At 39.4% G+C, this 144,179-nt stretch overlaps 2 protein-coding genes across 2 annotated transcripts; both read right to left on the bottom strand.

Moving 5' to 3' along the window:
* Window positions 1–1,829: 1,829 nt before the first annotated feature.
* Window positions 1,830–3,663, bottom strand: LOC147610444 (uncharacterized). Its single transcript, XM_086786259.1, has one exon. The coding sequence runs from the start codon at window positions 3,136–3,138 to the stop codon at window positions 2,092–2,094; it is 1,047 nt and encodes a 348-aa protein (XP_086642385.1). The 5' UTR covers window positions 3,139–3,663; the 3' UTR covers window positions 1,830–2,091.
* Window positions 3,664–37,117: 33,454 nt separating this feature from the next.
* Window positions 37,118–79,603, bottom strand: LOC147610445 (uncharacterized). Its single transcript, XM_086786569.1, has 3 exons — window positions 79,449–79,603; window positions 37,334–37,588; window positions 37,118–37,256 (listed from the first exon to the last, which is right to left on the bottom strand). The coding sequence occupies exons 1-3, from the start codon at window positions 79,601–79,603 to the stop codon at window positions 37,118–37,120; spliced, it is 549 nt and encodes a 182-aa protein (XP_086642695.1).
* Between the last annotated feature and the right edge of the window lie 64,576 nt (window positions 79,604–144,179).

A 144,179-nucleotide genomic window follows, 5' to 3' on the forward strand; every position in this document is an offset into this window, starting at 1 on the left:
GGGGGGACGTGTGTAGCGAGAGAGCACTTGGTTTCTTGCTGCGAAATGCGGATGGGCACGAAGTGGAGGCGTAGGGCTCTAGGGCGCTCTGAATCTACGGAGCAACGGGTGATTAGGCATAAGTGGCTATGAAAGCGTGGAGATGGACGAGAGGCTAGGGTCCGAGCGGACGACAGTGTGGGCGGATTTTTCCAACACAACAGTGGGGAGATATGAGGTCGATGGTAATATCGACGCTATGCATCTCTTTTAAAAAAAAATTGAGGACACTAAGCGTTGAGATAAATGATGCTAATAGGGGCTGATAACGATGAAAAAATCTTATTCATTAATTAACCAAGCAAGAGACATCGTGTAAAACCTTATTTTATTAAGGTGAAACTTTAATCTAAACGTTCTGATACCAATTAAACGTCGCCTACCAATTTCCATCAAATTGCGGTTTCCGTCATCTCTCCCTCACCGCTTCGACGCTGGGCATCTCTCGCCATTTCTCATATGTGCAAGGTAGAGGATGCCCCAAGGAAAGGCACCGTCCCTCCCTCCCTCCGTCCCTCCCTTTGCTCACTTCACCACACTCGACGTTGGCAACGGCTCCAGCGCCAGCATCAGATTTCCCTCCATGCTCGCTCTCTCTCTCTCTCTCTCTCTCTCTCTATAGATAGGGGATTCGAATTAAAAAATATTGGTGGCCTCTATTCCCGTTCCGGTCGTCGGAGCATGCGCTAATAGTGACGCTATAAAAACATAAACGATGCTAAACGTCGATCCTGACATATGGACGCTAATACCCGACACTATGGGGACTGAAATGTACTAGTGATTATTGAGTAGCTCCATCTCCATGTGCCATGACCTCTCCTCACCGCTCTTGAGAAAGTGGTTGTAATAGAAAGGCTTAGTTACACAATCTTTGTCATGCACATAATCTCTCACAAATATTCTAGCATGTAATGAGAAATTGGTTGTAAAAGAGCTTCTTCCTTCACTCCTTCTCGCATGAGTGAGTCACTTTCGGTGCAGCTCCATCTCCATGGGTAGTTCCCTCTCCTCACCTCTCATGCAAACAATCTCTCTCACAAACACACTAGCATGGATTAAGAAAGTGGTTGTAAGAGAAAGACCTAATTATAGTAGGGTCCTTTGTATTATGAGAGAAATAAATGGTTGTAAGAGAAAGGCTTAATCATAGGAGAGTCCTTTGTCTAAATAAGTATATATAAAAGGCCATAATATTCACACTACAGGTTGGCAATTGCATCTTTTTTAATAGGCCCTTGGCCAAATTCCACATTGACCTAACTTTAAAGTGTATCCATCCTAGCCACCTCCCTAAGTGGCCTACCCATGTGGTTTATGATGTCATCTCTACCTCACATCATCCATAACATCGTTTATGGTCTAAAGCTTATCCATCCTAGCCACCTCCCTAAGTGGAATGTGGATTATGACCTCATCTCTACCTGACATCATCCATGACATCATTTGGAGTCTACATATTATAATCACCACACAAATTCAACTTTATAATAACTTAGGAGAATGCTTGACTCCTCTTCATGCAAACTAGAAGAACACATTATAATCACCACACAAATTCAATCTTAGAATAACTTGCAAGAATGCTTGACTCCTCTCACAACTCACTAGAAGAACATACGTCTTTCCTCAAAATACAAAAGCCAAACACATAAAACCAATGGACTCCTAAATGAGTGGCCTCCTTCCACTCCAACACAGTGCTTGAATTTTTCTCTCAATACTTAAAATTAAAGGCAATGCTTAGGCTTAACCAGAATATAGACTTGAAAATAACTAGAAATCATATAAATGTCGAGATTTATAACTAAATTGTACAAATTTCATCCCTATTAAAGAGAACATCAAATTCTAAATTCTAACTGGGATTTCTAAATTTCAACTTGAAAAAGTACACTACAACCTGGGTTATGTGAGCACTGCGAGTCGTCCAACATACATGCAGACCCAATGATTAGAAAGATTGATAAGAAGTGGATGCTTGACCACGTGTGGACAAGCCTCACATTGGAAGCCACCATAACCAAACAATGATGGTTTTCTTGATAGCTATCAGCTAGCCAAGACCTTATCCGTAACAACGTGATTTGGCGGAGGCCCACGTTGTGAGTTTTTGACTGTTGGATCCATCTGTGGTTCTTCAATACATGGATCTACTGTTTCCTCGTCCCAAGGATTTGTTGCAGACCGCCACCACACTGCCCGCGAAGAGGAGAAGCTCTCCGAATGCCTTCTTCTGCGTGGAGAGGCCTTTGATAGTTCAGGACCATCATCATCATCACAGGCTTCACCTTCATGCTCTCCCCACACAACTGATCTTCTCGGCCTGCTGTTGTATACTCCAGAAGAAGAACCGCGGCTCTCAGAGCGCCGCCGCCTGCGAATCATGGCGGACAGGCTGATCTCCTCGGGGCTGCACTTGTAATGGTAATGGTGGTGATGATGGTGCACGATATAGTACTCAAGGTCGTTAGAATCCTTCACTGCCTGTGCGCCGCCCCCATCGTAATTATCATCAACCATGGTTGAAGTGTGAAGCTGATGGGCACTTTTAATCACTCTAGAGAGTCTCTGAAAGAGCTTGTGGATAGCAGCGATAGGGCGCCGCCCAAGGCTCGAGGGCTTTTCCCTAGTATCGAAGTCGCCCCGAAACGAGGAAGCTCGGATACTTAACAGAGTGTGATGCCGATGGTCATGCATGTCCTTGGCCATTTCCTCCTCTTTTAAACTCTGTACAAGCTGAGCCATGTGGTTCTTCAAGCTAGAAAGCTCAAACTCATCGTAGAGGCTGGTCTTGGAAGGAAGCGTGCTTTTGCCCTTTTTTGTTGCCTCCGCGTTAAACCGAGATTTGGTTCTGCCAGAAACTGAGCGATTTCCCCGTGAGGGAAAGGTTCCCTGCACTCTCTTGGTTGGGGCTACTGCCTCCGCAGAACCCCGCTGGTACCACGCCCATGCTGCTGCTTTAATGTGGGCCAAGCCGTCATCAGCATGCTCTCGAGACGAAGGCGAAGAAGTCGAATACCCTGTAGACTTCCGAAAGCTGAGACGGGGATTCAGCTGTAAACTGTACTTTTTGTGGCTGGGCTGAGGCATCGCCATCTCTCTCTCTCTCTCTCTCTCACCAACACGCACACATACACGCGCACACACACAGAATTCACACTCAGTCTTTCTCTCTCTCTGTCTCGGACACACACACGCGCACAAGCTCTCTCTGTCTAGTACGCTGAGAGTCCTATCTCTCCCCTCTCTCTAAATTCAGCTAGGTGCTACACTGCATGACTCACTCTCTCTCTCTCTCTCTCTCTCTCATATGCTCAGAGCTAGCCTTCTAGCTACCCCGTCTCTCCTCCCTTTCTCTAAATTAAGCTAGGTGCTACACTGCATCTCTCGCACTGTCTCTGTCTCCTACGCTAAGAGCTGGCCATCTATCCTGTCTCTTCCCGTCTCTCTAAATTAAACTAGGTGCTACTCTCTCTCTCTCTCTCTCTCTCTCTCTCTCTTTCTCTGTGCTATACTGACTTCATTCATCGATCCTCTCATGAGCACGCTCTCATTCTAGTAGCCTCTCCGCTTGACTGACTCTTGGAGCAGAAGCTCCTGCCTCTTCTTGATCTGTGCGAACGTACTTGAGGCAAAAAGTCGAGCACAATCGTGAATATCGCATCTGCGAATCTCAGCAAAGATATTTCAGAAAGTGTTGCACGTCACGACAATGAAATCCACACCTAGGCCATTACCCCCCCTCCCTCTTTTCAGTCATGTTGGCTATCCAAATGTTTGTCTCGTGCCACAGCAAGTGGAACCTTCACAATATTTTATCCATGTGGGTCATGTAGATAGTAGAGCGTTCATTAGCGTTGCTCTCTTTTTCAACTCTTTAATTTGTCTTCACGTGCAAAGTATACATTGAATTTGCCAAAATGGCTCTCATTCTTAAGAGTTTAGAGAGTATTATATATTAAGTGAGTCAAGGTGGGATGATGGAAGATGGATCTACTAATGAGGGCCGGATTGCGAGTCCGTGTATGCACGTTAACGATTAGGGCACAAGTTGCTATGGAAGATCACTCCACATTGATAAATGGTAAAGCACTATGAGACCTTTGTTCACAACCTACAAACTATATATATATATATATATACATCGGGATCAATAATATATTTATATTAACTATTCAAAATCAGTCATACATCACCCCCAAGAACACAACTATCAAACTCAGTCATACATCACCCCCACAAACACAACTATCTACTCCTTTTTGATATCATTCAAGATTTTACAAAGAAATTCCCATCTTTCATCTTCACATAAGAAGCTACATTGATCCCATGAGATCTTATATCCCAATAATAAGCAAGCCTCCATCATGGCCTTAGTAGTGCAGCCCTGAGGAGATTGTTTTTCCAACATTCCTCCATACTTTGACCACACCTTGATAATTGGTCTAGTGCCAACTAGGTTCTCAATAAAAGCCACAAAAGTGTGATCCAATTGTTTTTCCTTGTGGTACATCTCTAAGTTTTAGGACCAAACCTTGGAGGCCTTTTCTTCTCAATCCAGCACCTCACCTGCATCCAACAAATCCACATTAGGGAGAGACCCCTAGTATGCATGAAGCTTGGTCAAAAACAGGGAAATAATCAAGGCATATTCCTCTAGATTCTGAATCAGCAAATCCAACTCCAAAGACCTAATTTTATTTACATTACATATAGACCAACACATGCATATACATCAGCTCAGTATCCTGTAATCCTTTACATGTAGTCTTCAGAAAAGCAATTTCATTTCTACTAGTCCAGATTTCCCAACCTGCAAACTATATACACAATGGACCCGCAAAAAGTCTCATTTTTACATGTAAAAAGTATTTTCTCAATTTCAAAAACAAGAACACTGCAAAACTTAGATCATCTTGCTTATTTAGCTAAAGTATCTTAGATACATTTCTAGCAAAAACTTGTATATTTTTGAAGTCACAAGATTTATGGTTGAAGATTGAGCTTTATATGTGAAAGTGCCATACATGCAGGCATTAACATGTTTTTTCTAAATCAAGAAAATCCAATGAGAAGTGTGAAATACCAAATACTACTCTTAAAAGAAGTAACCGAATGCAACTTTAGTATATACTACCAGTGATGCTATTGCTTTAAAACATATGTGGCCAAGTGCCTTATAAAATGAAGGGACACATTAGTAGAGTTGTTTTGCTATGTCCAAGCAATAGGCAACAATGCATTCACAAACAACCACGAATGAGTGAAGTTGTAGGTGAGTTGGTAGTCTAATCATGGCCACTTGTAGGAAAAAGCTGGATTTCAAAAGACCCTCAGACTCCCAAAAAGTGAACACGGATCCTTGCAAGATTTAAACACTAGACTGCATATGTATGAAAAGTGTCCCCTCAACAACCACTTGGACCCACTACTAGTTGTTGGCTTTACAAATGAAGACATAAGTTATAACCTTTTTTCGACTAATGCTTCTAAAGAAATGGAAAGCAGACATACAGCTGAAAAGATCCATATATGTCTATTTAGGGGTCTCACCATCCGCAGATATACAATAACTTAATCCATATATGTCTATTTAGGGGTCTCACTATCCGCAGATATACAATAAGTTAATCCGCAGATATACAATAAGTTAATCCTCTCAAATCTCTCAACAAGTTAATACTCTCAACTCTCGCCCCCTCACACACATAAGAGAAAAGAGGAAGGAGTACACAAGAGCTTAATTAGAAGAAAGGGGAATGGTGTCTTTTCATTATTAGAAGAAAGGGGAATGGTGTCTTTTCATTATTAGAAAAAAACTTCTATATAACTGGCCCTTATTCACATTTATGCACCCAATACTTAAATAATTGACTAGGTAGCATGCATGATATGACCATCTCTTTCTCATAAAGATTACAATATTTATAGTGCAGTTTCATGACACGTACTGCTAACTCTCTTAGTGGTGGAGAGTTCTTTGCTAATCCCAGAATGGGGTTAGGAAAGAACTCTCCACCATTACTTGAAGCTTTCATGCCAGGAGCTATCTCTGAAGCTTGAAAGCATCTCGAAAGCATTTATCCTTTATAGTCTGCCTATTCAGTTCTCTATAGTTAACAAAAAGATGGAAAGTACCATCTTTCTTCATTTGAGAAAGGATAGGTGCTCTCCATGGAGATACACTTTGTTGTGTAAAACCCTTCTTGCACAAATCATCTAATTAAATTTTCATTTTAGCATACTCCTACACACTAAATTAATAAGGGGGGTTCTCACATAGGAATGGGATCTATACCATCATTTAATGATCTAGGAGGAGAGATCCCATGAAGGTCATTAGGAAAGACATGAACATGCTCTTTCAAGAAAATTTCACGTACTCTGAAGTTTGCTTGTCCTTTACTTTATTGTTATGAGTATCCTTTTTCATAGAGATTTAGAAAGTCTTACAATCTTGTCTAATACCTATAATAAGTTTCCTAACCTAAATTTGCATTGCTTTACATTTAGCCCTCTCCCCTTTGACTACATCTTCCTTACCTTCAAGCATTCTAAGAGTCATAAATCTAGATAGGCAATCTAGAAGAGCTTCTTAAAATGTATCCAATCCATGGATTAAAGGATGATAAGGTGGACTTAAAACCTATCCTGGACAATGGTTTACAACTGGATGTGAAACACTTTTATGTAGAGTCAGAGAATTGAAACATGGTTGTTTAATCTTGTTTCACATTTATTATATCTAAAAGGCACTAGATAAATTTCTAAATACATCTTATGATGATATCAAATCCAATAATATTGGTTGTCTTCAAGTGTGGTAGCAACCAATGCAAGTAGTAGAAAGTGTACCACCTTATCATGCTTTCACCCCCATACCAAGGAGCACATCATACTTCCTGTGAGATTAAAAATATAAAAAGTAGCATTGGACTTTAATTTCCTCAATTTTAAGTCTAGGGATTCTATCTCTCCACATGTAAAACTTTTTAACTACTTTTCCATCTCAATAAATTGGATTGGATTGGATTGGATTGGATGGTCCTTGGTATTAATCTAGAATTCTTTGTCACCCTTGGAGATAGGAAAGAATGGCTACTACCTAAATCAATAGGAAATTCAAGTTCATTATGAAAAATTATTCCTTTTACCTTGATTATAGATGCTCGGGTATGTGCTTTTTCTAATTTAATGGCTATAAAGACATGCAAGGATGGTTCCGACAAGAGTTGTGTGGTGGGTCATCTATTGTTGTAGCTTTGCTTTCATCTTCAACTTGCTGGTTTTATTGAATCCTAAACCTTTCTTTGCGTGCTCAAAGGTTTGCTACCGTTTCCCTTCGCAATGTTAATATAAGCCAAGTCTTCTCACATGCTCCACAAATTTTACATCACTTTATCCATTAGAGTGGCAGAGAATGTTGTAACATTCTCAAATTTTTAGCTTAAAAATCAAGTGTGTGAGAGATGATTAAGAGGGGGGAAGAGAGAAACCTTCGGGAGGAAGAATATTAGTGGCTTGTGGAAGGGGAAGATTAGTGCCCATGGAGAGGTAGAGAAACGAAGAGAGCATGGGAAGGAAGAAGATTAGTGGCTATGAAAAGGGACGATCAGTGGCTATATGAAAAGGAAAGATTAGTGGCTAAAAAGAGATAGAGAGAAGAAGAGATCTTGGGGAGAAAGAAGATTAGTGGGTATGGAGAGGTGGAGAGAGAAAGAGAGTGAGAGATCTTGGGAAGGGAGAAGATTAGGGACTATGTAAGGGGATATTAGCAAGAGGGTAGTTTGTTAGAGGTTTAGGAGCTTTGAAAAGAGAAATAGAGGTTGAAAAATGACCTTGTATCCATAGGATATATATATATATTGGGGGGGCGGGGGGTAAAGGGAAATGGGAAGTTAAAATTTTTGAATTTTCAGGCCCTTTCGATGCACGAGAATTGAATGGACCCATTTGTGCATAGAATGTGGAGGGAAGGTAGAAGTTAGTGGTCCCTACTAAAAGTTAGGGGAAAGAGACTAGTAACTAGGAAGACAACCCTAGTCTCCTTGCTTTTCAAGTGGATATAATGTGCACACTCCTACTTTCCTATTGGTGAATTCCTAATGAAATGTTAATCAAAAGGGCCCTTATAGAGTCTAAATACTTCCTAATGTCTTTAAACCATAGCTCATGTATTGGTTAAAGAAAATGGCATTACTTAGTATATGTGAACGTTCCCATCTCTAGTTATCTCACACTAATCCTTTGGGTCTATGGATACTTGAATGTACCTAAAAAAATCCATCTAAGAAGCTGTGTGCTCCTTTTCTTGCCACTCTTTCTAGGATGTGCTTAGTATATGGCAGTGGAAATGATCTCTTACCATGGTTACTATGCTCACTTTGGTCTTGGGAACTATCATGATTGGTGACACCCAATTTGTGTGCTCTATTTCTTAAATGAAACCTACATTAATTAGTCTATTGACTTCATCTTTGATTTTCTTTGGCATAGGTCACCTTGTATGTGTACGGTGTTTCTTTCACTAGCCTATGTGTTGTTAGAATACTTTTAGAGTGTTGGTGGGGGAATACGACCGCTTATTCCCTCGGCAACCTATTGAGAATCAGTGGTTATATACACAGCATACACCAGACAAATACAAATCTAACATAGAGACAAACACAGCACACAAAAAATTAAAAACTACTGGACTGACCGCTTAGTAAACAGTGCAAGAGCATAATAACTTAACAGATAACTTTATCGACCATAACATATGAAGCGTGAATGAATACACAAAGATGTAATAGGAAGATGAATGTACACGAGAGAGAGAGAGAAGAAAAAGAACGGTCTTGCTTATAATAACACAAAAAGGAAAATGATACAGTTGGGCAACCAACATTTACAAAGCTCTGGATACATCCTTTTATATTGCCTACTTGTAGTCTCAATCAGTACTATGATAAGATGTGCCGACTTGGTGTTAAGAAAGCACCGTTCTTGTAATAAAGTACTCTAGCTACCATTTGGTTGACCCCTAACATTTGGCGGTGCTGACATGCGGCTTTCTGGCTGTTGTATTATGACACTAGCCCACAGCTTAGGTTAGCCTCCTACAACTAACACTTGGCACACTTGATGGGCTCGATTCCCAATCTAATGACTCAAACCCACAAGGTTGTCATCTTTTAAAATGTTAGATGCCTTTTAGCTTCTGGGTGGGATGATGGATGATGGATCTACTAAGAGTATTATATATTAAGTGAGTCAAGGTGGGATGATGGATGATGGATCTACTAATGAGGGCCGGATTGCGAGACCGTGTATGTACGTTAATGATTAGGGCACAAGTTGCTATGGAAGACCACTCCACATTGATAAATGGTAAAGCACTATGAGACCTTTGTTCACAACCTGCAAACTATATATATATATTTTGGGATCAATAATATATTTATATATTAACTATTCAAAATCAGTATATGAACTATTCAAAATTAGTATATTAACTATTCAAAATCAGTATATGAACTATTCAAAATCAGTATATATTTTGGGATCAATAATATATTTATATATTAACTATTCAAAATCAGTATATGAACTATTCAAAATTAGTATATTAACTATTCAAAATCAGTCATACATCACCCCTAATAAGAACACAACTATCAACCTCAGTCATACATCACCCCCACAAACACAACTATCTACTCCTTTTTGATATCATTCAGGATTTTACAAAGAAATTCCCATCTTTCATAAGAAGCTAGATTGATCCCATTAGATCTGATATCCCAATAATAAGCAAGCCTCCATCATGGCCTTAGTAGTGCAGCCCCGGGGAGATTGTTTTTCCAACATTCCTCCATGCTTTGACCACACCTTGATAATTGGTCTAGTGCCAACTAGGTTCTCAATAAAAGCCACAAAAGTGTGATCCAACTGGGTCTAGTGCCAACTGGGTTCTCAATAAAAGCCACAAAAGTGTGATCCAATTGTTTTTCCTTGCGGTACATCTTTGAGTTTTAGGACCAAACCGTGGAGACCTTTTCTTCTCAATCTAACACCTCACCTGCATCCAACAAATCCACATTAGTGAGAGACCCCTAGTATGCATGAAGCTTTGTCAAAAACAAGGAAATAATCAAGGCATATTCCTCTACAGATTCTGAATCAGCAAATCGAACTCCAAAGACCTAATTTTATTTACATTACATATAGACCAACACATGCATATACATCAGCTCAGTATCCTGTAATCCTTTACATGTGGTCTTCAGAAAAACAATTTCATTAACACTAGTCTAGATTTCCCAACCTGCAAACTATATACACAATGGACCTGCAAAAAGTCTCATTTTTACATGTAAAAAGCATTTTCTCAATTTCAAAAACAAGAACACTGCAAAACTTAGATCATCTTGCTTATTTAGCTAAAGTATCTTAGATACATTTCTAGTAAAAACTTGTATATTTTTGAAGTCACAAGATTTACGGTCGAAGATTGAGCTTTATATGTGAAAGTGCCATACATGCATGCATTAACATGTTTTTTCTAAATCAAGAAAATCCAATGAGAAGTGTGAAATACCAAATACTACTCTTAAAAGAAGTAACCGAATGCAACTTTAGTATATACTACCAGTGATGCTATTGCTTTAAAACATATGTGGCCAAGTGCCTGATAAAATGAAGGGACAAATTAGTAGAGTTGTTTTGCTATGTCCAAGCAATAGGCAACAATGCATTCACAAACAACCACGAATGAGTGAAGTTGTAGGTGAGTTGGTAGTCTAATCATGGCCACTTGTAGGAAAAAGTTGGATTTCAAGAGACCCTCAGACTCCCAAAAAGTGAACACGGATCCTTGCAAGATTTAAACACTAGACTGCATGTATGAAAAGTGTCCCCTTAACAACCACTTGGACCCACTACTAGTTGTTGGCTTTACAAATGAAGACATAAGTTATAACCTTTTTCCAAATAATGCTTCTAAAGAAATGGAAAGTACACATGCAGTTGAAATGATCCATATGTGTCTTTTTAGGGGTCTCACCATCCGCAGCAGCAGAAATACAATAAGTTTATCCTCTCAAATCTCTCTACAAGTTAATACTCTCAAAACTCTCTCTCTCTCTCTCTCTCTCTCTCTCTCTCTCTCTCTCTCTCGCCCCCTCACACACATGAGAGAAAAGAGAAAGGAGTACACAAGAGCTTAATTAGAAGAAAGGGGAATGGTGTCTTTGCATTATGAGAAAAAAAACTTATATATAACTGGCCCTTATTCACATTTATGCACCCAATACTTAAATAATTGACTAGGTAGCATGCATGATATGACCATCTCTTTCTCATAAAGATTACAATGTTTATAGTGCATTTTCATGACATGTACTGCTAACTCTCTTAGTGGTGGTGGAGAGTGCTTTGCTATGCCCAGAATGGGGTTAAGAAAGAACTCTCCACCATTACTTGAAGCTTTCATGCCAAGAGCTATCTCTCAAGCTTGAAAGCATCTTGAAAGCATTTATCCTTTATAGTCTGCCTATTCAGTTCTCTACAGTTAACACAAAGATGGAAAGTACGATCTTTCTTCATTTGACAAAGGATAGGTGCTCTCCATGGAGATACACTTTGTTGTGTAAAACCCTTGCACAAATCATCTAATTAAACCTTCATTTTAGCATACTCCTCCACACTAAATTAATAAGGGGTTCTTACATAGGAATGGGATCTATACCATCATTTAATGATCTAGGAGGAGAGATCCCATGAAGGTCATTAGGAAAGACATGAACATGCTATTGCCATATATATAGGCAGTGATGTGTGTGAATACACTTAGGACCGCCGGGGCACTTTTTCCCTCTTTAGGAGGTTTTTTCCCTCAGCTTGTATATATGCCCATCCTTCTAGGGCTAACTTATCTTTGTACATTGACACAATCTAATACACTTTGTGTTGTGTGCATTCTTGCTTCTTCTTCTCCAAGCTTTGTGTGCTTTCTTGCAACCCTAATTCCAACAATTGGTATCAGAGCAGGCATCGACTCCCAGGGCTACGTCGCCAGCACCCTCCGACTCACGTTCTTCGATTGAGGTGAGTTTTCACGAGCGCTTGCAGGTCCCTATACTCTGCAAACAAGCCCAAAGGGCTTAGCGTTCTGAGAATTTGCATCTGAGGTCGTTTCGGGCTCCGTTTTTGCATTTCAAGTTCTGCACAGGTGTTTTCGTCATTTTCTACAGAAATTTTGACAGTGCAGTTTTCTGCAAAACAGGCATACGTGTTCTATTGTGGAACGTGCTACATAGCACAAGTTGTCTTCTGTTCAGTCTTTTCTTCATTACAGGTAGCTTTTGCATCAGTTTCAGTCAGTGGCCATGGCTGATAACAGTAATGATATATTTCGCATGTTGTCTGCTGAAGACAAACTGGATGGAGATAGCAACTACCCACTTTGGGCATACATGATGCAGCATGTTTTGGTTGCAAAAGGAGTGTGGAACATTGTGCAGGGTACGGATGTACGTCCAGGTTCTGTGGATGTAGGATCTGTTGAGGATGTTGCAGGTTCTAGCAGCTCTACTGTTGCTGCTGTTTTACCCACTGCTGAACAAGCTCGTTGGGATGGTAAAGATGCGCACGCTCATGCCTTGATTGCACTTTCTGTCAAATGTAACATCACCCCACATATTCGTTGAGCAAATTGGGTAATATGAGGAGAAGTATACATGCTGTAATTTCTGGACAGCTTTGGGAAGGTCTACTATTGGGCCTATTTTTCTACTCTAACAAGCTTCATGGCGTATCCTAATGAAGGATTATGATGTGGGCTACATATGGCTGAGTGTACATATCATTTTCAGCCCAATATATGGAGTCTAAATGAAGGATTTTCAAGGGTCTTCATCGACTAGAAGGGCTGTCATAACAGTCCCACTCATACACTTTGGGCTTGAAGCTTTGTGGACTTGTACGCATCCAAATTTTCATTGTATATGTGCTTTGGATGTACTTGAGAACTCTTAACCACTTCCCATCGATTACATTAGAGTCTCATACTTTGAGATTGTACATGTTATTGATTTTGAGGACAAAATCTTTGGGAAGGGATGGTTTGTAATAAAGTAGGAACTTTATTCAATAGGGTTAATAATGGGACAAGTCCATGTATAAAAGAGGGGACTTGGACCATGGTTGTAACTTTTGATGATCATTTTTAGAAATGGAAACTCATGTTTCTTGGAGCTCATGGCTTCTTGGCTTGTGGAAGGCTATTTCCATTCTCTTGGTGTGAGAGACTAAACACACTTAGGCATCATGTTTACATGGTGATTACTCATATTTTCATGCATTACATCCCTTCATTCCAATTGGTATCAGAGCTCTTGATTTTGATCATGGGCATGCATGGGTTGTTGGGAAAATTTGCTTGAAAATTTGAGTTTCTTGTAAATTTTTTTCTCATTTTCTTGTAATCCTTGAGTGATTCTTGACAAATCTTCTCTAATCTTGCTTAATCTCATGAAAATGGTGAGCATTTCATGGAAATTGCTTGAATTTTGAGTGATTTTGGCCAATTTTGCCATTTTTGGACCAAATTTTGGGCCTCTGGACCAAAAATTTGGGGCAGTCGGGCCAAAACTTAGGGCAAGTGACTAATTGCAATTAACTTTTCTTTTAATCATGATTAGTAATCATCTTCTTCTTCCTCAAGCTTTCCATAGCCATGGGATGCTCTTCCTTTACCCGTTTTGATGCCAAACCTTAGGGTTTTTGTAGAGCTTTCCGAGATCTTTCATTTGAGCCTCTTCTTGCTAATTTTTTTCTCAAGATTTGGGAGCTTTTGTTCATTTCTCCATGGCTGAAAATTGAGCTTAACCTACCTTCCACCATGAACCATATCTTGCAATTGCTAAGCTTACACTTCATAGGCATCTTTGTAAGCATTATCATCTCATGAGTGAGGCAAGAAAGCAACAAACGGCGGGCTGCAGGCTGCCGCCTCAAATCAGCGCTGAAATTTGGGAGAGGGAGAGCTAGGCTTCACCTAGCTCTACTACCTCAAGACATGGAAGCTTTGCAATAGGGTTTTTAGCTATTATTTGGAGCATATTTTCAAGCCTTATTCAAGCACATGGGAGGTGTATTGTGGCTGCAAATTTCAGAGCAAAAGAGAGCTACGTTTTTCTTCAACAAGAGGCTTCTTCAACATTTTCTACCATTGAAGCTTTCCGGATGACATTGGTGAGTGGTATGATCAATTTCTTGCAAGTTTGAAGCATTTGGTGGAGCTTTGGGAGTTGATTGGGGTTGGTTACATTCAGAAACCCTAAATTTCAGACATTAACCATTTGGCTTGACCATTCACATGCCAATGATGCTTGTCTATGCATTATTGCTTGCATTTGTGCAATGGATTGCTTCCACATGAGCCTTGGCCAAAAAAGGGATCATATTTTTGGAGATTCTCTTCACTTTGATTCAATTGGCATGCCATTGATGGAGTATCAAGTTTACTCAATGCTTTTGGGGAGCCATTCATGCTTATCTTTATGCCACATAGATGCCTTGAATCATCTACATAGCCATTCAATGCTATGACTTGCATTTTGGCATAAGAAAGCATAGCTCTTGGATCAATTTTGGGGGATTGAACTCATATTTCACAAGTGTCAATGTGTTGTTGGATGTTGTTGATGTTGGAATTTGTTTGATGGATGGTGAACACTTGGAGTGAGGAGAATGAGCATGAGTTCATGCGTATTGATTCATGAGAAAATTGTAAATGGCATGAGTCATGCCATATACTTGTAAGTGATCTCTTCCATTACATTCACATCATTTTTGTACCTACACTCACCATTGCTACCACTTCAAGTTTTCTAGAATCTAGCAATGTGTAAGGGTACCTTGGCATTGGTTGGAGAGGCCAAGGGGAGAATGTCTTGAACTCTTTGTGCCGTGATTGCCTTGGAAAAGCGGTACAAAGAGGGATTAGGTACACGGAGTGAAGAAATGGCTTCAACCTTCACCTTGGAGGAAAACTTGGTGAAGGGGTGAGAAGGGCTTGGCCGGGAGATCGGCAAGCTTCAACGCGCGTCCTCAACAATCCTCACATCGACTTTATGGATGCATTTGGGCAATGGGGCCCCCTATTCCATCATATTGTGTGGATGTTGCTAATGCCTTGATGGACAAAGATTGCATAAGAGCTTTCATGGCATTGTGGGATGCAAAGAGCATTGTATTTTGATTTCAGAAATTGCATTTTCAGTTGAGATTTGGCTCCATTTACAAAGGAGACTATGACGAAATTTTTCCAAAATCTTGGCTATGCATGGCAATTGAGGTTGGTGAAACATTAATTGCAGACCTTGGGATGCAAAGGAAGTGCAAAAGGTGCTAACAAAGGTGTGGGAACAAGCAAGGATCATTGGGGGCACAAAAGGGTCACTTGGGCAAGAAAATTGCAGATTTACAAAACCCTAATTCAGTCCCAAACCTTTTGGACTGAATTAAAGGTGATCATACGAGCTCTTAGTGCTTCCTTAGAGCTACCCAATGAGCCCTTAACCTTTCCGTTTCGATATCTCTTTGGGGTAGAAATTAGGGTTTTTGCAGAAACAGTAAACCCTAATTCAGTCATAGGGGTTTTAAGGTCTTCAAGATCTAATCACATAGGCTCGTAGTACTCATCGAGGGCTTCGATTTGAGCTAAGAAGTTTTGCATTCGGATATTTCTAGCTCAAGTTATGCTCAAAATACTATTTCAGCCTATAACCCTGTAAACCCTAAAACAGAGAATAGTAGCACTTCTCACCTCTTAAGGGTCTTTGTATAGTGGTCTAGTACACCTCATTAGCTCTCCAACAAGCTCTAGACCACTTCAATCGGACATCCCTACCTCAAGTTAGAGCCAAATCTTTGAAACCGATACTTTCCATGGGAACGAGGACAAGAGGGCGACCAAAGCATAACACCTTGACTCCCGACGAGGTAGAGGGAGAAGAAGCAATTATGGAGCAAGGAATCTTAGATGCTCTGGAAGATACTTGTGGGCATACTTCAAGGGAAGTGCATGAAGAAGTGAATGTTGGAAGTGCCCACAAGCCCACCCCACAAGCGTCACATACCATCCCCATCGATTCGATCATGCAAATGCTGATGCAAATGAATGCGAAGATGGACACGATGGCTACAAGGGTGGAGGTCAATGATAGACTTGATACTATGGCCACAAGGATGGAAGTCTTGGAAGAGAGGGTGGCTCGGCCAATGAGCCAACCTTCATTTGATAGTGGTCATGGTGTTTCACATGTAGGCAAGCAATATGGGACAGCTTTTGAAGGCCGTAGGGAAGGCAAGCTACCTATGGCACAAGAGGTTTCTCCCAAAGTAATGCATGAGCATGCCACCAAGAATGCTACTTTTGGATTCATGGCGGATGCACGGAGGCCCCTTGTCAAGGACATGTTTCATTCTTCTTTTCACTCGGGTCCATCTAATTCCAATATGCACATGATTGATGAAGAGGTGGTACTTGATTGGAACCAATTGTCCTTTGCCCAAAGACAAAGGGATGCTCATGAGAAGTGGATGGAGTTACCAAATGACATCAAGAGGGACTACAAAGACTTTGCGCAATTCATGGAATCGTATATGAAGATGCAAAGGTTCAAACCCTCTACCCAACATGACAACCCATCCTACACAGCTTCTAAGGATGTCAAAGACAAAGTCTCACTATCAAAGTTCAAAGGTGATGGATCATCTCCGCAAGAGTTGGAGGAGTGGGCTACTAAGCTTGACACTTATTTCCAACTTTACCCAAAAAGTGAGCGTGATATGGTACAATTTGCTTCCTTACACCTTGAAGCTTATGCACATCAATGGTGGAGGTACTTGGTCAAACAAGGGAACACGCCATCAACTTGGGAAGGATTGAAGCGGGAGATGAACTTGGCCTTCATTTCACCCCTAGTGCTTGACCGTTACCATGAAGAATGGTATGAACTTTCTCAAAAGGGGATGATGGTGAGAGATTATATCAAGAAATTTTTGAAGCTTTCAATGTACGTGGAAGGCTTGAGTGAAGACATGAAGATGAAAAAGTTTGTGCATGGGCTTGAACACTTCATCAAGGCGGATGTGTCGGCTCAAAGGCCTAGCTCTCTCAAAGAAGCTATGAGGTTAGCCGAACTCTATGAGCCAAAGTACAAGAGATCTCAGCCCATGACCTTCACCAAAGACACACTCAAACCAACCACTACTTCTTACAATTTTGGGAAAGGTCCTACCTCTACATTACCATCCTCTAATCCAAGAACTCCTACATCATTTGGGGGTGGACAACCAAAGAATGGGATACATCAATTTGATGCCAAAAGGAGTAGTGACTTCATGAAGAAGAAGCCCTTTCAACCCTTCAAGAAGACTCAAAGAATGGATGATCCAAAGATTGAGGAGTTGAGAAGCAAAGGGCTATGTTTCAAGTGCAAAGAGAGGTGGTCACCCGGGCATGTGTGCAAATCAAAGAAGATTGTGGCCACTATAATCCTCATGGATGAGGAAGAGAACAAGGATGACTCTCATGACATTGAAGAATGGAAGGATTGCAATGAAGAAGCACATGAGGAGTCACTTGAAGACCATTCTTTCATCACGGAGGATGGTGAGTTTCCGTTTGATCCGGGAGGTAGAGTTAAGGAAAGCCTTGTGGATGGAGACATGCCTACAAATGCAGAAATTTCAGCTTGCATATGCTCTATCTCGCAAGAGTTGTTGGCGGGTTGCAAGAACCCAAGCACACTAAGGTTGGTGGGGACCATCAATGGGAGGGTTGCACATATTCTTGTGGATTCCGGGAGCACTCATAGCTTCATCAACTCTAAATCCATCAACTCTCTCAAACTCAACACAAAGAAGACACCTACAACGTTCCAAGTGCAAGTGGCAAATGGGGAAAGTGAGAAGACTAGCTTGGTTTGCCCTTCTACAAAAGTGGTTTTATCCTCTTCATACACTTGGGAAGGTGATTTGGTGGTTTTGGATATGGGTCCCATCGACATTATCATGGGGTGTGATTGGTTGGCTTCACTTGGTGACATTCACATGAACCTTCAACAAGGTTTCATGAGCTTTCTACATCATGGGCAACAAGTGGTACTTGCTGCAAATGCACCTAAGAAGCTCTCTTTGATCACTCCAAGGCGGCTCAAGAAAGAGATTAAGGCTTTTGGCACTATCTATGTGTTACATGTTATCCAAGAGGGGATGGAAGGCAGTGGACAGCACATAGATGAGGAAATGGCAACTCTTCTTAAGGAGTATGAAGATATTTTGCAAGTGCCAAAGAGTCTACCACCTAAGAGGGAGATTGACCATGCCATAGTACTTGAACCGAATGCAAAGGTTGTCAACAAGCCTCCTTACCGTTTGTCTAAGGTAGAAAGAGAGGAAGTGGCTAAGCAAGTGCAAGAATTGCTTGCTATGGGTCTTATTCAACCTTCACAATCTCCATTTGCATCTCCCGTTCTCTTGGTGAAGAAGAAGGATGGATCCTTTCGCATGTGCATTGATTATCGTGACTTGAACAAGGTCACAATCAAGAATAGGTATCCCATACCTCGCATTGATGATCTTCTTGATGAGCTCAAAGGGGCAAAGTTCTTCACCAAGATTGATTTGAGATCGGGATATCATCAAATAAGGATGAAGGAAGGTGATGAAGAGAAGACAGCATTTAGGACGGAAAGGGGATTGTTTCACTTCATGGTGATGCCCTTTGGTCTTACAAATGCTCCGGCCACTTTTCAAGCATTGATGAATCGGATATTGGCTCCCCTTCTTTTCAAGTTTGTGCTAGTGTTCTTCGATGACATCTTGATCTATAGTAAGAGCAAAGGGGAACATCTATGTCATGTGAAGCAAGTGTTTGAAGTGTTGAGGAAGCACAAGCTTTATGCAAAGGAGAGCAAATACACATTCATGGTCAATGAAGTGGAATATCTTGGACACTTGGTGGGTGAGAATGGCATAAGGGCTGATCCTAAGAAAGTGGCATGTGTCAAAGAGTGGCCAACACCAAGCAATACAACTCAATTGAGAGGATTTTTGGGATTATCTTCTTTCTATAGAAGATTCATGCAACATTATGCATCCATTGCGGCACCTCTTACCGACTTGCTCAAGAGGGAGGCTTTCTTTTGGGATTCCATTGCCAACAAGAGCTTCAATGAGCTCAAGGAGTTGCTCACTTCAGCCCCTATACTTGTATGTCCGGATTTTGCAAAGACATTTTATGTGAGGGCGGATGCAAGTGGTAGAGGAATTGGGGCAAGTTTGTATCAAGAGCATGGAGTCATTGCATTTGAAAGTAGGAAGCTTACCGAAAAGGAGATGGGGCTTCATGTTTATGAGCAAGAGATGCTAGCCATACTTCATGCCATCAAGAAGTGGCATCACTATCTTTATGGTGCTCATTTCAAGGTGAGAAGTGATCATAGGGTGCTGAAATTTTTCCTCTCCCAACCAAATCTTTCTCCAAAGCAAAAGAGATGGCTGGCCACACTTCAAGGATATGATTTTGAGATATCCTACACACCCGGGAAGGACAATGTAGTGGCGGATGCATTGTCTAGAATGTGGGCATGCGCTACAACTTCAATCATGGAGGTATATAGTGAATGGATCAAGGGGATTCAAGAGGAATACCTCATCAATGAAGGTGCTGCCCATATTTATACCAAATTACAGCAAGGTGATGGTGGAGAGTTTCCTCATTATAAGCTTCACAATGGTCTCTTGTGGTACAAGGGTAAGGTGTATTTGGTTCCTACCTCATTCTACATACCAAAGGTGCTTCATGAGATGCATTCTTCACCACTTTCGGGCCATCTTGGTGTACTCAAAACCTATGATAAAGTGAGCAAGAGTTTTTATTGGAAAGGCATATGGGGAGATGTGAAGAAGTTTGTGATGGAATGTGCTTCTTGTCAAAAGAATAAGGATAGCCATCAACTCCCAAGTGGTTTACTTCATCCATTACCTATTCCGGATGGTAAATGGACTCACATTTCTATGGACTTCATCACGGGTCTACCAAAGACAAAGCATGGATGGGATCAAATATTTGTGGTGATTGATAGGCTTACAAAATCAGCCCATTTCATTGCTTCAAAGACCACTTATGGAGCATCTCATATTGCCAAGCAATTTTTGGAACATGTATTCAAGATACATGGCTTGCCACTCAACATAGTTTGTGATCGAGATACCAAGTTCATGGGGACTTTTTGGAGGTCATTATAGGAGAGCTTGGGTACTCAAATCACTCCATCTACAGCCTATCACCCTCAAACGGATGGGCAAACGGAGTGCACAAACAAATGGCTTGAGGTGTACTTGAGGCACTATTGTCATGACATGCAAACATCTTGGGATGAGTGGCTTTATCTTGCTGAATTTTGCCATAATTCAAGCAAGCATTTGAGTATTGGCATGTCACCATTTGAGGCTCTCTATGGATATCAAGTACATGTGCCATCGATAGCCTTCCGTGAAGACAAAGTGGTCAATCCATTGGCAAAAGAAGAGTTGGAAAGAATGAGACAGCTTCTTCAACTTTGCAAGGACAATATGAAGAAGGCTCAAGATGTCATGAAGGCTAAGGCGGATGTTCATAGAAGGGATGTGGAGTTTGAAGAGGGTGATTATGTGCTATTGAAGCTTCCCAAGAGTCGGCATAACACTCTCAAAGGTGTAACCAACTCAAAATTGGCTCATAGGTATTATGGACCATACTTGATTATCAAGAGGGTTGGTGATTTGGCCTACAAGTTGGATTTGCCTTCTTCGACAAGGATCCATAATGTGTTTCATGTATCTAACCTTAAGAGGTTTATGGGATCTTTGCCTCAAGAGATGGAAGAGCTTCCACCCATGAATGAAGAAGGTGAGATCATTTATGAGCCGGAGAGGGTTATTGGTAAGAGGACAAGAGAGTTGAGGAATCGGAATATTGATGAATACCTTGTCAAATGGAAGCAATTACCCATGGATGAGGCTACTTGGCAATCATTGGAGTATGTCCAACAACATGGCTTACTTGTGGATGACTTTCCGTGACGAAGTGGTATGGTTTACTTGAGCAAATTGGGTAATATGAGGAGAAGTATACATGCTGTAATTTCTGGACAGCTTTGGGAAGGTCTACTATTGGGCCTATTTTTCTACTCCAACAAGCTTCATGGCGTATCCTAATGAAGGATTATGATGTGGGCTACATATGGCTGAGTGTACATATCATTTTCAGCCCAATATATGGAGTCTAAATGAAGGATTTTCAAGGGTCTTCATCGACTAGAAGGGCTGTCATAACAGTCCCACTCATACACTTTGGGCTTGAAGCTTTGTGGACTTGTACGCATCCAAATTTTCATTGTATATGTGCTTTGGATGTACTTGAGAACTCTTAACCACTTCCCATCGATTACATTAGAGTCTCATACTTTGAGATTGTACATGTTATTGATTTTGAGGACAAAATCTTTGGGAAGGGATGGTTTGTAATAAAGTAGGAACTTTATTCAATAGGGTTAATAATGGGACAAGTCCATGTATAAAAGAGGGGACTTGGACCATGGTTGTAACTTTTGATGATCATTTTTAGAAATGGAAACTCATGTTTCTTGGAGCTCATGGCTTCTTGGCTTGTGGAAGGCTATTTCCATTCTCTTGGTGTGAGAGACTAAACACACTTAGGCATCATGTTTACATGGTGATTACTCATATTTTCATGCATTACATCCCTTCATTCCAGACTATCACCGCTTCCATCGACGTTAACACCTGCTCCCACCTCGACTTCCTGCCATTGGCCTTGATGCCTTTCCTTTCATTGGCATTGGCTCCTATTGCACTTTTCAGAGGTGGTTTCAGAGCTTGGTTGTAGAACCAATAGCTCCTTGACATCTGTCTCTAAAGCAGTGAATCATGTGTACATTGGTGGCCTTCTTCAGTTTCGCCACTGTCCATCCTTTCATCGTCATCTCCTCACATCTCCTGGATAAGCTCTCCATTTTCCAGAGATCTAGGTTTTTTTCTTTCTATTGCACATTGGTGGCGTTCTTCATTTTTTCTGCCATACATCCTTTCATCGTCGTCGACGCACATCTCCTAGGTAAGTTGTCCATTTTCCAGCGATCTAGGGTTTCTGTTTTCTGTTGTACATTGGTCAGTTTCCCTTTCTGCTACTACTGTATACTCTGGGGAACTCCACACACTAGAGATCAATCTTGTACAAGCTTTCAGCATTGGATTTCAGTATCTGTCAAGTTTTGCTATTCAGTTGTCTCATTGCTAGTTTCTAAGTATCAACATTCATTTTGGCAGTGAATTTTGCGTATGTCGATTCTGCTTCGTCAGTCATTCACCTACATCCAATAGCTTGGCTTTGTTAGTGGATTGGCCTTTGGCTCTCCTCAGTCAGCATTCACACATTTAGCATTCCGCTTTAGTTATGCTCGATCAGCCATTCAACTATATATCGATGGTTTAGCCCGATCAGCATTGAACCTTCAAAGTTAAGTTTTTGGCATCGGACTCCCTTATCCATCAACTACATCAGTTGGCTTTTCTTGGTCAATCCTTCAAGCATTCCATATTATTGAAGCATTCATCTTCATCTTTTAGCCATTTGCTTCGAGCCATTAGCATTCAACATTTGATTGTGGCTTCCCGTTCAGCAGTCAACTTTCAGCCTTCATCTGTCAGCGTTCAATAGTTGGCCAGGTTTACTTCCTTGGCTAGGTTTACCCAATCAACAGTTGACTTTCTTCTTTGGTTACTCTACATTCGACATCCGAATTTTGGTCTTCCACATTCAGCATTCGATATTTGACTTTTAGCTTTTATCAACAACTGATTTAGTCAGCCAATACAAATTTTAATCGATACAGATTTCGCCTAGCAATTCAGCTTTGGTCCCTTAGTTTGTTCACCTTCTATCTGTCTACTAGGGTTTAGCGTTTGTTCATCATCTGGTTCTACGTCCGTCAATCAACTAATTCTGCCCTGACAACTTTGGCTTCAAATTTTGACCTATTGATTCCATGCCGCCAGATTCCGATTTGTTGAACTTTTGCCGCCACATTAACTTTTGACTTGCTGACCTGGTGATGATCTGCCAATGCCACATCAGCATTTGACCTATCAACTTGGCTAATTCCATGTCAACTTCCGACTTGCTGAATTGTTGATGCCACATCAACTTCCAACTTACTTACCTATTACTGATTCCACGCCAACTTTTGACCTGTTGATTTTGTAAAATAGATTCTGTGAGCACCGCTTTTGCATGTAGATTGCTGATTTGGTGAGTTTGCACATGCATTGATTCTAGTGGCATTGTTCCTCTTGCACTCGTTCCTTCTACAGCAAAATAGATTAGATGGGATGCTAAAGATGCGCAGGTGCACGCTCTGATTGATCTCTCCTGCAAAAAATGGCAAGTCATTCCTCACATCCATTCCTGTACTTCTTCTAGGATATGCTTGCCTCTCTGTATCAGATTCGTAATAATGAAACTTGAGTTGCCTATCTCTAGAAAAAGTTTGACTTAGATTATCTAAGTGAGGGTGAATAAATGGATGCATTTCTGATGCACGTCAAGGATCTGCAAGAGAAGCTGATCAATATTGATGAGGTCATTCCTGACAATTCTCTTGTCTCTTAAGTTCTCAATGGCCTGCCTGAATCCTATCAAGGATTTGCTACCACTCTTTGCCTCCTAACAAAGAGAAATATAGTTTTGTATACATTTGATGAGTTGGTAGCTCTCTTGTTACAGAAAGAGCCATCTCGTTCAAATCAAAACTATATGCTTGCTTCCCATTAGGCTTTTGCTTCCTCCCATAATGGTAAAGAAAATCTAGGGCTCCTTCTAATGTTAAATCTAAGGGTAAGGCACCATCCCATTCGGATTCTTTTGATCCTAAAGGGGAGAAGTCCAAGAGGAAGAGATGCAACTATTGTCAAAAACTTGGTCATGTCATTAAGGATATCTTGAGGATTATCGAAAGTGGGAAAAGAGTGAGGATAAAAAGAAGTAGTAAGATGTTACTACCACCACATCTCACGATGCAAAGGAAACCAATTTCGCACATGATGTCTATGCTTTAGCAGTTACATGCAGCGATTTGCCTCCTTTTCCGTTATCAAGTGTTAATTGGTACCTCACGTTTGAATCACGATTGTCAGTTAGTGATATGCTTAACATTGATCCTAGTGCTGATTAGTTCTAACTATGCTTTGTAGCAGTTGTCAGCTGAAGTTGCCTCTATGGCAGTTGCGTTTGAGGGGGGACACATGCTGTGTATTGCTATTGGTGATGTCTTGGTCACTTATGCATTTGACCTCTCATTTGTCCTATGTCTTGGAGAAATACCTATATGAAATGATTTTTACTTGGCTGAGATGTATTACTTTCTTTCTTAGCTCCTTGTTTCACATCTCAACTTATCTACATGGATGCTTATGCAGTCAGACTATTACATTGTCTTCAACTTGTTTTCCTTATCACTATGCATAATTCAAGGTTCCATCAATCTGTGTGGGATTACACCTCTCTTATATATTGTCATTCTAAGATGCTAATTTATACTCTCATGGTGTGGCTGGATGTGGATACCCTACTCCCCCCATTCACAGATTGTTATGTAAGCAATTTTGGCCAGGTTTACTAAATCAATCCATTTCCATTGTTGATTCCACGTTGTTGGCTTTTTCATTAACACAGGCTATTTTTCAGATGTATTGGCATTCACTGGACCTTGACAGCTTACAGATTGTTGTTGTCCACATTTCTCACATACTCTCCTTATTGTTGACTTAGTTGAATCTATTTTGGCTCTAAATCAATCTTCTACTATTGTGCTGCTGACAATCAGTCAGATTCAACAGCCTAACGTTCCCATATTGCTCCAAGTCAGCCACACTTGATCAGGATGCCATGAATGATGCATTAATTAAGGAGAATGTAGCCATTGTGATTCCTTTGCTGACAATAGTGAGCCATGCGCTTCCTCTAGACATGTATCTTATTATGCTGATATCGTCCTCATTGCTTTCGCATTAAGTCACGAGAGTGACTAAGACCATATTAGGGAGTTTGGAAAAATTCCATTACTTTGGGAATTTAACTTTCAATAAACTTTTTGGTATATCTTTAGCATACTAAATCCAAAGCTGTTAGACAATGTGGATTTAAAACCTATTTTCTCTTGCAAAATGGGCATTGGAATTTTCCCAAACTTCCTAATATGGTCTTAGTCCCTTTCTCCTTTTTCTACTTTGGAAGATAATAATCGGGTTACAACTGGCTCAGCCTTCTGCTACGCATTCAATGGAAATTGGCGTAATGATTTGCTCGTGACGTACAACATGCATTTGTGTAGTTGCAGACATTGGGTTTTTACATTACTTTTATGGTATCAGGTTTATACTAATTAAGGGGGGCCTCCAGCTATCTTACAGATGCTTTTTGATGCTGCCCCTTATCAGCTATCTTATATATTCTTTTTGATGATGCCCCTTATATAAACAAACTATCAAAACTCTTATTATTTATGCAATACATGTCTTGTGTTGAGTATGAAGTATCACAGTTGAGGAGATTTTAGCATTAGCCCAGCACATGGCATTGGCAAGTAGTGAAACATAGGTCTTCTTTATGCTTCTCGGGCTAAGAGTCACTCGGCATGATGTTCTGACACACTAAGGTGTCAAACAGTGATCACTATTTTTGATAGTAGCCACTTCATGTTGTGAATCTAAGTACATCAGCATTCATAGCTATTCATCAGCAATGTGTATGAATCCTCCGTCTATTGGTAGCTCTTGGTATTAGAGAGCCATCTTCTACCGCCATTTCTATTGACAATCAAAATGGACATGTAGTCGCACGGAACCTAGAATTTTATGTGGACACAGCACATTTAGGTGCATTTTATAATGACACGAAGAGACTCCATGTAGGAGAGATTACCTTGATTTATATGTGCACACATGCCAATGTGACAGATAGGTTTACCCAGTTTCTACTATACTCTGCACACATTCAAACCATTCACTTCAGGGTAGTTTATTAGCCTTGGAAGTCACTGGTGTGTATATCCCTACACACAAGCACTTTTTACCTTGTGCTGGTGGCAAAGGTTTTTGCCCCTTGTGAACAACTTCTTGTGTGTTAGTAGCCAAATCTCACCCAACGTAACAAATGCATTTCTGACGGGCTGAAAAGTCCCATCTTTAGAGCTCCTTTGCACAAGGTTCGTGTGTTAGATAAATGTCATCCAAAGTAAGAAATGTATCTCTGACGGGCCAAAAAGTCCCATCTTCAGAGCTCCTTAGCACAAGATGAATATGATGATGAAAGACTTGTTATGGCGTAAAACCCTTATAGAGCATGTTGCATATCCACAATGATTTATTTTGATATATAGCCATGATGCAAACGATATCTTTATCGATGGATTGGCTTGGCTCTGTGGCCCATGGCAAATATTACCTTGGTTGTCTATGTGTTGGTATTGCACATCAATGTCGGGCCACAAATATAATTGTGAGATAATAAAGTGACATTGATAACCAACATGGTGCCTTTTGGACTGTACTCGTCTTTTGGCATGATCTTTGGATTCAAAAAATTTACGAGCATCAGGAGGCCCAAAAGCACACCAGTAACTACATAAAAATGGAATTTTTGAAAAGATGCAAGAGGGAAGAGAGCTTGAGCTCTTGCAAGCACACACACACACACTCACAAAACCCTAATAGAGAACACACAAGGTGAGAGGCTGAAAATCTTCTTCTTCACTCAACACTCAACACACCATATACAAGATAAGAGTACACACAATATGAAAGGTACTCAACCAATACATACAAGGGTTCTCTATAGTGTGAACCTGAGTAAATGAGCTAGTGCTATAACTATGCTAGTCTTTAGAATGGCTGTCACACAGCCTGTCATCCCACTGGCTGCATATCACCCATGATCTCACCAACCATGCTAGTGGTGTAAGTGTGGGGCCTATCCCCCAGGCGGGTCATCAGTGTCCACCGCCTCACTAGACGAGCTCGATCTCTCAACACTCCCCCTCGAGCTCAACCATTAGGGAAAAAGGGAGCTCATTTTGGGGCCTTTTACGGTTTGGAAAAATAAGCTCTCAACCAATGAACAGAGGGCCAACGTAACGTTGGAAATTCACAAAAATAAGAGAAAATAGATAAAAGAAACAATATTTTATGTAGGTACAAGCGTGCTACATTAATGTGGAGATTGGTTTTTTATTCTCACAAGATCTTTGGACATGAAGATAGAATCTAGTCTGACATTTTCTCTGACAAGGGCCTTCCCGCTTCCACCTTCCTTTGAACTTTGAAATGTTGTGCTGCCTTTCCTTCGAAAGGTCTACCATTCTACACCACTGCCTCATTGTGCAGCAGCCTCTTCTTTTCCAAAACTGCTCCCTTGATCCTGTTTGGCTTAGAGTAAGATGTTTCTTGTCAACTGTCTGCCTGCCCACTTTCTCTTTCTTGAAACTTCACTTTGTTATCTTGTTTACATTACTTTGCTGTGGTTACAGATTCACAAGGTCTCCATGGTGAATAAAAACTATGGTCGTTCTTGTGGAAGACGCTCTGTGGATGATAATGCTATGAAGGCAGAATTATACCACACATCCTTACCCCGTCGACCTGCTTCTTCTATTTCTTCAGTAGAGAGAATTCAAGTACAGTCAAAACAGAAGGAACTTGGAAAAGGTTTAGTGTTTCGAAAGGAGCATGGGTGCTCATGCAACCTAGCAAAAGAAAGAGACCCCAGACAAAAAACATTTTCTTGGCATCATGGAAGGGAAGAGTACGAGATTTTAAAATCACCAGAGGGAAGATATCGGTGAAAGAAGTTTTGATTCAGCATGTGTACATGCATAAAGAACTTGTCTTGCGAGACTATCCAAATGATCTTCCGCAACACAGGCCTAATTGTATATTTTTCTATTGTGGTTTTGTTCTTTATGAGGTGTATGGATTTTTAAGATAAAGCTTTCTTTCTTTGCTTATTGACATTCTTGTGTTATTTTATTTCAGATTTATACCCTTCATCGTATGAGACATGGCAAAACATCGATTGTATTCTGGGATTTATAGATGTTTTGCATGGATCGATAGGAGAACAACAATACCAAGGTCGATGTGCAACAGAGCTAGCTCAATCCGGTATATTTTTTACTGATCATTTTTATCAGTTGTCCTGGACAATGCAAACACACATGGTGTGTTAAGAAAACAAGACCTTCCGGCATGGAATTCAGTGGATTGGCCTCTCCCACATTTTAGTGTTACAGAGGCATATAGGGCCAAGCTTTTCAAAGAAGTACAGAAAGCTCTGAGGCCCAATATTACCACAAGGATAATAAAAATTTCTTTATGCATGCCTCTCACAGTTTTTGTAGACTTGTTTAATACCTTTCCAGTGAAGGTTTCAAAAATAATGTTCACAGTTAAAGCAACAAGTCTGGCATGCATGCCACAATTTTTGGATAAAGGTTGGGATAAGAAGACATGTAGTTCAGTGTTTTGTGAGGTTGTCCAACCTTCTATGCAACTGAAGTACATGGTTGCATCACAAAATTTTATTTTTTCTTTTTATTATAAGCGCAGTCGAATGCTAGGTACAAAACTAGTCATTAGGGGAAGGTTGAGGTCTATGGGGGCCCTTTAAGCTGCCATGAGATTAAGGAGATGATTAGTGTGAAGGCCAATAGGAAAAATACATGTGTACAAAAACGTTGGGTTGATTAAGACCCTAAATCTTGTGGTCAAAGGTAGAATCTTACCTTTTTCAGATCTGCCAGCAAAGAAAATCTTCAATATCTTTTTTTAAAATATTTTTTTAAAGGAAAAGTTTCAAAAAGTTACCCCCCTCACTTCCCTCTTCCCTCCAAAAGTAGGGGCGTGTTTCTCTCTCCTCCCTTTTAGACTAACCCACTTTCCCCATCTACCACTCACTACACCCTCACTTGCAGCCCTATCTTCATCCCCAACTTGAGGAAAGCTCTTTGCTACCACCTACTCAGAGAAAGCTCTGTTATCAGCCTCTTTCTGTCTCTAGAGGAAGCTCTGTTATCAGACTCTGTCTCTCTCTCTCTCTCTTTCTGTGTGCAAGCAGGCACCTAATGCAATCTCTCATTAGCTTTCTTTTGAGGAAAGCTCTTTGCTACCAGCTACTCAGAGGAAGCTCTGTTATCAGCCCTTCTCTCTCTCTCTAGAGGAAGCTCTGTTATCAGACTCTCTCTCTCTCTCTCTCTCTCTCTCTCTCTCTCTGCATGCAGGCACCTAATGCAATCTCTCATTTGCTTTCTTTTGAAGGTTTAGCTTTCTGTGTGTGTGTGCATGTGTGTGTGTGTATTGTGTGTGTGTGTGTATGGATTTGCAGCAAACTTCTTTGAAGCTTTAGCTAGCTCTCTCTCTCTCTCTCTCTCTCTCTCTCTCTCTCTCTGAGCAGGTATTTGCTTTTTTGCCATATTCTTAACATTCACTTTCTTTTCATTTGGGCCATCTATGGCTCTTCAGTGTGTATGCAGGCCATCATCCACTATCGAGTCCATGGCTATTTCCACAGTACAGGATGATGAAGGTTATTGGATTCCTACCGTTTTTAAGCGGTTCATGTGGATAACAATGCAGCCCAGTTTGAGGGGTGCACACAAGGTTCCTCGAAGGCACATGGCTTCCACAAGCCATCACTGGAAAGGAAGGATCTTAGAATTCAAAGTTTGCAACAAGGATGGAAAGCGGCTTGCAAAGGTGCAACATGTTTACACCTCAAGCCAAATACATCTTGAAGATGAGAACTCACCACGGTTCCCAACTAACTGTAAGTTTCAGTACTTGTTTAATGTTTCTTTGCTTTAGAGAAATGCTTGCATGAAGACTATGTGAATATCAAGAACTCCAATGTATTCTATTGTATGCAGACGTTTTCCCTTCAACATGTGTGGAATGGCAGCCTCTAGAATGTTTTACAGGGACCTTCGAAGCATGTCATGTTGATCTAGGTAGGCTTATGTATGCTGGGGAAACAAGTTCTGAACTTGCAAATAGAGGAGTATTTTTCATTGCTGCAACATATGTTGTGCCACAGAGGGGAAGGTTTGGAGCACTTGAGCCAATTTCTCCTCCTGCACTAAATAGCCCGGAATGGCCCATTCCAGACCCCACCACAATGGAGAGCTTTCAGCGCAGGATTTTCCATGACATTCAGTCAAGCCTAAAGGCTGCATATGGATCCCACAGGATAAGTGTATCTCTTTTCATGCCTTTACATGTGTTTATTGCTATTTTCAAAGCAGGCAAGTTCCATCGCACCCCAACAATGTGGATAAGGAAAGATGGGGCCTTTGAAGCTCTAGATACATTTCTAAAAGGCGATTGGACCACCAAGGTGGTAGAACATAAGGGCGATGTAATAAAGTGCTCAGCGGTAATGTCAATGGTAAGATGCAGGTATCAGATAGGCAAGCAAAATCTAACTATGGTGTACCCTATTAGAAGGTGGAAATGCTCGCATGGTGAATGGGAGGCTTTGGACTCTGATCTCTATGCTAGGGAGGAGGTAGAACTTCATATTGAAGTTCACCCAGGAGAGGAGCATACAGTGGTAGTTAATGATGATTGGAATTTTGCTCAGTTGCGAGATCGTATTGTCATGTCCTTTAATGTAAGGAACCAATTCAAGTTTGTTGTTTCTAATCGACCCATGCGTCAAAGGTCAGAGAAATATACACTCTGTGTGTCATTGGAGCCCCCTAGGGTCCTTAGCTTGAAAGACTGTTAAGTTGCAGACTTAGGTAACATTTTGAGTGATTTTGGGCGATAATTTGTAGCGGTGTACTTTTGAATACAAAATTATTGATTGCACCATAGTCCCAATGTCCTCTGTATTTCACTGCAATTTGGATTTTAATTTTGTTGATTTTAAAATTTTTAAGTATGTTCTATAAATTTATTAAATGTTATAGTGGAATGCTTTATAAGAATAGGTTTTGCTCTATAAAGTTCATTTCATTCTTAAGATCTTGCAGTTTCTATTTTCCTTCAATATCCCGCCATGGCTTCAAGCTCTAACTCGCTACGCGCAAAACTTGAGAAAATTGGGCTCTCAGCAGGTGCAGGTGAGAACATCGCCATTTTTGAGGGGGTGATTGATATGCAGAAAACTATAGACCTTCATGCAGAGGCTTTTCAAGAGCAGGTCCAGTACATGAATGATGTAGTGGCACAATATGTCGTGCAATTGCCTGAATCCACCACTAAATGGGTTCCAGTGGACTTAATCAGGCATCTGTACCATGGTGACAAGTTCCGATTCAGGCTCAACCGATTTTTGAAAGGGCTTACATCTAGCAATTATAGGGTCGAAGATGATGACACCGTTTATGAATTGCAGGTTGGTAATGTAGGCACCACCTTCCTTTCATGGGATATGACGTTAGCACTGTTTCTGCAAGAAGCCAGGGATACAGAAAAAAAGAAGGGAAAGGCAGTGAGTAAAGAAGTAGCTCTTGTGAAGGAATCCAAAGGCGAGGTGGAAGAGGTTTTCTCAGAAGAAGCTGAAGCGTCCATGGCCTTGGTGCTTCTCCAACAAGGGTCAACTGAGGATGAAGAGCCTCATCGTGACCTCGAAGGGGATGAAATTGTGGAAGAGATCCCTGAGTTGGATGTAACCACTTTGAATCCCATCATCATGGATAACAAGGAATTTCTTTTCCTTGATGACATTTGTAAATCCTTGGGGTTAAGGGAGGATGAGGCCTTAAGCATATTAGCAATTGGGTCTGGTTTCTGCAAAGAAGACACACTTGAGCAACAGACTGCAGGTGTACAGATTGATTTTGATGACCATGATCTTACCAAAGCGCTAGCATTCCACGGTTATGATACAGAACGTACAATTGAGGAAACTGTTTCCAATGCTCTTGTTGCTATAGAAAATGTAGCAGCAGAGTATGAAAGTGTCCCTCAAGAAGCATTTCAACCACATAAGTGCTTGCATGTAGATACATCAGTTGAGCAGCGTGGAAGCAGTATAGACATATGCAACCCACGCATTAGCCAATGTGATGATGACATTGAGGTGGGGTTAAATCAAAGTTGTGTCTTCATATTTATAAGTGAGTTATTACTAACACCTGATTTTTTTCTCTTGTAGAAAGCTTATATTTTTGACAAGTTTGCTGCACGTGGAGGTGGAGTTCGTGTGCAATCCGATGGACGAGACACCTCCCTGATTCATTACCTTCCTAGCCTCTCTTCATCATTTATTCGAGTAATCCATTTAGAGTACTCTAAGGAGGCACAAGCAGAGCTCATCAAGTGTAAAGCTCTAAGTGGGGTTCTCACCGAAGATGGGCTAGCAAATAATGCAAACAAATGGATACTTATTAGCAGGGAGGCAGCTATGTATACATTTGCAGGCAACTACACCGGCCACGTGCTAAGCCATTGTGCCACTTCAATCTCCAAAGGTGTAACCAATCCTATTATTATAGCTAATAGCCTAGGTGAGAAAGCCACGCAGAGTGACGAAGCTAAAGAAGCTCTCAGAAATCTTCTCAGGAACTTGTAATTTTCTTTCTACGAAATCAATACAAAATGTATACTTTTTTAATTGTAATGTTTCTAAGAAGTTTGAACCATTTCTCTTGTTTATTTGTTGTGTCAGCACTGTGCCCTCTAAACTTTTGGCACGCATGTGAATGTGTAGGAAATTTCATTGATAATGATCAAATATTTGTTCTTTGAATGTCACTTAACATCCAGCTGAAATCTGACAGTACAAAATCTGAACAATTTTAAAAAAATCAAAATTTTTTATGTTTTTTGATATTTGTAAGCATATTTTTCATCAAAAAAGTGCACATAATGCTGGAAAGAGTCCAAAAATTTAAAAAAAAAGGGCTGTGCGCTACGGCGCAAATTTTTGCCTTTCAAACTGCAGGCCAGGCTTGAATTCGCGCCGTAGCGCACAGCCCTTTTTTTGATCATTTTTTCACACATTAGTGCATTGTGTGCACTTTTTTTTGATGATTACTCTACCTAGAAACATAAAAAAAAAAGAAAACTGTTGCTTTTTTAAAAAATGTTCTATCTAATGCCAGACTTCACCAGGTGATTTTGAGTCCCAAATAACTTTTTTTTTGTCCCTGAGCTTTTGTAAGGCCTTATTGAGCTTTAAGCCTTTTTTTGGACCTAAAATAAATTCAATATAATTTTGTTTCTGCACTATGTAAGGATCCTTTGTTCAATGCCAACAACAATACCATGTATAACAAGATAATGTTTCACAATCACCTTATCAATAATATAAATTTTGTTCCTGTTTAACTAAGGCTCTTAATACATGATCAACAGTTTTACCCATTCAAACAACAGTACAAGAAATGAAATGTCTGCTTTTATAACACAGTTGAAACAAATGAATACGTTGGTTAATGAGTCATTGACAATATCTTATAGATTCAAAAAAATGTATTACAATGTCGAGATTACAAAAGGCACAAAGGCCGCCGCCTAAAAGCTTAATCCTATCCTATAAAGCCTTCCTTATGGAGCGCTTTATCCTGACGTAAACGTAGTGCAAGTGCCATGTCAACAGGCTTTAGGGTCACCCTTTTGGCGTGAGCATGGCACAACACCGAATCTTGAAACAGAGAGACCAAAATTGTTTCTGACGCCTCTTGGAGGGCCTCCAGTGCCGTACTCTGTACCCGAGTGACCCTGTCACTGTACTTGTCGATGACTTCTTTTACAACTCTTGCAAAAGGGGCCTTCGCCATGATGGGGTCTGTGCTCTTTTGGTACTTTCTGATTTCTCGCAGAGCCATGGTCCCTGGTTTCCATCTTCTCTTCTTGTTGGCTACAGGGGGTGGTGGTGGATGCGACCTCTCTTCCCATGGTTGTCTATCATTTCTAAATTTTTTTCGCCTTTCTTGCTCGGCTGGATCTAGATTTAGTCTTCTTTTACTTGCTTCTGCCTTCTTCTTTTCTTGTTCTTGTTTTAATCTGCGTGCTTCTTGAATTCTTTGTTCCCGTCTTTCCCTCTCCCTTTGCACCTCCTGCTCCAGTCTTTCCCTCTCCCTTTGCTCCTCCTGCTCCAGTCTTTCCCTCTCCCTTTGCTCCTCTACTTGTCGTCGATCCTCCTCTTCCATCTCCACCTCTTGCTGCCTGTTTGCACGTTCCTTCTTTCTCTTGACACGAATCTTTATTCTTTGTTTTTTAGGTGGAGATGGGGGCTGACGCCTCTCAAGTTCCTCATGTAGTGTTTGTGCTAAGAGCCTATCCTGCTCTTCACGATGGCTTATTTCCTCTACTTCATAGAAGTCAGCAGCCTGTTGATACTGCTCTTGCTCAATACACAGAAGTGCTTCCTGGTCTTCCTCAAATGCGACCCTTAGCTCCTCTTCTAGATGCTGAGGGAATAGGGCTTGCTGTTGCTCTCTTCTTCTATGCTCCTCCTCATCAATCTGGCGTTGTTGCTTTTCCAGCACACGCTCTTGCTGCTCAGCCTCTGAGAGAGGTCGGGGGAATGGTGTACGCGTGGCTCTAAATGAGCCGGTGTCTCCAGGCTGCTTGGAGACATCCTCAATATTGTCCAGTCCTGAGAACACATCCGGCTGTACATCTTCCTATCGGGTCTCTACCTCTCTGTCCATGCTTGTATGCTTCTTTTTGATACGTTTTTGCACTTGTTGAAATGCCTGTGCCGTGGCTACTACGTGTATTAAGTTGTGTGCACCAGACGGTACGTTTGGGTTCTCAGTTTTGCGTGCAGTGTGCTTAGTTCTAGCCATCCATTGACTTACACGAGTGAATGAATGTGAAAATGTAATTTTAAAACTCACTTTTACAGGTTTATATAGTTTTTGAAAAAAACTTATTAATAAAAAAAATCTCGACATTAATAAAAAAGCTTTAACTTAAAAAAGGCTACAATTTTTTAATATGGAACCCATTTTCGACCCATACGCCTCCGCGCAGCGAACCACTCACGCATCCCATGCACGGCACTTGATGCTCGCCATGCAATTGCTCGTTGTTGTTGCAGATTGACATTTTTTACAACCCTTCGTAGTAATGACACCTGCCCTTTTGGTTTCTGTCGGCGTCGACCTCCCAAACTGCGATAAAACCAATTAAACATCTCATGCAAGGCATTACTTTTTTCCTTACCACCTCCACCATGTCGCGTGTTCTTAAAGTATGCTGCCTTAGCTTGATAATGAGAGCGCTCCATTCCTTGGGTGCTCCAAATTGCCATTGGACCATATTCGTCGAGAAAAAACTGTGCGTGGGCAAATATAATGTGCTGCAACAAAGATCATATCAAAATTTTACTATTTGGCGATTAATATCAGTAAATAGATAGAAAGGTAAATACCATATAGTGGGTGATATGTGTTTCTCCCCATGCATCAACCATTTGCTGAGTAAATGTATGTATTGCAGTCTTTAAGTTTGCAATCTCCTCAGCAACAAGTGGAGCCTTTTCTAGCAATTGAATCATTTTGTCAAGTGACTCCCACAGCCTTGCCCGCTTGAGACCAAGCTCTACATTATTCCCACGATAAGTGGTGCATTCACAAATGGCCTTCCATAATTCATATTTTGTGTGACTATTGTACCCCTCGTAATTTGAGAGAAGGTGTCTTGCATTGGACCCACCCATGCATGTTTTGTTTGGATTATCCTGACCCGGTCTTGACTTTTTAGTATCCTTAGTTAACTTTACAGCACCACCATGAAGCCCCACGCTTGAAAGGACATCTTCCAGCTTACTGATGCATTCGTTGCGAAGATGTTCAGGCTCCATATTCCATGCATAATTGATATGTAACTTCAGTAATTTGTCCATTATGCGTAACCTAGCATGAAGCGTGCAAATATGAACACGAGAAAGTGGAATCTCTAATATAGGGCTCCATGAGATATCTTCTTGATCACGATTAGGTGAACAATTGGTATTACAATTCATGATGCCATTAACCCACTGCATAGGTTTCTTTGGATCTTTGTTTTGCGTTGCACTCATTGAAGTTGGTTGTACATTTTTCTTGCCCTTTGCATGAGATTTGGCCGAAATGGTGGCTGCAACCTTGCCTGAAGCTTTGCCGCGATCAATATACTCTGATTTTGAATGGCAGCAATAAATACATGAAAAAAAAGTATTTGCTCCTAGCTTGCATCCCAGCATACACTTCAATGTCTTTAAATCACCTGCCATGTGCCACTCAACTGTAAATGTTCCTACATCTTCCACATGCAAAGTTTCTCCTTTTGATTGCAATGATATGACATTTGGGATGCCTGTTCGGGTAAGGTACCATTGCAATGTATCATTCATCTCCTGTGGAAGCTCAAATGCTGCCAACCACCATATATTCTTTTCTGATTGCACTCCATAGTAATCTTTTCCCTGAGATTGACTTCCCTTGTTGGAATTTGAGGCTTGTGTACTACAGTCAAGAAGATTATCATCCTGTTCCAGATTTCCTTTGATAGCCCTGTTCATAAGTGTTAGGCTGACTCTTTCTAATTTTCGTCCTTTTACAATTTGACACTCATCAAGCTTTAACACAAACACAGCCTGACCTTGGCACTCCTCAATGCTTAGACCATAATAAGAAATCATAGCTCTTTGAAGGGTCCTTAAATCAATAAAGACATTGTTGTACTTGTTGTATTCAAATACCTTTGTAGTACATACAGGCAGAGCATCCTCCACATGACGGCAGCCACCTAACATGGTCGCAATTTCTGAGTTTGCACTTTTTCTTGCCATGGTTACACTGTATGGAGTTGGTAGCATGGGTCGAAGAAAACCTTTAGCACGATGACCTAGTGTAAACACCTTGTAGATGGCTTCATATCCCTTCCTACTGACACCAGCACTATCACATGCATCCATAATCTGTATGGGGCTTACCATATTTTGCAGCTCTCCAGAAATTTTGTTTCAGATTTGCTTAGATATTTTGCATGTGGGATCTTCTAGCACCTTATATATGTCTGATAACTTAACAACATGTTTCAATATGCCTGCTCTACATTCCTCAGCACCACCTTCATATCCCATCATATCCCCAGCAATATCTCTACATGGAACATAAATATATCAATATGTTTCACAAAACAGAAAGGCCTGCAAAACAATGGCAAGAATAGAAGTTACCTTGTTGCTCGTACACGTCGTTTTCTTGCTCCACTTAGGGTTGCCAAGGTTTCTAGGGACTGACGCTTTCTTTTCCGTTGTCGAAAGCCTACTGGAAGCTTCTTCAGGCTTGCAAGGTGTCGTTGCTTGTTTCGTGCATCCTGTTTGGCTGCATTCACCTTGTCCCGTTCAATATCAAAGGCCTGCTTAAGCAAAAAGTTGTTCTTCTCGAGCTCCTGATTCTGAGTTTTCAAGTTGTTCACCACTTCTTCAAGCCTATCAATGTCCTTCTTGTGTTGCTTCTGCAACTCAAGCCATAAGCCTCGGAAATGCAGTCTTGAATGCGATTCCTGAGCTACAACAAAAGAAAGCCTCCTACAATAGCCAAATAGACCATTAGCTCCATCACCTACATAACTAAGAAATGTAGTGATATTAACAAAATGAGGTGGAGCATTGGTGAGCGGGTCAATAGGGTATATGAATCCATTCGTCCAGAGGTCAATACATTTTCGCCCTTGTGATCGAAGAGTACCCAATGGCACATCGGTCACACCACTTGATTTTGTGCTGCGGATGGTAGCATACTCAGCAGCCAAATCTACATGTAACCTGAACTTTGGTGCTCTGTTAGATATATCTTCAAGTGGCATTTTCTTTAGGGTTAGGCAATGCTGAAGAGAGCTTCTTGTAGAACACAATGCAAGAGTGAGGATAGGGTATTCTGAGGAGAGTGCAATGAAGTTTTGCTGTAAAAAATATTAGAAGGTCATAGATCTTCTGATTAGGTAATAGGAGAAAGGACAAGGAAGATGGCAAGAGGCATAGAAAATGGTAGATTGAGGTTTTGCAGCATAATGCAGTAGAGAGAGAGAGAGAGATGTAGATTGCAGACAGAAGTAGGGGATATGTATGGTAAACAATGCAAGAATGGAAAATGGTAAGCTCTGAAGCTATGGAGGTTGACAGAGGGATTTTTTGCACTTCAATGGGGGAAAGACATGAGAGAGAGAGAGAGAGAGAGAGAGAGAAAGAGCAGAAAATGATAAAAAGATGAGGCATGGAGGATGAGAGAGTGTGAGATATCTGCATTTGGAAGTGCAAAGGTTATGGAAGCTTACTAATCAGAGATGCAGAGCCATGGCACACCCAAATGTGAGAAAGGGGAAGAGAAAGAGAGTGGTAGAGAAACGAGGGCGTCTTAGAGAGAGAATGTAGAGAGAGAAAGTGGGGGGGGACCTAAACGTGGAGGGAAGAGAGGAGGGAAGGCTTTTCAGCCATTTTGAATTTGGGGAAACCAAAAAGTTACCCCCATTTTAGCTCAAGCAAATATATATTTGAAAAAATAGAAATTCAAATAATGATTGCATAAAGATCCCCTTGTCAGGCCTAGTCAAAGTATGCTTAGAGTCCTTAAGCAAAAGTACTTAAAAACATAATATGGCAGCTTAAAGGGCCCCCATAGACCTCAACCTTCCCCTAATGCCCAATGGATCAAGATGAAGATTCTTTTGGTGCAAAAAATAAACTTTTTGATATTGATGTTGTTGAGAATGGTGATATGCTAGTCAATATCTCATTAAGACAATGTTGCTCCCTAGCTCAATTGCGCAATGACATTCTATTTGAGACAGAAGGTTCTATTTCAAAGGACTTTTTATTTATTTACAACAATAAGAAGGTATACCATGTGACTTATCCTAGTCTCATTAAGCACTGCTATTAGTTTACTTTACCCTATTGTTTCATATTGCTTTTTTGCAGGTGCTCAAAAGAAGAGAGAGTTCAATAAAATGCAAAGACATTGAAAATTTGAAAATTGAGATAACACAGACTCCATAAACAAAGGTATTATATTCAATAAAGTAAAATTCTATACAGAAGTGTTTAATTATATATGTAGAACATATTCTTGACAACAATTTTCTATTTATCTACAGGCTGATCTAGAGACTGCTCTACATGGTCCAAGCTCACCGTATCATCTTTATTTGGAGAATCTATTTTCTGCTACTCCATCCTGTCATGTACAGTCTCTTGGTGCTGCTCCATTGTCTCCTCTACTGCCCCTGGAGCATCTGTTTGCTGCTGCTCCATCATCTCCTCAATAACATCAGCAGCAGCAGCAGGTCCTTGTTCTTGTGGCTTCTCCTCATCAGCACTAGGTCCTTGTTCCTGTGGCACCACATCTGCATCATCTGTGTCATCAAGGTGTATGACACCTTCTCAGACTTTAGAGCTCTCACCCAACTCGACAGTAGCTGGTACAATAGGTTTGGGGGAGGCATTCTTCAAAAACTTCCAAATTATATCAGCTCTGAAACTATATACATAGTTCGAGCTGAAGCTATCTTCTCTCATCTGCAATGAGATATGATGATTTAGAACACTTTGTACCAATATCAATTATTTTGAAGCTAAATGAAAATTATTTTTTCTTACAAGGTCTGGCTGTCCTATCTCAAAATAGCTTGAAAGTATATATTTGGCACTGATCAGCACTCTCCAGCCGCAGCTACTTGAATCATCTTGTTGTGGTGTCTGGATAGTTGGAAAGATATGTTAGAAACTGTCAATATCTGAACAAAATAAAATTATTCAATAAGTTCAAAGGCATAGCATGAAATAGACATCAGTAGAGGGAACAACTTTCTACCTCTAAATCTATTGGCTCTATTGAATCCAAAAGATTGACATTAGGAGGACAGTGATCCAATGCATCTAGAAGCCTTCTAATACAACTGCAATACATATAATTCAGTTAGTGTGCATTAAATCCAAATAATGAAGTTTAAAGTTAAAAATAGCACACAAACCACTTACAATTTCACACCTCTATGTGTGTTTCTAAGAGAGTTGAATAAAAAGCATTGCTTCTGCTGGATGTCAATAGAAGCAAAGCTCCAGTGGTCACTGCATAAGGAAAAAAGCATTAAGAAATCAAAGGCTACAAGAGTACTCAATCTTGAAGAAAAATCCCAAAAGAAGCAGTCACCCACATACTTGTTATGGTATGGAAGTAGCAAAATATCAACATGATCAAAATCACAGTGTCTGAACCAATTGGAAATATCCATGGGAGTTTCCTTTGGATCTCTTAACTTGAAGGAAATTGCAGGATCAATAATATGAACTGTATGCTGTACAGCATGGTTCAGCCAGCTTCTCATCATGCTACATTGGACAAAACAATAATTAGGGTAAGGTGTAAAGGAGGAGGTACAATAAGGATTGTTTTGCAAACAAATGTAAAATAAAAGACACTTACTAGAGCATTGCAAGAATGATAGTATCTGAGCAATACTCATTCTTACGAGCCAATGCTGCCAAGCATGCTTTTGTCAAGTCAAAATTATTCTCTGAAGTTTCATCTTCAATATGGACAACTATGTTAGAGCCCAGCTCCTGCAACCTTCTCTGTATGCAGCTCCATCTATACAGTCTCCACATCTATAGCAGATTTGGATTCTTCTATTTGCTGCTTCAGTGACTCCTCATAAGCAGCTTTCCCTGTGGTGCTCTTCTCAAACAACTGACAGAGGCAGGAAGAATTGTGGAAGGTGAAAAGGTTTTTGTGCATATAAATCATATTGTCTCCATTGACAGGCTGAGGTACCATGTGAATAGAAGATTTGATAGCCTGCCTGAGGAATATAAATTCAGTTGTAACTTGCACACTAGAAAGTGTAGAGTGCTTGAGGAAACCATGGCATTCGTTATGTACATTGTCTTCCATCAGCAATCTCTAGAAGAGCAAGGGCAGGAGGCTGAAGAAGAAGATATATCTGTAGCGGAGGTAAAAGAGGATATTCCTGTGGCAATAGATATGGCAGAGCAGGAAGAAGATATCAACCTCGAGGATGAGGGGCTGCAAGTGGCTACTCTTGACCTTGTTCAACTGAGGACTGAAACTCTTAGGGCAGCATAGCCAGTTGAAGATTTACTCCGAGCCTACAACAACTCATTAGAGCAGAAAAGGATCTCAAGCACTCCAAATGGTCAAAGACGATGAATTGACAGAAATGAACCTCAAAATTAATAATGACCCCAAGATGGTCGGGGTTAGTGCCAAGATGGACATGAGTTTCGAGAGGAAGTCTGGGTGTTTCTCACTTCCTTCAAAGATGTGTTTGCATGGAGCTACACCGAGATGAAAGGGATTGATCCTATCTCTTCTACCAACATCGGATCAATCTAAAGGAAGATGCCATCCCCATCCAACAACAAAGATACCGAATGAACCCAAACTATGCCAAAAGGGTGAAGGAAGAAATAGATAAGCTTCTACAAGTCCGATTCATATATTTGATTAATCGGGTGACATGATTTTCCCCCATCATGATTGTGCCCAAGAGAAACCAAAAGTTGAGGGTTTGTATAGATTACAGGAAGCTGAATGCAACAACCGTCTCCAATCCTTTTCCCTTGCCATTCACAGATTTCATGCTTGATGCTGTGTGGCAGGCCATGAGATGTACTCATTCCTAGATGGGTTTAGTGGATATAATCAAGTTTAAATAGTCTTGGGAAGAAAAACTTTCATCATAGAATGGAGAGCCTTTGCATACAACGTCATGACCTTTGGTCAGAAGAATGCTATCACCACATTTCAACGCATGGTCCAAGATTTTTTTAAAATTTTATGACTACCTTAATGCTGGTATTCATTGATGAATTTAGTGTTTTTGGCAAAACGTCTCAACATTTGATGCACCTACACCTGTGCTTGGCCAAATGCAGACTCTCCAGATTTAAGCCTAAACATAGCTAAATGTGCCTTTGCTTTCTAGATCGGAATGCTACTAGGCCACATCATTTCCAACGGAGGAATAAAAATTGACCTGGACAAGGTCGAGCTTATCTAGAAATCCCCAACTCCAAAAAATGACAAAGAGTTGAGAAGATTTTTGGGGCAAGCTAGATGGCACAGCCGAATGCTTAGATACCTCGCCCATGTAGCAGCCCCCTCAAATCAAAAGATGGTGCAGATCAAAACACCTCTGACCAAACTATTGAGGCAGGAAAATTTGAACTGGAAAGCAGAATGCGACTTAGTATTTTGGCATCTCAAGATCATGCTGTTAGAAGCACCTGTTGTCATTAGGAATTTTTGGGACCCAAAGAGGGCCTCGTGGATTAACTTTTGATTAGGAATGGACCAATAGGAAGAGGGCTGGGTGCACATTTTTGACTTCTTTGACCCTAGGGGGCCTAGGCTTTGGTTTGCTTATGGGGCCTAATTACTACTCTTGTTCCCCTACCTCCTGGGCCCAAACTTAGAGGTCCCCCCACCTAGAATCGTGCAGATTAAAAACCCTAAAAATTAAAAATTTTTAATTTTTTCCCAAAAGTGTGTTTTCCCTCTGAAACTTCCCCCCAACATACTCTAGGTTTGGAAAGCTCATTTTGAACCTCTTTCTTCCTCTTCTAAGCTCTCCATTATTGCAGAAACTCCATACCTCTCAAGCTCTCCCTCCTTCTCAAGCTCCCTTAGTCTGAAGCTCCCTCTCCCTCTTTCTTCCTTTCTAAGCTATCCATTGCTGCAGAAAATCCATCCCTCTCAAGCTCTCCCTCCTTCTCAAGCTCCCTCCCTCTCAATCTCCCTCTCTCTCTCTCTCTCTCAAGCTTCCTCCCTCTCCATTCTGTAGAAACTCTATCCCTCTTTAGTCTACTCTAGGTTCAGGAAGCCTATTCTCTTTTCTTACCACCATGGCCTCTTCCAGTAATGTGAGAAGACCTAGGGAGAAGGTGTAAGAGCTTATGTTGCATAACACAAGAGATGAGAATGGAGTTTGGGCTCCAACAAGATTCAGGGTTGGGGCTTGGGTCTACATGTAGCCAAGCTCTAAGGGACCACATCGAGTGTGTCAACTGGGGAATATGCTACATCATTGGAAGGGGTGGCTACAAGGCTTCAAGCATACTAAGAAGGAATAACTGGTTGCCATAGTGCAACATGTGTATACCCTTGGAGACCTGTACATTCAAGGCCCACGACCAAGGTTGGCTTCAAGCATACTAAGAAGGAAGGACTGGTTGCCATAGTGCAACATGTGTATACCCTTGGAGACCTGTACATTCAAGGCCAACGACCAAGGTTGGCTTCAAGCATACTAAGAAGGAAGGACTGGTTGCCATAGTGCAATATGTCTATACCCTTGGAGACCTGTACATTCAAGGCCAACGACCAAGGTTTCCTTAAAATTGTCAGTGTAATATAAACATAGCTTTAACAACATGCTGATATTGGATTTCTTGTTTCAAATTTTCTTATGATTCTCCATTTTCTTATGTGTCTATCTGCAGATATTTTCATGTCCACACACTATGACTAGCTGGACATGGTCATTTATGTCTCACACATGTTACTACCTAACATGCCAACAGAAAAAAGAAGCTAGAATAGTGGGCAGGGCGAGAGAGGATCCGAGAAAAAATCACCAAGTTGGTACACAGAGAGCACACAAGGGATGGTGAGGACAATGCAAGAAAACCCACCCCCTTGGGAGAGCATCGTGAGGAAAATATGGATAGGAAAAACTCGGTCAAGAAAAGAGGATATTGGCATAAGAAAGAAGCCTATGCCTAAGTGCCAACTAGAGCCAATCACATCCCAAAGCAGTAGAAGCGTCTCAAGAGAAGAAAAGGAAGGAAATCTAGAAGGAATCAAGACCAAAACATTGTCAAGGGGAAGTCAGTAATAGTAGGAAATGGAAGCAAAAGAGGAAGAAGGAAGAATGCAGAGAAACCAAGGCATGCCATTTAATAGGGAGAAAAGTAGCAATTTCGTGAAGGAATATGACCTATGGTGCGAGGATCTTAGCAAGATGAAATTGAACATCACCTTGGTTCAAATGCTGAATTTTGTTCCTAATTACAGGAAAAAGCTGCTTCAAGCCATAGTGCCAAATGAGAATTTGGTGTAGATGCCCTTGCAAGAACCGGAAAACTCGGTAGCAAAATGCAGGAATGTGGAAATAGTCTAGGACTGTGACACGTCCATTCTAAAAGTGACCATTAGTAGTGTTATCATTGTAGTGGACCTCATTGAGTAGCAAAGTGTCCTCTTAAAAATATGGCTAGTGCTGGTGACACTAAGTTGATATCAGCTCTCAAACTAATGCCATGCCAACTCTTTCATGTGTTAAGTGTGGTGTTTATCATATGATCAAGGACTGTCCATATCACGCCAATGTAATACTTCTTCATATAACCATGCCACCATCAGGACTATAAGTGTGTAGCCTAGAAATATCGCACCAGTAAATATCGTGACACGCGCACAAACAAAATAGGTAGACAAAGGGAAACCAAAGTCATTTGTGCAACACCCTATTCATTTACTTGAAGTCCCTCAATTATGCCTCTTGTTTACACAACTACTAGTTATGGGTCGATTTTGCTAATAGGACTACTAGCTGTTGGACTACTTACTACTAGAATGTTATGAACTAGTATTTAGGAGATTGTACTACTAATAATTAAAAGAATGGACAACGATTCAGTAGACTGGACTACTCATTCTAGTAGACAGAACTAATAATTAGTAGATTGGACTACTGATTTTAGTAGAGAAGACTACTAATTTAGTAGATTGGAGTACTGTTTAGGAGACTAAAATTTTAATTAGTAGACTGGACTATTGTTTTGGTGATTAAACTACTTACTAGTTACAAGTTAGTAGAGTGAACTTCTAATTAGCAGTCTGTACTATTGTTTAGGAGGCACTAATTAGTAGATTGCACTACTGATAACAGTGGACATGATATGAATTAGTAGTTTAGTCTCCAAATAATAGTTCAATCTACTAATTGGTAGTCCAGTCTACTAATCATAAGTTGCCTTCTTAACAATAGTTCAGTCCACTAATTAGTAGTCTAGTCAATGAATTAGTAGTTCAGTGTTCTATATAGTAGTTCAATCTACTAATTAGTAGTCTTGTCTACTATAAACAGTAGTCTAGTCTACTAATTAGTAGTCATGTCTCTTTGGATTTCTAGTAATATTTTATGCTAATTACCTCTATTTCAACATTATTATATGCAATGTAATAAACACGGAATTTTCTATTGTTGTAAGTAGAACTTTTCTTGGAATTCAAAGGGCAACACCCAGATATTGCAATTCAACAACGCTCATTTGAATACTTGAAGCCTTATTCTGTAAGGAAGTTAAAAGATAGATACACATGTTGCTGTATTAAGCATGTACAAATGATGTTTCTCAAAGATTTAATCAACTTTATGCGATAACCTAGTAATGGATTTCATGGAGCAGGTTGTTTGTGCAACTGTGAGATATGCCAAAGAAATGGTGGTAGTTTAACATGCAGATCTATTGATCACACCTTCAAAAGTGTTACATCTATTTAGGAAGGTGTGCTATGCGAAAATCCTATAGCTTCTAGTTTTCATCATCTAGATTGCACAATAGGACGAGGAAAAAAGTGTGGGCCACAAAATTTGGTTTTCTTGCCGCCGACGTGAGGTTTTTGACAGTGAAATAATTGTTCCTATGAAGGTTTTTGAGGATGTAGGGGTGGAACAACAAAGAAAAGGAAAGAGTTGATAATCAAACAAATGATTTGCAAAGAATTAGTACACTTGTTTTGGACTCACCTTGCAAAGTTTATTTGACACAACTTTGAGTAGTTTAAAGAGTGTGTGATGTAGTTTTCATCTGACATTATTGTGTATGTTGTTGACATTGCTGAGAGCTGCTCATTTCAAGAGTAAAATGAGATTCAATCTATGCATTGGTATTCAAAGCATGTAATTATTATTGTGTGTTGAAATATACAAGTGAATAGGGTGTGTGTGGGAACAAGCTCTTGGATAGAGGCTGTAAAAGAGGAGATGTAATTGTGAAAGAACCTGTGAAAAGGTTAGGAGAATCTACTGGGAGAGAATAAAGGGTAGCATGAGAGAATTTAGGAGTGTGGAGTTATTCTGGGAGATAATCAGGGAAAAGAGAAGAGGTGGAGAGAATCAGGCAAGAGGTGGAGATATTCAAGGAGTGAATCATGGAGAAATCAATGGGATTAGATGCTTGATGTAAACTCTATAAATTGAGGCATAGCCCTAATGAGAATTTGCTGGTTTTTGAGTATCCATGCCTACATTAATCTATGTGCTAATTATTCACTAATTACGTCTTAATCACTTGCTAATCACTTTGTTAATTATGCTGATTCTAGTGTTTGATCCACCATAGCTCATCATTTTGCTCAAATTTCAACATGGTATCAGAGCCATGCCTAGAATCAACCAGATTTATGAGCCCATTAGTGAATTAATTAGGATTAGTAAAATAATTAGCAAAAAAATCAGTTTTTAGTAAGCTTTCACTCTTCCCCTTCACCCCCAGCCAGTGGAGGGTCTCTAGCACTTAGCATACTTGAAATTAGGTCATGAGCTTCTAGCTTAAGCTAGCTAAGGTCCTTGGCTACCAGCCCATCTACTCCACGCAGCAAACCGCCACGAATCAACGCCGATTTTCGCTAATTAACAGGCGCCGTTTTTCTGCAGAAGAATTAAGATTTCTCTTTGCTCAGTTCAAATGTCTTCAATTCCCTTTAGCACAAGGGGTAATCAAGCATGTTCTACAAGCTGGTGAAGACAGAAATCAATTTCATCAAGTCTACAGAGAGATCCAAGCTCTTCATCAAATCTGCAGGTGACTTTGGTAAAACAGAGATTAAGCTTTCATTATTTGGTCAAATCTTGTGTTTCTTGGCTTAATCCTCTACTAGACTCATTGCTATTGATGTCTTTCAAAGCATTTGAGCTCATTTGAAGTGGAAGGCACCAGATCTGGACTCCCCGCATACTCTGTTTTCTGCACACAAAACAGAGCATTAATTTGCTAATCAGTGATTAATCAGTGCTAATCACTGTACTTTGGTGCAATTGAGGGTTCAAATTAACCATTAGGTATCTGATACAGATCCCTAAAGCTTCAGATTGCAAATCGGAGTTGGTTTGATACTCCAACCATCCCGTACAAATTGGTTACTCTCAATTTAATGTAATTTCTGGTGATTTTATGTTGATAAAATTGTTGTAATCATCTATTAAACACCAGATTGAGTTGTAAAAGGGTAGACACTGCCCTTGAATCTTGAATTTGGATCAAGAGGTAAGACCCCCTTCACATCACCATGAATTCAGCACAGGAAATAGCCAAATTTAATGGAGAACAGTTTTATACATGGCAAACAAAAACCATGTATTTGCTGATGAGGAAAAATCTGTGGGGATTAGTTGAAGGGAGAGATGAATGCCCAGAGAGAGGGGAAAATGAGTGGAAGTGTAGGAATGAAAAAGCATTGGGGCTTATTGCACTCAGTTTAAATGATGAGATCATTCACCATATCACAGGGATACAGTGGGCAAAAGATGCATGGGATGAACTCAATAAATTATTTGGTACACAAGCAAAAAATTCCAAGATAAATCTATTAATGCAGTTTTACAAATTGGACATGAAGGAAAGTGAACCCTTAATCACACACTTGAACAAATATAAAAGCATTAAGCAACAGCTGGCAGCTATTGGCAAAAAGGTAGAAGATGATGAAGCATTAGCTGTACTTTTGAAGAGTGTGGATAAAGGAGATTATGAAAACATTGTAGCAACACTAAAGAATGTGCCTGAACTGAAGATACACGAGATAGAAGCAGCTCTACTGGAGCAAGAGAGCAGAGGCAAAGAGAAGAAAGAGCTCGACTCAACAGCAGGAGAGGAAAAAGCATTCTTCACCCGAGGAGGATTCTCTCGAGGACGAGGACGAGGAAGAGGCAGAGTAGGAGGGAGGACCTTCACTTGCCACAAATGTGGAAAGCCAGGACACATGGCGAGAGACTGCTACAGCAAACCCAGTGAAGAAGGAACGACATCGGCAAACTTCATGGAGGCTCCAAGAGAAGTGGAGTCGGATCATCTTTTCTGAGAGAGAGAGAGAGAGAGAGACCCCACAACCCAATGTAACCTGCCCCAATAAAGTAAAACCACCTCTGAGCCACCGATGATGTAGGCCAAGTGGTAGATGTATGTGTGAGCACTTTAGTCAAGGTCACGGGCACTTATAGTAGCCTTGGACACATAGAGAGAGAGAGTGTCAAGGACTATAGAGTTTAGGGACTTGAGGCACTGGTCGCGGACTGTCAAGTAAGAAAGAAACTTGATACAGGGTCCAGGTGTGCTGAGATAACTTGAGGGGAGGAGTAGACACTGGTCGCGGACTACCAAGTAAAGGGAGGCAAACTTGGTATAGGGTCTAGGTGTACTAGGAGTATTCACTTGAGGGGAGGTGTTGAAATATACAAGTGAATAGGGTGTGTGTGGGAACAAGCTCTTGGATAGAGGCTGTAAAAGAGGAGATGTAATTGTGAAAGAACCTGTGAAAAGGTTAGGAGAATCTACTGGGAGAGAATAAAGGGTAGCATGAGAGAATTTAGGAGTGTGGAGTTATTCTGGGAGATAATCAGGGAAAAGAGAAGAGGTGGAGAGAATCAGGCAAGAGGTGGAGATATTCAAGGAGTGAATCATGGAGAAATCAATGGGATTAGATGCTTGATGTAAACTCTATAAATTGAGGCATAGCCCTAATGAGAATTTGCTGGTTTTTGAGTATCCATGCCTACATTAATCTATGTGCTAATTATTCACTAATTACATCTTAATCACTTGCTAATCACTTTGTTAATTATGCTGATTCTAGTGTTTGATCCACCATAGCTCATCATTTTGCTCAAATTTCAACATTGTGCACATAACACACATTCGAATTGAGGGGCTGAGATTCAAAAAGCTATTCTTTTCTTCGTCTCTCTGATGATATGAAGCATGATACTCTATTTGTGCAACATTGTTTTATGCTTCATTATACATGGCTAGAGAAACAAGGGGTACTACTACGAGAGCACTATGTTTGGTCAGATAGCACAACATTCCAATTCAAGGCAAAGAGACCATTTTATTTTGTGGGCGGATATCTTGGTTTGACTGGCTTGAAGATGACGTGCAATTTTTTTTGGCTTGGGACATGGTAAGGGTGAGCATGATAGAGAATTAGGGGCTGTTGTGAAGAGAGCTCTCCCACATGAACAATTGAAAGTGGTTGTTGTGCGACTAGAGTGTGCTGCTGACGTGGTCAAATTTCCTCGGTCAAATGCAAATCAAGCTTCCTACCCAATCAAAGGAAATATCTGTGGGCTAGATTGTTTTGGGAGGTGAAGGCTACAGAGGTTAATAGATTAGTTTTGTGGGATTGCTAGCTTGTTGTTGATAAATCATGTTCTATACATTGCATGAATGGGTTTTCAATGACTAACAAACATGAGCATTAGAGCATGAAATTTATACACAAATGTGGCCAAAAATGCATGCGTTCCAATGAATAGATATTTCGAAAGTTTGATTAAGTCTATTACACGTCCTAGAAAGGACTTGGAGTACTTGCAATTACATTGAAACATTGACTACAATTGCTCGTATGCTCTAGGTCTAGATGGTGCAGTAGTAGAACGTGATGACTCTTTTTTGGATTTCCCTAGTGTATTGTTTGTGTGTGCTACTTGTTTTCTTTCCTTTACGTCATGTTGTCAAGGTGTAAAATACCTAGGAAATACCTTAGTTTGAATCTCACCTCCAATATTGGCTTTAGTCTTTGGTTTCTTCCTCTATCTTGCAGCAGCACCAAACTTTTGCAAAGTGCAGTCTTCATCCTCGAGGCCTTGTCCTACCACCTCAATGTCTAACAATCATGCAAGTAAACCAATTTGAAGCTATGAGACTGACAGAAATGCATTAGAATACCAATTTGAAGATATGAGTGATGAAAAAAACAAGTGACTCCTGAGCAAGTGTACTACCTTCAGCAAGCGATTTGTTATCAACAACCTTTTTCTTCTTTGATTCTCTAGATAGAATTTCTTCTTCCATTCCATATGACACATTATTTTTACTAATAGGAGTACCTCGGGTCTTTTCACATTCTAGAGGTCACATGTCATGGGTAATGCAAGGTCAGTATCAATGTACTAATAAACTATTGATAAACATCTATTAGGGATAATGATTAAAATAACATAACATTACCAAGGGAAACATGCTCATTAGATGCAGTAGATTTTGTCACTGATTGACCTTGAATGGCAACAACTATTGGAATTTTATCTGCATAAACATTCAAGAATGGTTACTCGAAATCTTACTATGTAAAATATCTTATTGTGGATGTATCAATGCTTTTTCTTCTTACCTGTAGACTCAGAGAGAACACTATTAAAGTCAGAGACTGCAGAGAGGGTTTGTACACCATCAGACATAGCATTTGTGAGATCCCTGTTCCCACCGAGCAACGGATTCAGGATACTGGCAGCGGAAGTAACACATCATGCGCGGGTAGGGGTCTCACACTCGGGGCCTCGCCCACGGATATCCGGACAAGAGACTAATCCGTCGGTTTGTCCAAAACCGAAACCGGAAAAACTTCCTTTACCCGGAAAGCATGGGCGATTCCACCAGGATAACTCTTTACTCTAGCGTAGTCAAGATCATTACGGATCAACTGATCTGACTGCACCTTTAACGGTACTTGGTCAAATCAAGGAAGAAACTTGCACTTGGATCATTAGGATCAACGCTTTTTTCCCCATCAAGAGGCACAGCCGTTGATTCCTATCCATAGAACAATTTCTATCCGGAATTTACTTCATCTATCGTAATAATAGAAATTAAATCTCGATTTACGGATCCATCAGTCCAGCCTAACCCCATCCGATCCCATGGGTTAGCCAACCGCCCAACCACTGTAGTGATGGGATCCAATTTGGAATTTGGTTAGGTTTTGTCCCGGGTACCAAGGAAAAGAGTTCCAAGGCCCCCTAGCCGGAATTTCATGCAAACATAAAACTAGCCACACCACTTACACACCCAATATGAAAATTGCCTTTTTCTTAGCATCAGCTAACTTTAAAACAATCCTTTAATGAAACCATAGTACCACTGATCACAATCTCCCAATTTATCCAGTTGATTGATAATTTCCCATCATTCACTCATCAGAGTATCTATGGCATCATTGGCAACTAGAACGCTCACCACCTGTCCACACAGGGGCCGTTTCAATAGTTCCTAGCCCATAATACTCAACAATATAATCACTTATCAAGATGGACTCTCGTTGAAGATCAGCAAGATCAACCAACAGATCCATATAAAAGAGCCATGGACTCATCCGTTGAGGACCAGCAAGGTCAGTCAACCAGATCCATGCCCGGTTCCAGAAAACAACTCTTACTCCTTGTTCCAATATCTTCCTCGACGCACGCGTGGGTATCCTAGGCGACCCAGAGCCCGAGCACCGTATGGTCAGCACCCTCTAGGATCCTTCGCAGGTGACCTAGCGCTTCACTCATAGGCCGCTTCCTTGGTCCCTCATCCACCGTACCGGAAGCTCACCATTTTAATCGAACAGAGGCTGGTCAAGACCTCGGCCGACCTTGCTACGTGAGACGTCCTCCATTGACTCTCCGTCAGCAGTTGCAACTTTATCAGTTAGGTCTCCACGACCTTAATCACAAGACGGTCAAAATGCTTTCCCAGCATTCTTGACATAAAACAACCATTTACAAACAGCATTTACAAACAGTTTACAAATACAATTTCTATGTTAACTCTCATTTTTCCACATTATCCCTCATACAATCCACATTACTTATTCCACATTTTTTATATGTGTACTCATCCAATCACATCATTTTCCATCTCTTCACTTCAGATTCCTTCACGTCACATATCATATATTCACATCCATATCCACATCCATACATCCACATCCACATCCACATTCACATCCATACATCCACATCTACATGCTTATCTCCATTTTCACATCCTCATTTATACATCCACATCCCATATCCACATTCATACATACACATCCATATCCACATCCATATCCGCATTCATACATACACATCCATATCCACATCCACATGCATACATTCATTATCACGTCCTCATTCATACATCCACATCCACATACATACATACATCCACATCCACATTCCCATTCACATCTATACATCCATATCTACATGCACATTCACATCCATACATCCACATCTATATCCTCATTCACATCCATACATCCACATTCATGTATCCACATCTACATGCATACATCCATACATACACATCCACATTTACATCCATGCATCCATGCATCCACATCCTCATTCACATCCATACATCCACATTCATACATCCATATCCACATCCACATTCACATCCATACATCCACATCTACATGCTTATCTCCATTTTCACATCCTCATTTATACATCCACATCCCATATCCACATTCATACATACACATCCATATCCACATCCACATGCATACATACATCCACATCCACATTCCCATTCACATATATACATCCATATCTACATGCACATTCACATCCATACATCCACATCTATATCCTCATTCACATCCATACATCCACATTCATGCATCCACATCTACATGCTTATCTCCATTTTCACATCCTCATTTATACATCCACATCCCATATCCACATTCATACATACACATCCATATCCACATCCACATGCATACATACATCCACATCCACATTCCCATTCACATATATACATCCATATCTACATGCACATTCACATCCATACATCCACATCTATATCCTCATTCACATCCATACATCCACATTCATGCATCCACATCTACATGCATACATCCATACATCCACATCCACATTTACATCCATGCATCCACATCTACATCCTCATTCACATCCATACATCCACATTCATACATCCATACATCCACATTCATACATCCACATCCACATCCACATTCACATCTATACATCCACATTCACATCCATACATCCACATCTACATGCTTATCTCCATTTTCACATCCTCATTTATACATCCACATCCCATATCCACATTCATACATACACATCCATATCCATATCCACATGCATCTTATCATATCTTATCACTTCCCATATCTTTTATGCATACCTCTATGCATGAAATTCAATTATGCTAAAAGTAACACTTTTATAATAAAATATTCAACTTTTATGCATACCTCTATGCATGAAATCCAATATGATAAAAGTAACACTTTTGATATAAAAAAATTATCCTTTATGCATACTTCTATGCATGAAAATTAAAAATGATAAAAGTAACACTTTTGATATAAAAATTTTCCTTTATGCATACTTCTATGCATGAAAATTAAAAATGATAAAAGTAACACTTTTGATATAAAAAATTTTCCTTTATGCATACTTTTATGCATGAAAATTAAAAATGATAAAAGTAACACTTTTAATATAAAAAAAATTATCCTTTATGCATACTTCTATGCATGAAAATTAAAAAATGATAAAAGTAACACTTTTGATATAAAAATTTTCCTTTATGCATACTTCTATGCATGAAAATTAAAAATGATAAAAGTAACACTTTTGATATAAAAAATTTTCCTTTATGTATACTTCTATGCATGAAAATTAAAAATGATAAAAGTAACACTTTTAATATAAAAAAATTATCCTTTATGCATGATATTAAAATTCAATTTCTCCATGATTATAATAAAATTCTTTCAATTAATCTAGGATGATAATTCCTAGAATATGGTAGGAAGTCCTCTTTTTATGCTTTAAATGAAATTATTTTATGCATAATTTTTATAAAAATTTTGCCATAGCTCCGCTGCTATGACTGATAAATCTTAATTTTTTTCTAAGGGATAAAGCTTATCATTAAGAAAATAATTAAAATGATCTCTAATTGGATCATTAATCTATAATGGATTGAATCATCAATATGCATAAACTAAAAGCATAGGAAAAAGCCATTAATTTGGCCTCAAGCATAGCTTAATCTTGGATTAAGGAAAAGCTTTATGAAAAGCTTCATGTGGATTGAGAATGGGTCATGAGTATGACCATTTCTTGAGTGAGAGAGAGAAATTACATAAAAACCATTAGAATTTAAACATAAATAAAAATTAACTTCAATAGCATTTATTAAATTATGTAACTCTTCACTACTATTCACCAATTAACTTTAATAGCATTTAAAAAAATCATACCAATTAAGCTTCTCAAGCTTGAGAGGGGTTGAGAAGAGAGAAACATTGAGAAATTATAGAAAGATCAATATTCACTAATTACCTTACAAATTGCTTGATTCTTTGTTCACGGTAGAGGCCCCCAACCAATCAATTGGTTAAGTATGTTGATGGAGACACTAATGGGGATTGAAGAAAGAGGGAAGCTCCAAAAACTAGTGAATTATTAAATGAATTCACAGTTCTTGGCTTAGGTGGAGTAGAGTAACGATGCATAAACACTATATATTTTTCAACAAGGGGGAGGCTTCTATTTATAGGAAAAATTGAGCTCCTAACCAAACAAACTGATTCTAGAATTTTCCAAATCAGTTTGGTCAATTTTTGACCATTTTTAGGTCAGTTAAGCTAACTTTTTGGAACTAGACTTGAATGAGGAGAGAGGAGAGATGAAATATCTCAATTTTTATGAGTTTAAAACTCATTCAAGCATGTGAAATATGCACCTCCTTTGAAGAACTCCCCTTCCTTACATATGTGTCATAATGGAATCATTTTAATATTGCTCATAGTTTTTTTTACTAATAAACCTTGTACATTTTCAACTCTTCATCTTATGTGAAATATGCACCTCCTTTAAAGAATTCCCCTTCCTTACATATGTGTCATAATGGAATCATTTTAATATTGCTCATAGTTTTTTACTAATAAACCTTGTACATTTTCAACTCTTCATCTTATGTGAAATATGCACCTCCTTTAAAGAATTCCCCTTCCTTACATATGTGTCATAATGGAATTATTTTAATATTGCTCATAGTTTTTTACTAATAAACCTTATACATTTTCAACTCTTCATCTTATGTGAGCATTTACTCATTTTTGGATACCCAAAATATCTCATATTTTTAATATTGCTCATAGTTTTTTACTAATAAACCTTGTACATTTTCAACTCTTCACCTTATGTGAGCATTTACTCATTTTTGGGTATCTTCTTTTTACAAATTGGATTTATCTCCTCCCTACACATGGATTGATGCTATTGGCCCATAGGAACCTTAATTGGACCATAGTCTAAAGATTTCTGAAAATCTAGACCCTTAGACTAAGGTTCTTTATACCTATTTCCAATTAATTCCAATTGCACATTGGAAAATTCTTTTTGAATTTCTGTTTCAGGGGAACTCATTTGAATTAGAAGAGATCTTTTTCTATCCAAAATTATTCAAAATCTGAATATTCTCTCTCTAGAATATTTTTCTCTCTCTAGGCTAAAACAGATAGAAACAAGGTCTTTATATTTCTGAAGAGGGATTGATTACAGGGAAAGATACTAGACATCAAAAAGGGGGTGGGGGAGGAATCTTACATTCTACCCCACTTAAAAAATGCGAGATGTCCTCATCTCGCAAACTGGGATAATTTTGCAAGATGCACGAATATGAGACTTAGAGAAAAATTTTAATCAAGATTAACCACCAAGAAACGCTTTAAAGAGAGCAAGATTCAAAATAAGAACAAGATTTAAACTTTATTCATTCTCGGAACTTATACAGTAAAGATAGAAGAACTCTTTACACTTCCATAAGCCCGTCCATCATATGATCACAAAAGCAGTCCTCACAAGCTGCACAAGTATAAGGTAACTCATCTATGGGAATAATTCTGTTGGTTATTGCTGCACCTATCTCAGTGGTATGAGGTGATCTAACAAAAGGACCTCTGAGAGGCAAGCCAAAAACGGGATAAAGGCATATCTTCTCATGAGGAAGAAAACATGCCAGTAAGAAGACCCGCTCAGAAAACCCAAGATGCCTTGATCTCATGACACAGTAGTATCGGGGACCCAAACCCAAAGCTTCAATAACCATGGCCAAGCGGACATTGTTACGAAAGTGCTGCTGACCCCAGGGTGTTACCCTAGTTATGTTTTGATAGGTCCGCCATTTGGTTTGCGCTACAGAAGTTCCCAAGTGAGGGAAAAGTGAGCGCTCATACTGCTCTATAAAATCCTTCTTCACAGATTCACTTGCATCTTGAAGGTGAGGAATCATTATGGATAAAACTAGTTCTTGTTGCCAAGCCATGAAGGAGATTAAGAAAGAAAGGAGATCGATGGAAGTAAGATTACTGTGAGCGACAAGTAAAAGTTACGACTTATATAAAGGAAGGAGCTAGCGTAACTTAGAAGCCAACGGTAACTTGCCACTGAAGTTTTACTGTCTTTCCATGATTTGGGTTTGACACATTTTTCTATAGAAGGCATTAAGAATTTTGAGATGAAGAGATAAAAGAAGCTTGTAGGCTAAGTCACCTACTTTCATTGAATTCAGATATAAGGCTCACAATATCTGGGGGATAACTTCGTATAATCCCCAAGAGATAAAGAACTTCTTTTGGGCCGTACTCGAATGAAGACCAAAACCTTGATATCCAAAACATCGATTCTCACTTCTGAACTCATTGTTCTGAATCCTTAAAACAGGTGGGACTCTTGAGAAGTATTCTAGGAAAAGGGTCTTCCTTTGTTAAACAGAACTTTCTTTTATTTTAGAGAGGGAATAATTATAAGATCAAAAATGGAGATTCTTACTCCTGTATACCTCGAAGGCTGGGGAGGAATCTTACATTCTACCCCACTTAAAAAGTGCGAGATGTCCTCATCTCGCAAAGTAGAGGACAACTCTTTTTCTTAACATCCAATTTTATTTTGGGTTCCTTATATTCTAGTCAACCCAACAGAACACTGGGATAAATATCCCTTATATAGAACTCATCATTAATATTCAGATCATATCATTCATATCTTTAACATGATAATGGTCCATTAGACCGAAAAATTTTCTTCTGAACATTCCTCCACGGGAATTTCAGTCAAGTAAGTTCCCAATTTGTCATCCCTTAACTTGATCTACTGATCAAGTGTTAACAGTAACAATTTGACAGCACAACCCACTAATCTCATAGTGATTTGCTGAATTCATTATCATCATTCCAGTTATGAATATCATCACTGGGACTCGTCCCATTCATCCTCATTGTGGTTTCGCTCAGCTTATTACATTTCAACTAAATTTTGGAAATCATCATTTTTCAATCAGAATCCAAATCAATTCATCGATTCTCAAACAAAATTAAAAATCATATCAACCACATTCGAATTCATCATCTAGATAGCATTAACGCTTATAATTTCAAGTCTTAGATTTACTCGTATATACTGTCAGTAAAGAGCTGCAGTATACTCTCGGTATATACAGGTAGTCAAGGCCCTTGGAATTATAAGGTAAATACCATCATGTCTAGGCCTCAAGCAAGTCAGGATTCTATATAATTGCGGTACTTCCATTTGAAGACCCAATTACTAATTTATGAATTTTGAGATTGAATATCAATTTGTATGAATTATATCACACAATTACAACCTTTTTGATTCTTGATAAATTTTTGATATATTTGGCTTCTCGATTGATCCTTATTAACCAAAAAGCTCTGATACCAACTGTGAGATCCTTGTTCCCACCGAGCAACGGATTCAGGATACTGGCAGCGGAAGTAACACATCATGCGCGGGTAGGGGTCTCACACTCGGGGCCTCGCCCACGGATATCCGGACAAGAGACTAATCCGTCGGTTTGTCCAAAACCGAAACCGGAAAAACTTCCTTTACCCGGAAAGCATGGGCGATTCCACCAGGATAACTCTTTACTCTAGCGTAGTCAAGATCATTACGGATCAACTGATCTGACTGCACCTTTAACGGTACTTGGTCAAATCAAGGAAGAAACTTGCACTTGGATCATTAGGATCAACACTTTTTTCCCCATCAAGAGGCACAGCCGTTGATTCCTATCCATAGAACAATTTCTATCCGGAATTTACTTCATCTATCGTAATAATAGAAATTAAATCTCGATTTACGGATCCATCAGTCCAGCCTAACCCCATCCGATCCCATGGGTTAGCCAACCGCCCAACCACTGTAGTGATGGGATCCAATTTGGAATTTGGTTAGGTTTTGTCCCGGGTACCAAGGAAAAGAGTTCCAAGGCCCCCTAGCCGGAATTTCATGCAAACATAAAACTAGCCACACCACTTACACACCCAATATGAAAATTGCCTTTTTCTTAGCATCAGCTAACTTTAAAACAATCCTTTAATGAAACCATAGTACCACTGATCACAATCTCCCAATTTATCCAGTTGATTGATAATTTCCCATCATTCACTCATCAGAGTATCTATGGCATCATTGGCAACTAGAACGCTCACCACCTGTCCACACAGGGGCCGTTTCAATAGTTCCTAGCCCATAATACTCAACAATATAATCACTTATCAAGATGGACTCTCGTTGAAGATCAGCAAGATCAACCAACAGATCCATATAAAAGAGCCATGGACTCATCCGTTGAGGACCAGCAAGGTCAGTCAACCAGATCCATGCCCGGTTCCAGAAAACAACTCTTACTCCTTGTTCCAATATCTTCCTCGACGCACGCGTGGGTATCCTAGGTGACCCAGAGCCCGAGCACCGTATGGTCAGCACCCTCTAGGATCCTTCGCAGGTGACCTAGCGCTTCACTCATAGGCCGCTTCCTTGGTCCCTCATCCACCGTACCGAAAGCTCACCATTTTAATCGAACAGAGGCTGGTCAAGACCTCGGCCGACCTTGCTACGTGAGACGTCCTCCATTGACTCTCCGTCAGCAGTTGCAACTTTATCAGTTAGGTCTCCACGACCTTAATCACAAGACGGTCAAAATGCTTTCCCAGCATTCTTGACATAAAACAACCATTTACAAACAGCATTTACAAACAGTTTACAAATACAATTTCTATGTTAACTCTCATTTTTCCACATTATCCCTCATACAATCCACATTACTTATTCCACATTTTTTATATGTGTACTCATCCAATCACATCATTTTCCATCTCTTCACTTCAGATTCCTTCACGTCACATATCATATATTCACATCCATATCCACATCCATACATCCACATCCACATCCACATTCACATCCATACATCCACATCTACATGCTTATCTCCATTTTCACATCCTCATTTATACATCCACATCCCATATCCACATTCATACATACACATCCATATCCACATCCATATTCGCATTCATACATACACATCCATATCCACATCCACATGCATACATTCATTATCACGTCCTCATTCATACATCCACATCCACATACATACATACATCCACATCCACATTCCCATTCACATCTATACATCCATATCTACATGCACATTCACATCCATACATCCACATCTATATCCTCATTCACATCCATACATCCACATTCATGTATCCACATCTACATGCATACATCCATACATACACATCCACATTTACATCCATGCATCCATGCATCCACATCCTCATTCACATCCATACATCCACATTCATACATCCACATCCACATCCACATTCACATCCATACATCCACATCTACATGCTTATCTCCATTTTCACATCCTCATTTATACATCCACATCCCATATCCACATTCATACATACACATCCATATCCACATCCACATGCATACATACATCCACATCCACATTCCCATTCACATATATACATCCATATCTACATGCACATTCACATCCATACATCCACATCTATATCCTCATTCACATCCATACATCCACATTCATGCATCCACATCTACATGCTTATCTCCATTTTCACATCCTCATTTATACATCCACATCCCATCTCCACATTCATACATACACATCCATATCCACATCCACATGCATACATACATCCACATCCACATTCCCATTCACATATATACATCCATATCTACATGCACATTCACATCCATACATCCACATCTATATCCTCATTCACATCCATACATCCACATTCATGCATCCACATCTACATGCATACATCCATACATCCACATCCACATTTACATCCATGCATCCACATCTACATCCTCATTCACATCCATACATCCACATTCATACATCCATACATCCACATTCATACATCCACATTCATACATCCACATCCACATCCACATTCACATCTATACATCCACATTCACATCCATACATCCACATCTACATGCTTATCTCCATTTTCACATCCTCATTTATACATCCACATCCCATATCCACATTCATACATACACATCCATATCCATATCCACATGCATCTTATCATATCTTATCACTTCCCATATCTTTTATGCATACCTCTATGCATGAAATTCAATTATGCTAAAAGTAACACTTTTATAATAAAATATTCAACTTTTATGCATACCTCTATGCATGAAATCCAATATGATAAAAGTAACACTTTTGATATAAAAAAATTATCCTTTATGCATACTTCTATGCATGAAAATTAAAAATGATAAAAGTAACACTTTTGATATAAAAATTTTCCTTTATGCATACTTTTATGCATGAAAATTAAAAATGATAAAAGTAACACTTTTAATATAAAAAAAATTATCCTTTATGCATACTTCTATGCATGAAAATTAAAAAATGATAAAAGTAACACTTTTGATATAAAAATTTTCCTTTATGCATACTTCTATGCATGAAAATTAAAAATGATAAAAGTAACACTTTTGATATAAAAAATTTTCCTTTATGTATACTTCTATGCATGAAAATTAAAAATGATAAAAGTAACACTTTTAATATAAAAAAATTATCCTTTATGCATGATATTAAAATTTAATTTCTCCATGATTATAATGAAATTCTTTCAATTAATCTAGGATGATAATTCCTAGAATATGGTAGGAAGTCCTCTTTTTATGCTTTAAATGAAATTATTTTATGCATAATTTTTATAAAAATTTTGCCATAGCTCCGCTGCTATGAGTGATAAATCTCAATTTTTTTCTAAGGGATAAAGCTTATCATTAAGAAAATAATTAAAATGATCTCTAATTGGATCATTAATCTATAATGGATTGAATCATCAATATGCATAAACTAAAAGCATAGGAAAAAGCCATTAATTTGGCCTCAAGCATAGCTTAATCTTGGATTAAGGAAAAGCTTTATGAAAAGCTTCATGTGGATTGAGAATGGGTCATGAGTATGACCATTTCTTGAGTGAGAGAGAGAAATTACATAAAAACCATTAGAATTTAAACATAAATAAAAATTAACTTCAATAGCATTTATTAAATTATGTAACTCTTCACTACTATTCACCAATTAACTTTAATAGCATTTAAAAAAATCATACCAATTAAGCTTCTCAAGCTTGAGAGGGGTTGAGAAGAGAGAAACATTGAGAAATTATAGAAAGATCAATATTCACTAATTACCTTACAAATTGCTTGATTCTTTGTTCACGGTAGAGGCCCCCAACCAATCAATTGGTTAAGTATGTTGATGGAGACACTAATGGGGATTGAAGAAAGAGGGAAGCTCCAAAAACTAGTGAATTATTAAATGAATTCACAGTTCTTGGCTTAGGTGGAGTAGAGTAACGATGCATAAACACTATATATTTTTCAACAAGGGGGAGGCTTCTATTTATAGGAAAAATTGAGCTCCTAACCAAACAAACTGATTCTAGAATTTTCCAAATCAGTTTGGTCAATTTTTGACCATTTTTAGGTCAGTTAAGCTAACTTTTTGGAACTAGACTTGAATGAGGAGAGAGGAGAGATGAAATATCTCAATTTTTATGAGTTTAAAACTCATTCAAGCATGTGAAATATGCACCTCCTTTGAAGAACTCCCCTTCCTTACATATGTGTCATAATGGAATCATTTTAATATTGCTCATAGTTTTTTTTACTAATAAACCTTGTACATTTTCAACTCTTCATCTTATGTGAAATATGCACCTCCTTTAAAGAATTCCCCTTCCTTACATATGTGTCATAATGGAATCATTTTAATATTGCTCATAGTTTTTTACTAATAAACCTTGTACATTTTCAACTCTTCATCTTATGTGAAATATGCACCTCCTTTAAAGAATTCCCCTTCCTTACATATGTGTCATAATGGAATTATTTTAATATTGCTCATAGTTTTTTACTAATAAACCTTATACATTTTCAACTCTTCATCTTATGTGAGCATTTACTCATTTTTGGATACCCAAAATATCTCATATTTTTAATATTGCTCATAGTTTTTTACTAATAAACCTTGTACATTTTCAACTCTTCACCTTATGTGAGCATTTACTCATTTTTGGGTATCTTCTTTTTACAAATTGGATTTATCTCCTCCCTACACATGGATTGATGCTATTGGCCCATAGGAACCTTAATTGGACCATAGTCTAAAGATTTCTGAAAATCTAGACCCTTAGACTAAGGTTCTTTATACCTATTTCCAATTAATTCCAATTGCACATTGGAAAATTCTTTTTGAATTTCTGTTTCAGGGGAACTCATCTGAATTAGAAGAGATCTTTTTCTATCCAAAATTATTCAAAATCTGAATATTCTCTCTCTAGAATATTTTTCTCTCTCTAGGCTAAAACAGATAGAAACAAGGTCTTTATATTTCTGAAGAGGGATTGATTACAGGGAAAGATACTAGACATCAAAAAGGGGGTGGGGGAGGAATCTTACAGCATTGGATGGAGTTCCATTTGATAAGAGAGGAAAAGGCAACATAACAATATTAAAAAACACAAAAAGTCACCTAGGTTAATAATAGAAATACTTTAACAAAAGCATACCTAATGACTTTTCGGTATTAAATTATTTAGTATATATTGTCCTAATAGTACTATTAGTACTAATAGTACTACTATTAGTACTATTAGTAATAAAACTAATAGTTCTAATAGCACTAATAGCTCATAAAAGTTTTAATAGACCAGTAGAGTCTTACTAGTAGCAAAAGTACTAATAGAATCCTAATAGTATTGGCAATACAAGTAGTAAGACTCTACTATAGAATCTTAATAATAATACTAATAGTGCAAACTACTAATAGTATTGACTATTATGGGAATCCTAATAGTACTAACAATCTTAATACTATTGACTATTAATAGAATACTAATAATACTGACAATACTAGTAGAAATGAATACTAATATATTCTTTATAGAATCCTAGTAGTAGTGACTACTAATAGACTCTTTATAGAATCCTAATATTAGTGACTACTAATAAGTTCCTAATAGTACTAATAGAATGTTCATAGTGCCATTAGTTTTAGTAAAGCACTGTTTGTAATAGTTTAATATTAATAGTCCTTATGGTGCTACTGGTAGTAAAAACACAAGTGATATCATAGTAGTACTACCAACACTGGCAATATCATAGCATACGAATATCATGCTAATTAGTTATGGTTTAATACTATTAAACTAGTAGTTCAAAAACCTACCGAATCTGGTTGTCTGCATTCTTGAGTCACATGAAATTATGAACCTCTTGGAAGATGTAGGTATCTTCTGACAATAATCTGCTTCCACGCACGTATCCATGTCCAAAAAATTGTTTGCGAAAAAAAATAAGTGATACACATGCCTACCGGGGAGGACCAAGTAGTGGGATTTCTCATCACTAAATGTCATGCCATATGCTGAGCAAGCCTCTGCAACTATATAAGTAAGGCCTTCCTTGTCTCCCCAATGTTTGGCATCTAAAGTATGACTATTGCTTGTTCTTTACTCAAGGAAATTGAAGCAATGAACTTTTTGTGGGATTTATCCTCCTCGAGTACCATTTTTGTCTCTGCAAAGGTCACCTACCAATAAAGCAAGAGAGCGTGTTAGCGTAAAAACCTAAAACTTGGATGGATTACCGAAATAGGTAAACTATATGAACATACCATCAAAGATGCAACCTTTTCTTCCATGTTTACCATCTCATCTGAGTGCCCAAGTAGCTACAATGGTGAATGCCAATATCTATGTTGTGAGTTGTTGAGCTTTGCTAACATCTGCAGTTTGCAAATTCAGCTTCCAATGTAGCCAACTTACAATTAAACTTCTTGATAGCTTCCGACATCGGCATTGCGAAGAATCATGTTCTTTTCTTGTTCCAATTCATTAGCTATGTGCTCAAAGTTTTCCTTTGCATTCTCTACCCTCCTCTTTCTTTGCTGAATTAAGTCAGCCAATCTAGTCCTATCTTTCTCAGGTGTACACAAGCTGAGTAGTCTCTTGTGCAATTTGGGTAGGCTTATTATCATCTCTGGTTGTTTAGAGTCAATGCTGTGAGTAACCCATTTAAAATTTTTCTCCATCTTCCCATGTGCTTTAACATTTGCATTAATAGACTTTGCAAACTCAACCCATGCAACCTTGTACTTTACTTTTTCAGCAACAGTAAGGGCTATTGTGCTATTCTCATAAACAAAACCATGAGCGAAGGCAATGGAAATCTCATGATTGATGGGCTATCGGTGGTATATCTTTTAATTCAAGGTCACCATTTGTGAATAGACGTGAGGTTTTAAATCCCTGCACTTCACAGTTTTTCCTATTCTAGGAACTTGGAATACTGATAGCCAATCTTTGATTGGCATGTCTACATCCATCAATTGCCTCGGGTTGGCCCCTTCCAAGCTAAGCCCATGCTTGGTATGAAAATTGTGCTTTGTGTGACAATATTGCTTGAGCATGGAAAGCTCAACAAATGGAGGTACCCAACAAGACAAGCCTGTTTTATGCCATTGTTGTGAACACTCTCTCCGAGATGATAAACTTGTAGTGCATGAGGGCTCATGCTACTAAAACAAGGAGAGAATTAATGGAAATAGAACATGCATTAGTGTGATAATCAGATAAATAACTATTTTTTAAAACCTAAAGAATGATTACGGACTCCCTAGTATGCAGAAGCCGAGCATGTAGAGCACACTAACGTGCACCTGTCTTCTCTAAAAGCATTGAAGAGAGAGAGAGAGAGAGAGAGAGAGAGAGAGAGAGAGAGAGAGAGAGAGAGAGAGAGAGAGAGAGAGAGAGAGAGCTTATAGAGTATTCAGTTGTGTATTGAGAGAGGGATAGAGAGAGGGGGGAGAGTCACTGTAGCGCTATGGGAGAGAGAGAGTTATTGTAACTAAGAGAGAGAGAGAGAGAGAGAGAGAGAGAGAGAGAGAGAGAGAGAGAGAGAGAGAGGCAATGGATGAACGAAGCTTAATCTTGAAGGTGCGTGATTTCTTTCAATATGAGCAACTACAAAATAGAGTAAACACAGGTAGTACGGGCTGCAAAACAGCAGAACGTGGCTTTGTGTATTATGTATGACTGTCAAATTTCCAGTCAATTAACCTATAGATCTTGGAATACTTGGGGAAGTTAAGTACTTGAAAATCTAGCAAATAAAAAGAAACCATCCTCCCTCATAAGGCAGGGCATGGTTCAAAATGGTTTTCCACTTGGGGCGATAATAAACAAAACCAAGAAAACCGGTAAGAGATTGGTGTTAAACTAGTAAGATACCTGATCAAAACAACCTTTATACACTTAGGCTATAGCAAAAACAAGCATTCCTAAGGCTTTTGACCAGTATCACACCGCTCCCAAACGAATATAATATCGGTTGTGGAATGATAGCTGTGTAAAACTAACACTACTGATAGGGAAAAGACCAGATGTTGGTTAAACACTGCTATCATACTGGCTTAAAAGCATGGTATCCTCTAATGTACTCTGTATATAGCTAATTTTATAAATGGTATTATATCGATTGAATGCTGGTATGACACTGCTATCATACTGGCTTAAAAGCATGGTATCCTCTAATGTACTCTATATGACACTGCTATCATACTGGCTTAAAAGCATGGTATCCTCTAACGTACTCTGTATATAGCAAATTTTCTAAATGGTATTATATCGGTTGAACGCTGGTATGATACTGGGTAAAGACCGAAAGGAGAACTTGGGGTTGCCATATGATACCAATGGTATTATATCGGTTGAACGCTGGTATGATACTGGGTAAAGACCGAAAGGAGAACTTGGGGTTGCCATATGATACCAATGTTTTGTATTGGTATGATACCATTTTGAACATTAGCTCTATGCAACATGCATGAGATATAAGATAAATATCAGCTTTGCTTTAGACAACACCAGTTTTGAAACAATATGATACCAATGTTAAACTAATAATATATCGGTTAGTGAGTGAGTTGCATACACCTAGGAACCTAAAACTAATAAGATATCGGTTAGTGAGTGAGTTGCATACACCTAGGAACCTATAACTACAAATCAGTTTCAAACTAAATGTTTAACTTGCTACGATGGTTTTGTATTGTAGGTTGAATTATATTTGTTATTTAAGGAGATACATCCATAGGAACCAGCTCATCAATGAGTTTTTGAGAAATTAAAGCCATACTTTATACACAAGCTTAAGGATCGATACACTTGTTGCTGCATAACACATGTTCAGATGTCATTCTTAAAAGATGCGTTGAACCAAATTAGAGGATCTACTTTTGGGTTGCATGGCAAAGCATGGTAATTTGATTGTGTCATTTGTAATGTGGGTTCTCATCTAGGTGGGTGCAAGGTTACCGAGAAGTCATATAAGAGCATCACAAGTACATGGGAGTCCATCCTATGTCCCAAAGCTGAAGTTACTATTTTCCATGCTTTGAAGTGTCTGATGGGGAGTTACACTGTCTATGGTCGAAACATAGCAGTTTGTCCAGCTAAATCTGCATATGTTGGTCAACTTGATCTTTTAGGACATAGACTTTGGAACCATCGATGATGGCAAGATAAAGAAGAGGAAAAAGTTAATACACGAGGAAATGTCATGCAACGCACTGAATCAAATGTTCAACGACCAGCTCAGAAAGTTTATCAAACATAATTTTGTGTATAGGTGGCAAGCTGAGCAATACAAAGAATACCTGTCCACTTTTCCCAAAGATGTGATAATATCTATTGTAGACTTTGTTAAGAATTACTCTTTAAGGAGAAAAATAAGATACAATGAGTGCACTTGTATTCAAGCCAAGTTTCCATATTTGTGCATATTATATACTTTCACATTGCAGGTGACATCCACAAAACGATTCACTTTTATATCTTTGATGATAAGAAGCATGATACCCATTTTGTGTAAAATGGTTTCATGCTACATTATAATTGGGTATTAGCCTATGGTATTCCCCTACAAAGTCATTGGGTTTGGTCTAATGGTGCTTCGTCTCAATTTAAAACAAAAAGGCCTTTCTACTTTGTTTCCAAGTACACTGCGATCCTCACAGGTTTGCAAATGACTTGGAATGAAGATTTTGATGATTTCAAGCAGTTATGTAGTATAGAAGATTTAATGATCCATCTGCCAAAAATAATTTCTTGCCCGTGGGGTTTGTTAAATAAAATGTCCTTACTGATCGTGCTAATTCCCTTTTCAACTCGATATTGTTAAAAAATCCAGAGAACACTTGCTTTGAAAATGAGAAAATTAATCCTAAGTTGGGGATTCCAATTAATACAACATCAATACATGGAAACACTCAAGTAGTCAATAACAATAGTAGAAATAACACACAAAGAAGAAGAAGAAGACTTAAAAGAATCTCAATACTTTGAGTCTAATTTATACATACATCCGGTTTTGTTCTGTTTATGATTACAACATATATTGTGTAATCATACACCATACTTTACAATTGATTTGTGTTGGGAGGAAGTGGGCTTGATGAGGAGGTGGGCTTCATCTTCTTCAGTGGTCTTCCTTATCCTTCATCGTCTTCTTGAACGTTATCTGCTAGGAGATCTATTCTTAGCAGTTGCACCTCTAGAGGCAATAGTTCTGGAGGAACACACTAGCTCTTTCTTGTCCTCATTAGATGTATTTTGCCATAAGGAGGCAATGTGTCTAGTTCATTTATTCCTACCACGAGCCTAGGCTATGTATGACAAGTAGTAGGGGAATCTTAGCACTTTCTTGTCCTCATTAGATGTATTTTGCCATAAGGAGGCAATGTGTCTAGTTCATTTATTCCTACCACGAGCCTAGGCTATGTATGATAAGTAGTAGGGGAATCTTAGCACTTGACACCATGCCCCTGACCAAACACCCGCAAGGCAAATGGTTTCTCCACCAGCACCACTTTCTAAAAATTTAATGGCATATCATATCAACCACAAAATCTAGAGAGTACTTTCAATGCAAATAAAGGAAATTTTGCATTTCCTTTTGAGAATTCTTTATGAAATATAATGATATGCGCATCAAAATTTTAAGCATCATGATTCAAGTGCACTTACTATCAATTATAAGCAAGTGTCAAAAAATGTATGCACCTTTTGATATTCAAATGTCTTATATATTCAGTGAGACTAGCATCCTTTTGATGACCTGTTGATTTTGAACTACTAGCACCACGAGGGTGATCTTGAGCCACCTGCTCTCTTCAAGAAATCATCATCATATACAAAAACCTGTAATAAGCAATGTAATACATTTAATTGACAAAATACATGTAAAACAAATACTAATATTTTGCTAGTCCACAAAGGGATTGTAGATTTGCTATCTTTGTGTATTGTAGCTGTTTTATATTTGCCCACATCTACCAAACCAAGACGGTCTATAATTACTGTAGCCTCCTCCTCGGAAGACAATTGGCTTTCATATGCCCTAGCTTCATTAAACATGTCTCTTAATAGATCCTTGTCGGGCAGATACTTAGAGTTCTGGACTGCAAAATCAACTAGGAGGTGTTTGTCAACTCCTTGCTCTTTACACCCCATGTTTGATTCACTATATGTTGCTAAAGCAGCCAAGCAATATCTTCACGAATATTAAAATGATGCATAATGTCTATCAATAATACATAATCACATTGGTCTGCCATAGTAAAGCTAGGCAAAGAAGTAAGTGGCAAGTCCCCCTGTTCGTTCTCATTAGGTGGACTGGCTTCCAATAGGATTATACTCATGGGTGTTGCTGCATCGACACCGACAAGGGATGTACTAGTGGGAAACGTTCCCTTTTCGGCCTTTTCCCTCTCCTTTGCTGGGTCAATAGCCACCTCTTCTTCAACTACATTATCCTTGATTGGCACTTGACTGCTTGGTAAATCCGTTGTCTGGGGCTTACAGTCTTCAGGTAAGGAGATGCAGAAAACAAAGAAATCCATAAATGTATTGGAGAAGGCAACATTTCTTGGAGTGTAATGAGAATTTCTACTTTACTCTACGGCCACCAACTGGGGATCTTTTCAAGATAACGGGTTGTGCCTTCTTTTCATGACTTTGTCTGTTTCAAAATCATATGGATGAACATATCATTCAGCATGTCACGATGTTGCCAGAAACTATCTGTTCATATTCCTTCTCCTGGTCACCAAGAACAATCCTAGAAATCTTGATAATGTTCTCAAAAAAAGGAAATTTTGCATTGAACATTACAGACAATTCAAGAGCATGGTGGTAGGCATGTGCATTGTATAGGAACATATACAACTTTTCTACACAAGACTCTTGCCTCATCACTAGATTCCAAGAGAATGTCCAATTCAGGAGCCGACATGCTTAAAGAAATATTTCAGGTGATTAGGAAGAGCACGCTTAATATACAAGGGGTCAGTACCAAGTGATAAGAGGCTTAGGGCATGCATGCGATCACCTTGTTGCTTGGTACTAACCATAAATCAAAACGATACAAAAGGGGTCTGTATCAAGTAGTTAGGGGCATGGGGGGTAAACATGAGGCCATATGGATTATGGGGTAAGTACCAAGAGCTAGGGGGATTACGCGATGTTTGCGCGCCCCTTATCGCTTTGTACTGGCCCAATTAACAAAATGGAAGATCCCAAAAGAAAACTAAAGAGGGTTAGTATGAAGCAACAATTAGGGGCTTACGCGATGCCTGCGAGTTCCCTACCGCTTGGTATTGACCCCTTCTGTATAAAAGGATAGACATGGGGGTAAACACGAGACCATATGAATCATGGGGTCAGTACTACCAAGTAATAGGGGGATTGCACGATGTCCGTGAGCCCCTTACCACTTTGTATTTACCTAGATAACAAAATAGAAGATCCCAAAAGAAAAAAAAACAAAAGAGGGTTAGTATCAAGTGATTAGGGGCTTACACAATGCCTGCGAGTTTCCTAACGCTTGGTACTGACCCCTTCTCTAAAAAAGGTTAAACATGGGGGCAAACACGAGGCCATATGGATCATGGGGTCAGTACCACACATGTGGTGTGTCCTATTAATAAGTGGAATTATAAGGTCTCACACATTTATAAGCCCTTTTACCCTTCATATATAATGCCACTAAAAAATTTAAGGGTGAATTTTTCAATATCCCCTTGTAATGCCTAGGGAAAAAATGGCATAAGAGATGGAGCAGAGTTTTTTTCTTTCTGTATGTTGTGTGTGTGTGTGTGTGTGTGTGTTCAGAATGAATATTGTAAGCGTTTGATTAGAGAGAGAGATAGAGAGAAAAGAATTCCTACAAATTTGATTAAAAGCCTCGGTTTTCTTGTGGAGATAGAAGAAGAAGAAAGGGCAATGGCAATGTAGAGGGGTGACGCAAACGGTGATTACAAGGATCTCAACGCGAATGAATGAAGCTCCCGAGGGAGATATAGGCTATTAAAGACCAATGTAGTCTCGTACCACGTGGTCTTAGCACCACTCTCATGGTGTGTACTGATGATGATCATAAGTGGCATTTATAAGGTCTGACGCATGAATGACACGTTAATATGTTAGGTACTCTCACTCCTCTCCTCTCTTGCACGTGCTTGATTTATTTTTGTAAACATTATCACGGTGCTCTATTGCCTTTGCCTCACAACTACATCTTCCTCCTCATCGACCCCCCTCCAAACTTAGACAATGACATCGCATCTACATCCATCACTTTTGCAAGTATTTTGTGATTTTTTGATTGCTTTAATAAGTGTTCTTTTTTAGGTCAGCGCAGGCTCTCTGCATGCGAGCTCTTTATCATCTAGTAATGACCTTTTCTTAATGAATAATAGCTGTTAGGGTGATGTTGCGTTAAGGTTCTACACCAAGCGATAGGAGGGTCATTGGCATTCTACTTGCCCATATCGCTTGGTACCCCTTAGGGTCATGTTGCTCATAGGGTCAATGCCAAGCGGCATGAGTGTCGTTGGCATCCTTTTAATACCAATCCCTGCTAAGATTATTTTCCTTAAGGGGAGTCGGTACCAAGGGATAGGAGGCTAGTGGGCATTGTGATGGCCCCATATCATTTCATACTAACTCCCCTTGAGATCCTTGCTCATGGGGTCAGTACCAAGTGACACAAGTCTTGTAGGCATCCTGTATACCCCATATCGCTTGGTATTGACCCCCTTTTGTGTCATTTTTCTTGTGAGGGTTAGTACCAAGTGACTAGAGTCTTATTTGCATGCGCCATTTTGCTTGGTACTACTCCCCTAGTGGTAACATGGATTATGGGGTCGATACCAAGCAATAGGTGGCTCATGGGCATCTCGTTGGCCCCTTATTGCTTGGTACTGACTTCCCTTGAGACACGTTTCTATCACGGGGTCAAAACCAAGAGACAAGACTCTTGTTGGCATCCTTCAGGCCCAATTGTGCTTGGTATTGACCCTTTGTGATCATTTGGCTAAAGGGGTCAGTACGAATCGCTATGAGTTCGTTGGCATGCTGTTGGCCCCATGTCGTGAGGCACTGACTGTTGAGATATACAAGTGAATACGGTGTGTGCGGGAACAAGCCCTTAGCAGCAAGAGGCTATAAAAGAGAATCTGTAAATGTGAGAGAACCTATGAAAAGGTGAGAAGTATCTACTGGGAGAGAATAAAGTGTAGCATGAGGAGATTTAGGAGGTGTGGAGATATTCTGGGAAAAGGTGGAGAGAATCAAGCAAAAGAGGTGGAGTGGATCAAGGAGAGATTAGTGGGATTAGATGCTTGGATGTAAACCCTATAAATTGAGGCATTGGCCTAATGAGAATTTGGAGGTTTTAGATTACCCATGGCTACATTAAGCTATCAGTTAATTGCTCACTAATCACATCTTAATTATCATCTAATCTCTTTGTTTAATGATGTTGATTGTAGAATTTGATCCACCATAGCTCATCACATTGTTGCAAATTTAACATGGTATCAGAGCCTAGCCTAGAATCCATCAATTTATGAGCCCATTATCTTGCTAATCACCTGGCTAATTAGGATTAGTAGATAATTAAGTTTTTACCTCTTTTTTCAATTAGCCTCTGTACCCCCAACTAGTGGAGGAGCTCTCTCTCCCTTCATACATCAAATTAGCCCAAACCACTTTAGCCAATCATAGCTATAACCCTTCTGCTCTAGCCCATTCAAACAAAAGCTCAAACCGTCGGTGCACGGAGCAGTTCTACATGATTTTGCAGGCGCCTATTTTCTGAAGGAAAAATGAGGTCTCTGCTGTTCTAGATGCAATGGGTCTAATTCCTCTTGGCCCTAGGGGTTTTCAAGGGTGCTCTACAAGTTGGTGAAGACACATTTTGATTTGATCAAGTCTACAGTAAGATCCAAGCTCTTCATCAAATCTACAAGTGACTTTGGTAAAACAGAGATTAAGCATTCAATGTTTGGTCAAATCTTGTGTTTCTTGGCTGAATCCTCTACTAGACTAATTGCTATTGATGGCCTTGAAAGGATCTGAGCTCATTTGAACTCTAAGGCACCTAATGCTTAATGTGGTTGATAAGCAGTAAACACCACCGTGTTGATCGCCAAGTGTTTACTGCTTATCACATCCTTCACAAACTTCAAGGAAAATTCAGACTTTATGGCAAACAAACTGAAAAACTAAATGACAACACTAGTGACAACCAGATTGACAAAACACACTGCATCTTCATTGTCAAAATAACTGTCACCTATCTGATTACATAAATCTCCATATCTGCAAATGAAAAATCCGTCTTCTTCTATTGCGGATAACTACTACTACTTCGCATGGCATTTCTAACTTCCATCCAGATTTCAAAAGACACTTCACACTACATCCGATTATGACAAATTGAAAGACAAAAAAGTAGACAAAAGTAGCATCTAATTTTTAGCCTTAAACAGACTTATCGCACTTAGTTTAAATGATGGAATCATTCATCACATCATAGGGATACAATGGGAAAAAGATGCATGGGATGAACTCAATAAATTATTTGGCACACAAGCAAAAAAGTCAAAGATAAATCTGTTAATGCAAATCTACAAATTGGATATGAAGGAAAGTGAACCTTTAATCACACACTTGAACAAATATAAAAGCATAAAGCAACAACTGACAGCCATTGGCAACAAAAAGGGTATTGCATGCCCTATTTGAGGAAGGTTGTCTTCGAGGGCCACAAGAAGTATCTCCCCAAAAAACATGAGTTATGAGAGAGAGATTTCTAAGAAGGCCTCCTTATGTGCTAAAGCCAAGTAATTATAGGAGGGCATGGGAAGTGGATCCAAGTTATTCACCCCCCAAAACGAAGCATCTATCCATATTCCATCTACTCCCATATTGAAGTGATCTTCTAGTCAATCATCTCTCTTGACCCTATGCACATATTGAAGAACATAGCCGATATGCTGGAAAAAGGAGAACAAGGCACAAAGGGATGATCTACAAGAAGTGGATCACATGTAGGACTTATGGGCATGCAGTAAAATTGATAGGAAGGTGATTCTCCCTAGAGCACCTTGGGTCTTGACAAAAGAAGAGCAGTGACGTGTAAAGAATTGAATGAGTGAGTTTGGTACTCTTGCTAGTTGTATGCATTGCTTGAAGGGAGAGTTCACAAAGGATGAAGAGCTTAGTGACTTGAAGTCTCATGACTGGCATAAAATCTTACTATTTGTGCTATCAATAGCCATTAAATATTGCCTCACCAAGGACATAAGAGTAGCAATATACAAGATTGGTGCATTAGTATGATGGATATCAAAGAAGGACGTTAGAAGAAATACATTGGAAGTAGCTCGTCTAAACTCCATTGAAGAAGTTATAATGGTGGATAAATTATTTCCAACAAGTTTTTAAACCTTTGAACTGCACCTAATGCTTAATGTGGTTGAGGAGCTTGCTATAGAAGAAGTTGTCCATAGCCAATGGATGTTTTTCCTCGAGAGATTTATGAACACACTCAAAGGTTTTATTCATCAAATAGCTCACCTTAAGGGAAGTATGGCAATGGAATGGCTTGTTCAATAATATCTTGAATACATAATAGAATTTCTTAGAACATTAGACCTAAATATGCCATGACTATGGACACAACAAGAGGATGATTGACTCATTAGGGAAGAGCGTCAAGAGAAAGGCCTTCAGAGAACAATGGATATAGTGTTGCAAGATAAGATTAATACATTTTGCATCGTTAACTCACATGATATGGAGAAATGGATTGAGAGGTATAGCCTAGCAAAGAGAAAAAGGGACCAAGATCATTTGAATTTTAGAAAGGGTCAAACAATTCGAGCATTGCCATACCCAAATTTACTTGCTCAACTTCTAGAATTTTGTTCTAGTAATACATGTCTTCAACATACCATATCACAAGTAAAAGACACTCGCAAGGTTATAAGCGACAAGGAGGAGCTTACATATGGTTGTGATTACCATGTAAGTGAGTTTTTATATGTACACAAGAGGCTGCAAGACATAGTCTTGTATAAGTTTATGTGTTTCATAAAATTTCATGATCTTCTTCTTCTTGCAGTATCGCAAATTTGGTGCACTTTGGTCATGTGGTCATCACTGTTGAGTGGAGAGAATAGATACAAAAAGAACAACATAAAATTACAGTGTCAAATTCAATTGCATGCAACATTTGATTGGAGTGACAAGGTCAATTGTATGCAAGAAAGTCATTTAAGTGCAAGTGACCTGAATAGTGAAGTTGGCATGCTTACCACTAATAGATACAAGACATTATCAAGGTTGGGTTCATAAAGTTTTCTATGTTTATTTTTTTATGTGAAGTGGTTCAACGTGGTGACTCAAGGACCATAAGGAACCATGCACACATGTAAGAGTGGATTTTTTCAAGTAGAGTCTACAAATATATGGATAAAACAAAGGGGCACATTTGTGCTACTAGATCATTGTGAGTAGGTCAAGGCAAACCTGAGAGATCATAGGTGGTTGTTTGTAATCCAAATTGATCCATGCAATTTTTTTTTGAAGATATGAAAATATCAGATGAAGTAGAGGTTGAGGAACCCACTCAAGAAGCACATGAAACAAATATTCATCCACTTAAACAACTAGAAGAAGGATCAAATGAAGATATAGTGATTTAACAAATAAAACTTGAACTAGAAGAAAACACAACGGCTAATCTGGAATTCGAAAAAGAAATAGAAGAACAACTTTCAACACAACCACCTCTAATGCTTGAAATAGGAGAGGATAACACAGATAAACTACCTTCTACTCCTACAAAAAACAAGGCTACACACATTGATGAAGATGCAAATGGAGTGGTCTTTCTAGAATCAGATGTATTTTGATTCATAGATCTCGCTAAGGATGAGAGAGTTGATGATGAGTTGTACATGACATCTTATTTCTTTTCTATTTTACAAGAAATACTTGGTTTTTGTGATAGCTTTCTTGTTTGGGACCATTAATGCAAGTTTGGGAAATAATTATCATAATTTCTTGTAAACATCGCTACATATATCCTTGTATTTGGGATCATTAGTGTAAACTTTAGTAGAATCTTGTAGTACTATCATTGGCTACATAATTCATTTATGAAAAATTAAACACACTATCACCCATTATCATTGTGTTAAAGAAAAATGGAAAGCTGCATATCGAGTGGATGGGAAATTTTAAAAAAAAATAATGCAGCCACATGAAAAGATTCTTACCCATTGTCGTACAATTAGCATATTTTAGAAAGAGTTACCAGTGAAGAAGGTTATAGCTTCTTGGACTATTTCTCTAGCTATAATCAAGTGTCCACCATTTCACTCAAAGATTAGCACAAGATTGCTTTTACTACTATGGGTGGCACATTCTCCTATTAGGTTAAGCCCTTTGGATTAAGTAATGCCTTGTGCATAACTTTTAGTAGGGACTATCTACATAAGTGGTTGGAGGTTTTCATTGACTATTTGTGTAATCATTCCAAGTGAGAAACACCACCTACCTTGATTTAGATTGGTATTTCAAAGGTATCGATTATATTAGATATCTTTAAACCCATTGAAATGCCAATTTTGGGTAAAACATGTTTTCAGGAACCTTATGACACTTGGAAAAGAATTATGTTTCTCAACACAAAAATTAGAGCAAAGCAAATACTTAGCACAAATTAAAAGCATTAACATTACATAAACAAAGTAAAATAAACAATAGAACTTAAAAATAGGAAAGAGATCACCAGTGTTGAACACAAGATTGGGTTGAATCTCCTCTAGATGAGTGTGGCCCGGTGTACCACTCTTCCATATTTATATGTATTAAAAGCGTGCTTTTCAAAAAGATAATTCAACAAACAAAGCATAAGTCCTTTTGTGTTTTTGAGCGGAAAAGATCTTCCAAAAATATAGCAAGCTACAAATATAAATTCTTGGACCTACCAAAAATATAAATACTTTATGTACAAAAGTTTGAGGCCTTAGCCTTCCAAAAATACTAATGACATCAAAACATGAGACCATGATATGTGTTTACATGTTTTTTAAAATATCACATAGTGGTCCACCATGTGTTATTAACAAATAATCCACCACTTAATCATCGCCTATATCCAAAATAATATTAGTTAGTGTACACAATCAATTAGACACATGTGACATAAATCCTGACTATATCATACCAATGCACATGGCTGATTAAACACATTAATCTTGGAAAATGAAATAAATAAAATATCCCCATAATATTCTCAATAAAATAATGGGAATCCCCATAGAGGTTATGACTAATAACAAATATTCCACTTGTGATTAGCGCCTACATCCAAAAAATTATTAGTCAATGCACACACAACCGATTAAACACATTAATCCTAACTATATCATACTAGTGCACACAATTGATTAGACACATTAATCTTGACTATATCATACTTATTCAAACATCTAATTAAACATATTAAACCTAAAAAAATGAGCTAAATAAAATAATCTCAAAATATTATCAGTAAAATAATGGGCATCCCCGTAGAGGTTATGACTAACACATGCTATATTGGGAAACATTGTGTCTAAAAAAGGTATCTCTAAAGATGAAATAAAAGTCAAATTGATTTTAAAATTACCTCAACCTATAAGCGAGTGCAAAAATTTATGGGACATGTTTTCCACTACAAACAATTCATTATATTCTATGCGGGGATTGCAAAACCATTATATAAACTACTAGTAGTCTTTGAATGGACCGAGAAATGCCATCAAGATTATGATCTGCTAAAGAGGGGGTTGGAAAGTGCACCTATCTTAAGACCTCCTAACTTAGACATATCTTCCATGTGCATATTGATGCGTTAAATTTTTCCATTAGATGTGTGCTGGCATAACAAAGGGAGAAAAATTGGACTACCGTATTTGTTTCTCTGATAGGCACCTTAGCAAGGCCAAAATGAATTACACCACCAAAAAAAATAAGGGTTGGAGATAGTTTATGCGGTGAAAAAGTATAAACACTATCTTTTGAGCCAACAAATTTTTACTTTGTGAACCCCACCAAGTATTGGTGTACCTTGTCAACAAGCCTTGAACAATGTGAAGGATAAAATGATGATGGTTGATTTTACTCTTAGAGTAATCACTGTAAGAAAGGGATTACAACATCTTACACAAATCATATTTCATGGATTGCTAATGGTGAACTTGTCCCATTTAGATCAATGATGATCTCCCAGTAGATGCATACTTGTTTATGATCAAAATGATGGAGTGGAGAAATGAAATATCACATTACCTTGCTTATGGTTTTTGCAACATCAACCCCAGCTGATCAGGTTAGTGACACCCTATCCACCACTGATATCTAGACTGATGTATTACAAACATGTGTCCAAGAAGAAGATGAGCTTTTACATGTTTTAGAGAGGAGGCACACTCTAGGATTGCACGAGGAAACTTCGTTGGGGAATTAATATCTTGGAAGTTCCTCTAAGCAAGAGTACGGTGGCTAACTTTATTTGGTGATGTGGTAAAAACTTTGTGAAAAGGTGAGATGATTATCAATGATATGCTATATTGAACATAATACAAAGCGGCAACTTGGTATACCCCATTTTGGGGTATACCTTCCCCATTTTACACTGAGAAAATCCCAATCATGTTAAAACCGAGGAAATGTCACACTTCAAGATAATCAACTAGATATTAATGGGTTCTTCTGTACCTCCTGAAGATACAAGGCTATTATGAAGGAAATAAAAAGGTTTAGATACTACAAAGTGATAAAAAACAGGAGCAGGATGTAACACACACAAGAGAAGCAAACCCTAATCCATAATCATCAACCATAAAGAAGGAGAGAAGCCATAGTCACCATCTCTCTCACACACACAAAGGAGAACACAACATAGTGTTATGTCCACACTACAAAGTAAACCTAATGTAATGTCCACACACACTATGACCAGCTGGACACGCGGTCATTTATGTCTCACACATGTTCCTACCTAATCTGCCAGCACATAGCATAGCTGGCTCACACTGACATCGAGCTTGAATCTCAACAGCCCCTCTCAAGCTCATGATGTACTGCCGATGAAGATGTAGATGAGCTTGGGATATCAACACTCTCAACACAAAGGTCCTAACTAAGAGCTAGAGAGGGCAATGAGACTAATGACCCCACAATGGCCAAGTGTGTTGGAGCTATATATATCACACCCTAACTCTTCCTCCTATATATATCACACCCTATCTCTTCCTCCTTGTCTCTCTCTGAGTCACTCTCTCTCTATCCCTTCATGTTCGTGTATTTCCAACACGGTATCAAAGCATCATCGATCTTGCTATTGTGAAGATAAGAGAAAGGAAGTGTGGACGGGAAGCCAGGTCCTCCACACTCCACCAAGAGCTGCCACCATCATCTCCAACCCCTCGGACTACCGTCACACCGCCGGTGTACTCTGACCACTCTAATCCCCAGTGCCCTCCGATGACTCCGACTGTCGTCACACTGCCTGTGTGCTCCGATCGCTTTTGACTACTGGTGCCCTCTGACATCTCCAATGTGCATGGCCAACTACGATGGCACTCATGGAGGCAACACCCCTCTCCCTTTCCTAAGGCAGGGAGAGATCCTCTTTGAGATCCTGATCACCATCTTCCTTTCCCCTCTCCCTTTCCCAAGGTACGGCGAGATCCTCTTCGAGTTTCTCTTGAGAACCACCCGAGGTGGAGGACACCCCCCAAGGAGGAGATAAGGGGTGAACTCTCATGATAGACACAGTCTCAGACACACTCTCACACAGGAGGACTCTCTCTCGTATATCACCTTCATTCTAGCACATTCATTCTGTTGTGCAGAGTCTCTCTTGTAGCATTCTGGCCTACAGTTGGTATGAAATGTTGTGCTCTATTGGTGATTTGTCTATCTCTTTGTGTGAACGAGGTGAGTGAGGTGTGTGATGTGTGTGTGTGTGAGGCCTTTAGGGATACTGCGATGCTAGGTGCTAGTCGGAGAGCACGGTAGACCATGTAGAGCATAGGTCTTGCATGTCTAGCAAGTGAGGTCAACTCATTTTTGGTGGGTATACTTCCCTGAGAGGATCCACGCTCCCTTCTCCCCCAACCCTAGTGTTTGTGTCGGTAGTCCTCGAGTTCCCTCACAAGGACCGGCAGAGTCATCCACAGCTGAGACAAATTTTGCAATCACGGTGGGACTAGCATGGGTGTGGGAGGTATTGCTGATAGGTTGGAAGAGTGATGGAAGCCTCTCGACGGATCACGACCATGGGACTCATTCATCAACGAGTCCTGGGTGCCTTCACCAATGCCAATCGACACTTGCTTCAGTCAATCTATCTAGGAGAGCGAACGGCTCTTACGAGGCTACAGCCCGGGCAGAGGATGCAGAGGAGGCTCTTATCTCCCATCATTGATGAGGATGCCATGGCAACCATTCAAGAGCAGGAGCGCACACTTTTGGTAGAGACCCAGCAACAACATGAGTCAGAGATGCATGCCCTCCAGTTGAAGCATGAGAGAGAGCTTGCCACTTTGCAGGATGCCCATGCTCACACTCTTATAGAGCTCAGTTAGCAACATGTGCTTGAGTTAGCTGATCTCCATCAGCAGACTTCATTTGTAGAGGACGACCTTACGAAGTTCCAGTGTCTCATCGAGCGGCATCGTTCAGTTGGCTGCCCACATTCCAGATCCACCACAGGTCCACCAAGTCTTGGGACAGATGCCTCCTCCCATGCCACTCATGATGGCTAATTTGGTCTTTTGTCATTGTATTGTTTCTATTTGCCTATGGATATGTATAGGCCATGTCTAGATTTCATTTTGTATCTTGTATGCTTGGACTTCATGCCAGAAGTTTTGCCCGAACAAAGTGGCCAACTCCGATGGCACTCATGGAGGCAACACCCCTCTCCCTTTCCCAAGGCAAGGAGAGATCCTCTTGAGCACCACCCGAGGTGGAGGACACTGAAGGAGGAGATAAGGGGAGCACTCTCGCGCAACATGATAGACATAGTCTCAGACACACCCTCACAAAGGAGGACACTCTCTCGTGTATCACCTTCATTCGAGCACATTCATTCTATTGGAGTAGAGTCTCTCTTGTAGCATTTTGGCCTAAAGTTGGTATGCAGTCTTGCGCTCTGTTGGTGTTTTTTCTATCACATTGTGTGAGCGAGGTGAGTGAGGTGTGTGTGGTGTGTGTGGTGTGTGTGTGAGGCCTGTAGGGATACTGCAGTGCTAGGTGGTGTTCGAAGAGCACGGTAGATAGTGTAGAGCATAGATCTTACATGTCTATCCAGTGAGGTGGACTCATCCTTGGTGGGTATACTTCCCTGAGAGGATCCACGCTCCCTTCTCCCCCAACCCTAGTGTTTGTGTCGGTAGTCCTCTACTTCCCTAGTGAGGACCGACGGAGTCATCCACAGAAAGTATCAATTGTTTTAATTCCATTCATGTGCATGTTTTATGTTTCATTCAATCTCTTATTCGTGTTTTGTAGAATTCTAGTGATTAATCACTGTTAACAAGTTTATGCAGGTCCTTGGATGGTCGATCTGGAGCACCCTATCTTATCCTAATTGGAATTGTATTATAGAAATGCAATTGGTGTGTGCACGATGTCCTAAGATTTCTATAGAGTCAATTGGTTTGTCAATCTGATATTCCTATCAAAAGTTATGTCATTTCAGATAAATAGCACTTTAAATAGGAAAACATGCAACGTGCAGTTCATTAAATTCTAAGTATTTTCTCAGCTTCATTGGAGTTCGTAGTAGTTGAGTTATGGTGTTTTTCATGCAACAGATTTTTTCTCATTTTTTGTGTGCTGCACGCTTTTCATGTTTTAATCCAAAAATAGCCAATTTTTGGGTTTGTCCACGTCTCAAAATAGCAGTGCTCCAACTATTTTTCGAGTTACTCTCTTATTGCATATTATGTTTTATCTATTTTTGGATACTAGTTTTTATCGCCACTTGCTTTTCATAACTCATAAATCACATCCTATATTTAACAAGTTCATTGTCACTCGCTTTTTGTGCACGTATCTCATATAACTTTCAGGGTCATCCTTGTTTATGTTCTCATTTCATGGTCTGCAAATTCTGTGATCTCATTCTATACATATTCTTGCAATCTGAGATGGTAGCATCTATTCTCGTTAATGGTTTTCCATTTGGTCAATGATCTATTTTCCTATTTCAAGGACAAGGATTTCTCAGATGTAAGGCCAAGATGTTGTTGATACTTGTGACGATCTTTCTGATATTGTTTTGGGCAATCTTGTCTGTTCATCTCAACCTATTGATGTAGAACAGGATAGCGCTCTTATTATTATTGGTCCTATTTTGAAGCAATGGCAAACTGATTACTCGAATTAGATCCGTCGTCGTGATATAGCTTCTTGGCGGTATATCTTATCTTCTCTTCATGATTCTCTTATACTGGATGTATTCAATCTTCCTACTTCTCATGATATATGGTAGTATCTTCTTACTACTTTTAAGAAGACATTTGCTATAGAAATTCTTTATCTTTGTAATCTCCTAAACAATTCACAATACAAAATTGGTACTTCTATGACTTTGCATATTGAATCCTTCAAAGACATTGTCAATCAACTTGCTACTTTTGGTGCTCCTATTGCATGAAATCAGTTGGTTACACATCTTCTTCTTATAGTCAAGGATCATTCATATGATAATATTGTCACTATTCTATCTAACAAGGATGGCATTGATTTTGACATTGCTTGTATTTCTCTCGTTGAATATTCTCAACGACATGAACATCGTACAAGATTCCAAAATGGCTTGTATTGCTCGTAAGCGTTCCTTTTCACATTTTACTCGTGGTGGTCACTCTTAGCAAGGTGGAAATTCTTCTCGATTTTCCTATCCCAATAAACATTGTTCCTATTGTGATAAGAATGGTTATATTGTCTCTGATTGTTGCGTATGTCAATATGATGAGGAACATGGCATTACCACCAAGTAACCTCGTTCGAATTCCTCCAAAAATCATACTCTTTGTGACTATTGTGGTCATACAGATCATCTATCTCATCGTTGTGGTCATACAGATCATCTATCTCATCGTTGTTTCAAAAGGCGATATGATCAAGATCACGCAATCGTGCATATGTTGCTAAATATACACGTAGTGATGAGCATAATCATCAGAAGGCAAACTGTGTTCATCAAGATATTTCTCCTAGAAGAGTACTTCTTGTTCGGGATGGTTCTCTTTTTATTGTTGATTCTGGTCCTACTGGTAATATGACTTACCAATCTCAATGGCTTCATAGTTATCATGCTCTACCAATTAAGAAATTGGTGTATCTTGCTGATGACACTACTTGTCAAGTCATGGGTGTTGGTGATCTATAGCTTGGCATCCTTGGAGGTGGAAATTTACTTTAGGCTTTCCACAAGTTTGAAAACCTTTAAAGTAATAGAATATTGCGAGGAGTTTTGCATGTTCCATATCTTCAAAGGAATCTTCTTTCTATTGCGCGGCTTGTTGATCTTGGTCTTATTGTTGGTTTGATCATACAAAGTGTCAAATTGAGAAGGATGGGCATACTATCCAGTAGCTCCTCGATGTGGTAATCTGTTTGAGCTCTCTTTGAATAATGATGTTGCAAATGTTGTTACTCCTCCATGAGATCTTGATTGCAAGTTATGGCATCATCAATTTGTCCATTTGGATTTTGCAAAGCTTCTTGATATTCATCGTCGTGATCTTGTCAGAGGTATAGATCTTAAAGCTCCTCATATGGGCATCTGCGAGACGAGTATTGTGCTCTTGGGGCAACCATCATCAACCTTTTTAGATCTCTACCTCTACACATTCACATGCCCCTTTAGATCTCATTCATATGGATATTTGTGGACCTTTTCCTCCCTTCAAATCTCACTATCATTATTTCATTATCTTCATTGATGATTTCTCTTATTTCACATATGTTTTTCTCTTGAGGCATAAGTCTAAATCCTTATCCATATTCAAGAAATATTAGAAAGTAGTTGAACTTCATATTGGTCACTCTATCAAGAATCTATGTAGTGACAATGGTGGATATTATATTTCAAATCTCTTCGATGACTATTGTATTGAACAAGGAATTCATCATCATGAGTTCACTGTTCCATATTCTCCTCAACAAAATGGAATCACAAAGCATAAGAATCGAACCATCCTTAATGCTATGAGATGTATGCTTATTCATTCTATATTATTCAAGAGCTTTTGGGCTAAAGCAGTTCATACAACAGTCTTTGTTCAAAATCATCTTCCCACAACTACACCTACTGGTAAAATTTCCATTACAATTTGGACAGAGAAAACTCCTTCTGTATCACATTTTCGCACCTTTGGATGCATTGCTTATATTCACGTGCCAAAAGAAACACAACAAAAGTTCGATCCTCCTAGTTTGAAAGTTATATTTATTGGATATTCTGATAGTTCTAAAGGATACAAATTTTATGATCCTACTTCTTAGAAAGTCATCATCAGTCATGATGCTCTATTCGTCGATGAACATACGATGGGAGGTACATGGTCTAGTAAGGATTCTGATGATACACAATCCTTACTCACTGCTTTTCCTTTTCTATTTGATAATCATTGTATCTCTCAAGATGTTGTGCATCCTTCTTCTCCTATGAAGTATTATGAAGACCCTACAAAGGATTCTAGTGATAATCTTGATATATACATTGATGTTCCCATTGATATTGAACATCGTTCAAATCATGTCTATGATGATAGTTTTGATGATGCTATGAATGTTCATGAAGATCCGGAAACTTATACAGAAGCTATCTCTTCTTCACAAAAGGATCATTGGTAGGAGGCTATGCAAGCTAAATATGATTCTTTGATTTCCAAAGGTACATGGGTTCTTACAGATTTGCCTCTTGATCGTGTTCCTATCAAGTGAAAATGGGCATATAAAACAAAGACAAAGGCTGATGGATCTTTTGATAAGTTCAAAGCTTTTTTGGTTGCAAAAGGATACTCACAAGTTGCAGGTGTTGATTATCATGATACATTTTTCCCTGTTCTTTGCATGACTAGCATATGTGTCCTTTTGGAATTTGCTACTCATTTTGATTTGGAGATTCATCAGATGGATGTGAAAACTTCTTTTCTTAATGATGTTCTCAAAGAAGAGATTTATATGCAACAACGAGAAGGATTTTCAATTCCTAGCAACAAGGAACATCTTGTGTGTCATCTTCATCGTGCTCTGTATAGTTTAAAGCAGGCATCACATTCTTGGTATATCACAATTGATCTCTTCCTCACATTGAAAGGGTTTATCTCTTGTTTCTCTGATCCTCATATATATGTCAAGTGCGAAGGTATTCTATTTGTTATTCTTGCTCTATACGTCGATGATACCATACTTGTTTCCAACTTTTGAGATGTCGGATCTTGATGAGATTCACTCTTGCCTTGGTATTCAAGTTCAGCGCATTATCACCAAGCAGGTATCTTGTTTCTTTGTCAATCAAAATTCATTGACGATATTATTGAAAAGTTTGGTCTGATCAATGCTCATTCTGCAAATACTCCATGTCTTGTAAGCTCCACCAAGTATACAACTTTGACTCATGAACGAAGAATTAGCCCCACATCAACCTTATGCTAATCTCATTAGTTGTTTACAAATTTTTGGCTTAAACACCAAACTAGATATTCTCTTTGTGGATAATTTCTTGGGACAACATCTTGCTTCTCTTTCTGTTGGGCAAACAAGTTCTTAAATATTTCAAAGGCACTAAAGACTTTGGACTCATCTATCACCACCAACAAGAATCCTCTCACTAGATTCTTTATGTCTTCTTGGTTATTCAGATGCCGACTGGGCAAGTTCTCACTCGTCTATGTGATCTACAAGTGAAAATTGTTTCTTTGTTAATGGTTGCTTAATTTCTTGGGCTATCAAGAAATAGCGTTGTGTTGCAGTCTCCCTACAACCAAATCTGAGTAAGTAGATTCATCTTTAGCAGCTCGTGAATTGGTATGGCTTCGTCAATTACTTGTTGATATTGGACATCCATTATTGTAAGTACTCCACTTAGATGTGACATTTAAGATGCCATTAGTCTTGCCAAGGATTATGTTCAACATAGCAAATACAAGCATATTGCTATTCATTATCATTATATTGGACATGAAGTGAAGAAAGGATCAATAATGATTGAGTATTGCCCCACAGATCAGATGATTACAGATATATTCACCAAAGGACTGAGTGAAGCTCGATTCACATCATTACATGGAGAACATGGAGTTGTGCAGCTTCATGCTTTGGAGATTAATACTTTTCACACTCACACCCTGAATAATTAAACTTGTACAAAATGTATTTTTGTGTTCTTGTAGATACTCTTTCACATTACGCACATTGATCTTTTGTATGTGATATGTATATATAGGGGCTTGGGTTTTTTCCTTATACTCCCCAAGGGTTTTTTTCACTCGCAGCTAGAGACCTTTGTTTGAGTGGGCATGTTGGAGCTATATATATCACACCCTAACTTGACCTAGATCTCACCTATATATACAAACTCATAATCAATATGAACTAGTCTTTTTTGGGAGCGTATATAGTGTAACTCTCTTCCTCCTTCTCTCTCTCTGAGTCACTCTATCCCTATTTGAAGCTGCTAGCATGCCTAGGTAGCTACCGGCATGCATTGGAAACATGCAGTATGCATTGGAAGCTACTGACATACCTAGGTAGCTACCAACATGCATTGGTAGCACCCGTCATGCATTGGAAGTTACTAGAATGTCTAGGTAGCACCCAACATGCATTGGAAGCTACCGGCATGCCTAGGTAGCTATCAACATCCATTGGGAACACCCGACATGCATTGGAAGCTACTGGCGTGCCTAGGTAGCACTTGGCATACATTGGTGTAGCACCCGACATGGAAACTACCAGCATGCCTAGGTAGCACCTGGCATGCATTGCTATGAGAATGCCTAGGTAGCACCTAGCATGCATTGGAAAATACTGGCATGCATTGATAGCACCTGGCATGCAGCATCGGAAGCTACCAATATGCCTAGGAAGCTACCGGCATGCCTAGATAGCACGTGACATGCATTGGAAGCTACTGGCATGCTTAGGTAGCTATCAACATCATGCATTGGTCGTACCCAGCATGCATTGGAAGCTATCGACATGCCTAGGTAGCACCCGACATGCATTTTAAGGTACCAGCATGCCTAAGAAGCACCTGACATGCATTCAAAACTACGGGCATGCCTAGGTAGCTCGAGCATGCATTGGAAGCTGACACGCATAGAAAGCACCCGACATGCATTGGAAGCTACCGGCATGCCTAGATAGCACCCGGCATGCATTGGAAACTATCGGCATGCCTAGGTAGCACCCGGCATGCATTGGAAGCTACTACCGGCATGCTTAGGTAGCTACCAGCATGCATTGGAAGCTCCGGGCATGTCTAGGTAGCGACCGGCACATTGGAAGCACTAGCATGGAATAGCATGCATTGGATCTATCGGCATGCCTAGGTAGCTACCGGCATACATTATTGTGTAGCACCCGGCATGCATTGGAAGCTACTGGCATGTGGCTTATTCACAAGTCTCATGCATGTGTCTTTTTCATGAGCCTCATGCATAAAGCTTATTCATAAGTCTCATATAGAGGCTTATGCACATGGCTACTAATGCATAAAGCTTATTCATAAGTCTCGTATAGAGGCTTATGCACATGGCTACTAATGCATAAAGCTTATTCGTAAGTCTCATGTAGAGGCTTATGCATATGGCTACTAATGCATGTCTCATGCATAAGGCTAAGTCATATGGCCATCTCTTGAGATAAGCATAGCTCTCAAAAGGCTATCCATAGAGTATGGAAAAAATAACAAATCCTAATCTTAAAAGTCCTAAAACTTACAAACCCTATAACATGTAAGAGCATAAGAGAAGAAACATACAAGAATGAGATCTCTTATCTTGTGAGGCTTGTATGTATTGAAAACCTACAAAATCAATCCAAATTAAGGAAAAAAAATATTAATAACAAACCCTAATCTTAAAATCCCTAAATCTTACAAACCCTATAAACATATAAAAGCATAAAAGAAGAAACATACAAGAAAGATATCTCTAACCTTGTGAGGCTTGTATGTGTTGAAAACCTATAAAATCAAACCAATTTAAGAAAAAAAAGTAATAATAAAAATCAAGATCCCTTACCGTAGGAGGCTTTAATGGAGAGCTCTTAATTAAGGAAAAAGAAAAAGGGAAAATACTGTTAATGGTTAAGCTTCAATAAGAAGGGAAAAATACTGTTAATGGTTAAGTTTCAATAAGAAGGGAAAAATAAGAAACTAAACATTTAAAAGAGAGGAAAGAGAAGGGAAATACTCATAAGAAAGCTTTCATGGAAAGCTTGTTTGCATTGGAGATAAAGGAAAAGAGTAGACATACCTTGCTTGAGCTTGAGGAGGATAGGGTAGGAGAGGTAGAAGTGATAGATTAGAGATAAACCTATAAAAAAACTCAGAGTACCAAGTTTGGTGCATTCAAAAGATAAAAACTACGCAGTGGCAAAAAAAGCGATAAAAAAGCGAGATATTTTTACAGTGTAGCAGCGTTTCTTCGATGCTAAGAATGCTGCTCAATAGCATTTCTCGCTGCTAGCATCGATTTTTCACTGCAAACAATACTATTGAGTAGTGAGAAAACGCGGCTCTGTAGCAAAAAATCGTTGCTCATCAACAGCGTTAAAACCCTCGATATTTCCCTTCTAAAAAATGCTGCCTAAAAAACGTCCATGTGCTCCCAATGTGTTGTAGTGCGTGAATCACATAATCACCTCAAAAAGATGAAATTCAAAATTATTTTGATATGATTTTTTCATGCCCAAAAAAGGTGAGTAAAAGACAGTGCAATATGAACAAGTCCTCATCATGAGTAAGGGAATCATGAAATCAACTCCAAATTGTGAAAATCAGAAGTTTTTTCAAAGTGAAAGACTTGTCTGAAAGGTTTGAAATATGTGTCAATATGCCGGGTAAGAATTGTGTGGGAAGGGCCTCCATTTGGTCAAATAACAAAAACAACAAACTTTTTCTGACATGAAAAACCATAGTTTTGTATTATCATCAATAAATTGTTCATGCGCATGACAACCCTGACGTGAGTGATAGCATGATAAGCTGGCTATTTTGAGGTAGTTTGGGCCAAAGTGGGATATTTTCAAGCTTCCCGAATCCATGTATGTTGGCGTATCTTGGGCGAGTAACACAAAGCCAATCACACATTACCACATTGCCATGCCTACATATCTAGCCAACATATGTGGCAATATGCCGGGCAAGAATTTCCACAACATATCTCAAGGGAGATACATGGCACTATGATCAAGTAATCTAGTCAGCATCTCAATGTATCTTGGGCAAGATATGTGGAGATGCTGACTAGATTGCCCAGTCATGGGGTGGTGCCATGCCAACGTAATAAGGATAATTTTATCTCAAGCAAGCTATGTAAATGAAATAATATATCTCGGGTGAGATACGAAATATGAAAACAATATATCTCCAGCGAGATACGAAAAGTACAATTTATCACGGGCAAGATACAAAAAATGAATATAATATATCTTGGGAGAGATATGAAAATTGAATATAATATATCTTCGGTGAGATACTAAAATAAAATTTATATATCTTGAGTGAGATGACATTTTATTAAAAAAATGTCTTGATCGAGAAAAAAAAACAAAAACAAAAACAAAAACGAAAGAAGACCCGAGAGTACATAAATAATTAAACAGAAACATATCTTAGGTGAGATATATATTCTAATATTGTCTCAGACAATAAAGAAAATGTTTTCGGTCATCAAATTCCTTGCCTAAGATAATTGGACCCTAAAAACCCCAATTGTTTTCTTCTTCCTCATATGTTTTTTTTTTTGCACTTCCCCTGCCCCCACCCTCTCTCCCTCTCTACTTTCTTGCATAAAGATCACAGTAAGAGAGTGCAAATGAGAGAGAGAGAGAGAGAGAGAGAGAGAGAGAGAGAGAGAGAGAGAGAGAGGAATAAATGAATAGCAAGCATGTACTAAAGATGAGAGAGGGATTGAGAGAGAGAAAGAAATAAAGAAAGAAAGAATATTAAGTGTGTAATAAAGACCCAATGGGCCATTGAGACCAAAGTGATACTTTAATGTCCAAAGCATACCTCATCATCAAACGAAAAATAAAATAGAAAAAAACAAAGCTATCTCACATGGGTGATACAAAACTATCCATGGAATCCCATTAAGAAATACCAAGAAACATGGAACATTAGTGGCACCAAGAGAGAGAGAGAGAGAGAGAGAGAGAGAGAGAGAGAGAGAGAGAGAGAGAGAGAGAAATGGGCAAGGAGAGAGAATGAGAGACCAAAATGACATAATAATGTCCATGGCATATCTCATGGCAAACAGAAAACAAATTAGAATCACATGGAGAGAGAGAGAATGATAGAGAGGGAGAGAGGATAAATGATAGAGAGGGAGAGAGAGAGAATGATAGAGAAAATGTGAGAGAGAAAGAATGAGAGATAGAGAGAGAGAGAGAGAGAGAGAGAGAGAGAGAGAGAGAATGACATAAAGAGATGATCTTTTGTTTACCTCACCCTGTAGGTTTTATCATGCCTTGTGAGGCACATCTAGAGATTTTCCCCCAAATGATTGCACTTTTAGAGGCTTTCTACATCTTGTTGGAAACGGTTTGTGAAGAGCATGCTCCAGACTCTACATTCCCTTGACAATGTAGAGTATTTAGCATAGCTAGCGACGTAGTACATTAGACGTGTGTGTCATGGCTTATGTCATCGAGAATTTCTGACTGCTGGGCCACTTCATGTGGCTTGGTGCACCCAAGCGGCTATGGTATCTTACATTCTACCATGATGTGTGGCTTACTATGGTGCCTTGCCCCATCATCAATTTGCATATTAGTTATATGTCGAGTTCATGTTGGGGATCGAGATAGACTACCATGATCGTCGACCCAGAACTAGCCACAATGTGGGCTAATTTTAGGACCAAGACAAGAGGCATGAAGGCTAGTCAAATCCCCCTTGCACTTCACACACCACGTGGTTTGGAGATGCTCCCTTTCGCCTGCAGTGCATGAGCTTGGTGTACAGATAGGTCACCAGTCTCATCATGCTACAAAGTCCATTTGATAAGATATAGGAGATACAAAGATTACATTAAAAATTGATCGTGTTGAAGCCATGGACCTTGTATAGGATGAACAATCATAAAATTTCTTTTATATTCACATATCAAATGTGTCACTAATATTTTTGATAAAATCTAGTAAATTTTTTTTATGTAAATATTGACAAATACTGATGCTTCTATCACGACGATAATACCGATGCTTGTAAGATCACATGACTAAATATCCTTAAAAACATCAGTAGAAAACAGTGATATTGGGTATATCTCTTGTAGTGGTATTTAGAAAAAAACTAACTAAGCATAGTTTCTTTATCAATTCACGTGTTATTATCTAGAAAGTCAACCTCCATGGAGAGGAATTGATGAGAGCCCAACCTTGGTAATGCATCCCCCCCACAAATGATGAGAGAGAGAGAGAGAGAGAGAGAGAGACAGAACTTGAAAAACTATAAATAGTAAGAGTCAGGCGATAAATTCAGAAGTGTCTCTTAAACGACACAAATAAAGCGATATAACTATGTTCGCATTCATGGTGGCTCATAATGATCAATGAGCAATATGGCTAAAGCATAATGACAAGAGATTAGTGTTAATTAATTAATGTGAGACTAGCTTAAACACACGAGATTAACATAATAACAAGGTACTGATGGAGAATGAGAGCGTATCTCTTACATTAGTGTGCCTCTTTAAATAGGCAAGTACAAAAGTGATTACAAAATGAGCGAATCAAGATTATCTACTAATGCTATCCACAAATCTTTCCATGATTCTCTCCCATAGATTTCTCCAGCTTGAATCTCTTCACACTCTATTATTCTCTCTCCCATGATTCTAGCTTTCCTAGATACAAGGTGGGCTGAATGTTGTTGTTGGCAATGAGTTTGACCAATTATAAAATTGACGACTCTCTAGTAAATGACATCCTACTAAGCCAGTGAATATAAATAACCTTTGATCAGGTCTAGAACATATGCCCCATTATTCCCTAAGGCTAAATACATGAGTATTTTGGTGCATATTTCAACACCCTCCCTCAACAAAATATTCATGGCAATGACGATGTTATGATGGCAATGCTAGACCCATTAGGATCTTCTGGTTAGGTTTATGATGCTAGTTATGATGATAATATTAGTTACAATGACCATGCTTATATGACCATTTGAGTGGCTAGTTATGCTTGTAATGCATACATTTATGCTTAGAATATGGGAGGAGCCAATAGGTAGGGCTATAAGACCCAATCATCTTCAACATAGTTGTCCTCATACGAGACTTATTCTTGCTTGACTTCTTCTTCACTTGAATCTCCTTTTGCAAGATATGCCTTTTGAGCCTTGTTCTTGTAAAAACAATCTTTCTCAACATGATTAGGTTTTCCACAGAAATCACATGATTTCTTTGTGGAAACTCTTTGTTAGTGGGTCCTTTGAAAGAACCCTTTTTCTTGAATGAACCACCATATAGATCTGATAATAACTGATGCCTTACAAGAGGCTTATTTAAATGTGCAATACAGAAGGCCCTCCTCCGAACATGAGATATTTTGTGTTTCTATACAATAATTAAGTAAATTAAGGCTATGATTACTACTACGATCAACTCTCATCATGTAGCATTGGTATTAGAGCATACAGGGTAACCTGTCTCACAGTGTAGTTCAAAGCATATAGTATCTTCAGAACATGAGATATATGTGTTTCAATATGGAAGTCTCTCACAACGTGAGAGTGAGCTTTCTTCTAGTGGGACATACTCATTATTATATTGACCGAATGTTTAGCATATTTTTAGAGAAGCTTTCTCATCATGATATCTTCATTTTGCCTGCTATTATATACTTGGTTGAGCATAATGGGGCGAAGGTAATGCACTTTGAAGAAACATTTAATGTTAAAGCAATAATTTGATGGGACAAACCAAGAAAGAGTCAAATATTTTGCTCATCCCGACATATACAAACTTCTTTTGATCGTGTTGCTGAGGTGCAGCTCCTTGTAAGAGCTGCCTGAAACGCGTGCGCTTCGAACTGCGCCACCAGGCTCCTCTCTCTTGCCTCCGCAAGTGCCATGCGGGCTTTAAGGGCCATGAGCTCGCATTCCAACACGTGCCCGAATGTATGCCTCTCCTCCACTTGCTTGGCCATCACCTGCAGGAGAACGTCCGCTACGGCGAGCTTCATCCTTGCGGTCATTCCAAACTTGTTCTTCGTCTGGAGACTAAGCACAGCGGCTGCCGCTCCATTGAATGATCTTTTAACTTTCACTCTTTTGACTAGACCAGTATTGGAATTGGCATGCTCGCCGGAGAGGACCCTGACGCATTCTTGGGGGCCTGCTGTAGATTGTCGCGCTGTGCATTGCATTGTCGTTAGAGGTACGTCGTTGCTGCTGTGGATACAACAGGAGGACGAGAGAAGCGTCGGATCGAGCGCACAGGGAAGTTCAGCGGCCATGTGTGTGCCCGCCAGCGCTGCGTGTGTGTGTGTGTGTGCGCGCGTGAGAGAGAGAGAGAGAGAGAGATGGTGCTACGACGGCTGGCAATAGGGCATGTTTGAGATGTGTTTAAGAAGATGGATGGATTGGATACAGGGACTACAGCGTTGTTTCTACAAACGATAGATTGTCTGGATCGAAGGGCAGCGGAGAATCTAATGGGAAGTAGGGCGTTATAGGGCGTTATCCCGGAATCATCCAGCCGACCTTGAACCGCATTCTTGACAGGAGAATCTGGAATCGCATTGACCCAAGTCACCCAACCAATAGGCTCCCGTCCTTGGAAAGTCCGCCTTGGTAAAGGCCGCGACTCCCAAACAGCTGCAAAAGCCCTGCTGATGGGAATGCAGCGTGCACAATCCCGATGTTAAAAGTCGGCCCGTTTTGCAATCTCTCCTACGTCTCGAAGCCAAAACACAAGAGACAACAACACGAAAATCTGGTCCACAAAAGGGTTCACATTGTAACACGATTGTTCTCTCTCCGCCCTCTCCGCCCTCTCTATCTCTCAATATACATACATATATATATATATATATATATGCACACACACATACATACATAACTATCTATCTTTCTATATTCTATCAAGTGAGTAAGCTTTTGTGCCATTGAAACCTTTTGCTTTCCTTTCTTCTTTAAGCAGGGATGGTTCCCACATCTCCTAATGTGGGAAACTAATGTCGGTTGCATGGTGTGGGTCATTGGTTCTTTTTCTTATCTAGTTGTTTTACTTAACTATGTTAATGGTACACTCTATTACTCAATAATGCTCTTGATAAGTTTTTTCTAAGCATGAAAAACCAAACTAGTTTTTTAAGGGTGAATTTTGAAGATATTCACAATATGACAGAGAAGATTTCATCAATCTGGATTAAAAAACATGTTAAAATGGTTCATTAATGTAGACGAGATTAAGCTTAATAGAATCATTTTTTATAACTTCTCTTATCGTTAAAAACTAGTTTGGTTTTTCAAGATTCGGAAAAAATGAGATATTCACATCCAAAAATGTTAGTAGTTAAAGCTAAAAAGGAGTTAGAATTATTCAATTAGTTATCAAAATATGCAATTAGTGTATAGGAAGACTTTGCAACGGCTCGCTGAAGCTTCCGCTCCCCCTGCTTGCGCTGTAGCAGCCTGCACGCACTCCCCCCTCCCTGCCCTCGCGTCTATTCCCCCCGTTTGCCCTGTTTTTTTTTCGCCCTCGCGTTTGCTCCCCCCCCCGCCTGGTCCTCTTGTGCCCCCCGCCCCAACTCTGTAGCGCCCACCGCCCCCTGCTCCTCTCCTTCACGCTCCCCTGATTCTCCCCTTCTTCAGCGACCCACCCCCTCCGCCAGCCTCCGCCCTCTCTCCCCCCCACCCCCTTTTGCGTTGCCTCCACCCCCCTGCTTTTTCATCGTCGCCTTACGCCCCTCCCCTTCTTTCTGTTTTCTTTTTTGTTAAGTATTCATGCTTTATACTTCTAGCAAAGCATGTTCAGTTGTGCAATGAATGATGTGGAGGAAAGGTATGTCTTAAATCACGGCACGTATACCCTCATGGAGAAACTTGAGCAAGAGGGCCTAAACATCAATTAGAAAGATGTGGTCGTTATGGTAAGTCTCTACAAATAGTTTTTGCATCACTTTCCATTTCTAAGTTTTTGCATTATGAATATTCTTTTCAAGGACAAATGCCAAACCCTGAGGCACTGATGACTAGGTTGGCCTTGCATCCAAGGCACTATGTACAGGAGAAATGCCTTTAAATACTTTTTTCTCGGCTCCATGTGTTTGAGAATGTATTGTAAACATAAATAAATAGATGCTATGTAACTTCTTCTTAATAATAAAAATTCATGTTTTGTGAACTTTGAGTATAGATGTTGTAGGTACTCTTAAATACAAGCATAGTGGTGTATTCAGTGTAGGATTGCACCTAGATGTACCATTATGCCAAAAAGAAATTAAAACCTCCATCCCTTGAAGTGTTAATCAATATAGGTGTTGAAATTCACATTGCCATTAATGCCGGTATAGTAGTCAAAACAAAAGTCGATAAAAGGTCATTAATGTCGGTATAGTAGTCAAATACAGTTGTAAAGTGTAAAATTGTTTTGAATATTTCTACGACCTGGATTTTGACGCTTTTGCAGTTTTTGTTTCGGTGAGTATTTCAATGGTTTTATATCGATGCTTGTATCAATGTGCATATCAACACTTTTGGAGTCTTTTTGTTCATTTCCATAAAATAAAACATTACAAATAGACCCACCTATAATAGTGGGTGCAACATTGAATTTGCTCGTGCATGGTCTAAAGGCATATCATTATCTTCTTGTAGAATTGGGTTCTTCATAACCTATATGATATAACACAATGAAAAGTAAAGGATAAAGAGAATACATTCATGCAAGCATGTGAAACATAGAGAGGGAAAGGTACACATACCCCATAAGTTTTGAAACGCTCATATCAGACCACCCATATATTGATTGCAAGTTCAATATGGAGAAGCTAGGTGTGCAAAACCGAAAGAGGCGCTCCATGGTAAATTGGTAGATGAAAAAGCCTTATTATCTCTTTCTTCTCTCGAGAAGCCTCCTGCACACATCGTCTAATGTCTTCTACTTCTTGGGCCATTTAATGCTCTGGATTATGATTGTCTACTCCATGGCTTGTGTCACATAGGGGCATCTATCATGTCATCCATGTCATGTTCTAGAATTTGATCCAAGTCCATCAAAGCTTTCTCAGGTTCCAATCCAATCATGGTTATCTCTGTCTTTGCTCATTTTCTTCACTCATGTTGGATATCCACATGATCAACTGATTCATTGTTGTCTAGGTGCACATTGAGGCCACTAAGTGATGTTGCAAGTGCTCCACTAGAAATATGCTCCATTTTTTGGAATGCTCATTGCATATTCATTGACTTCAGCTAACTTGATACTTGTACGACTGCACAAGTAGTGTGTTTTTTGCTCTAAATTGATGAAATTTAAAATATTCAGAACACCCCATGGGCTCTATGTATGTTTAATATGCATGTGAATGTGGTTTTAAACGAGAGGGAGGTGGAACCTCTTTTATATTTCATGCATGGCCTAGTCCGTATATTCAAATTTTGAATGGAAAGGTGTTGGGCCTCCAGAAATTTTGAATTTTGAATGAGAATTTGCATGTAGAGAAGTGATAGGTAGTGGGAGTCGAAATAAGCATTGAAATATTAGAAAAGTAATTTTGACACTTTTTGGACTTTTTATCAACATATATTTTAACAATTATTTTGACTCGGGATTTTTAAGAAAACCACGTCAGGTCACTTATCGCATTTTTTAAGTTTTTGCAAGTTGTAGAACCTAAGTCTATTTCTTTGGTATTCTCTCCTGCCACCTCCTCCCATCGCTTAGGGATGAACCTAAGCACTTTCCTCAACTCTTGCTTCTAATTTTGTGCATGTGTGGTCTTCAAAATTGCTAACATGTGTTTTGTTTGTTGTGTAGGCTCATAAGTTCTCCTTGGTCTCTCATGCTTGCAAACCCTAAACCCTTGAGACTCTGGCTCGTATAGCCCTTCTCCTTTTCCCTTTATTTTGATTGTGTGTGTGTGTGGTGTGGGGTTTGTGTGCGTGTGATTTCATTGTTTTGCTAATATGTCTTGTTTATGTTTGTTATCTAGGGTTTTCACTCATTTTCTCTCGAGGCTCAAGCTCTCTCTTGGTCTCTCCCACTCAGCCCATCCTCGAGGCTCCAATTAGCTTACAATCTCTCATGGTAGTGACCTAATCTCATTATCTTTGTTTTTTTAATGCATATTCTTGATTTTGATGTTGCCCCTACATGTGGGCTTGGGTAGGTAGATCCTTCAAGACTATCCTCCTCTCCTTATTAGAGTCATGGTGTAATTATGGGCATGATGATGCCTCATGCTCATTCCATGCAAACCATTAACCCTGAACCTTGGCACCCTTATATAATCATGCACATAACCACCTTTAATTGTGTGTGTGTGTAGACAATGGATCACACACACGAGATGACAAACTTGCATATACAACCCTAAGATCTCCATCATCCTTACTCCCATAGGCAATGTCCCCCCAGTCAATTCTACAATTTCATCTCCCAAATGAGCTTTGAGAAAAGGGCTATGGCTTAAGCCTACTTTAGGAGAAGGGCTAGCACTTTTGCACAACCATCAAAGCCCACCACCACATAAGCCATGCCGCCAGCACTCTACGGTAAGTCACACAAACCCAACCCATAGCTCCCTTGACTAATTTAAGTTATAGAAGATGAGATATATCATTGCATTCTTACCATGGTGGTGTCTCCACAGATGCTTCTACCCCTCCATGCGAGCGCCCGCCCATTACTAGTTGTGAGGGGACACCATGCTCACACTCATCCCACTATTTCTTCCTGACACAAACCCCCAATTTGTCTCATTCCCAATACCAAGTAGTGGAGGGAAATGTGGTCCTCAATGATGTTGGCAATGCGGTGAAGACAAAAATCCATGAGTTATGCCATATAGTCTTCACCCACAACTTTATGAGTACATGGCATAAACTTTATCAAGCAAAGAAGAACCACATTGTCAATCAAATTAGGAGTGAGTTTAGGCTAGAACCAAGAAAGGAAGAGGTCCATCCTATGTGGATTAAATATCACATGGTGAATGTATTGAAGCACCAGCACAGTGCAGTTACACACGAGTGCAATTACACACAAAATAAAGAAAGGGGATAAAAGGCCTAGTATTGTATACAAGAGATTTAGGATGAGGAGTACAAGAAACACAATGAAAATCCCCATAGGTATAATCAACAAGAGGAGGCCATAGTGAAACATCTTGGGAGAAGTTTGCTAGGACGCTTTCCACACGTACTTTGTAAGTATTAATAGTACACTCATTTTTGTTGGAATAATGTGCATTTCATGTCTATTAAGTATTCATGCTTCCTTCTTCCAGCAAAGAGTGATTGGTCATGTAGAAAATGATACGGAGGAAAGGTACACCTTACAGCATGGCACATATTTCCCCCTCAAGAAACTTGAGAAAGAGGGCGTCAATTGAATAGATATGGTCAATATGGTAAGCCTCTCTACACTTTGCACCCATCAAATAGTTTTTCTTCACTTGACATTTTTAATTTTTTTCATTATTATGAAAAATATTTGCAGGGACCAATACCAATCCTTGAGTCCACTAATGATTAGGTTTGACCTTGCTCACAAGCACTATGTATAGTAGTAATGCCTTTAAGTAATTTTTTGTTGGCTCCATGTGTTTGATAATATATTGTAAACATAAATAAAAGATGTTATGTAACTTCTTATAATAAGTAATAAGAATTCATGTTTTGTAAAAACAAATAAGTACTCTTCAATGCTAGCATAGTGGTGCATTCAACTATAGGACTACACCTGGATGTACCATTATGCCAAAAAATAAATAAAACCTACATCCGCCGAAGTAATAGTCGATATAACAATCAAAATAAGTGTCGGTATTTTGGTCGATAAAAGTGTCAAAGAGACTATTGCAAATAATAAACTATTTTTATGCTTACTGCAATGCGTGTTTTGACGACAGCTATTTCAGCGCCTATTTCGGCCCATATTTTGATAATATGAGACCGAGGTCTGCATAGTGAGGGATTCCATTCCTAGAAAGGATATATCCAAAGTTTAGATTGAGGGGGTTTAGATATTGTAGAGGGATATGTATTTAGAAGATTCAAATAGGTTTTTCAAATTCTATAAACGTGTGGGACTTTCTAAAAATAAAAGTGATTGTTACCAAAATGATTCTGATTCGTGCAAAGCTATATTCGCAGATTATGGCTGGGAGATACTTCCTTCTTGCATGATCCTTATGATCATCATGAATTCTTATGAAATTCTAACATTTAATGTACTTTTTAACATCTCCCCAAATCATTTCGTCGTTTACCATGCCCTTCTATCACTTCAACGACGCTTGGAGCAATGTGAATTTTGATGCTTTTGGAAAATTATTTACATGTTCATTTTCATTGAAAAAAGTGCCACAAATAGGCAAGCCAGTAACAGTGTGAGTTTATCAATTTTTCTTACATAATAGGTGGATATTTAGAATTCGTCTAATTAGGTCTTTGCCTAGCTGGTCTTGATCTCTCAATGATAGGGATCATGTTATTGTACACCTTTAGCGATACTCCCTTCATGTCTATATACTTCAAAGCAAAGCAATCCTTAAATTCTTTCAATAGATCAATCGAGTTACTCCCTTTCTTCTTCTAGAGTTCAAGGTCCTTAGCAATTTACACTAGTTTGGATTCCTCGCCAAGTTTAACTAAGTTTACCTCCTTAACTTTAGCAGGTCTGCCAAATGAAATCCCTTCTTGCCCCTCCTTGGGTGGATGCATGGTAAGGTGGTACACTTTGGACCAGTAGAAATAAAGGTTTTGGGATTGTGGTTTGCAACTTGGAAATGAACTTTGAATTGGAAGAAAAATGAAAATATTTTGAAAACTAAGAAAAGAACATGTAATAACTGAAAAGATAGTGGAGGGTATAAGTGAAATTGGCGGGGTAATTATTTTTTTGGTATGCATTATCTACGTGCATTGTCTCATTCAAAAAACTCACAGTTAGTAGATCTCTTCTCTCTTCCTCTCCCCCACTAATAGCGGCTTAGTGGCTTGAGAACATGTTTGCATCTTCGGCGAGTGTAACTCAAAGGGCACCAACAAAGACACAAAGGTGGCCCTTCTCTCTCTGTCTATCTCTCTCTCTCTCTCTCTCTCTCTCTCTCTCTCTCTCTCTCTCTCTCTCTCTCTCGTCACTCATCAACTTGCTAATAGAGCTCCATAGATGTTGGTGGTCTTGAGATCAATATATGAGAGACAAGGAGAATGTGTTTTCTTGTCTAACCAATGTTTTTTGCATGCTAGAAGTGGGCACCCACCAAGTTTCACCACCCAAGGATAGAAATAGAGCTATTAAAAGAATTTGTAGGACTTCAAAGGATTTTTTAGAGTGTATGGTCTCAATATTGAGGGGGAGGATGCAAGGCATCTGACTCCTAATGAGGTCCCACCAAAGCATTGGTGGCTAAGAGTGTTTTTAGAGCTCCTCGAGAAAGACAAGAAGGTGATGTTGTGAATGGCAAAGCAGTAGCACTGCCTACCCTTGTATACATTATATAAATAGGTTTACCAAACTACACACTCAAACTATTCTATGGGCCTTCAATTCGCCCGAGGCTATGTCTACTAGGTCTGCACAGCGATCCTATGAAGTGGGCCATATTTGCTAAGCAGGTTGTTAAGAAGAAAAGTGTCCATGGTAATTGCACAGAAAAAAGAACTTAGTGGATGTGCAAGGTAGGTGTACAGTTGATGTCATCTATGAGTTGTGGTGTAACACTATCTCAGGACGCATGCACTCTATTGGCACAGGGTAGCCTATATGAGGCAAAGGTGGAGGTATCAGTTCAAATGCATACATTGGTGGATGACATTTTATTGAATACCGAGTGTAGCAAAGAAGCTGAATTGTTGGCTCTTCATATAGTGACAACAAGGGTAGAGGAGGCAAAATGCAGCCTCCATTACATTGAAGGGGAAATTGAATACCACACCATGATGCATTCATCAAATAGCATGCCACCTAATGCATAAGAACACAAGCAGAGCTACAGCTTCAAGATAAACTTTGCATCACTAGAGAAGCTCTAGAAAATGCAAAGGTATGTACATTTGTTTTATGTATATAAAGAAAGTCCATGCCATGTTCATTTGCCTCTTTGTCTGTGTTTATAGGCCAATTTAGACCATAAGAATGAGGCTATGGAAAAAGCAAGTGCTATTACAGCTTTCATGATGGGTGTGAAGTTAGAGAACTCTAGCACGATGATCATTCCACAACCGCCAAAGATTCTTTTCCATAAGGATAGTATGCTAATTGTGACAAAAAGTTGCCCAGGGTGTGGCCTTTGGTTTGGAGAGCAGACTAGTCTATTGTTGGTTTGTTTATATTACTTTGCAAGCATGCATACCATGCATTTTGCTACTCTTATGTATGTGTCAATGGCAAGTTGGTTGTAGCCAGGCCATACCCGAAGAAGCAAAAAAAAATGGTGGCAAGGATACCACTTGGTCATGCCAGGCCATACCCGAAGAAGCAAAAAAAAATGGTGGCAAGGATACCACTTGGTCATGCCAGGCCATACCTGAAGGCAACTTGGTTGTAGCCAGGCCATACCCGAAGAAGCAAAAAAAATGGTGGCACGGATACCACTTGGTCATGCCATGCTTGAAAACAAAGGTAGAAACCTATACTCTTTAACTAGTTCTATTTGATTAGCACTGTTGGGCATTTGTTAATACCACCTTTAAGCACTTGATATATGCCAACCCGTTTCAAACCGGTTGAAACCCATTGGCAGTGCTTCCAAGCTTTTACAGTGGGTGTCAATCTGGTGATTGAAAACCTATTGTTATACTCCAAACATATAAATTGGTTGTCTCAATGGACGCAAACCAATAGTCCAGAACCCTTTCAAGTGCCCCTTCTCTTATAAGCTTGTCTTCAACTCGTTGCCATTTATCATACTCTCAATCTATAAACAACAAGTTGGAAGCCAATTGCCATTTGTCATGCTCTCAATTTATAAACTGGTTGTCAACCAGTGGTGGTTATAAACCCTTCCAACCCATAGACTGGTTTCAAAGGGGTTAGAAAACAAGGCTTAAAAACCATTATAGCCTAATTTATAATTTGGTTTTAAACCAATTTTTAAGTTAACTACCAATATTTATATAACTGGTTGTCAACTTATAAACTGGTTTTAACGATTGGGTTATCAATCTTCACAGCCTATTATATGGTTATCAATCCTCACAGCCTATTATATGGTTATCAACTAGTTGGAAGCCTGTTTGGTAATCAAACCCTTTAGGGGTGCCCCAACTTATAAACTTGGAATCCATCAGTTGGACAAACCATCAACTAGTTGCAAATCACATGCTTTGCTCCCAACCTCAAAATTCATAGATAGATGAATTACCATGTGTTAAAGTAATTTGTGTATGTATTCTTCTAATCATTTCAAAGATGTGCTGCCTACTAATGAATTTCAAAATGTGTAGGCTACACTTCAACACCGTCTTTAAGTAGGCAAGGAGGGGCCGAAGTAAGACATGAATATGTTGATCTGAGTGAGGTTGTGGAGCATAGGCTTCTCCTTCCTACAGTAGAGGAAACCCTAGAGAAAAGTCTCCTATGGTGGGAAGAATGCCTGGTGAGTGTTTTTCGATCTCCATCATCATGCTTTCATATGATGAGACCACACTATTGATTCAACAAGTGTTATCGTTGTTAGCTTGGAAGAAGGGGAGGGTGATGTCAGCAAGAACCAAAGAGCACACCACTCCAAGAACTCAGTTGAGTGCAAGAGAGCTGTCACCCATGAGTCGTGATGGAAGAAGATCTCCAAGCGCAGGCAAGCATGTACTAATCATGTGACTCGTTCTAGGATGTCAAAGAAGAAGGGTTTTGATGATCAGGGTGTGCTAAATGATAAACTGTCACTTGTGAGGCAAGAAGGAAGGTCTCCAAATGGGCAAGCTTGTACTAACTGTGTGACATGTACTAGGACATTAGAAAGGAATAGTTCTGATGATCAAGGTGAGCATTATTTATGAGTCATTTGAAAAGACTTAACCATTGTCCCTAGTGCTAGCCACTTATATTTTCTTGTTCTTGTAGTTGAAGAAGCTTCACCGAATGTGACCTTGCACCAACTAGCAAAGAGGAAGAAGAAGAAGAGAAAGGCTGATGTTCTGGGGCCCTCAAGGGGTGTGCACTGGAAAGAAGATGTTCTGCTTTTGCTAGAGAAATCAACAACTACAGCATCTAGGTCTGTAGAGTGTGAGAACAGAGAATTCAAAGTTATAGATGAGAAAGCATCATGTGATAATGAGAACAAAGTTACTACTAGGCTAAAAGAAGCCAATGATTTAGTTGGTCGAACCTAAAAACCTAAAGGGTGCAAGTTATGCTTGTAGCCATCTACAACATAACACTCCTCTTTTATACTCCGATGATCTCCCACGATTAATATATTTCAAGTTTCATTTTGCTATTATCCCTCTGAAGTCATCTTTCAAGTTTCAACATAGACATGGATATAAGAAGAAAACAACACACATATAGAATTATAAAAGAGACAACAATATTCATATATTTTAGAAAATATACATGTTTGTAGTTGTGTGTGTGTGTGTGTGTATATATATATATATATATATATATATATATATATATATATATATATATATATATATATATATATATATATATATATATATATATATATAGATGGGCTAATTTCAAGGGCGATGGTGGCAAGGTGTTTGTGATGACTGTGTGAACAAGGATGTGAATGTGTTTGTGATTGGGTTTGGCCTTGGACAAATGCTCTCTTCTTCTCTTGACATTTCTTCGCACAATCTTTCCTCTGATTGCCTACTAGCCTCCTGTTCTTGGCTCTAGGCCTCTAGCTCAACCTGTCTCCTGGATTCCACCCATTCATCCACCTTAACTGTGCACCTCTCAAATTCATCAATAGCAGGTTGGTGGGCTTGCACTTCCCTTTGGTGTATTGTTCTTCTTGGTGATGTCTACGCTCTTTGGCTTCCCTTGCAAAATCTCATGCCCATATTATCTCTTCTTCTGCATGATCATGCACCGCCAAAATACTTTTTTGTACAGCTTTTATCTTGAGTTGTTTAAATGCAATTGAGTATATTTGTGCAGATTAAGTTCTTGCACACAAAGGAAAATGTTTTGTTAGAAACTTCATAGATATGTACGTTAGTTGATGGAGATGTTGATTATAAACATCACTTACATCAGGAATATTAAAAAACATTTCTAGCAAGAGAAATGCGTTAAGGCACGTCCTCCATCCATAGCTATTATCGCATGGCTAGATTGGCACCTTTATCCTTCGATATTTCATGGTCTGAATAAGATTAGGCTGCAACAATAACAGGTGTTCCATAATTGATGTGAACTTTCGAGCACATCTAAAACGACGACAAAACAAGCATTAGTTTATCCTACTTCAATAAATCTATCTAAATGATTGTGGACGAGGGAAATGTCTATAAGGACTACTCTCTAATGTGACCATGACATCCGAACACAGAGTTTGTGAAGTAAGATGTATTTTGTTCAATGTTGGAAAGAAGAAAACTCCAATGTGTGCTGAAAAAAACAAACAGGACATAGGTGTTATAAAAACAAAACACATACAAATTACCTAATATATGTTGTCAGCTCATAACTTAATCTGAGACTCACTCTTCATTATAAGCCGTGATAATAATTTGCACTAGATCAAGTTTGACCCCCTGAAACCAGGCCATTAGGTCCAAAAATGGCGTCCCCTCATTTTGAAATTACCTTGATATGAGAGGGTCTATAACATATGTAATATTTTGCATCTCTTCTGGTAGAAGAGAGAGACAATCCCTACAGGCAACAATGAAGAGAAAATATAATTAGGATTTGTGAGAAAATAGAAATAGGATTTGCAAAAAAAGAATTAGAAAATATAACATAGCACAATCATGCCAACATACCATAGTGATACATGCACAACTGTGTCTATGACTTCCAGTATCTTGCCACATCACAAAACACATAAGTCAGCTACATCTAAGCTGACTTACAAGCCTGCTTCCCTGAATTGTAAATGCCATATTCATGGGAGCAATATTATCCAACTCCTTGAATTGTCTAGTATTTTCTGCCTTCAACAACATTGATTTCTATACGAATCCTGTTGGCTTCTTACCATGCATCATCATATGCTTGATCATCGAGAAAAATATCACCATCACTAGCAAAACCAAACGATTGTTGCTACTATGTGCATCAGTAGCATTCAGTTTTGCTTGTGTTTGTGCCTCCAGTTCTGGTTGTGCGTGAGGTTTTGATTGTTCGGTATCTTGCTACGGGTGGTCTCTTCTCCAAGTACAAGAGCGGGTGTCCCTATCATGACTAGCATGGGTGTCCTCAACACTGGCCTTGCATGAGGATGGAGGGGAGGGACCGTCAGCATCCCCAGCATGCGATGATTGCTAACAGAGATAGGTGCTCGATAGGTGCTAATAATCTCGTATTTGTACCTCAATCTATAGAGTTTATCAAAATTCCTAGGCATTATTGTAAGCCTATGGGCATGGTGAGTGAGGAAATGTGCATCTTCAAAAAACTCTATGAGCTAGTCTTGAGTAATTTCCTAGAGACACAAAACTGGAGCTACTTGCCATCGCATGCCAATACTCCAGTGTTTGCATATTTCACACACAAGGCTATGAAATGGCAGCCAGGCTATTGCAGGTTGCATATGTTGCTCAATCTCTCAAAGCTCTCACAAAATTGCCGTGTGGGCTTGATATCTTGTCCTCCTACCTTGCTGAAGTGACTCCGTAGGCCTTTCACTTGTATCTACTGTTAGAGCACTTCGCTTGGTATGCGCCGCTTGTCCATTTTTGCTTGGTATTGACTCCCAACAATTTTTTGGTTGTACTCAAAATTAATTGCTTGGTACTGACCCATGCTAACGAGATCTTATAGTACGGTCCCTGAGCAACATGACCCAAAGGGGAGAGAATACCAATATGAGGCTAGCACCATGCCAACAAGCCTCATATCTCTTGGTATTGACCCCGTGAACAAAATGACACAAACCAAGCAAAATGGGGTCTGCAGGATGTCACAAGCTGTATATCTCTTGGTACTGACCCCATTAGCAAAAATACCAAAAAAGGTTGTCAGTGTTAAATTTGTAGCAAGGTGATGAGCTATGGTGGATCAAATGCTAGAATCAACATCATTAACAAAGAGATTAGACAATAATTAAGACATGATTAGTGAGCAATTAACTGATAGCTTAATGTAGACATGGGTAATCAAGAACCACCAAATTCTCATTAGGCCAATGCCTCAATTTATAGGGTTTACATCCAAGCATCTAATCCCACTAATCTTTCCTTGATTCACTCCACCTCTTTTGCTTGATTCTCTCCACCTCTTCCCAGAATATCTCCACACCTCCTAAATCTCCTCATGTTACCCTTTATTCTCACTAGGCCAATGCCTCAATTTATAGGGTTTACATCCAAGCATCTAATCCCACAAATCTTTCCTTGATTCACTCCACCTCTTTTGCTTGATTCTCTCCACCTCTTCCTAGAATATCTCCACACCTCCTAAATCTCCTCATGATACCCTTTATTCTCTCCCAGTAGATACTTCTCACCTTTTCACAGGTCCTCTCACATTGTATATTTTAGCACCTCCCCTCCTCAAGTGAATAATCCTAGCACACCTGGACCCTATACCAGTTTCCCTCTTACTTGATAGTCCGTGACCAGTGCCTCAAGTCCCTAAACTCATAGTCCTTGACACTCTCTCTCTCTATGTGTCCAAGGCTACTACAGGTGCCTGCCGTGACCTTGACTAAAGTGCTCACACATACATCTGCCACATGGCCTACATCATCGGTGGCTCAGAGGTGGTTTTACTCTGTTGGGGTAGGTTACATTGGGTTGTGGGTTTTCTCTCTCTCTCTCTCTCTCTCTCTCTCTCTCTCTCTCTCTCTCTCTCTCTCTCTCTCAGAAAAGATGATCTGACTCCACTTCCTTAGGAGCCTCCATGAAGTTTGCCGATGTAGTTCCTTCTCCACTGGGTTTGCTGTAGCAGTCTCTTGCCATGTTTCCTGGCTTTCCATAGTTGTGGCCTCCTACTCTGCCTCTTCCTCGTCCTCGTCCGAGAGAATCCTTCTCGGGTGAAGAATGCTTTTTCTTCTCCTGCTATTGAGTCTAGCCATTTCTTCTCTTTGCCTCTGGTCTCCTTGCTCTAGTAGAGCTTCTTCTATCTCGTGCAGCTTCAATTCAGGCACATTCTTCTTCTCTTTGCCTCTGGTCTCTTGCTCTAGTAGAGCTCCTTCTATCTCGTGCAGCTTCAATTCAAGCACATTCTTTAATGTTGCTACAATGTTTTCATATTCACCTTTGTCCACACTCTTCAGAAGCACTGCTAGTGCCTCATCATCTTCTACCTTTTTGCCAATGGCTACCAGTTGTTGCTTTATGCTTTTATATTTGTTCGAGTGTGTGATTAAAGGTTCACTTTCTTTCATATCCAATTTGTAGATTTGCATTAACAGATTTATCTTTGAATTTTTTGCTTGTGTGCCAAATAATTTATTGAGTTCATCCCATGCATCTTTTTCCCATTGTATCCTTGTGATGTATCCCTGTGATGTGATGAATGATTTCATCATTTAAACTAAGTGCGATAAGTCCTAATGCTTTCTCATTCCTACTCTTCCACTCATTTTTCCCTCTCACCTCTAGGCATTCATCTCTTCCCTCGACTAGCCCCCATAGATTTTTCCTCATGAGAAGATACATGGTTTTTGTCTGCCATGTGTAAAACTGCTCCCCATTAAATTTAGCTATCTCTTGTGCCGTACTCATGATGATGATGTGAAGGGGGTCTTACCTCTTGATCCAATTTCAAGATTCAAGGGCAGTGTCTACCCTTTTACAACTCAATCTGGTGTTTAGGTGATGATTCCAACAGATTTATTAGCATAAATTCACCAGAAATTACATTGAACCAAGGGTAACAAATCTGTACGGAATGGTTGGAGCATCAAACCATCTCCAAATTGCAATATGAAGTTATAGGGATCTGTATTATAAACCCAATGGTTAATTTGAACCCTCAATTACACCAAAATATAGTGATTAGTGTTGATTAATTCATTGATTAGCAAATGAATCCTCTATTTTGAGTGCAAAAAACAAAGTATGCGAGGAGTCCAGATTTGAGGCCTTAGAGTTCAAATAAGCTCAGATCCTTTCAAGGCCATCAATAGCAATTAGTTTAGTAGAGGATTAAGCCAAGAAACACAAGATTTGACTAAACATTGAATGCTTAATCTTTATTTTACCAAAGTCACTTGCAGATTTGATGAAGAGCTTGGATCTCACTGTAGACTTGATCAAATCAAAATCTGTCTTCATCACTAGCTTGTAGAGCACCCTTGAAAACCCATAGGGCCAAGAGGAATTAGACCCATTGCATCTAGAGCAGTAGAGATCTCATTTTTCCTTCATAAAATAGGTGCCTACCAAATCATGTAGAACTGCTGCGTGCGTCGGCGGTAGTTTGAGCTTTTGTTTGAATGGGATAGAGCACAAGGGTTATAGCTATGATTGGCTAAAGTGGTTTGGGCTAATTTGATGTATGAAGGGAGAGAGAGCTCCTCCACTAACTGGGGGTACAGAGGCTAATTGAAAAAAGAGGTAAAAACTTAATTATCTACTAATCCTAATTAGCTAGGTGATTAGCAAGATAATGGGCTCATAAATTGATGGATTCTAGGCTGGACTCTGATACCATGTTAAATTTGCAGCAATGTGATGAGCTATGGTGGATCAAAGGCTAGAATCAACATCATTAACAAAGAGATTAGATGATAATCAAGATGTGATTAGTGAGAAATTAACTGATAGCTTAATGTAGGCATGGATAATCAAGAACCACCAAATTCTCATTAGGCCAATGCCTCAATTTATAGGGTTTACATCCAAGCATCTAATCCCACTAATCTCTCCTTGATTCACTCCACCTCTTTTGCTTGATTCTCTCCACCTCTTCCCAGAATATCTCCACACCTCCTAAATCTCCTCATGCTACACTTTATTCTCTCCCAGTAGATACTTCTCACCTTTTCATAGGTTCTCTCACATTTACGGATTCTCTTTTACAACCTCTTGCTAAGGGCTTATTCCCGCACACACCCTATTCACTTGTATATCTCAACAGTCAGTGCCTCACGACATGGGGCCAACAGCATGCCAACGAACGTCATAGAGATTGGTACTGACCCCTTTAGCCAAATGAATGCAAAGGGTCAATACCAAGCACAATTGGACCTGAAGGATGCCAACAAGAGTCTTGTCTCTTGGTTTTGACCTCGTGATAGAAACGTGTCTCAAAGGAAGTCAGTACCAAGCAATAAGGAGCCAACGAGATGCCCATGAACCACCTATTGCTTGGTACTGACCCCATAATCCATGTTACCGCTAGGGGAGTAGTACCAAGCAAAGCGGTGCATGCAAACAAGACTCTAGTCGCTTGGTACTAACCCCCACAAGAAAAATGACACAAAAGGGGGTCAATACCAAGCGATATGGGGTACATAGGATGCCAACAAGACTTGTGTCACTTGGTACTGACCCCATGAGCAAGGATCTCAAGGGGAGTTAGTATGAAATGATATGGGGCCATCACAATGCCCACTAGCCTCCTATCCCTTGGTACTGACTCCCCCTAAGGAAAATAATCTTAGCAGGGATCGGTATTAAGGATGCCAACGACACTCATGCTGCCTGGCATTGACCCTATGAGCAACATGGCCCTAAGGGGGTTAGGTACCAAGCGATATGGGCAAGTAGAATGCCAATGACCTTCCTATCGCTTGGTGTAGAACCTCAATGCAACATCACCCTAAGAGCTATTACTCATTAAGAAAAGATTGTTACTAGATGATAAAGAGCTTGCATGCGGAGAGCCTACACTGACCTAAAAAAGAACACTTATTAAAGCAGTCAAAAAATCACAAAATACTTGCAAAAGTGAGAGGCGATGTCATTGTCTAAGTTTGGAGGGGGGTCGATGAGGAGGCAGATGCAGTTGCGAGGCAAAGGCAATAGAGCACCGTGATAATGTTTACAAAAATAAATCAAGCATGTGCAAGAGAGAAGAGGAGTGAGAGTACCTAACATATTAACGTGTCATTCATGCGTCAAACCTTATAAATGCCACTTATGATCATCACTTATAAATCAAGCACGTGCAAGAGAGGAGTGAGAGCACCTAACATATTAACATGTCATTCATGCGTCAGACCTTATAAATGCCACTTATGATCATCAGTACACACCATGAGAGTGGTTCTAAGACCATGTGGTACGAGACTACATTGGTCTTTAATAGCCTATATCTCCCTCGGGAGCTTCATTCATTTGCGTTGAGATCCCTATAATCACCGTTTGTGTCGCCCCTCTACATTGCCATTGCCCTTTCTTCTTCTTCCATCTCCACAAGCAAACTGAGGCTTTTAATCAAATTTGTAGGAATTCTTTTCTCTCTATCTCTCTCTCTAATTAAACGTTTACAATATTCATTTTGAACACACACACACACACACACACACAACATATAGAAAGAAAAAAACTCTGCTCCATCTCTTATGCCAATTTTTCCCTAGGCATTACAAGGGGATATTGAAAAATTCACCCTTAAATTTTCTAGTGGCATTATATATGAAGGGTAAAAGGGCTTATAAATGTGTGAGACCTTATAATTCCACTTATTAATAGGACACACCACATGCATGGTACTGACCCCATGATCCATATGGCCTCGTGTTTACCCCTGTTTAACCTTTTTTAGAGAAGGGGTTAGTACCAAGCGTTAGGAAACTCGCAGGCATTGTGTAAGCCCCTAATCGCTTGATAATAACCCTCTTTTGTTTTTTTTTCTTTTAGGATCTTCTATTTTGTTATCTAGGTAAATACAAGTGGTAAGGGGCTCACTGACATTGTGCAATCCCCCTATTGCTTGGTACTGACCCCATGATTCATATGGCCTCGTGTTTACCCCCATGTCTATCCTTTTATACAGAAGGGGTCAATACCAAGAGGTAGGGAACTTGCAGGTATCGCGTAAGCTCCTAATTGCTTCATACTAACCCTCTTTAGTTTTCTTTTGGGATATTCCATTTTGTTAATTGGGCCAGTACGAAGCGATAAGGGGCTCGCAAACATCGCGTAATCCCCCTACCTCTTGATACTTACCCCATAATCCATATAGCCTCATGTTTACCCCCATGTCTATCCTTTTATATAGAAGGGGTCAGTACCAAGCACTAGGGAGCTCGCAGGCATCGTAGTAGCCCCTAACTACTTGATACAGACCCCTTTTGTATCGTTTCGATTTATGGTTAGTACCAAGCAACAAGGTGATCGCATGCATGCCCTAAGCCTTTTATCACTTGGTACTAACCCCTTGTATATTAAGTGTGCTCTTCCTAATCACCTGAAATGTTTCTTTAAGCATGTCGGCTCCTGAATTGGACATTCTCTTGGAATCTAGTGATGAGACAGAAGAGTCTTACGTGGAAAAGTTGTATATGTTCCTATACAATTCACATGCCTACCACCGTGCTCTTGAATTGTCTGTAATGTTCAATGCAAAATTTCCTTTTTTTGAGAACATTATCAAGATTTCTAGGATTGTTCTTGGTGACCAGGAGAAGGAATATGAACAGATAGTTTCTAGCAACATCGTGACATGGTGAATGATATGTTCATCCATATGATTTTGAAACAGACAAAGTCATGAAAAGAAGGATCAACCGTTATCTTGAAAAGATCCCCAGTTGGCGGCCGTAAAGTAAAGTAGAAATTCCCATTACACTCCAAGAAATATCGCCTTCTCCAATACATTTATGGATTTCTTTGTTTTCTGCATCTCCTTACCTGAAGACTGTAAGCCCCAGACACCGGATTTACCAAGCAGTCAAGTGCCAATCAAGGGTAATGTAGTTAAAGAAGAGGTGGCTATTGACCCAGCAAAGGAGAGGGAAAAGGCAAAAAAGGGAACGTTTCCCACTAGTACATCCCTTGTCGGTGTTGATGCAGCAACACCTATGAGTATAATCCTATTGGAAGCCAGTCCACCTAATGAGAACGAACAGGGGGACTTGTCACTTACTTCTTTGCCTAGCTTTACTAGGTAGACCAATGTGATTATGTATTATTGATAGACATTATGCATCATTTTAATATTCGTGAAGATATTGCTTGGCTGCTTTAGCAAAATATAGTGAATCAAACATGGGATGTGTAGAGCAAGGAGTTGACAAACACCTCCTAGTTGATTTTGCAATCCAGAACTCCAAGTATCTGCCCGTCGACAAGGATCTATTAAGAGACATGTTTAATGAAGCTAGGGCATATGAAAGCCAATTGTCTTCCGAGGAGGAGGCTACAGTAATTACAGACCGTCTTGGTTTGGTAGATCTGGGCAAATATATAACAGCTACTACTGTACACAAAGATAGTAAATCTACAATCCCTTTGTAGACTAGCAAAATGCTTGAAGGTGATGAAAATCAATAGGTAACAACACTAAAAACTTCTTAAGCTATTAGTATTTGTTTTACATGGATTTTGTCAATTAAACATATTACATTGCTTACAGGTTTTTGTATATGATGATGATTTCTTGAAGAGAGCAGGAGGCTCAAGATCACCCCTGTGGTGCTAGTAGTTCAAAATCAACAGGTCATCAAAAGGATGCTAGTCTCGCTGAATATATAAGACACTTGAATCATCAAAAGGTGCATACATTTTTTGACACTTGCTTATAATTGATAGAAAGTAGACTTGAATCATGATGCTTAAAATTTTGATGCACATATCATTATATTTCATAAAGAATTCTCAAAAGGCAATGCAAAATTTCCTTTATTTGCATTGAAAGTACTCTCTAGATTTTGTGGTTGATATGATATGCCATTGAATGTTGAGAAAGTGGTGCTAGTGGAGAAACCATTTGCTTTGCGGGTGTTTGGTCAGGGGCATGGTGTCAAGTGCTAAGATTCCCCTACTACTTGTCATACATAGCCCAGGCTCGTGGTAGGAATAAATGAACTAGACTCATTGCCTCCTTATGGCAAAATACATCTAATGAGGACAAGAAAGAGCTAGTGTGTTCCTCCAGAACTATTACCTCCAGAGGTGCAACTGCTAATAGTTCCTCCAGAACTATTACCTCCAGAGGTGCAACTGCTAAGAATAGATCTCCTAGTAGATGACGTTCAAGAAGAAGATGAAGGATAAGGAAGACCACCGCGAAGAAGATGAAGCCCACCTCCTCATCAAGCCCACCTCCTCCCAACATAGATCAACTGTAAAGTATGGTGTATGATTATACAATATATGTTGTAATCATAAACAGAACAAAACCGGATGTATGTATAAATTAGACTCAAAGTATTGAGATTCTTTTAAGTCTTCTTCTTCTTCTTTGTGTATCATTTCTACTATTGTTATTGACTACTTGAGTGTTTCCATGTATTGATGTTGTATTAATTGGAATCCCCAACTTAGGATTAATTTTCTCATTTTCAAAGCAAGTGTTCTCTGGATTTTTTAACAATATCGAGTTGAAAAGGGAATTAGCACGATCAGCACGACATTTTATTTAACAAACCCCACGAGCAAGAAATTATTTCTGGCAAATGGATCATTAAATCTTCTATACATAACTGCCTGAAATCATCAAAATCTTCATTCTGACAAGGTTTGTGTGCATCTAATCAAATATTCAGGAGAATTGAATCATCGAAGCTACATAATATGTAGTCTGCAAGCACTAAATTTCATGAGCACAGATAGAAACATGTCACGTATGCACACAATTGGATGGCATACTATGTTACAAAACTTTGTATCTAACAAATATGCTAAAAATTGAATGGCATACTATTGTACAGAGCTTCATGTATGTCAGGGGATAGGACAAAAAGATTTTTGTTAACTGAGTGTGGGTTCATTGGAAATTTGATTACTCGTACAAGATGTGTTGCTATTAAGGCCTCCAACTTGTAATCCCACAACTCGTAGGTTTTCTCGTCTTTAGGTGCAGAGAAGAACAATTTCATAGTAAAACAACCTCGTGCAATGGCATTCCCCCATCTACCCCTTAGTAGGTCTCTTACAGAGCTCTTTCTCCTTTGTGCATTTCAGAATGTAGAATTCTACATTCTCTAGATTTCCTTTTTCAGCTGTCCCGCAAAATTGTCTCCTACAAGAAGGACATCACTAAGGGTGTCATGGTGCCCTTCGTAGGTGGCCTCCTCAATGTTTGTGATGTTAACATCAATGTCAACATTGTCTTCTTCAGTGCCATCTACCAATGGTTCAAGGGCAATATAATCCCAACTATGAATATGAGACTCAGATTGTTGCTGCACCTACGCCATAATTGTTCCATACAATTACTACAATAACATGATAACCGACGCACCCTCAATGCTATTGGATCATGCTAAGAGTATGTAGAGATTGAATGTAGGGATCTTGTGTTTGTTACAGCCTTGACATTCCATGCCTCATCTCTATCTACATCACCTAACTTTATCTCCCAAAAGACTCTACTAACATACCGAGCTTGTGATTCATATGTGGACTCAACTCCAGTGAGTGTTTCTTGGAAAGAACTTAATGACATCAGCTGCACATTGGAACCTAGCATCATTAGGCTTGGGTTGTTCATGAGTTAGTGCTCTCTTCACCACAGCCCCTGCACCATCATGCTCTCTCTTTCCACAACCAAATCCAAATAAATTCCAAGTCATTTGCAAACCTATGAGGATGGCAATGTAACTGGAAACAAAGTAAAAAGGCCTTTCTGTTTTAAATTGAGACGAAGCACCATTAGACCAAACCCAATGACTTTGTAGGGGAATACCATAGGCTAATACCCAATTATAATGTAGCATGAAACCATTTTACACAAAATTGGTATCATGCTTCTTATCATCAAAGATATAAAAGTGAATAGTTTTGTGGATGTCACCTGCAATGTGAAAGTATATAATATGCACAAATATGGAAACTGTCGTAGCACCATCTCTCTCTCTCTCTCTCTCTCTCACGCGCGCGCGCACACACACACACACGCAGCGCTGGCGGGCACACACATGGCCGCTGAACTTCCCTGTGCGCTCGATCCGACGCTTCTCTCGTCCTCCTATTGTATCCACAGCAGCAACGACGTACCTCTAAAGACAATGCAATGCACAGCGCGACAATCTACAGCAGGCCCCCAAGAATGCGTCAGGGTCCTCTCCGACGAGCATGCCAATTCCAATACTGGTTTTAACATGTTTTTTAATCCAGATTGATAAAATCTTCTCTGTCATATTGTGAATATCTTCAAAATTCACCCTTAAAAAACTAGTTTGGTCTTCAATGCTTAGAAAAAACTTATCAAGAGCATTATTGAGTAATAGAGTGTACCATTAACATAGTTAAGTAAAACAACTAGATAAGAAAAAGAACCAATGACCCACACCATGCAACCGACATTAGTTTCCCACATTAGGAGATGTGGGAACCATCCCTGCTAAAAGAAGAAAGGAAAGCAAAAGGTTTCAATGGCACAAAAGCTTACTCACTTGGGGACATACCTCAACAATGTAGCCGGGAGGATAAATAATAAATAGGGATGCACCAACCTCAAAAGGTAAGATATCCCTTTAATACCATTCTCTAGAATACCTTCTTTTCCTTGAGACCATAGAGATCAAGGAAAAGCTAGAAGCTACTGGATTGGAGAAGTACATAGAGAAGCTCTCAAAAGTTATTAACACTCAACTCTCCGTAGAGTACATTAAGTCTTATGATAAAGGGACAAAGACAGGTGAAGTAACACTGCCAGGGACCTCCAAGAGAATCTTGATCAAGAGGATGATATCAGGCAAGCTAGGCAACTACCTCTAGCCACACGCACATATAGGGTGGAACACAAAATCATAATATAAGTAAGAAACACTCTATGCGAACATTTTTGGTGAAGAACTATGCTAACCAAAAGTGGTAAGCACCTACTTTGGCATGCTGTCAAGTCTTCAAAAGTCATCTCTTAACTATCTTTCCATATATAGTTAATGTCTAGTGTCTAAAATAGAAATTATTGAGGGCGAGAGTGCTCATTATAATGGCTATTTATTATATAGCAAGCCTTACAAAAGAAAGCAACCCATCACTTACACATTGATGATGGAGCATTGATTTCTACCAACACCTCCCCTCACTATCTAGACTACATCTTTGGTCCAGTAACTGATGAAGATGTTGCTCTAGCAGATCTCTCCCAAGAGCCTTTCTGTAGATATGCACATGCATAGACGAATGTATTGGGCTTAGCAGAGGATGGGCATGATGATAGTGAGGAGCTACAACAAGAACTCCATGACCATCCCAAAGTCTTTCAAACAAATGTTGGCTAAATTCTCACACGTATCCAATGCCCATAAAAAGTACACTATACGCGTTGCTAGCATAAAAGATGCTATGGCAAAACTGTCATAAGGGATAGAATATAGAAAGATAGAGATAGTTATGTATGTATATGTGTGTGCATATATATATATATATATATATATTGAAAGATCGAGAGGGAGGAGAGAGAAAACAATCGTGTTACAATGTGAACCCTTTTGTGGACCAGATTTTCGTGTTGTTGTCTCTTGTGTGTTGGCTTCGAGACGTATGCCACATGGAGAGATTGCAAAATGGGCCGACTTTTAACATCGGGATTGTCGTGAAATTGCACGCTGCGTTCCCATCAGCAGGGCTTTTGCAGCTGTTTGGGAGTCGCGACCTTTACCAAGGCGGACTTTCCAAGGACGCGAGCCTATTGGTTGGGTGACTTGGGTCAATGCGATTGCAGATTCTCCTGTCAAGAATGTGGTTCAAGGTCGGCTGGATAACGGCCTATAAATTGAGATGTATGTGCCCTACTTCCCATTAGATTCTCCGCTGCCCTTCGATCCAGACAATCTACCGTTTGTAGAAACAACGCTGTAGGCGCTGTATCCAATCCATCCATCTTCTTAAACACATCTCAAACATGCCCTATTGCCAGCCGTCGTAGCACCATCTCTCTCTCACACACGCGCGCGCGCGCGCACACACACACACACACTCGCAGCGCTGGCGGGCACACACATGGCCGCTGAACTTCCCTGTGCGCTCGATCCGACGCTTCTCTCGTCCTCCTGTTGTATCCACAGCAGCAACGACGTACCTCTAAAGACAATGCAATGCACAGCGCGACAATCTACAGCAGGCCCCCAAGAATGCGTCAGGGTCCTCTCCGGCGAGCATGCCAATTCCAATACTGGTCTAGTCAAAAGAGTGAAAGTTAAAAGATCATTCAATGGAGCGGCAGCCGCTGTGCTTAGTCTCCAGACGAAGCACAAGTTTGGAATGACCGCAAGGATGAAGCTCGCCGTAGCGGACGTTTTCCTGCAAGTGATGGCCAAGCAAGTGGAGGAGAGGCATACATTCGGGCACGTGTTGGAATGCGAGCTCATGGCCCTTAAAGCCCGCATGGCACGTGCGGAGGCAAGAGAGAGGAGCCTGGTGGCGCAGTTCGAAGCGCACGCGTTTCAGGCAGCTCTTACAAGGAGCTGCACCTCGGCAACACGATCAAATGAAGTTTGTATATGTCGGGATGAGCAAAATATTTGACTCTTCCTTGGTTTGTCCCATCAAAATATTGCTTTAACATTAAATGTTTCTTCAAAGTGCATTACCTTCGGCCTCATTATGCTCAACCAAGCGGCCTCATTATGCTCAACCAAGTATATAATAGCAGGCAAAATGAAGATATCATGATGAGAAAGCTTCTCTAAAAATATGCTAAACATTCGGTCAATATAATAATGAGTATGTCCCACTAGAAGAAAGTTCACTCTCACTTTGTGAGAGACTTCCATATTGAAACACATATATCTCATGTTCTGAAGATACTATATGCTTTGAACTACACTCTGACAGGTTACCCTGTATGCTCTAATACCAATGCTACATGATGAGAGTTGATCGTAGTAGTAATCATAGCCTTAATTTACTTAATTATTGTATAGAAACACAAAATATCTCATGTTCAGAGGAGGGCCTTCTGTATTGCACATTTAAATAAGCCTCTTGTAAGGCATCAGTTATTATCACATCTATATGGTGGTTCATTCAAGAAAAAGGGTTCTTTCAAAGGACCCACTATCAAAGAGTTTCCACAAAGAAAGCATGTGATTTCTATGGAAAACCTAATCATGTTGAGAAAGATTTTTTTTACAGGAACAAGGCCTATCTTGCAGAAGGAGATTCAAGTGAAGAAGAAGTCTTTGAAGATGATTGGGTCTTATAGATCAACAAGGGCCAGCCTACCTATTGGCTCCTCCCATATTCTAAGCATAAATGTATGCATTATAAGCATAACTAGCCACTCAAATGGTCATATGAGCATGGTCATTGTAACTAATATTATAAATCCAAAGAGGTCATCATAACTAGCATCATAAACCTAACTAGAAGATCCTAATGGGTCTAGCATTGCCATCATAACATCGTCATTGCCATGAATATTTTGTTGAGGGAGGGTGTTGAAATATGCACCAAAATACTCATGTATTCAGCCTTAGGGAATAATGGGGCATATGTTCTAGACCTGATCAAAGGTTATTTATATTCATTGGCTTAGTAGGATGTCATTTACTAGAGAATCGTCAATTTTACAATTGGTCAAACTCATTGCCAACAACAATCAGCCCACCTTGTATCTAGGAAAGCTAGAATCATGGGAGAGAGAATAATGGAGTGTGAAGAGATTCAAGCTGGAGAAATCTATGGGGGAAAGAATCATGGAGAGATTTGTGGTTATCATTAGTAGATAATCTTGGGAGAGAATCATGGAGAGATTTGTGGATATCATTAGTAGATAATCTTGATTAGCTCATTGTAATATCACTTTTGTACTTGCCTATTTAAAGAGGCACACTAATGTAAGAGATACGCTCTCATTCTCCATCATTACCTTGTTATTATGTTAATCTCATGTGTTTAAGCTAATCTCACATTACTTAACACTAATCTCTTGTCATTATGCTTTAGCCATATTGCTCATTGATCATTATGAGCCACCATGAATGCGAACACAGTTATGTCATTAAGGGACTTTATTTGTGTCGTTTAAGAGACACTTCTGAATTTATCGCATGACTCTTACTATTTATAGTTTTTCAAGTTCTCTCTCTCTCTCTCTCTGATCATTTGTGGGGGATGCATTACCAAGGTTGGGCTCTCATCAATTCCTCTCCATGGAGGTTGACTTTCTAGATAATAACACGTGAATTGATAAAAAAACTATGCTTAGTTAGTTTTTTTCTAAATACCACTACAAGAGATATACCCAATATCAGTGCTTTCTACTGATGTTTTTAAGGATATTTAGTCATGTGATCTTACAAGCATCGGTATTATCGTCGTGATAGAAGCATCAGTTTTGTCAATATTTACATTAAAAAAATTTACTAGATTTTATCAAAAATATTAGTGACACATTTGATATGTGAATATAAAATAAATTTTATGATTGTTCATCCTATACAAGGTCAATGGCTTCAACGTGTGAAGTGCAAGGGGGATTTGACTAGCCTACATTGTGGCTTGTGCCGGGTCTACAATCATGGTAGTCTATCTCGATCCCCAACATGAACTCGACATATAACTACTATGCAAATTGATGATGGGGCAAGGCACCATAGTAAGCCACACATCATGGTAGAATGTAGGATACCATAGCTGCTTGGGTGCACCAAGCCACATGAAGTGGCCCAACAATCGGTAATTCTCGATGACATAAGCCACCACACACACGTCTATTGTACTATGTCACTAGCTATGCTAAATACTCTACATTGTCAAGGGAATGTAGAGTCTGGAGCATGCTCTTCAGAAACCGTTTGCAACAAGATGTAGAAAGCCTCTAAAAGTGCAATCATGTCGGGGAAAATCTCTAGATGTGCCTCACAAGCCATGATAAAACCTACAGGGTGAGGTAAACAAAAGATCATCTCATGTCATTCTCTCTCTCTCTCTCTATCTCTCATTCTTTCTCTCTCATATTTTCTCTATGATTCTCTCTCTCTCTCCATGTGATTCTAATTTGTTTTCTGTTTGCCATGAGATATTCCATGGACATTATTATGTCACTTTGGTCTCTCATTCTCTCTCCTCACCCATCTCTTTCTCTCTCTCTCTCTCTCTCTCTCTCTCTCTCTCTTGGTGCCATTAATGTTCCATGTTTCTTGGTATTTCTTAATGGGATTCCATGGATAGTTTTGTATCACCCATGTGAGATAGCTTTGTTTTTTATTCTATTTTATTTTTTGTTTGATGATGAGGTATGCTTTGTATTAAGATATAGGCCTTGGAGCCTTAGTGAACAAGGGTATAGAAGGTTTGTGGGTGTGAATGGTCCTAAGGGAGCCACCTAACCCTAGGCCACTAGAGCAAGCCTATTTAAAGGCACATGCCAAAGGCATTTGTATGAGCATGAAGCTTAGTTGTATTTTGAGCAACTTAATAAGCAACATCTTTTCTTGTATTTTGGGTCTCTCTTCTCCACATCTTTTTGATCTAGCATAAGCACCACGAATTCTATCATGGTATCTAGAGCTAGGCAACTTGCAAGGTGTAGAATAGGTCAAAAAAGTGGTTTTAGAGTGCATCTCATCTACCCCCAGCCAGTAGGGGCCTTCCAGCAGCTTGAAGAGGACAAATCTCGGCGTGCTTTCAACTAGGAAGTTGAAGAAGACTCCTAGGCGCTCAGCTTCGTACCATCAATTGCTAGGTTTACTCTCAGGAGGCCGTGGCATTGAGCTCTAAGCAGGCCAGTGCCGTTTCTTCTGTACTGCTGCTGCTATCGTACACCAATACGCTGCCTGTGGGCACCACATAAGCCTGAGGTAAGTTAGGGATTTTGAAGCCCATGACCTAAGGGCTTAGGATCTCAAATCTCAGCCCTAATGGCGGGCTGAATCGATCGTGGGAGTCGAAAAAACCAGGGGCCTACTGTTTTTTTCTCCATGAAAGCTTGCTCAAGTTTGTTAATAGTGTTCATAAACACTAATAGTGTTGCTTAACCTGGTCATAACCATCAAAGGAGGAGGTCTTTAACGCTAAGGAGGCTCTTCTTCATCAATATTGGAGGTCGGGCACACACCACAAGTGCCACATTATAAGTCTTCATCAATCAACCTGCTTCTATGCTTAAATTGGCAAGCTTTCAAGGAGAAATGGTGCAACCATAAGCCATTATCTTCATCCCATAAGCCAAAGAGGTTGAAGTTTTCTGGTTTTTTATCATCAAACTCAGTTCCTTGAGTGGTTTAAAGCTGGGCACATGTACACTAAGTGCTCATCTTCAATGTTTTTGTGTATCACCCTTGAGGCTCTTGTTTGTAAGAGGCATAGGCATGTCATAAGCCATATGCTCTCATTTCCCAAGCCCAAGGCATGTTATTCCGTAGCATACTCAGCATTTTCATCTTCTAAGATGAGTTTTAAGGTTGAGCATAGCATACCTAAGTGCTCTACCTTGTTGATGGTCATGTTTTTGATAAACATTTCTTGGCATTGTATTTGTAAGAGGCATAGGCAACATTATGAGCCATGCCCTCACCTTCTTGAGCCAAGAATGATGTGCCTTATTGGTTTGAGCATTTACCTCAACCACTTACTCACTTTCATTAAGCTTGTACTTTCAAACCCAACCAACATGCACAAAAGCTCTTGTTGTAATTATGGAGTAGACACCGCCCTTGACCAATCTATAAGGCAAGTGGTAAGACCCTCCCTTTCCCTTTCCCATATAAATCTACCTCATAACCATTACTCTAAGGAATTCCCTCATTGCCCATGGAGGAGGTATGGTATGCAGAGAAGTATCAAGCATGTTGAAGGAACACCTATATGCAAACCACTTAAGCAAGGGTGGTAGCCTTGTATTGATCATTGTGTGAGAATGGTCGTGGAAAGCATGTGGAAGCAATGGCATGTATGTCCAAAGAATGTCAACTACAAGAGGTCAAGCAAGCACAAAGAGGGGGGTGCACCATCATTAAGGTGTACATCTTCATCGACATCAAATAAAGACTTAGATGGCATCATTGTATTAGCCTCTAAGGCTCTAGGAACATAGTTGTAAGTCCTAGATAACCACACCACCATGAACATTCTTGTGAGCTTAATGTTATAAAGGCAAGTTCTTTTTTCTTTCATATGTCCAATACCACCCATTCCAAGCTCATTTTTTCATGGCTGGTATTGAGAGGGAGTATTTAGATATAGGCCTTGGAGCCTTAATGAACAAGGGTGTAGAAGGTGTATGGGTGTGAGTGGTCCTAAGGGAGACACCTAACCCTAGGCCACTAGCAAGCCTATTTAAAGGCACATGCCAAAGGCATTTGTATGAGCATGAAGCTTAGTTGTATTTTGAGCAACTTAATAAGCAAGATCTTTTCTTGTATTTTGGGTCTCTCTCCTCCACATATTTTTGATCTAGCATAAGCACCATGAATTTTATCACTTTGGACATTAAAGTATCACTTTGGTCTCAATGGCCCATTGGGTCTTTATTACACTTAATATTCTTTCTTTCTATCACCATGAGTTCTATCACTTTGGTCTCAATGGCCCATTGGGTCTTTATTACACTTAATATTCTTTCTTTCTTTATTTCTTTCTCTCTCTCATCTTTAGTACATGCTTACTATTCATTTATCTCTCTCTCTCTCTCTCTCTCTCTCTCTCTCTCTCTCATTTGCACTCTCTTACTGTGATCTTTATGCAATGAAAGTAGAGAGGGAGAGAGGGTGGGGGCAAGGGAAGTGAAAAAAAAAACATATGAGGAAGAAGAGAACAATTGGGGTTTTTAGGGTCCAATTATCTTAGGCAAGGAATTTGATGACCGAAAACATTATAAGCATGGGTTTGCTGCATTTGGACCTCATGTTACTCCAAACATGCGTTCACGAGCTTTGAGGTCAGCACTCATGTGCCATTCTGTAGGAATGAACCAATGTTCTCCACTATTAGAGGCTCTCCTTTATTTTGAGCATCTATGATGTGAGTGAAGAGTCATTTAAAAGTATCATGACTCTAATTCAGAACCTGTACTGCTGCACCTATCCACCACATTTTATTTTCTGATTGAACATTGCAACATAATGTGTCTTCACTCTCATACCCATTGCATAATTTGGAGGCTTTGTTCATCAAGCCAATGTTGATTCTTTCCATTTTTTGATATTTCAAAACCTGTGCACCTCATCTAATTTAAAAACAAAAATGAGTTTACCACTTGTATTCTCCGTTGACATTTCATACACCTTCACCATTGCAATTTGGAATTTTTTAACATTAACCCATATATTATTATACTCATCATACTGAAATGAGTACACATTTGTCACATTTTTGTTTTTATTTGGGACGGGGTTCTTCAAAGGCATGCAAGCTAAAATGTGTTTATACTCACTAAGCACTTCTACAATAGTCATATTCTTTAAAGGCATGCAAGCTAAAATGTGTTTATACTCACTAAGCACTTCTACAATAGTCATATTCTAATTTTATCTTTCTACTGCAACTCTCTGTGGATGGGGAAGACCAAACACACAAACGGTGTGGTCTGATGTAATGTACCAATAACTTGGAAATAGTACGATAACCATTTTTTCTGATGGAAGTTTCATCACATACCTTCTTTGGCCTTACTCTACATTCTTAACTTACATCTTTCAGCATAGTGTGACATTCGTTTTGAAAGCCAGGGTCTTTAAGAATCTTAGGGATGTCATTTTTGCACAAAGTTCATTTGATTATTGAGATTCTTTGCTCCACATTCTTGCAATCCAAACCACTTAGTGTCCTTAAGTATTTCATTCTTCTTTTTCTACCACCCCCATCTCTTACTAAGCTCGTAATGCTCTTGAATTTTCCTTGATGCTCCCTAAGACCAACAGGAGTACATTTGACCTTTTTCTCAATAGCTTTTAGCTAATCCTCAAGCTCGTCTATACATTTTTTTTAATCCTCTACAAGTTTGGTTTGTTCTGCACAAGCTTTTTCCAATGCTAAAACTTTCACTCTATGTTCACTTTGGATTGCTAGAAGTTGGACTCTACTTGTGTGTTAAAGAGCAACATGTTGATGAATTAGACGATGACAATAACCAATAGTCCATCTTTTCCATCTCCGATAAACCATATAATATCATGAAGTGTGGCAAATGGAGTTGGCTTACCAGTTAGCGGATCAAGTGGGTATAGTTGTCCTTGTACCCAAAGATGAATACTCTTTTTTCCTTCACTATGCAATCCTACAGCTTCACTTGTATCTTTTACAAAACTCTGTGATGAGCACTCCTCCATGTTGCATACTCTTTATCCAACTCCAAATGGATTTGAAACTTTCTCTTTAATGATTGGTCTCCAGGTATTGCATGGTATTATTGTAGGTATTCCTTCACCATCTTGTTCTATCATGGTGTTGCTATTGGCTATGGTATTCACAGAAAGAAACTGAGAGAGAAGAAATGGAAAGAAAGAAAAATGGAGTGAGAAAAAGAGAAAGCAGGAAAGCAATATTTTCACATTTTCTAAAAATATGAATTTAATGCAAAAAAGATTTGAAGAATAACGAACTGGCAAAAAATTTAATGATGATACCACCAAATTTAATGATGACACTACCAAATTTAGCCCTTGGATATGCCTCTATTCTAGCTAGTTGAGTTTCGATTAGTGTTTTAATAACTTTCCTTATAGGGCTCTTTTTCTTAACTTTTGGCCCTAATGTGTTGATGGAGAGTATGGAGTTCTGTGCAAGCAAAATAAGATGCAGTAGGTAGCCTCATTGCAGGAGAAGCTGGGATGGTTGTGAAGCTTAAGGCATAAGTAAGAAGGTTAGGATAGGATGCAAGGTGTTCAGCTGCATGCAAGGTGTTCAACTGCATGCAAGAAAGTAGAAGAAAGTGAGAAAGTAACGGCATTTACAAAGAATCTAGAAATATTTTTCATGTGCTGTGTGTGCATGAATGCCACGTCGCCCTCAAGTTAGCATGATTAATGAGTTTTAAAAACTAAATTCTTTAAAATAATATTTCATGATGGTTTTTTGAAGTGCACCCTAATTAATTTGATTGACCTCCAGGTAGTGGATAGCTGGCATCACCTAATTAATAAAGGATTCGGTGGCATCGGCCCTTTGTACGATTGAAGGTGGTAGCCCTTCACTAGCTTTTGGAACCGCTCCCCTATGAGTGTTATGAGTAGGAAGGTTACATCATAGACTGTTTCTACTATCCATAACGGTCCACTCTATTGGAGCTTCAATTTCCATAGATGCGGACCCATCTGTGATTGGAACAGCAGAACGGAGTCTTCTTCTTCAAATAACAAAAACCTAGAATGTCGGTCCTCCCACTTCTTCCTCCTCTTTTGGATCACTATGGTAACTAAGAAACTAGTGAGTACATCCTCATCCAACTACATGAGCTTACTAGACAAGTTGAAACACCACAGTCGTGGCTAGTTAGGCACTTGGGATTAGTCGGTTGGATAACTGCTAGCCATCGTAGATGGAGTCATCCCTATAGAGACCTTATAGGTAGTGAAAAATGCCCATAATGCCGAATACAGTTTTCATCCCAATTTTTGCAATTTTCATTCACCATCTCCTTGAGGATCTGTTGCAAGATTTTGTTTATGGAATTTGCTTGACCATTTACCCTCTGGATAATAGATGGTGGACTTCTTATGGAGTGTTAGGTGACCAATTGGCAGATGACATCATTCACAAAATGTTTGCCCTAATCACTGACTAGCTCAATTGAACATCCAAACTTTCTAGTGATCATCTCATACAAGAACTTGGCAATGGACTTGGCTATATTGTCCTTATACAAGCTCTTGTTTCCATGCACTTGGTACTGTAGTCCCTACCGGAATGTACTGGTTATCGATAAAGTGAGTAGGTGGCTTTAATGGACCCACAAAATTGAGTCCCCATTTTTGGAATGGCTCCAATGGAAGGATTGGATTGTGAGGCATCTGACCTCTGTCAGTAAAGTTGACCGAGCCTCTAGCACATGTCACATTACTTGAACAATTTGTAGGCATCTCCTCGTATTGTCGGGCCACCAAAAATTCGCTTGGAGTACCTTCCTCCCAGTCACCTCCCTTGCAACGTGGCCGCCCACCACTAATCTCCTGATGAGCTTCCCAAAGGACAGCCTACTGCTCATGAGGTGGAACGCACTAGATGGAGAATATGCTCAATTTCCCTCTTGTATAGCTATATGTCTACTATCACTTGGAAATTTCAACTTCGGACAGCCAACCATTTCCTCTAGTCCCGAGAAATGTTTTCCGCCATGGCCACAAATTGCAGCATTTCATCGTACTAGGCTGAAGGGATTGGCACGACTGCCTCTACTGGTGTGCATCTGGTAGATCATTAGCCATGCCGATCGGAGCTTCACCAGTCTATAGTCAAGACAGGTAGTCCATTGTATGGCTGGTTCCTGGGGTGTGCGCTATGCTAAACTCAAACTCTTGTAGAATCAACATCCATTGAGCCATTTTCCTGCCAAACTTTGCTTATCTTCTAGATAGAGGAATGCAGAGTGATCCACGTGGAATGTAAGTGATCCACGTGGAATGTAAGTTTGTTGCCTAGCACATAGTGGCAGAACTTGTTGACTAAGTAAATAATCCCAAGTGCCTCCCTATGAGTTGTGGATTAGTTCTGCTCTGGATCTGATAATCTCTAGATGGCATAGTAGACTGGGTGGAACCACTTCTTGTCAGTTTTTTGCGTGTCAAGAAACTCCCAATTGCCACATCTAATGCATCCATGAACACATGGAATGGCAATTCCCAATTAGGTGCTTACACAAAGGGGGCTTCTCTGTGCCATCATCAGCTTGAGGCATATGCATGCGATGTAGCATCCCTCTGATCACTCTAGGTTGGCGTGCTTGCTGGTTTAGTGGCATATTTACATGTGCTAGCTATTGTTTTAGTGGCACTACTACATGTGCTAGGTATCGAAGCATCTGGCTATGCCATCAAACTTGCCCCAAAAATCTTCTTAACTCCTTCACATTTGTCAACCCATTTGGTGACAAATGCGATCTTCTCCCGATCCTCCCCGATGCCATTTGGACTTGATTGTAGCCATTGAATCCATCCAGGAAGGAATACATTTTGTGGCCGACTACTGCATCCAAAAGAGAATCTTTGAATGGTAAAGGGAAGGGGTCTGTATGGTTGCAACATTGAGCGTCCTCTAGTCCACAGAGATCATGATTGCATGAATGGACAAAAACATGACTATTGGTGTGACACATCAAGGAACCTAAGCCTACCTCCATCAAGGGACAAAGTAATGTTGATAAAAGAAGCTTCAAACCAACCTCTTTAAAAAATAGAAAACCAAAAGCAAGTTAAAGAGAAGCTTAGGAAAAAAACAAAAAGCAAACAAAAACCATTACCAATTTGGGATCATGTAGTCTTACCCATTAACCTTGAAAGGGTTCACATATGTACTTTACATGTAAAGCTGAGAATAATAGATAAACTAATCCGACTTCACTTGGACTATGCTTATTCAATCAAAATCAAGGAAGGTCTTGGATTAACTAAATTGTCTAATGAATGCATAGAAAAATGTGAGGCTTTGTTAATCAAAGATGGGTTTCCATGGAGGTCATGTGCAGCTTAAGAAAGACTTAAAGCACTCAGATACCCGAAACTTCACATAAACAAAAATTAGCCCTTCTATAGTGTTGTTCGCAGTGCCAATGGAACTTATTCATGGTCAATTAAATCAATTTTATGCCGTCATTCTCCAGTGTACATAATCACAACCTCACTCAATTAAATTGATTTGATAATGTTACTCTGCAGTCAACATAATCACAACCCATGATTACAACATCACCAATCATGGTGACACATCATCAATCATACCCACTTAATCATGATCATGGCTGGCACATTATCATTCATGCTTACATGCCTACCCAATCACTATTGTACTTCCCCATAAAATCACAAAATTAAGGGTACCAACTTGTTTGCATGACTCTACTAGCTGGAAGATGAAAACCAACATTGTTTTTTACATTGTGATTATGCAGTCTACATAATCATGGCGGTAGTGATCCATGTCATCACCAATCATGGAGGTATAATGACCCTCCACCTCATCATTCAGCAAGGACTACCAACTATCTAGAAACTACCTTGGAATATGTTGGGCCGATCGGACAATCGACGAGCCAGAATGCCGCCAGACCATTAGAGTCATGGCCGAGTCTGGTGCATTGAACACCGCAGTTGTGGTTTAGTCAGGTAATAGTAACAGACCAGCTAGTTAATTAGGCCGTTATGGATGTAACTTAGCCGTTCTTAGAGCATGATGCCATCTCTTGTACTACTTTGTAACTATGCATTAAGTAGTTACTATAAAGATGTAATGGAAATATGTACACTGGCTGCTGTTAGTTGTTGTGTTAATAAAAATTTCTTCCATTTTGTATATCCATTTTTAAAGTCTCTTTTGTTTATGTTTTATAATTTTTATCGGATAGTGCATACGGGTCAATCTGTCTTCTTGTGTAATCGTTTTGTTTTTTGCATCTCTTGTTGTAAGTTAATTATGTTGTTTTGCTATGTCTTTTTGTGTATTTTTTCTAAATCAAGCTAGTGTATTGTTGTTCGCATAACCAGAGACACTCAGTAGGTTATTGGGTAGCGGTCACACGACAACACTTTGGCGACCACGATGCATCTTGCTACCTGTTTCACTTGCTGTTTGATTCCTTTTATGTTTGAGTCAATCATTCATGTCTGCACATGAACTGCGCTACTAGGCATAGTAGCTAGACGCTTGAGAACTTCAGTTTAATAGCTCTCGCTCAGAATCATCACAAGAAGAAGAACCAATAACTCAGCCCACAACAACAAGTGTTCATATCATCACCCCCACCCTCGCCCCCACCACCCCTCCCCCTTGCTTCTACAATACAACATGCTTCAACGATCAATTGTCATCACAGTGAAGTATCCGAATTTCTCCACAAAATCCTTGGATGATATGCAAATGCTCACATCCTTGTCTTTGATAATTCCTATTGAGTGAACGTCCCTAGGACTATTGATCAGAACTTTAAGAAAGCAACTTTTGTACCAACTTTACAAAAAAGTGTGTCTCTCTGGGTTGCTCAGTATGAGTACTTATGCTTATTTTATGACATACGCAATCAGAGATGCCTTTCTTCAAAGATTTTGGGAAGATAAAAAATACATGCATGTGCTTAATAAGCTATGTTGGATGAACTAAAAGAACCTCATTATTGAAGACTATGCCACCAAGTTTTGGAAGCTTCTCCGATGACTGGGGATGCAGCAAATCAGCCAGTGGAAGAAATACTCAATTCCTACTTCATGAAGGGATTAAGCAAGCAATTGAAAAAGGAAGTTTGCTAGTGCTAATCTCACAACAATGCTTCTAGAATAGCTGATTGAATCAGCTCTCAGGGTAGAGAGTTTTTTGGTGGGGTTTATCAAGAGCAAAGGCAAGAGAAAAAGAAAGAGAAAGTCAAAAAGGTCCACTTTGGACTCTTCAAAGGAGGAGGAGGATGACTTTGATGACTCAAACTCAAGTGAGGAATGAGATGAAGAGGAGGAAGATTGCAAAACAAGGTCAAAGATCAAGAAGGCACTAAAAATAGCCACAAAGTTGCTGGCTACAGCTATGGCTCAGTTGACCAATGAAGGAGTGAATCCCCTCCCAAAGTCAGGTCAGACACTTGGTGCTCGAGGTGTCAAAATCACGAACATGGAGCCAAAGAATAAAGCTTAAATGAGCTCTGGTGTTCCATTTTGTAGGAAAGCCACACATAGCACCGATGCATGCAGATACAATGGGAGGAGAGCACCTCAACAATCTCGCCTCAACAACCTGCAATACAAGCCTTGGTGGTGGTGCCAGCTTAACTTGCCCCACCGATGGCACCGCAGGATCGATAGAGAAGGCCACCCCACGGGGGAATTTCCCTCCCAGGGACATACCAAATGCTCAACGGCCCGCTTTAACATGCTTCTATTGCCATGCACCAATTCACTAAAAATCTGATTTGCGAGATCTCAAGGAAGCATAGGGCCGAGGTGGAAGAAGCCCAACCTTCAACATCAGGCTTGCTGGTAGTGAATGCTATGGAAATCCAAGCTCTAGATGAGCATGACAAAATCAGGCTTACCACAAAGGTGGCATAATCATCATCCATGATAGTGACCAGGTCCATGCAAATCGAGACTCCGAAAGGTGGGGAAAGAGCCAACCTCAGATAAGCAGGGAAAGAAAAAGGTGGTCACCTAGCAAGAGCGACACAAGGTTTGCAAAGAGGTGTTCGATTGGGTGGAGAAGTAGCAAGCTCGGGAAGTGTTGTGGAACAAGAAGCCAAACAAGCCCTAGGAAGATGCAGAAGTCATCAAACAACCGATTACTACAATTCAACAAACCACAAAACAAGGAGGAGAAGTGTCCTTGACATGGGAAACAGAAAACCCTAAGAAAGGTTCACAAGCACCAAGGAAGGAGGAAGGAGACGTGTCCTCGAAACAGGCAAAGAAAATGCAGAGGCACCAAGGAAGGAGGAAGGTCAAATCAGGCTCACAAAGGGAGAAACGCTACTGTATGATCAATGGGAAGATCTGAAGTAGCATCCATATGTCAGTGGAACAGCTCCTCACACTAGTGTCAAACTTTAGAGAGTAGCTGGTACACCACTTGATGCCCTTGAAGGAGAGAACAGGACCATCACAGACTCTGAAATCCATGCACATTGAGAAGATGGAGACTCTGGCAAAGGAATCCCTAATCTATGATGATGACATCCCAATGATACAAGTTAAGCTCTCTCGAGTGGACATAGCAAAATTACTACTAGTAGATGATAGGTGCCTTCTCTGATCTGCTCAAGCTTTTCAAAGATGTTGACACTTCAGGATCCCCAGGAGAGAGACTCTTCTAGGTTTAGATAGGCAAGGGCAACCACTGCCATTGCTCCCAAAACGAAGCAGCACAAAGAAACCCTAAAGGATAAGATGCCTAGTATTTATATCCTCGTATCTCTACACGATAAAAGTGTCGATGATTAGGATTTTTTTTCAACTTAATAGAATATACCATCCTTCTCTAGTTTGAATCTTTTCTTTGCTATGGATATCAAGTGGACTTTGTAAAGTGTAGCTGAGCTATTAGTTTTTACTGACATCAATTTTCTAAGGAGAGCTCCACTTACATGTTTTAGATGTTAATGACCCCATAGAGCGGGGTCATTTATAGAGTGGCAAAGTATCCCATAAAGGAAAAACCAAAAGTGGTAGTTCAACAAATCTTTGACCTTTGGATATATGGTGTATTAGGTGTGGCATAGATCATTTGATCAGTGTGACTGCCCACATAAACCCACAACACAAAATCCTTCAACAATTACACCACTACCACTAGCCCACATGCCTCTTGTTTATCAATCTTCTTCAAAATAAGAACAAGAAGTTCTATCAAGGGTAGACAAGGGCATAGGCCCTAAAAAGAAAGATCAAGCTAGTCTTCATAGGCTATAATCCAAGCACCAAAAACTACCAAGGGCACTCAAAACAAAATGTTTGGGGCCGACTGTCGGACAAGTCGAAACACCATAATCGTGCAAGTCGGGCACTTGTAACGAATTAGTCGGTTGGAGAACTACTAGCCGTAGCCATCATAGGTGTAACATAGCCGTTGTGCAAAGCAAGGGAACTTCTTAGTTGTAACTATGCCTTGAGTAGGATAAACTTGGAGTGAAAATTAAAACAAGGGTGGTTGTTGGGGATGGTTGATCAGTCAAGTGTCTACTTTGTATATCAGTCTTTTTGGTAATTTACCACCAATACCAATTCATCTCTTGTAACTGTACATTCATCTTTGGCAACTATATGTATGTTTTGTCTTTTTCACTTTTCTTTGTATTTCTTTAGCCTTACATGGGTCTATGCTATGTGCATGACCAGAGAAAACTCAATAGGTTATTGGCAATGGTCTCCCCATAACACTTTGGCGACCACAATGCATCTTAATTTTTCTACATGTTTTTCTTTCTATGTGTTTTTCTTTCTATGTGATTTTCTTTCTATGTGATTTTGTTTGATTTTGAGTCTGTCATTTTTGGCATGGCCAAGAGAGCCCATGTAAACACGTGAGCATCGCTATTTAGTGTGCCTACATGCTCGAGCACTTCCATTTTCTGAATCCATCTCGAAATCATCACACGATGATGATTATGAGTGAGGAGGCACCAATAGCCCAAGAGGAGGGGTTGGAACTATCAGGAGCCCTCCCCCAGTTGTCAAGCAGAACTACACTAAGCAGAGGATTCTCAGGATGACAAAGAGTTTGTACATCGGGAACTAAGCGCCACCACAACACCCACCACCACCCGCCCCTGCCACCCCCTCCTTGATTTCATCCACCACAACATGCTTCCACACAACCAGCAGTCACAGTGAAGTATCCAAAGTTCTCTGGCAAATCCTCAAAGGATGCGGATGCACACATTCTTCTCTTTGACAATGCTTGGTGTGTGAATGTTCTCGGGCCAATCGATCAAAATCTAAAGGAGGAAACTTTTGTACCAACCTTACAAAAGAGTGCGGCTCTCTAGGTTGCTCAATATGAGTATGCTCACTTTCTGACCTATGATGCAATCAAGGATGCCTTTCTTAAGAAATTCTGGGAGGATAAGACCTCCATGTATATGCTGGATGATCCTCTTGCGGCATTCTTGATTGTTTATTTAGCTTATTTCATTTAACGAATCACACCTTTTTTAGATCATTACCCTCTTCTAGTGTAGGTTTGATAAGCTATGCCGAATTAACTAGAAAAGTTAACAATGGAAGACTATGTGGCAAAGTTTTAGAAGCTCCTCCAAAGACTAGATGCGGCCAATCGGCTAGCAGGAGATATCCTCAATTCCTACTTCATAAAGGGATTCAGTAAACAACTACAAAGGATAATTGGTGCAAATCTCACTCACTCTACAGCAGCTGTTGGTTAACTCAACACTCAAGGCAGAGAGAGAGTGTTAGAGTGACATCTGTTGAAGGAAAAAGAAAAAGCAAATAAAAAAAGTACACCTATGACTCTTCGGATGAGGAGGAAGAGGAATATTCTAATGTCTCCCACTCAAGTGAGGAATTGGAAGATGAGGAGGAAAACTGCAAGACATGGTCAAAGAACAAGAAGGCAGGGAAAGTGGCCAAGGAATTGGCTACGGCCATGGCTCAATTGTCCCAATGATGAAGGAGCGAGGTCCCCTCAAAAAGAGATCGATTGAGCACTTGGTGCACAAGATGTCCAAATCACAGCCATGTGGCCCAAGAATGTCTTGAAGGCGCCCTCATGTGCCATTTGTTATAGGATAGCAATGCACAACATTAATGTTTGTAGATGTAATGGAAGGATATCACCTCACAGCCAACTACGGTACAACCGGCCCTAGTTATGGTGGCAATTCAACCCGCCTCACAAATGGCTCCACAAGAACCATAGAGAAGGGCTACATTCCATCCAAGAGTAAATTTTTTCTCCCATGGATTTCCCAAGTGCACAATGCCCCGCTCTAAATTTCACCCCTTCCATGCACCGGATCATTGGAAGTCTGACTATGAAATCTGGAAGAAACATAGAGCCGAGGTGGAAGGCACTCAAGCATCTACCTCTGGCATCATTAGGACCTCAATGGAAGGCTTCTTGGGCCCTTTTATTTGGCAGTTTAAGGAGTCAAACCTTTTCTCTTAAGAAGAAACGTTTTCTAATTAGAAGCTTCAAAACGGCTACTTTATTCGAATTTGAATTTTGGGAAAAAAATGGAATTTAAAATCTAATGGACAAAACCATATCATGTAACATATCTATGGAAAGCTCTTGATGCGTAGATCACGGATCTATAATCTCCGCTCAAATCGGAGCTTGTATGTAGAAGTTATGGAGGTCCGAAAATTGTAAAATTGCCTCCCTCCCTTTTTGGGGGGAAAAGTGCACCTTTTGACCACTCTTACACCTCTCTTACAAACCCAACATTTCAGTCCACATGGCAACCCCCCATTTGGCTATTCCTTAATCACCTTGATTAGGCTTGGGCAAATTAAAGGGCCCAAGAAGACCCCATTCACTTCCTAATGGGCGGCCGTGAATGCCGTGGAAATTACAGCTCTAGAGGAGGAAGAAGTAGATAGGCCAACCATAGAGGAGGCAGAATCATCAGCCATGGTGGTGGCAAGGTCAATGTAAAAAACCAAGACTCCAGAGGTGGAGAAAGAAACGACTTTAGATAATAAAGCAAAGAACAAGGTGGTCTCATGGGGCAAGATCAGCACTAGGTTCGGACACTAGTGTCCGATTGGGTACAGAAGCAGCAAGCTCGATAAGAGTTTTGAAAGAAGGAGCTGAAAAGGCCACAAGCAATAATTTAGCAAGAAGCTGAGGTCATAATACAATCTGGTGATCTAATCCACTAGGTCATGGATCAGGGAGGAGAAGTGTCAATGGCACATGACAAAGTAAGCCCTCAAAAAAGTGTGGAGGAACCAAGGAAGGAAGAAATTTTGAGCAAGTTAGAGGAGGGATAAACTCTAGAATATGATCTATGGGAAGATCTGAAGAAACAACAGATCCACATGTGAGTGGAGAAACTACTAACCCTAGTGCTAAACTTCAGAGAGCAGTTGGTCCGCCACAACTGATTCCCCAAGAGGAGAAAATTGGTTGAAATGTAATAAGCTGAGCGAAACCACAATGAGGATGAATGGGACGAGTCCCTATGATGATGTTCTCAACTGGAATGATGATAATGACTTCAGCCAATCACTATGAGATTAGTGGATTGTGCTGGCACATTGCTACTGTTAACTTTTGATCAGTGGATCAAGTTAAGGGATGATAAATTAAAAATCTGAAAATTTAAAATCCCCATGGAGGATTGTTCAGATAGAAAAAATTCAGTCTGATGGACCATTATTGTGTTAAAGATATGAATGAGATATTCTGAATGAATTGTCAACTGATAATGCGTTCTATATGAGTATTTTTATCCCTTGATTTTGTGGGGAGCCGACCTATTTTGAGAACCCCGGAATCAGTTGAATCAAAATTCGGATTGAATCATAAATAAAGAGACTTAACAAGAATTTTCGTATGATAGGAACATGGATCGAGGTCCCCGTGGTAGAAATGTTAACCCCCAACTCGATGAAGAAGAGCTTGACCTGGATGTTTGTAAAACTCTTCATAGTTCGCAGCCTGGACCTTTCAAGGTGAAGGAAAAAACTTGGGCGAGACTATGGAGAAGTGGATCGAATCAATGGAAGAATACTTCGATGTCACCGAGTACAATGAGAAGAGCAAAATGCCTCTTCCAAGGCTGAAGATAGTGGAGAGAGCTAGAGTGGCATGGAGAAACCACTGCGAGACAAACCGTCTCGATCGAAATACCCAAACCTGGACCGATCTCAAGGCTTACCTTAGAAAGAGGTTTTGTCCCCCAGGCTTTCTCGAAATTAAGATGAATGAGTTCTTGGAACTAAAACAGAAAACCCGAAAAATTGAAGAGTACCATCAGGCTTTTTCCCTTCTTAAATATTCCCCTTAATTGGATGAAGAGCAGCTGATGGCCAGGTTCATTCCGGGAATGAACGAGCCATTAGATACTTTAGTCAAGAATGCCAAACCTATTTCCATGGCCAAAGCAGTTCGGATGGCGAAGGATTTCGCCAAAGCCTTTGATGTCAAAGTCTCACCAAAGCTAGCACCATCACCTTTCAAAAGGTTTTTATTCCTAGAAGGTGATTCCAACCTTCCTCCACCTAAGAGATATCAGGGTCACAAACCCAGGATATGGGAAGTTCCAGAATGGAAGAAGTGTCCTTTTTTCGAAACTCAATTCCCTGGATTTCAACTTAAGAAGTTCCACCCTTGAACAAGAGAATGAAATGCTATAACTGTCAAGGATTTGGACATCGCAGTATGGGTTGCCCAACTCCTTTTGGATCAAGGTTTTCAGGGCAGGGAAATCAGGGATCAAGATTCCAGACTCCAGCCCTATCCGTCCAGAGAGTAATCACGGTTTTATCCACCAAAATCAGGGAAGTCCCAGAGGTAGACCCTCTATCCAACCTGCAGTTTCAACCCAAAGTAATGCGAGACCTCCACCTCAGAATAGGGGAAGTCAAAGAAAGTTGTTCCCAAATCGGCCGTCCACTTCCAAAGCAGTAACGTTGGAAGTGATTGAAGAAATAGAAGAAGATGAAAAAGATCATCTCGCGTTTTTTAAGTGGGGTAGAATGTAAGATTCCTCCCCCCAGCCCTCATGATGTCCAGTATCTTCCCCTGTAATTCATTCCCCTCTTCAGAAATATAAAAGATCTTGTTTCTACCTGTTTTGGCCTAGAGAGAGAAAATATTCTAGAGAGAGAAAATATTCTAGAGAGATAATATTCTACCTGTTTTTGGCCTAGAGAGAGAAAATATGTTAGAGAGATAATATTCAGATTTTTAATATTTTTGGATAGAAAAATACCTCATCTTATTAAAATAAGTTCCCTTGAAACAGAAGTTCAAAAAGATTTGCAGAAGGTGCATTAGAAATTAAGTATAATCTGTTCAAGAGGCATTATCCTGGGGGTGAAGATTTTTTCGAAATTAAGTATAATCTGTTCAAGAGGCATTATCCTGGGAGTGAAGATTTTTTTGAAATTTTAAATTAAGGTTCCTATGGACCAATAAGATTCATCCAAATGTAGGGAGGAGATAAATAGAAGAATAAAAGGAAAATCTCCCAAAAATGAGTAAATACTCACATAAGCTGAAGAGTTGACTAAGGACAAGGTTAATAGTTAAAAAAGAGAGATATTTAGGTGAAATGATGCATTTTTGACACCTCTGCATGGGAGAATTCCCCTCATGAAGAGGGCACCTATTTCACATACTTGAATGAGTTTTAAACTCCCAAATAATGAGATATTTTTATCTCTCCTCTCTCCTATTTCAACTAGATCCAAAAAGTGAGCAAAACTGACCTAAAAATGGTCAAAAATTGACCAAACTGATTTGGAAAATTCTAGAATCAGTTTGCTTGGTTAGAGGCTCACTTTTTCTTATAAATAGTAGCCTTTCCCTTTGTTGAATCTTAATAGTATTTTATGCACTGTTACTTTGCTCCTCCCAAGCCAAGAACTATAAATTTATTAATAATTCACTAGTTTTTGACATTTCCCTCTTCCAAAGATTGGTGGCCACTCTTGTTACATGAACCCTCAAACCATCAAGCCAAAGGAAAGCTCCAAGAAATTATGTAAGTAGAGATTCTTGTATTTTTCTTATTGATTTTATGTTTTTCTAATGTTTATGATTGTTTGAAGTGATAAATGGATGTTATGCCTTGATCGAAAGGCTTTTCCCCTCTCTCTTCTTAGAATCAACCCTTATTTATCCTAGTTAAGTGAAAATTGTTGGAATTAAACTTTTTATAATGTTTTCTCTTTTATAAGTGAATTTTGATTAGTATAGATTACTTTAAATCAATTAGAGTTAATTTTTAAGATAAAATTAAGTAGGAAAAATTAAAAAATGATCAGCCATACAAAGGAGGTTATGGTAAAATTTTGGAAATAAGAATTATCTTTTATTATGCTAAAAGAGTATTTCCTATCAATTCTATACTCTAAAAGTGTCATTTTCATGTATAGAAGATGCATATTGATTATTATTATTTTTATGCATAAAGGAATAATTTTCTTTTATTATGAAAGTGTTACTTTCATCAAAATGGATTTTTGGCATAAAAGATTATGTTTTTATTTATAAAAGTGTTACTTTTATCATAATTGAATTTCATGCATAGAGGTATGCATAAAAGATTATTATTTTATTATAAAAATATTACTTTTATCATAATTGAATTTCATGCATAGAGGTATGCATAAAAGATTATTATTTTATTGTAAAAGTGTTACTTTTATCATATTTGATTTTCATGCATAGAAGTATGCATAAAAGATTATTTTTTTAATTATAAAAGTGTTACTTTTATCATAATTGAATTTCATGCATAGAGGTATGCATAAAAGATTATTATTTTATTGTAAAAGTGTTACTTTTATCATAATTGAATTTCATGCATAGAGGTATGCATAAAAGATTATTATTTTATTGTAAAAGTGTTACTTTTATCATATTTAATTTTCATGCATAGAAGTATGCATAAAAGATTATTTTTTTATTTATATAAAAGTGTTACTTTTATCATATTTGATTTTTATGCATAGAAGTATGCATAAAAGATTTTTTTATAAATTTTAAAAGTGTTACTTTTATCATATTTGATTTTCATGCATAGAGGTATGCATAAAAGATTATTATTTAATTGTAAAAGTGTTACTCTTATCATATTTGATTTTCATGCATAGAAGTATGCAGAAGAGATTATTTTTTTATTATAAAAGTGTTACTTTCATCATAAATGATTTTATGCATAAATTAGATGCATAAAAGAAATTCTTTTATATTAAAAGAGTGATTTTCATCATAAATGATTGTATGCATAAAAGATATTTTTTTATATTAAAAGTGTGATTTTCATCATAAATGATTTTATGCTTAAGAAAAAATTCTTTTATTCTAAAAGTGTAATTCCTAATAAATTGGATTTATGCATGGAAAGATGCATTAAAAATTTTATTTTAACCCAAAAGAGTTATTCTCATCAATTTTGATTTTATGCATAGAAAGATGCATAAAGAAATCTATTTTTAGTTCAAAAGAGTTATTTTCGATGCATAAAAGATTGATTTCTATTTCGAATGTGTTAGTCTCCTTAAAATGGAATTTATGCATAAATAGATGTGTAAAGAAATCTTATATCAAAAATAAGAATTCTCTTGTATTGTATAAATAGATATGAGGATGTGAAACGAATCAGATAGATGAAAATGAACGAGAAATAGATGGAGATGTATGTATGGGGAAGAATGGATGTAAGAATGTAGATGTATGTGAATGTGAATGTGGATGTGAGAATGTGGATATGGATGTAGATATAGAATGTGGATGTAGATGTCTGAATGTGAATGTGGATGTGTAAATGTGGATATGGATGTAAGGATGTGGATGTATGTGAATGTGAATGTGGATGTGAGAATGTGGATATGGATGTAGATATAGAATGTGGATATGGATGTGAGAATGTGGATATGGATGTAGATATAGAATGTGGATATGGATGTAGATATAGAATGCGGATGTGAGAATGTGGATATGGATGTAGATATAGAATGTGGATGTAGATGTTTGAATGTGAATGTGGATGTGTAAATGTGGATATGGATGTAAGGATGTGGATGTATGTGAATGTGAATGTGGATGTGAGAATGTGGATATGGATGTAGATATAGAATGTGGATGTAGATGTCTGAATGTGAATGTGGATGTGTAAATGTGGATATGGATGTAAGGATGTGGATGTATGTGAATGTGAATGTGGATGTGTGAATGTGGATATGGATGTATGGATGTGGATGTATGAATGTGAATGTGGTTGTGAATGTATGATATAGATGTATGGATGAGAATGTGGATGTGGATGTGGATGTGGATGTGGATGTATGAATGTAGATGCAGATGTGGATGAATGAATGAGGATGTGAAAATGGATGTCTGAATGTGAATGTGGATGTGGATGTATGGATGTATGTATGTGAATGTGGATGTATGAATGTAGATGTGGACGTATGAATGTGGATGTGGAAATGGACGTATGGATGTGGATGTGAATCCGGATGTATGAATGTGGATGTGAAAATGGATGTATGGATGTGTATGTATGATGTAGATGTGGATGTGGATGTATGGATATGGATGAGGATGTGGATGTATGAATATGGATGTGGAGATGGATGTATGGATGTGTATGTATGATGTAGATGTGGATGTGGATGTATGGATGTGGATGAGGATGTGGATGTATGAATATGGATGTGGAGATGGATGTACGAATGTGAATGTGTATGTGGAATAATGAATGCGAATATGTATGTGAATGAATGAATGATATAAGATGTGAATGAATGAGATGTAATGAGAAATGGATATGATGAGACGTAATGTAATTTAAGAAAGTTAGGAATGGATGTATGTGAAGTGAATGAATCTGATGTGATGGGATGGAAAATGGTGTATCTGGTTAAGAATGGATACGCATATGAATTGGATTTGGATAAGTAACATGGATTGATGTGAAACAATGTGGAAAGACGAGAATTCAATATAGAAACTGTAATTGTGACCTGTTTGTAAATGACTGTTTTATGTCATGAATGCTGGGGAAGCATTTTGACCGTCTTGTGATTAAGGTCGTGGAGACCTAACTGATAAAGTTGCAACTGCTGGTGAACGGAGAGTCATTGGAAGACGTCTCGCATAGCAAGGTCGGCCGAGGTCTTGACCAGCCTCGGTTCGATTTAAATGGTGAGCTTCCGGTACGGTAGATGAGGGATCAAGGAAGCGGCCTATGAGTGAAGCGCTAGGTGACCTGTGAAGGATCCTAGAGGGTGCTGACCATACGATGCTCGGGCTCTGGATCACCGAAGATACCCACACGTGCGTCGTGGAAGATATTGGAACAAGGAGTAAGAGTTGTTTTCTGAAACCGGGCATGGATCTGGTTGATTGATCTTGCTGGTTCTCAACGGATGAGTCCATGGCTCTTTTATATGGATCTGTTGGTTGATCTTGCTGATCTTACACGGAGATTCTATTTTATTATGTGAATATATTGCCGGTTACTATGAGCTAGGAACTATCGAAAAGGCCCCTGAGACAGGTGGTGAGCGTTCTAGTTGCCAATGATGCCATAAGTACACCGATAAATGAATGATTGGAAATATGGATTCAACCAAAGATTTTGAGGATAGTGATCAGTGACATAATGGTTTCATTTAAGGATTGTTTTAAGTTAGCTAATGCTGAGAAAAAGGCAATTTCATATTGGGTGTGTAAGTGGTGTGACTAGTTTAATGTTTGCATGAACTTACGGCTAGGGGGCCTGGGAACTCTTTTCCCTGGTACCCGGGACAAAACCTAACCAAATTCTAAATTGGATCCCATCACTACAGTGGTTGGGCCGTTGGCTAACCCATGGGACTGGATAGGGTTAGACTGGACTAATGGATCCACTGTAAATCGAGACTCAATTTCTGTTTAGTTCGATAGATGAAGTAAATCCCGGACAAAAATTGTTCTATGGAAAAAGGATCAATGGTTGTGCCTCTCGGAGAGGAAAAAAGCGTTGGTCTCTATGATCCAAGTGCAATCTCTCCCTTGAATCTGACTATGGAACTTACGAGTTCAATCAGATCAGTTCAATTAAGTAAGGCTTTTGACTACGTTAGAGGGAAAAGTTATCCTAGTGGAATCGCCCGTGCTTTCCGGGCAAGAGAAGTTTTTTCGAGTTCGGTTTGGAAGAATCGAGGAATTAGTCACCTATCCGGATATCCGTGGGCAAGGCCCCGAGTGTGGGACCCTACCTCACGCAAGATGTGCTACTTCCGCTCCTAGTACCCCGAATCTGTTGCGCGGTGGGGATAGGGATCTCACAGTTGTTGGTATCAGAGCCGTTTGGCTAATGAGGATCAACCGAGAAGCCAATTATGTCAAAAATTTATCAAGAGGCACTAAAAGTTGTAATTGTGTGATAAAATTCATACAATTTGATATTCAAACTGAAATTCGTAAATTGGTAATTGGGTCTTCAGACAGAAGTACCGCAATTGTATGGAATCCCTGACTTGCTTGAGGCCTAGACATGATGGTATTTACCTTATAGTTCCAAGAACCATGACTACCCGTATATACCGAGGGTATAACTGCAGCTCTTTACTGGCTATATATACGAGTAAATCTAAGACTTGAAATTATAAGCATTAATGCTATCCAGTTGATGAATTCGAATGTGGTTGATATGATTTTTAAATTCTGGTTGAGAACTGATGAGTTGATTTGGATTCTGATTGAAAAATGATGATCCCTGAAAATTGGTTGAAATGTAATAAGCTAAGCGAAACCGCAATGAGGATGAATGGGACGAGTCCCTATGATGATGTTCTTAACTGGAATAATGTTAATGATTTCAGCCAATCACTATGAGATTAGTGGATTGTGCTGGTAGATTGCTACTGTTAACTTTTGATCAGTGGATCAAGTTAAGGGATGATAAATTAAAAATCTGAAAATTTGAAATCCCCATGGAGGATTGTTCAGATAGAAAAAATTCAGTCTGATGGACCATTATTGTGTTAAAGATATGAATGAGATATTTTGAATGAATTGTCAACTGATAATGTGTTCTATATGAGTATCTTTATCCCTTGATTCTGTGGGGAGCCGACCTATTTAGAGAACCCCAGAATCAATTGAATCAAAATTCGGATTGAATCATAAATAAAGAGACTTAACAAGAATTTTCGTATTGATAGGAAGATGGATCGAGGTCGCCGTGGTAGAAATGTTAACCCCCAACTCGATGAAGAAGAGCTCGACCTGGATGTTCGTAAAACTCTTCATAGTTCGCAGCCTGGACCTTTCAAAGGTGAAGGGAAAAACTTGGCCGAGACTGTGGAGAAGTGGATCGAATCAATGGAAGAATACTTTGATGTCACCGGGTATAATGAGAAGAGCAAAATGGCTCTTACAAGGCTGAAGATAGTGGAGACAACTAGAGTGGCATGGAGAAACCGTTGCGAGACAAACCGTCTCGATCGAAATACCCAAACCTAGACTGATCTCAAGGCTTACCTCAGAAAGAGGTTTTGTCTCCCAGGCTTTCTTGAAATTAAGATGAATGAGTTCTTGGAACTAAAACAGGAAACCCGAAAAATTGAATACCATCAGGATTTTGCCCTTCTCCTTAAATATTCCCCTCAATTGGATGAAGAGCAGGTGATGGCCAGGTTCATTCGGGGAATGAACGAGCCATTAGATACTTTAGTCAAGAATGCCAAACCTATTTCCATGGCCGAAGCAGTTCGGATGGCGAAGGATTTCACCAAAGCCTTTGATGTCAAAGTCTTGCCAAAGCCCCACCATCACCTTTCAAAAGGTTTTTATTCCCAGAAGGTGATTCCAACCTTCCTCCGCCTAAGAGATATCAAGGTCAAACCCAGGATATGGGAAGTTCCAGAATGGAAGAAGTGTCCTTTTTCCGAAACTCAATTCCCTGGATTTCAACTTCAGAAGTTCCACCCTTGAACAAGATAATGAAATGCTATAACTGTCAAGGATTTTGACATTGCAGTATGGATTTCCCAACTCCTTTTGGATCAAGGTTTTCAGGGCAGGGAAATCAGGGATCAAGATTCCAGACTCCAGCCCCTTCCGTCCAGAGTAATCACGGTTCTATCCACCAAAATCAGGGAAGTCCCAGAGGTAGACCCTCTATCCAACCTGCAGTTTCAACCCAAAGTAATGCAAGACCTCCACCTCAGAATAGGGGAAGTCAAAGA

Source organism: Cibotium barometz, chromosome 49 (genome assembly GCF_041138505.1).
Source record: "Cibotium barometz isolate CiBa-2024 chromosome 49, ASM4113850v1, whole genome shotgun sequence".
Classification (NCBI taxonomy): domain Eukaryota; kingdom Viridiplantae; phylum Streptophyta; class Polypodiopsida; order Cyatheales; family Cibotiaceae; genus Cibotium; species Cibotium barometz.

Excerpts from the sequence above, each read along its gene's own strand:
- LOC147610444 (XM_086786259.1), bottom strand. The coding sequence starts at position 3,138 with ATGGCGATGCCTCAGCCCAGCCACAAAAAGTACAGTTTACAGCTGAAT.
- LOC147610445 (XM_086786569.1), bottom strand. The coding sequence starts at position 79,603 with ATGTCAGAGGGCACCAGTAGTCAAAAGCGATCGGAGCACACAGGCAGT. Across the intron at positions 37,589-79,448 it reads GATGATGGTGGCAGCTCTTG|GCTTGAAGAAGTGGTGAACA; the intron begins GTGGAGTGTGGA and ends GGACATTGATAG. Across the intron at positions 37,257-37,333 it reads CGACGTGTACGAGCAACAAG|AGATATTGCTGGGGATATGA; the intron begins GTAACTTCTATT and ends TGTTCCATGTAG.